The following is a 123,639-nucleotide window of genomic DNA, read 5'->3' on the forward strand; positions in this document are numbered from 1 at the left end:
AATTAGGATATTGGTGGATTTCCAGTTGATTGATTGATGTGTAATTTGTGAGTTTGACGCTACATTTTCAGTAGTTTGTCATATTTCTGTTATTAATTAAACAAACTTCAGACTGTTTGAAACGTTTGTTGTGATTCAAATTGCCTGTAAAATAGTCTTTTTTTAATGTAAAAATTACACATTAGCACGAAACTAAATTTGTGATCATGTGAAATAATACCAGGTAGTTACATCCAATGCACAACTGAGAGCACACATATTAAAAAATATTATGGAGGGTTAGTTTAAAAGGTGTGATTGTCTTGGGCAAGATTTCTGCATAAACAACAGATGAAAAAAACTGACAGTGAAAATTTGGATCAAGTCTGATTTTAATACAGCGTGTACAAATTCATGATTCATCGTTCTTATCAGGATACCGCCAACATTTTATTAGCACCTGTGAAAGATCGCAGGTGCTATAGCACACTTATGGTCCTTTAGCACCAGTGCTAACACACAAGAGGGTGTGTTGGAGATTTGTTCAGTGTATTTACTTGTGTAAAAACAGAGCGGAGCTTTTGTTCTCTTACATTTAAACTTTCTAAAATGATGCTTGGCCATCCTGACCCCTACACATTCACAATAGAGGGGTTCTACTTTGAAATCCTCATGTAGAAAATACATAATTCTAGGAATCTTGAAATAATGCATTTTTCCAATGGAGAGAAAGAGGTAATCAGGGAGTTTTTTTAATGTGTTCTGACCCTGATTTATTCAACAAGAAAGAGATAATGTGACTTTTAACCTGAGAGAGTCAACCACAGCAACTACAAACCTGGCCTGAGTTTAGATGATAAAACATGTCCTTTGCTTCTGACTTTTCCTCGAGCTTTAGTGACTTCAGTTGGATTTTAGTGAACTGGCCACTTTTATAAAGGTCAGTGTATATATATGTTGATCGATATATAGTCATATATCTGTTTAAATACAATGACTTTCCTGTAAACAGGATCACAGTTAAATACAATGAAATAATAAATTATATGAATGCAGCTGTGTTTCATGTCAAGAAAAAGTTGCCAAGGACACAATAAGATCACATTTTATGGTCGCTGACAATTGACAATTGAGTGTCTAAATATTCAGTAAATGTAACCCAAGGTGAACACATCGCTGTTCAAATACCCACAAGAGAAATTTCAATCAAGTGTATGAATCTCTACATGTGCATTAGAACATTGACCTGTGTTGTAGTGTACAGATGTTTGTCTGAAAGTCCGTCAGTTTGTGTGTGTGTGTGTATACAGTACTTCCACCATGTATCAGCTGAATGTATAAAGTATAAGGGACATTTTCCTGATTGAGTTCCTGCTCCTAGTGCGTAATCCCCATTTAAATTGTGTCAAACCTTAAAGGTTAGTTCCCCCAGATCACCCCAAAAACACATTTTCCCGATGTACAACTACTGCTATGTAGCCATGCACTATTTTCTGTGGTTTTGATAAATCTGTCTCTAAGACTCTCAACCGCCCAAATACACTGGAGCTGAATGGGATTTTGCTTGTGTTGCTTAAAACAGTGAGAACATTTGACAGCATTTGAAAATTCAGCATACAGAAGTATTTCTCTTATTGCTACAAGAAAATTGTCCAAATAAAAACAGTGGACCTGCGGCAGTGTTCTGGAAAGACGTAATGTAGCTGTTAAGTTTTTGAAATGTCATATTTTAATGTTTTGAGCACCATAAATGAAATTCACTTCACCTCCATTATATTTGGGTGCAGAAGGCTCAGCAGTAGATATCTCAAAGGCAAATATAACACACACAACTCTGACATTTAAAAAAAGATGCTTTATATCTCTTGTAACTTGTATCTTCATCTCCTAATATAAAATGTATGACAGAAAATCTAAAACTAATGCTTTTACCAGGATTCACAGCATCCATTTGCCTTATGAAAATGTCCCTATTACTTTGTACATTTATACAGCTGTGTTTACAGTATCTGTGTGTGTGTTACAGAGTAGTCTGATAGGAGGCTGAACCTTCCTCTGAGCTGCTGTTAAGTAGCGGCTGACTCTCGCCATAACTCGACACCTTCTTCCTCCTCTGGTTACGCTTCCATTTCCTTCTTGCAACTACAACCAGTGCAGCAAAGACTGCGGCAATGAGTGCCCCGAGGATCCCAGCTCCCAGGAGCCACTGCCAGATCTGCTGGGCCTGCTCAAGGTAGGGTGTCAGGAACTCCTGCATAAACCTCTGGCCTATGGTGGAGACAGACAGGATAAGACGGTTTGTCCTCAAAAAATTGTAAAAACAAAACATATTTACTGGACATGTTTGTTTTTCTGTACTGACCAGGGTCCAAAAGATAGGCGTATTCATATCCCAGAACCTTGTTGGACAGGAAATATTCTCCATTTCTATAAAGAGGCAGGAAGGGCACCATAAAGTAGCCATCATTGTGGCCAATGGCAGCATTGGCACGTGGATAGTTGGATCGGAGAGGCTGGTGGGTCCTGAGCCAGCGCTCAAAGATGCTGTAGAGGAGAAAAGGAGAAACAGAGAAAAGTAGAGAAAAAAGAAAGAAGGGTGGTAGAAAGAGGGGAGAAATCATATGAGGAAAAATTGGAAGGAGCAAGGAGAAAGACAAACATACAGGAAGAAGAAGAAAAAGAAATATTACAGTAAATATGTAGCTATATCCATGTTCTCCACCAGAGAAGCTATCAGAGAAGCTTTCATGTGTAAGTCTGAAAATGCAGTTGAAATACAAAGTGTTTAAATATGTTTCACTCTCTTAAACAGTGGTATGATTTTAATATGAGCTGTAAAGAATGTCTTATTTATTTATCTTCCTGTTAAAATATTAGGAGGCCCTGATCAGTAACTATGTTACATTTAGGGGCTGATTTCAGAAATATCTTGAAACTCACTGGTAATCATTCTCTAAACCTTTTCTGTAACTGTCCTCTTCAACCCTTATGTCTTTTATCTTTTTTGTCTTTCTTGTTTAATTCCTGTGTTCTCTCCCTCTTTCTTGTTTCCCACACATGTAGTTTTTACATTAAGTGGTTATTAATGTGGTTATTTACTGCAGCAAATAGAAATGATCAACCACATGAACAATGTCAGCATTTTGTAACCATGATGTGTGGAGTTTTTTTGTGTGCCATTAGTGGACAGTTATGTGTGTGTTACTGTACCTGTCTATGAACGCGTGATGCAGCAGAAATATGGGGTCATTGGCTGAGCCCTGCACTGAGGACATGGAGCCGTTCATGAAGACGTGCAAGGCGTTGTGCATGGTGCTCTGACCCGGCACTGCCATACCTGTCTCAGGACTGGCAAAACCTGCAGGAGAGAAAGAGAGTGAGAATAGGTATGTGAGAGAAGTGTAACAGAAAGAAACAATGAGAGTTACTGAGGTGTAGAGAGAGGGGTGGGAATAACAGATGGGAGAGGAAAAATAGAAAATAGGCAGAGAGGTTTACATGAAGGAGGGGGTGAGTAAAGAAACCATGAGTAAGATAAGAACTGAGAGATATTTGTGAACAAGTTCATTAGGAAAAAAGATGATATGTATAGAAATTTGTCTTACAGCCCAACAAAATGTCAAAATTGTTTTTAAAACTACTTACAGACACTGGGAAATCCTGTTACTATAACTACAGTTGAAGTTTTAATGAAATTGAATAGATTTGATAAAGTCACTTGTAAGATTTCAAGTGTTGTTTCACACACAATTGAGAGGCTTTTGATAGTAAGATGGATGTTCTCTGCCACAATGGCAAGCAAGTAACCTGACTAAAGACTAGCTCGGATGGAAATTGCTTCAAGGAAAAAAACATTTAGATTTCTGTGAATATGTGGACCTTTAGGTTCAAACTAATGTTAAATATTGCAAAAATAAATCTGCTGAAATCATTTCTGGTGCACCATTGCTTTAAAAAGATGCCAACATTATACCTTTACATAAGAAAACAGGCTTGATATTTTTATAAACCAAGAAAATTGAATTATACAAGGCTGGCAAGGTTTTAGTTTGAGGCATATTTTGAGCATCTGTTACGTGGGCGCATATATTTCTATGCTTTTGTTTGAGTTTGTGTTTCAGTGTTTATTGGTTTATTTTAGTGCACATGTAATTGTGTTTCTACACCTTGTGTTAACCAAATGGGCCAACACTCATTCACTGGATTACAAGATTAGAACAAAGATTATGTTCCGATTCAATGGTTAAGCTTGGAAGTACAGAAATAGAAATATGAGTGTGTGTGTGTGTGTGTGTGTGTGTGTGTGTGTACCCTCTAGGACGTTTCTGAAACTCATGTTGGAGAATCGGTCCATGGGTCCCGTCTCGTATGCAGGGAGGCCCACAGTGAAATCCACATCAGCTGTTGTGGGGAGTCGCTGCACGCGGTTCGTATCATGGTTGCCAGGGTTACGCAACAGTGGACCCTCCCCAGTAGCATTACACAGTGCCTCTCGGCTGTTGTATTCCTCTGGCTGGGTGCAGATTACCTACACAAAACGTACAAACACACACACACACACACACACACACCAGACAGACAGACACACACACACACACACACACACAGTGAGCTACTTAGAGTGTATAGACCTTTATAAAGCTTTCACCATCAACATGGGTTTCTGTGCTCCATTAGCTGTAGATAAGTGACTGAAATGAACAGAGAAGGAAAGTGGACTGAATATAAAGGAGTGCAACAACATAATATCCTGCTGTTTGCATGATATAAACAAGCTGTCCATTTTCTTGGAGCGTAAGCCTGCATAAATACTTGAGAAGACAAATTCTTAACTCTTAAGACACTGATCTTGAAGTATAAGACACAGAGTGCTACAAACTACAGCAAGATGTCTGACAGATTCCTCTAACTAACTCAGAACAAAGGTGACAAAACCTCCAAAATAGGATTTTCACTCTGATCTTTTACATTGGCTGGATCAATTTAGAATGAATCATTACAATTTTTGTGCTTCCAACCAAATCTCTCATTCATTTGGATTAAGAGGATTGCAAACAAAACAAGCCTTTGTTTATTTGTGGAGGATTGGGATTTTTCAGTGTCTTAATAACGGTTAAGGCAGATTTGCATATACATCTACGCATACTCAAACATGCATGTTCTCAGTCTCTCACACACACAAACACACACACACACACAGCCACAAAGAGAGAGACAAACAAATGTTCTTACCTTCCATGAAGAGAAGACAGAAGCAGGGCTGATGAGGTTGGGATTGAACGAGCTGCGTCCACCCATCAGACTATCGGTGCAAACCTCACAGGTCCGGGCATCCCTCCAGTCCCAGTATGGGATGGTGAAGTTAAAATCTCCTGTTAACTTCCTTATCTCATTCTCCCAGTGGAGCAGATAGACTCGATGCCAGGGCAGAAATGCTGCAGATTCATGAGCAAAGTCGATGTCCCTCCATACATTCCCCGGCCCTCCCAAGAAGGCGTCCCGGGACACATAGTAGTGCATCCAGACAAACAGGTCATAGGTGTTGATGTCAGAGAACATGGGGTTCTCACCATTTTCACCCATCTCTGCTCTGGTTGCTGTGGAGATGACGTAGTCACGGCTGACGGTGTTCTTAGCCAGGTTCAGGTAGGAAATGAACTTCTGTTGCTCGGAAGCTGACAGGGTCAGGATGTTTCGGCGCACTGATTCCCGGTACTCTGCACAGTTTGCACCCCAGTAACCAAATCTGCATTCTCCGCAGTTAAAACCTCCATAGTTCCCAGCACAACGACATGTCCGGTTGAAGAAAGCTAAAGGCCAGCGCTCTCTGTCATCAATCCCACTGTGTGGGTACTGGGGCCCGTGGGGCTCATCTGAGACCTCCACCTCTGTGCAGAAACCACGGCCTGACAGAGCACCGCAGGCTGAGCCATCACCATCCCACACTGGGCAACACTCTTTGGTCCGTAGTCCCTCTGAGTTGGCACATGGGCGAGGGAATTGGCATAAACAAGTCCCGAGAAGCTGCAACAGAACTATAGATACACAGAGGCTCCTCATGATGAACAGTCAGAATTGCTCCAGTCTTAACCACAGTAGGGATATAAAACAACACAATGGAGAAGCTTCACTGCAGAAAAGTTACATCAAGTGAGAAGGGTACAAGCAGAGAAATACAGGAGTTCACATTCAACCAAATTTAATGGTTGCTGCAGTAGAATTAAATAAATGAAAACAAAAAAGCTCCACACAGTATAGGTACCTGAATTTATCGGGAAGCAACCAATTACTACCTAATTTAAAAATTGCAGTGTGCCGGTTTTTGACAACTTCTACCCCGCTATTCTACCATCTAACCCTCCAACCTTCTTCCACCCTCTCTCTCTCTCTTACACCCAGCCAACAGTCTCCTGTTTTCTCCCTACTCGTTGAGCCGTTTTGGGGGCCGTCCTCTGACAAAGTGTGTGATCTCATTGTGATCTCACACACTCAATAAGGCTCACACACACCATCACATGCTGAGGATAATATTCCTGATTCCTCTTTCATTTTGTCTTGAGACCAGCTGAACTCTGCTCCAATATACCTCAGGCAAAAATGTGTGTGTGTGTGTGTGTATGTGTGTGTGTGTGTGTGTGCGCGCGCACCACTACCTCCCCTTAGCCAAGCCTGGCCAGGAATGAATACGTGATCAAGTAAGTGTAAGTGTTAGAGAGACAGCGAGAGAAAAGAAAAAGTAGATAAATGAGTGTAAAATTGATATTATATAGTATATGAATCAGAATCAGGTCATGTGCCACTGTGACCTTAAAGTCTGCAGGTTTTCAGTGTGGCCAAACTCTAGGTTTGTCTTCCTCTGTTTGAAAGTGTGGCGATCAGTGTATTTGGTGGGTGTACTCTATTCGGAGTTGTCAGTATGCTGCAGGAAAGACTAAAGGGGGAAAACGGCTGAATTAGGTGCTACCTGCAAGCGTAATGTTGACTGCTTTTCAGCTGATGATGAAACACTGGTTCTGTAATTGAGAGTGCCTTAGACACTGTGTTACATAATTCAGCAACAGAAAGTTAAACGTTAAATTACTGTCTGTCTTTCTGCTATGTTAAGTCATAATTCAGTACAAACTTAAATAAAATGTCAGACCAATACAGCCTTTCCAATTGGATTCATGTATGAGCAGTCTCCATTCTTTGCCGTGCTGTTGGTAAGTTGAAGTAGTTATTCTGTTTTGTGTGCACAAACTTTTGACTCATTTAACACCATGTAGAGTCAGTACCTTCTATACACAATCACTTTAAGAAACTACTTGTTTAAAATGACAGCACATGACACAGCGTAGATGGACACAGTTGTTTGATTATTGCTGATTGATTATAATACTTGTCTGAGGGGTAGACATGAGATGTTTGTGGTGGCTAAATAGTTAACAAATTTGAACAGTGACTGTGAAAGACAGTATTATTATTTCAATATTTCACAATGTTTAAAAACGCCATTTTATGGCACCAGCACTGTCTGTAAACACCAAAGCTCAAGAAAAACATCTGCCAGGGAATCATATCAGTCAGTGCAGAGCCATGAAATAAACAAAATGTGTAACATGAGGAACACTTGATGGGATTTAACATTTAAAAGCCTGACTGTAGCTTGTGTTTACAGGTGTTTACCTGTAAACACAAGCTACAGCCAGGAGCAGTTTTTGAATAAACTGTCAAAATAGCTCTTATTCCCTTACTGGATTTCTCTGATAAGCTTTCATTGCTTCCATCCCTCACAGCTCATTGCTGTTGTTAAGAGCATGTCCACATTATAGACTTCATTTATGACTTTATATGTTGTGCATGAAAATGTGAGTTTAAATCTAGTTTTGTGCCACATAAATGAAAACAGGCTGTTGGAGTTTTTCTCTTATTCCATTACAGATGAGAACATATATTTTGTTTCTGTCTTGCTTTTCTTCCACTTTTCCCCTCCAATAGTTTGTTTAAGTGAGAAGTGATTTTCATGTGCCACTGTCATTGCATACAGTTTACAGGCCATAATTTCATTGTGGTGCATGTGTTTGTGCATCTGTGTCTGTAAACACATGCAAACACAGAGTTCACAGGTATTATGTAAAAATGGCTATCTTGATATTATTATTAAACTGTTTATTGCACAAATGGTAAAAATATTATTGTGACCATCAGTGAAGGAAGTAGTACTCACATCTTGTATTTAAGTAACAACACCACAATGTAAAAATACTCCATTACAAGTAAAAGCTCAGCAATTAAAATCTTACTTAAGTAACAGTACAGAGGAATTATCAGCAAAATTAACATAAAGCATTGAAAGTAAGTACATTCTCATAATGCAATGGAATGCTTTGTCAATGTCACATTATATTATTGGATTATTATTGATAATGTGCTCTGTAAGCAACATTTTCATATCCTAATAGATGGAGATTAAGCTACTAACTACTTAACATACAGTTCGGTACTTTAATCTATAAGAAGACATCATATTTTATGAATTAATCACATGTTTAGAGAATCTGAATCTGCAAAGTAAATAGTAACTATAGCTATCAAATAAATGCAGTGGATTAAAAAGTGCAATAATTCTACAATTACTTCATTTTTTTGCTTTATTAGGTCACAGTAAAGTAAATGTTATATTCCACCACTGGTGATTATGGAGGCAATAAAGTTGTTTGTGTGATAAATACTTTGTATATTATATTACAGTTTTTCTCCATCGCTTACACGCTATAACTGGGCCTATTAACTAAACATCCCAAACCATGACGCCATCTATCAAAAGACAGACCCATTTCCCAAAACTATAAACACTATTCCCCTGTTTTCACTTCACATTAACTCAAGTCATCACAGCTGGAACTCAATTAACACATAACTCCCCAGGTGGAAACACTGAGAGTCAAAATTGTTCACACACCAATCAGAACCTCAGGATAGATAGATAAAAGGGCCATGGGTCAGTTCACTTTGAACAACGGATCCAGAAAGACCTGAGGCAGAATAAATGTGATTTCTTTCTTCATGTACAAACTGTTTTTTTCGTTGTTTTTTATGGGTAAATACATGGAGATTATTTTATATACTGTACTGTACATTTACTTTTTCCACTCACTTTCAGTTTATTTTGTTACAATACATTGAGGAATTTAAAAAATTGACAATTTATACATGTGTTGTGTCTTTATATTTTGTTCATCATGTAAAGAGGTTGTTCTGGGGGGGGAAACCAGAAGCACCATTATTCATTGCATTAACAGGTTTTCACAGTAGTGTTTTGAATTGAATCTTACCAGTGTGTGCTTGTCTGTGACGTCTGAAGGCAAAGTTTGGTTGAGGTGTAACATTACATGGTTTTGACTTTGAAGTTTGTGAAGATAAGTGTGCATTTATGCACTTGGAGTTTTGGGGAAATGGAGCATAATTTTATGAAATGTGTCTTGGCAGTCGAGAAAAACTGTGTCAGTATAATATGTAAAAATAAAATGTTACATACTTTAAATAAAAGTTTAACAAAACTGAGTAACATTTTATTCTAATTACATAATCACATAATCACAGACTACAATAAGTCTTTGACATCGCCCTCATCATCTGTAGCCTACCACATGGTACAACGTGACGATCATAAGCACAATGCAAGAATGTACAATACGTGGAAAAAGACAGAGGAAGAAAGTGAGAGAGTTTATTTCATATGCATTGCCTCCTCAGGTTCTGTAGACTAGTACAGTCGGGCTCAGGGGCAGAAAGTCATCTGCGCAAACCTCGGGATCACAAGCCGGTCACATGCTGCCGCAGCCAGGCACGGGATGCAGCTTATCCCGCTGCAGGAACGCAGTGGAGCGCACAGGAATGACCATCACAGGATAAACCTGTCCGCAGGGCTCCCCAGAGAGAGAGAGAGAGAGAGAGAGAGAGAGAGAGAGAGAGAGAGAGAGAGAGAGAGAGAGAGAGAGAGAGAGAGAGAGAGAGAGGAGGACAGACTGTGTGTGTGTGTGAGAGAGAGAGAGCGAGAGAGAGAGAGAGAGAAGCGGAGGGGGGGGGGGGGGTAATAGTGTGTGAGAGAGAGACTGTGTGAGGGGGGTGGGGGGACAGAGTGAGAGAGGGAAAGACAGATTGTGTATTGTGTGTTTGTGAGAGGGAGAATTTCTCCTGTGAACTTTCTAAGAATTTCACCTTCAGTAAAGCTCTCAAGTTACAGCAGTTCACCCAAGCACGTCCTGGGTATTTCAACATCCACATGACATCAAGTAAAGATGCTTTTGAGACCTTCTTGTAAATCTTTTTTTGCCTCAGAATAGACACAAGAGGGCAGTGTGATCCGTTTCTTGCCTGAAACACAAGAACTCAGGAATAGTATCTGTCACAGCGTGATTATTGCACACAGGTAAGAGTTTCCTCCTCATCAGTAGTTATGAGACAGGATGGGGGGAAAAGTATTGATGATCTGACCAACTGGCGTTTCTTACAATTATTTGACTGTGCTTCCTTGTTTTTTTTTCATTCCAGCAAGCTTATTCATATGCACAGATGAAAGATGAATCTGCCTGATCTCTACTACATTAGCTGAACATAATTTGCACCTTGTTGCCAAAGGAGATAATCTGTGTCTATATAATATGTGCTCGAAAATCAGAACATTACGTTCAAGCCAGGAGTGATAGAAAGAGAAAATTGTTGGAATAAGTTTCTGTAAGAGTTGATTATGTGTATGTGTGTGTGTGTGTGTGTGTGTGTGTGTGTGTGTGTGTGTGTGTGTGTATGTGTGGTCCAGGTATTCCTCACATTGTGGGGACGTAAATCTGTTTACACGGTCATGTTGTGGGGACTCACCTTCCTTATGGGGACAAAAAGCAAGTCCCCTTAATGTAAAATCAATATTTTTAGGGTGAAGACCTGGTTTAAAGTTAATGTTAGTTTAGGGTTATGTTAAGGTTAGGGTAAGTCTCCAGGAAATTAATGTAAGTCAATGTAATGTCCTCTGAAGTGATGGAAACACGACTATGTGTATGTGTGTGTGTGTGTGTGTGTATACTGGAAGAAATGAAAAGTGCTGAAGTAGTACAGTCAGAGAGTTTGACCCCATGACCTGCATAACCTTATGCTCTGCATCTGCATCTAGAAAGTGGGCAGATAGATAGATAGATAGATAGATAGATAGATAGATGGATAGATAGATGTTTTCTACTCTTAGTGTGGCGCCATTTTCTCTGGATTGTGCACATGTTCTTATTTCATGTCTGGGGATAAAATTAATATACTGCTGCAGCATCCTCAGTCTGTGTGCTATCCTTTTTATCAGGGCGTCTTGGTAGTCAGAGACACAATGACAGCTTTTCAACGTGTGCTGACAGTTTACATCGACACTGAGACTGCTTTTAATTCGCATGCACCAAGGAACAGACAGCCGGTGGATCTGAGGACATACTCCATTTTAAAGTGTGTTGATTTTGCATTTCTCTGCATGTCGTGTGTAAAATAAACACAGTGGGTTATGCTATATTACATACTAAACCTCCATTCTCTGCATTGGGCTTATCATGGAGATTTATGTCATTTTTTCTCACAATAATGTTATGATACGCAAAAAAAAAAACAAACAAACAAACTGTCAAAGAGGTGAAATCTTTTCACTTGATGACAGTTTGAACCTTTTCAACATTTCTGTAGAGATGGGTAGGTGGACAGATCTGCTTTTTGTCAAAATGTCAAATGAAAAATGTTGTTTTTATGGTAACTAATAACATTATTTTAACTGACTGGGGAAGATTTGAAGATGTAGAAGAGGATATAGATGTACTGAGGCATTTTAGGATGTACATAAAGCACTTGTAAATGTAAATCATAGACATGTTTAGTAAGTGTAAAATATGGGCTTATCAGGAATAGATTTTGAATGTCAGAAGCTTGTTGTTTTGTAATTGACTTAAAACAAATATTTGACATTAAAAACGTGAGAGTGATGTTTCATAACTGACGTCCTTGTTACTCTGTTGGCATTATGTAGGTTTTTTTTCTCCCTATTTGTCCTACTTAGAGAGGGACTATCACAGACAAGTGACAACCCTGTAAATCAGCTATGTGTCTATGGCAACCATGGGTATCCACTGTTATTTTGAAATGCCACTGAATAATTGATTTGCAGACTGTGACACTGACTCTGTTGTGCTTGTGATTTGTGTAGGAGTGTGCTGAAAAGAGAATTTTACCCTATAGATGTTTACATGCTTGTTGCACACTTATACATAGTTATACAACAAGTGTACACGAACACACATACACACACGCACACAGAGTCCAGGTATGTTTCATAGGGTGTCCTTGTAGCGATTGTTGTATCACTGTAATCTTATTTTACTCTAACTAGAGGACCTGTCGCTATGTGATGCACTCCACCGTAGCCCACACACTCTGCTAAACGGTGTCAGTGTCAGATTACGCACATACAGTGTGGTAACTGGATGATTTTCATCTATCATACATTTCAATCCAATTCCCCCCCTGCTACAGGACACTCTGCTCCAGCACATGTCATTGATTTGCCTCAGTTTCATCAATATTAATTCACTTATTGATCCAACTTTGCATCAATCAAGTTTCAAGTGTCTCTTGTAGTGATTAATGAGTGGTATCTGTGTGTGTGTGTGTTTGTGAGAGAGAGAGAGAGAGCGACAGAGATTGACTGGCATCAGATGAGACAAACTGAGCTGATCCATTGGCTGTTTGTTTGATTTTCTGTTTTACTACAACAGCAAGGGGTTGCCATGGAAATGTGACCCAAGGTCATTCTGGCCTAAAGAAAAACAAGGACAAGATGGGATGTGACAGCGCACAGAAACTTCCTGTGTCTTGGGGTCCTCGTTGCATTGTGGATGGTTATGTGAGTAAACAAGACTACCAGAATGTAGCCTTCTTTAATCAATTGTTTGACGGTGCATCATTGATCCTCCTCAACTCCAAAGGCTTGGAAGTATCACATGTTGTATGTATTGTAGTTGTGTTCATGTGGTCTTTGGTAAGTGCATCAAATAATTCGGATCAATGAGAAGTCCCTGCAACGTGTAAATTAAAACAAAGTTCCAGTGTTCTTGTTAGCAGCCTGATTGTTAATCAAAAGCCTTTATAGAGAAGTGGAAGTTATAAAGTGGGGCAGGTTCAGACTGGACATCAAGACCTCTGAAGGACACTGTCCTGCTCCTGATTTGGGAAACCAAACCAACTTGATTTTCATTATAACAAAATGTCAATCAATCAACAATCCTCTAATTAATGTCAGATCTGTTTATACTGTATGACCAATATTGTCCAAGATAAGTTGTTAAATAGGGCCATATGTTAAATATAGAATATAACTGGAACCTACTGTAAATAGTAGGGTAGACACACTGAATCTACCTCTTCACACCGTCTTCCAGCAAAGACACACTTCACACAAAGACACAAATTTGTGAAATTGTGCGAAAAAGAGCAGATAGAGAGAGAGAGAGTCTGTTTATGTGTGCCTGTGCACTCATATGTTTGCCTGTTAGCCCATGTGCCCATGTCAAAACAAGATCAGAAAAGTGAAACGGAGAGAATGAGAGAGATAAAGGTCAAGGGTTAGTACAGCTATCACTTCATCAGCTAAAGCTACATCCAGCCTGCATGTGTGTGAGAAAGATGGTGTTGTGAATTTGTGCAGTTGTGTGTGTGTGTGTGTGTGTGTGTGTGTGTGTGTGTGTGTGTGTGTGTGTGTCTATGCTCTTTTAATGGTCCACTAATCCTAAATGCATTTGGCTGGCAAATTAATCCAAGCCTTGTCATAGCCGAGCTCTAAACCCCCCCATCTATCCCATGCTCCCCTCTCCCTGTCTCTCCCCTCGATCTCTCGTTCTTCCTCTCGGCTATTCTCGATCAGTATCCGTCTCCAGATGGTATCTTGGAGGTAGGTGTGATATCGAGAGCGAAAGAGAGAGAGAGATAGAGACAGGGACACAGTGACAGGGACAGAGAGGGTGACTGACCTGTGACGCGAACGGAGCCTCCTCATTGGAGCGGAGAGAGAAATAGAGAGAGAGCGAGAGAGAGAGAGAGAGGTGTTCATTTGTTGCCATAGTGAAAAAGTAGATTAACCACCGCGAGCATGATGCCCTGATGGACGCGTGAGGGATGCTGTGTTTCTTCAGAGACATTCACCTGTCCTGCAAGTGCAAGTAAAGGTATGTGACTCTATTTCAAACCGCAAAGAAATTTTTGTCCATGCACTTTTTTTTTCTTACACCGGTCAAGTTCATGTACTGGAATTTATATCAAAGTGAGAACAACAAGGGGAGTCTTCCTCAGATAACCCCATTTATGGACCTATTCAGGAGAATATATAATGTTGCCCATATGAAACAGTGTTTATGGAGGGCTACTCACTGAGAGCTGATAGCGACCTATATTAGCACATATGGTATTTTTTAATCTCTTATAATCCTTTCTAGTTTCACTGCAAGATTTATGTAACGTTAGTATCATGGTTCTGTGTAACACTGAAGTTGTTTTAGCCCCTTTGTTGGCATACAATAAGTCACATTAACAAACAAATTCCCCAGAGACAAGAAAAGCACAAAAAAGGGAAAAAAGGGTCATCATATTGCCATCATGTTGCCTATTCATTATGGCATTTGTGTATACTGTGTATCTTGCGAGGCGTCTGTAATAACGAATAAAATAAGACAAAATCTTTATTACTGAATGAACTGAGACTAAAAGTTTCCATCCCATTAAAAATGCACAAGCAAGTCTGTTTTCATGCAAAAACCCCAAATAGCCCATGGTTGCTGGCAGTATAGCAGCCAGTGTCAGTGTTATATGGCTGGAGACGTTTTCAGGGGAGCGGGATGTTTCCATTAGATTTGTATTGATTTTTTATCTTTAATGATTTGGTCCCCGAGGGTCTAGGTGGAGGCCAGCCGAAGCTGTATAGGTTAATGGCTCTTTACTCCTGTGACCGCTATGAAACTTCAAATGATATCGATCACCTCCACTGCATCGTTATCCCAGCCCACAGTGTCACCTCTGATGTCTATTTGATCAGAAAGGAGGGAGAGATGCAGAGAGTCCGCCTTCATCCTACACTTCAGACTGTCATGGACACGCAGTAGCTCTATTTGCAACATGGCTTTGTGTGCCTTTCCTGATCAATCAGTCTATTTGAAATGATCAAAGCCATACGTAATGTATAGAGGCAAAAGACAGGGGGATCAATAAAGAGGAAAAAAGACAGAGAGAGATGGACGCGAAGGAAATGGAGAAAATCGTGTTTGTGTGAAAGAGACAGACACAGAGATGAAGACAGAGAAAGTAATACACTCGTTACACAAATCGATAGCAAATGTTCAGCTTGACACAATTACACCCCCGGTGTTCTTTCGCTGTTTCTTTTTGTTGTTCCCTCTGCTAGTGTGAGCTTACATGGCATTATAAATCTTGTCCAAAAATTTTGGGCGATGTAGTAAGTCATAAAAGCACAGCCTACTTGAATTTTAGAATTTTAAATCAAGAAAACGGAAGGGTAAATGACAAGGGGAGGGGGGAAGGACGCGGTTCTCTGCTCTGATTGGCTGAATCACATTCGAACCCTGTTCAGGTGTTATGGTCTTTACGGTACCCCCTCGAAATGTCGCCCTTACCTTCGAATAGCTAGCTTAGTATCGGCTTCCCACTTCAGTAGGTTATGGTTAGGCGTCGTAGAGATAATTGGTCAAGGTAAATGTAAAATTGTGTTTAGGTTAAATATGAGGTTAAAGAAGACGACTTGTTGGGGTCAAGGCGGAGGAAGGCTGCGCTTGGGACACAAATCGATGGGGAAACAAACTTCGGCAAAACACCTGTTCCGCACGTTAACTGTGTGCGTAGCTTAGCAACGTAGTTGAGCCACTGCTTAGCTAGTTAGGTTAAGGTTATACTTTGCGGACGAATTTAAGGTTAGTTACCAAATGTGAATTATCAGGAAGTCTAAATGGATACCAGTAATAAGTTTATTGATAAACTTCGTCACTCCATGGTTTATGAGAGGCCTATTAAGCTAAAAAAAAAATAGGCTAGGCTAACGGCAAGCTTAGCGAGATACGCATCAACCTGTTCTCCTTTAGGCTAGGTAGTCAATTTTTTTCTTAAGCAAGGCTTCTCTAATTTGTCTTCACTTCTCACCACATCAGGTAAGAAAAGGTAGGAGGAGAAGATAGACGAGGTGAAAGAAATGTTAAAAACCCAATTCAAAAGACCCATAGGCACAGTCTCACAGTGCCAATTAACGTCATGGGGGGAGATGAGAGGAGGTTAAACTGAAAAGTAGGGGGTTTGGGCATAATTGGAGAGAGATAAATGAGAAAATATGGGTAGAGGACTGTAGGAAAATGTTTATAAAGATGAAGAGTTGGACGGGGGTGGATGAGAGGTAAAAGAAGAGAAGGTAAAAGTAGCCGAAAGGAGAGGTGAAATGGGTAAGTTATGTGTGGAGGAAGAGGAGAGGAAAAGGGGTGGGATGAAGGAGAGAGGTGTTTTGAGAGGGGCTCAGGTGTGCGTGACTGGAAAACGGAGGAAGCTCGGAAGCTGCACAGCAATCAGAGGCAGCTCCGTGTGTATGTGTGTGTTTGACATTGGACTACAGTATCGTCAGGATCTTTTTTTCCTGTGATAGTAACTTGCAACCTAATTATCTAGCGGGGTTGTGCCGTTGACGTCAAACAGGCATTCCTATAAGGTAAGACATGCTGTTTAGATTTTGCACAAATAGCCTATATACCCTTGAAGAAAATGACTTGTGATTCACTGGATATTTATATGGAGACTTATCCTGTCTCTTCTTCGCTGTGTGTCTGCTCAGAGTGATTTTGCACTTATCACCCCCCCGTAATAACCCTAAAATGACTTATTTCCAGTGATATGTGGACGAGTTATCCTTGCATTTATGTTAAAGGTTATGTATCCCGTAACCGTGTATAGCGTCGCAAAGGAAAGCAGCCAGTTGCATTTGATGTATAGGGGATCCAGCCATGCCATTGAGACAGAGAAGGATCATAAACCCGGTTTTCATCGGTGCATGCTGTAGCCATGTTCATTTCAGACAGTGTCTCTGTCATGTTTTGCAATATTCGCTCGCCATAAAATCTTGTCTGTGTGTGTTTGATTCGGTGCAAATGATGGACTCTGATCTCTCGTTGCGGCTGACGGATGCAGCGCTGCGCCAGGCATTGTTGATGTCTCTGGGTCCTTTTTTTTTTATCCTTGGAGATAAACACTTAGACCAGACGTTTATGTGTGTATGTCAGTGATTCATTAAATATCACAGCAATCAATGAATTCCTTTATCGGGGCGTTAAATGAGTATATAAATGCAACCACAGAATTAGTAAAAAAATATAAAGTACAACGAGGTCGCTGCAAACCGAGGATTGAGTATAGACTGCTAGTATAGACCGCGAGTCCCTGTTGAAACATTGTAGGATGAAGTGATTTCAGGTCAGAGCTTGTTGGAGTTGTGCAGGCGCTGCTCTGTCACACCTTGTCTGATGTCGCTGCTGCAGCAGGTGAAGTCGAAACTGTGTTGGGACTCCCTGACGACAATGACTATACATGTGTTATTGAGACTGATGTGATGCACTGTAGGTACTGACTTTGTCACTGGTGTGGACAGAGATTCTGATGCTGTTTGACAACTCCATGTCCTTTATTGTCTGATGAGGTCATTCATTAACATATTTTATTTATTTATTTATTTATTAATCCTTATTTAGCCAGATAAATTGACAAAGAAAAAAAAAGGGCTATAGCAGACAGAGATGATGTACCGAGAGATGTAGTTTCACATGGAAGGACAAATCTGTGATATTTCACCTGGCTAAATGAGTGTTGGCGTCTCCCAGCTGTAGTGATGTCCTTTGTCTGAGCACCAGGAACAGCTACTAGTGGCACTTAGATAATCCTAGAAACAAGGCAGCAATTAGTGATGATGGAAATAAGCCTTTAAACCTATTAAAACTTACCGAAACGTGTTGTGTCCTGGAGCTCAGGTGCAAAAAATAGTACCTCTGTCCACTCAGGACACGGAGGCACATGGAGACACATTGTCAGCAAAAGCCTTCCCTAAATAACTGAAGGTTCCTGAAATATTACTGCTTCCTGAAACTGTGTACACAACAGGAAAAAAAAAACAGTGTGACCCATTTTTGTTTCCAGCAAATAATTTAAGAACCACTATGATATGATATCTGTTGATGGTATTTTCTCTACGTTTCTATGGACATTCACGTCCCTGTGTTTTTTATTGTGAAAGGGAAGGTGGTATGTCTTCTATCCATAGAGAGAAATAGGCATACCCTATTATGTAAAGATGTGCATAACCCATACATGTCACACCTTTTATGTCAGCTGGTATTTCAGTTATCTATTGCTAGCATGTCACTGAGAGATGCACACATTTCAAGAGGCTGATTGGTGATTACAACAGAAATAGAAGAAGGATCCTCTTCACTCTGAGGATTGTGTGGACGCGTGGACATCCGTTTGTGTGTGTCATAATGTGCCTGCATTTTCCATTAGCATGTTTATGTCTCTGTGTGAATATGTCTACAGAGAATATTTGTGGTCAGCATTCTGATATGCAGCCTCTTCTTCCCTCATTTAAGCATTAAAAAAATTAAGTCAGTTATGTTTTTATAGTCAACATCAAGCTGCTCAGATGATGGAGAGAGAAACCGCAATCTATTTCCAAAACTCCAGAGGCTGCCCCCTGCCCCATCATTAATTAGAAACACAAATGTCTGTGCGTCATACAGATGAAGATAGAGGGAATAAATGTGTTTGCATATGAGAGATGCTTTTAAATAAATTGTAATAGTTATTGTCCCTGTTTAATGCAGAATAAATTAAATGCTTTCCCAACAAATAAAACAGTGTCAGCCCTAATGAAACTGATTGAATTAAAACTAAGACATAGAGGGAGGGAGAATGTTTGTCTCTGCCTAAGTTGTGTGTTTATGTCTCTGTAAAAGTTGATTTGGAGGGTTTGGAAGGTTGTTTTTATAATGCCCTTGTGCATAGTTTGGATAGAATTAGAGATATGAATGCCTAATGGCGTGTGCAAGATGTTTGTTTAGGGAATGAGGATTTGATTTTCTTTTCCTTTCAGCTTCAGTTAGGCCCACGCAACAAGAGAGGGACACAGAGGGAGGGAGCGTGACAGAGAGACATGACACATCATGTGTGTGAGAGAGACATACAGGAGGATTGCAAATGAAACAGTGGTTTGTCATTGTGGTAAAATGATATTTGGTGAGTGGGAATGCGTATATGGATATGGTTTGGAGTGAAATTTTTATGTGCCACTAAATAGAGAGAATGGGAGACAGAGGCAGCATTGTGTCATTAGAGACAGAGTGTGTGTGTGTGTGTGAGAAAGAGAGCAGAGAGAGAGAGAGTTTTGTTTGACTTGTTCATTATTGGAGCAGCAGTTAGTCGTGTTGCCATCCTGACACTGTCATGTTAATTAGGTTCAGTGAGACTCTCTGTCCCTTGTCGCTGCTTTTTATCGCGCTCTTCTTCTTCTTCTCTTTCTTTTCTTATCTCTCTCCCTGTCTCTATCTCCCTTATTTATCTCTTTTTCCATACCCTCCCCCTTTTCTCTTTCCTTCACCCACCTTTCTGTCTTGTGCCCTCTCCCTTTATCTTTTCTCTTCATCTTCCCTCTGTCTTTCTCTCTAATACGCTCTGTTTTTCTCCATATCCCTGTGTCCCTCTCATCTCCCTTTATTTCTGTGGTTCACTACACCTTCACCTCCATCTCTCTTTCTCCTCCATTCTCTCTCCCACCCCTTCCCTCCCTCAGCTAACCACCAACATCCCTGTCACCACCTTGGTCCTATTTTGCATAAGCAGTGGATGCCATCCTTTGCTGTCTCAACTGTCCCCGCTCCCCTGTTGTTTACAGTCAATTAAATTGCTCCATTGCAGTGAAGTAAAGTGTTCTTGTAGCTCTGAGGTAAAGCAAATTATAAGATTTGCCCAATAATGCAGAGGGATGGTTACTTAAAAGTTTACTCAGGGGAGGAACCTGGTGTTCCCCTTATTTGGCTGACTATTAAACAGATATACTTGGTGTATGTCTTGTAGCTAGATGTGTCCTGTATGTCTGTTTGAATCATCCACTCAGTAGTTGACTTGCCCACAATTTGCAAAGGAGGATTCTTCACTGTTACCTAACCTCTGTTTGCACTTCATTAAATTAATGCATTCTATAATTTATAATAACAAGGACCATTCAATAGTCTACCTTCTTTCCTAGAACAAAAGGAATGCAGAATACCCCTGAATGCACAGTTTTTTGCCTAAGGATGTATGGCATCCTTTGTTTCAGTCTCGAAAACAATTTAAACTGTAATGATAACGATGCAAGGGGGCCCACTTTGGAGAGAACCTCCTAAAAGACAGAATTAAAGTAATACCATTAAAGCAGCGCTAGACAGGGGTATAACACACAGAGTTGGATTTGGTTAGAGTCGTGGGGCAGACATATCGAGGAATGACATATACAGATGGAATTTTTTTGTACTCATTGTGGCTTGTCAACAGCCGAGTTAATCTTCAAAGACCAAAACAAAAAGAAATTAAAGAGAAAAATGGTACTGCCACTGGTTTTATGCGACCTTGTTGGTGTCATAGCTTTACGAGTGAGTGCTTAATAAAACTTGTCAGGCAGCCACGGCAGCTGTGAGGTTTGATATAATGTTGTGTTTGTGTTATTGATATTATGTTGACACAGTGGTGACTGTGGTGATTCTGCTCAGTCACAGTGATTTAGAGCTGTTCCCCAGGAAGAACAGGGCAAGGCCAGAAGGCTGGGCCTGTGTTTGTAAAGCCTCCATACATAAATCAACCAGTACTTCAGTCATTACATTAAGCTTGATTAAAAACAATGTAACTACTCATTATATTGGTCACTATAACGGTCAATATAAAAGCTGTTGTGTTGATTTGCATCCACAATTATGCATCAAGTATGCTGAGATTGACATTTGCTGTGAAATGGGTGCACACAAACATGACGTCAAGTGAGCTCAGGTCTTAATTTACAGTTTTTCCTACTTTCTAATAATAGCTGAAAAGACAAACTCTATTTTCCTGCAGATGCAAAGCCAGCGGTGGGGCAAACACTTTTTTTTTTTTGGCATGGCATTTTGCGTGTACATTTTAAGAGTTGCAAGCACACAGACTTGAAGCACAAAATTACAAAATACCTTTCATATATGTTAAGTTTTGCCCCTTTCAGTTTGCTACATGTTATGCACGGTCCTTCCAAAACAAAGTAGACATCAGCCACACTCTCCAAGTACATAACACCACATCATCCTATATGCTGGTCTTTTTGCCTGCTCAGACTAACTTGTATTCCTCCTACTAATTATGTATTTAGCCTCTCCTCCACGTTGCGCCGAGCTGTGCCTGGTTGCACCTGGTTTAAGCCAATGCCTGTGGTTACCAAAATTGCTCATTGTGTGCATGTATGTTTGCATCCTGAGATCTGCTTGTGTTTGCGCTCTATTTTGGGAAAAGTAGAGCCCAAGGTGTGAATTAAGATGACTTATAATAGGAAATTAAGTAATTGGATATCATTAATACAGTATAAAGGTTTGCCATGCAGTGTACAATATAATAAACTACATGTATCTTAATACATGTGCATTAATGCTACTTGCACATCTGTCGAGCCATGTGGAGTGGCCATATAAAACTAGGAGCTGACGTAAAGGTGGAAACTCATTTTATCATTTTGTAAATGCACATAAAGTATGTGTTATTCAAATAAAAATAGGAGGTGGGGTCCACAGACAATGTTTATGTATAAGTAAATGGATGAAATTGTCAGACAAGCTTGTGTGGGTGTCATGGTGTTTGTGAGCGGAGCAGTAACTGCAAAGATCTTTGAATTCTAACAAAATCTTCTCTGCTCGCAGGTTTATGTGAACATGTCTGTGTCTGTCAACTGTTACTGTGGAGACCAACTCTGCCTTATAATTGGCGGAGCGTGTAGTCATATCAGCAAGTGAGACTTAGCCCAGATTTTCTTTTGAATTTCCCAGGTTGGACTGCTGCACCTGCCTCAGCTGTTGCAGTGATGGTCCCACCTTGAAATCCGGAGAAAAGTCAGAAGAAAGGAATAAATTAAAATCATCCATTAGAAAAGAACTCTTCTGCAACGCAAGCTCTTGCCATGGCCAGGAAAACGGTTTCTAGGACAAGTAGTTTCCTGTGACAATAACCTTCAGATCTGCTTCTGCTCTGTTACCTAAACGGACCAAGACGATGCTTTGGCTGCTGCTACTTCTGTCCATGTGGGTGCGGCCTGAACAAACCGACTCTGCCCAGTCTAATGAACGGCGAGTTGTAGCACACATTCCTGGTGACATCATCATTGGAGCGTTGTTCTCCGTCCATCATCAGCCTCCTGCTGACAAGGTCTGTTTTTGTGTCTGTGTGTGTGTTATGTCTGTTATTGAGTGATTCAGTTTTTGTGACCCTCAAGTGGGTGATATAGCTGAAAAATTTATCGTGATAAAATGTTTCATTTCAGTCGATATCGATAATTATTGATTATTTTTAATAATGGCCAGGAGAAAAAAGGTTGAATTTAACCACTTTCTTTTGAATTTAACCCAAAAAACTGCCTTACTGGCGTGCTGATTTATCCTTTTTTTTAATCAACAATTTCTTCACCATCTGCACTCATTTTCTCACTCTACGCTGAGTCTGTTGTTGTGTCACATGATGATGGTGCAACCGAACAACGCACCTGTTAAATGATTGGCTGTTTGCGTGTCACTCATAGCATGCTCCATTATCAAGGGATGTGATAGGCTGTTTATGAGCCAGGGAGGGAGCTTGCTTGGGTTTTGTTCATGCAACTGAATTTTGCATATTTGTTATGTGCTTTCATTGCAGTTTGCATTTAATGCATTTAAGTAAAACTATTGAACATTTTATTGAACAATTTTCTTATTGCTGTTGATGAAGTGTCTTTCACTGGTGCATATCACTATCATTTTATTGCTCAGGCCTACCTCCAAGTATAGTCTTCGCTGAATCTGAAGGAAGCATTCTGAAAATGTTACAAACGTTAAAACAGAAAATGCATGAATTGATAGTCAGGAAAATTACTGGAAATAATATGTGGCAAAATTGCCCATCTATTGTGCAGAGAGTCATAATGTTGCTCTGCTTATAAAGACCCGAAGAACACAGTCAATTTGTAGAATGGGTACCTCTGTGTGAGTCCATGAACATTCAACCTCCATTAGCTGCCCCAGGAACCTGCAATCACCCACTGACATTTAAGCTTTTTTTCCGTCTCATTATGGATAATTGCAAACAGGAAAAAATAACTCTTAGGACGTGGCGGCCAAATGCATATAAAGCAAAATGTTGGTCCAACCGTGATGCACCTATGTGTTAAAAGCGTGATTTTAAAATTAATTAAATGCAACTGTTCATCTAGTCTGATAAAATTAAAATATGCCGAAATAATTAAAGCCATCATCAGTAAACAGTTTGTTTTATCTATTGATGTCTTCTTCTGCCCTGTCTGCACAGGTCCATGAGCGCAAGTGTGGCTCGGTGCGAGAGCAGTATGGCATCCAGCGGGTGGAGGCCATGATGCACACACTGGACCGCATCAATGCTGACCAGCACATCCTTCCCAATATTAGTCTGGGTTGTGAGATTCGGGACTCCTGTTGGCACTCAGCTGTAGCTCTGGAGCAAAGCATCGAGTTTATACGTGATTCGCTAGTCTCCTCTGATGAGGCCGAGGAATGGGGTGGAGGAGGCACCTGGGGAGGAGGAGGAGGAGGTGGAGGGGCGACGATGAAATGTGCAGACCCTTCTGCTACTCCCATGCGGGGGAAGAAACCCATTGTGGGTTTAATTGGGCCGGGGTCAAGCTCAGTGGCCATCCAGGTCCAGAACCTTCTCCAGCTGTTCAACATACCACAGATTGCCTACTCTGCCACCAGTATGGACCTCAGTGATAAGGTGGGACCATTTAACTTTAATTTAATTATGTAGAATTACTCAATGTTGTAGATTTTCCTGGTTAAGTCTGTTTGTTGTTGTTTTTATTTCCATTCTATCAGAGCCTTTACAAGTACTTCATGCGGGTGGTACCTTCAGATGCCCAACAGGCAAGAGCTATGGTGGACATTGTAAAAAGATACAACTGGAGCTACGTGTCTGCCATACACACTGAAGGTACAACCACCCACACACCCTGTCTTTGACTTTTAAACTCCTCTTTCAAGCTCAGACATGCACACACAGCCTCTGTCTTTTTCACTGTCTTCTTTATCTCTCCCTCTTTCCCTCTGTCTTCTCCCTCCTCATGATATTGCCTCCTTTGCTCCTAATTACATTTATTTACCTGAATATCTTATCCCAAGTGACTTACAATAAATGCGACCAAATGTAAAGTCTCTTGAAAAAGAACTTATTGAGAAACCAGAGCCAAGGACAAAAAGCAGAAAAGTTTTCCTTCAAACAAGAGAGGAGTATGTTCAGTACAAAGACAAGTAGAAAGAGGAAGATAAGAGAGGGAGCAATGTAACTGACAAGATCAGTCGTAGCAACAGTAAAGCAGAAAGGGAGGAGGAAATGGTTTTTTAAGAGATGAGTATTCAGCTTATAAAGGGAAATCTGATGAAAATGAAATTACTGCAGCTTGTTTGAAGCTACCTGAGAGCCAAACAGTTGATGAAGCAGTAGTATCCTAAAAGAGTAGATCTGCAGTTAATGGCTGAATGAAAAAGGGGTCACATTAACAAGTGTTGCCACACTGCTAAACACCTGGGGAGAGAGGGGAGACAGTGTCAGGTGTCATCAGCCTCAAAGTATTCAGTATCTTGTCAAAATTTGTAACTAAATCATCAATAAAAAACACCCAGGGAATGAATGATATATATCTGATATAAGTATTTACTTTGAAAGGGAGGTTTACTTTGAAACAGTTGGTAGTGAGTTGGGTCACTTGGTTTGTTGGTGGGAGATGTTGCAGATAGTCTGACAGTTACAGGAACTGGAGGACAATGGTGTAACTATGTGCATGTGTCCACCTTCTCTCAGTGGACAAGTTGAAAGCGTTTGTGTGTGATAAAGAGAGATAAACAGGCACGTGCGTGAGCGTGCGCACACACACACAAACACGGACACACATTAAATGCTCTAGATCCCAGCTTCTGGCATTGCCTGAGGGTGTTACATCAGCATTTGAATTTATTAATTTGAAAGTATGAAGAATGAAAGGTAAGCAAATGTATTACTGGTGTGCTTGTATGTGAGTGTGTACAACATCTGCATGTAGAGTATCCATGCATGTTACGGTGTATCTGTATGTTAACATGTGTTGAGGTAAAAAATGTTACATGATGCAGCAGGTGATGTCAAACAACATGTATAAAACATTATATATATGCACAAATGTAGACCGATTTGTGCAGTAAATATCAATTAATAAAAGTAAACTAATTTGTAAAAAAAAAAAAAAAAACAACCAAAAACTATATATAACGTATAACTATATAACGTGGAGTCTAATAAGAACAACCTCGTTTTAAGCAAGGAGCATGAGCTTTGAACAACAACCTTCATTGATACAGAAATCATCTCAAACACTTGTCTTTATTTCCAACCAAAAGTAAACATCAAAAGTAGTACTTTAGAGATCCCTGTGGCTGTTGTGGCTGACATCACTGGATGATATTGCCTATCATATATAGTATACTAACATGTATATTGGCAGATATGAATTAATACATATTAAGTATATTTTCATATTTAACCCTTTAATAGCCTGCCTCAGTACACAAATCTTAAATAACCAGATTGAAGGGATTCATTATGTAATATTTTTATGTACAAAAAAAAGAATGAGAGAGAGAGACAGGGAATATGAAACACTAAACCTGAGTAAAAACAATGATTTATGTAAACTTAGTGCAATTATATCATCATTTCCACTAATTCTCCCAATCTAAAATTCAAAGGAGTTTCTTCACAGATGCTAAGACAAATTTGCAAATCTGTCTACATTTGTTTACATAAATGTTGGGTTACAGACAAATCACTCTGCATATTTGTAACAATATGGTGTCAGAAATAACATTTGTTTTTTGTGTGACATTTATTTTTGCTTTCTCATGAGCCTGATCTTCATATGAGCATGTGTGTGAGAGCTGGTGTGCTGCTATTAATCTTAGCAATAAGACAGGAAGCATGTATGTTTGTAGGCATGTATGTGAGTGCTCGTGGTTGTGTGTGAAAATGCGTGTGTTTGTCAGGAAAGTATTGGTCTTTGTATTTCCTCAGACAGGCTGGTTTGACCTTGTAACCAGTGTTCAAGGTCGGGTGCTGCCTTCTCAAACACAATCACTCTCAGACACCAAGTGCCAGAGAGGAGGGTGGCAGAGAGAAGACAGAAACAATTAGGAAGGAATAGGAAAGGAGCGGGAGAGAGAGCAAGAAGGGTAAGGGAAAGGGAAGAAATAAGGAAAGTATTGTAGGAATGAAGGAAGAGCATGAGAAGGGAGGGGGATGCAGGGAGGAAATTAAGGGTTTGTTGAGGAAAAACGGAAGAAGAAAAATGGGGGATGAGGGACAAAAGGGAGGAAGAGAGAATGGGGGAGAGCAAGGACAGTGCAAGGTGTGTGTGTGTGTGTGTGTGTGTGGAGTGCTTGAGATAGATAAGAGAGTGTACCAGCGCTGCAGATTCAGAGAAAGATGGGGGGTGGGGGGGGTGAAGTTTATACAGACTCATTAATTCTCTTCATTAACATTTTGTATCTGGAGGCAAGAGACGATGGAAACTAATATGCAAGAAACTGAATAATACATGTAATAGCAGTACAGTGATTACACTGAAGTAATGAAATAATATTATTGGGGGGGGGGGGGGGGGGGGGGTTGCTGGAAGTATTTCTCTCTCATTTGGGGATAGTATATTTCAAATTTGCCTGAATAGATTCATGTAATGTGTGGATTTTACAATAATTTATTTTACAATGGACGTGCAAAGAAGACTTCTAATTCCAATTGTCGACACAACTGCTAAAATTGACTCACATCCCAGTGCTGTGCCTCAAGGCTTTGAGATGGATATTTAGGAACATCCTAGCAACATTCAGCTACTAACAACTCATAATGCAAAGTAACAGGCTCTCTAAGTTTAAAAGAATCTTCTTTGTAACTACGTAAATGGTACATTAGGCAACCCCCACTTTTTCAAAGCTAACTTCCAGGAAGCCACATTGTCTCATATACAGGCTAATACAGCAGCATCTTACTGTGACTTTCACCAGTGCTGATTTAAGACTTTAAATACGCCATAATAAAATAAATGCAGAAATAACATAATTATATAAATATCATCAGTTCCTTTGTTCATTGTAGTGTCAAATATAATTCTGTTTCCAAGCTACAGGATTGGTTTTAACCACATAAATCAGATTTGAAACTGAAACACAAATGAGGCACAAAAGATATATAGTCATTAGCAGATGAACTGTGTTACATAAAAATGGTATCAAGGGAAATACAAGGTCAAGTGCATAAAAAATATGTGTTAATTTTCATTTGAATACATCATATCTTGTATAACAAGGAAAGGTGCTTGAAGTGCACAGCAGCAGATAGTCCATGACGGCGGAACTGATGACTATGAGAGTCATTATCAGTCACATAAGGAACAGAACAGAAACACCGTCATTCCAGCACACTGAGGTGTATTCTTTACCAAATAGAGGAAAAGTTGTCAAGTCTAGCAGCTCCTGGAATAAAGACTTCGTGGAGCACCTTGGGGAGCTGGTAGCTAAAGGTGCTCTTCTGTCTCACTAGGTGCTCTGAAGGGAAAGGGAGGTATTGTCCATTGTCTCTTGTCAGCATTCTTCTTTCATCCACCACTTACCATAATTGCTCTTATACTCTGTACTGCATAGATCAAGTGTGTGCATATTCTGCACGATATCTCACATTTCTATCACACTCTGTTGTCAGTCTGCTCATTTCACTAAGTGGAATCATTATCATTCTTCACTACACCGAGTTTAGTATTCTTTTGTCTCACTCTTTCTCTCTCTCATTCCTCTCTGTGCTGTTGTGTGTGGTTCAATTCAATTCAGCTCAATGGGTTTTATTGACATGAAATTTGACATGTGTCACCCAAGCACGCTCCAACAGAAACTGATCAATCTCTCAATAAATGTCTCTCAAGTGATGTCAACCCTCTCTCCACCTCTTCCTCTTTTCTTTCTCCCTTTTTGTCTTTCTTAATGTCTCTCTTTTCTTTCTTTTATTTGTTCTTATAGGCTCTTTTGATCCCGACACACTGACACTCTTTCCCCTTCCGCCTTCTTTGTACATTTTTACTGTCGTCTCTGGCAGCATTGCTTAAGGGTGAAGATTCAAAGTGGGTCATGGGCCAGTTTCTGGTGGGTTCCCAAATAACAAGCGCTCTTCCATGTTTTAATGAGCCTGGGTCACAGGATTTCATCTACTCAGAAAGGCTCTGGCTCAGGTTTCAGAACTCATGTTCTGGGAATCCAATGGCCTCTGCTCAGATAAATAGTTTTTCCAGCCATTTTGCTGTCCAGGCTCTAATCCATGATATCTGGCAGGGTTTATTGAATCGAGATTTTCTATTGGTACAGATGATAGCAAGGTCATTAAAGGATAAGGATGGCGATTTTTTTTTTGTGTTTTTCTTATTGTCAACAAATCTCATGTGCAGGGCCAAGCCAACAATGAATTGATCCTATAAGTATTGTGTGTCTATTGGGGATGTCAGTTTTGGTTAATTTTGCTTTCGAGAGACCGACATCCATTAACTGGTAACTAAACGGTTAATTTTGTTTTGTTTGCAATAAGAAAAATATAGAAAATTGCCAGTTAGATACTCTGGGGGGAATGTCTGATCTGTTGCCATGGTAAAACAGGTTAAAGACATATATTGGAAGACAAACAATACTGTTTATGTTGTATGAACACATGCATACATACGCTCTTTGTGCTGATGCATATTTGTGTTTGTCTGTTCATGTGATAGAATTTGATGATAAACTTACTGATTTTGTCGTAACGCCTCCAAATCACAAACCTGTTTGCGCTGTTGAAAAATTTGATTTTTTTCACCTGTGACTGTGATGTAAATGTTGACTGAAAAATACTGGTTGTTGAAAGTGATGTAGAATTTCTGCTTTTCTGTTTCGAAGCCAGAAAGTGAGATTTCTGGGCACAGACATGGTATATTTTTAGATCCAGAGTTTGTTCAGTCGAATAAAAGCATGGCACAAGTGGAGTTCGAATGAAAACTACACCTGCGGAGAAAACCATAGTTATGGTTCTAAAACTGCTTATGTGCATCCTGTCGGTAGCCTGGAGCTATTTTCATAGCAAAGAATCGGATTACTGAGACATGCACATATCATTTGAAAGTCATAAAAAATATAGTGTAACAGCTGATTTTTAATAAGACTAATGGTTTGTGACCCCTGAAGGTCATCTAAACACTCAATTAGTGGTTTGAACTGAGCTACTAACTGACATTAGAGCCCTGTGGTATGACTAGTAGGGCTGGGAAAAAAAACTATGGTACAGGGATATATATGTTAGAATAAACTAAATTAATGAATGTGACTACAACCTCTTCTAGCTGATATAAGCTCCAGTGAGACTGTTCAAGTCTTACCAGATTAGGGAAATGCAGGGTAAATGCTGGCTTCCATGTCAGTAAGCCTGAGCTACAGTTTATATTTACATTCCAAATTAATTTTAAGTAACTTTATAAGGAGGTGAATGTAACATGTCTATCAACAACTTTACCCTTACCTGAATAATGTAGACGGATACAAATGCTATACAGAGTTTGTGAGTATGAGCATGTCTCTGTGCATTCATGCATGTAATGTATTTGTGTTTGTATTTGTTCTATTTGCCATGTGATTCTGTAATTTTGTTTAACTTTGTGGGTGACACGGTATGAGTGTCAGTGAGACAGTTTGCTCCAGGGTATTATTACTGTGTTTTATGTTTATCTGCACATTGTTATAGTACTCCACATGTGATATTGGGTGGTGTGACAGTGATGAGGAGGACTGAAACAAACTGGGAGTGGACAAGAAAAGGAGAGGGACCATGTGCAATAGGTGGAGAGGGCAGGAAGATGCCCTTTACTTAATGAAGCTTTTAGTTTTTACTGCATGCTGTTTCCCCGTGGTGACAGGAGGGGATGAGGGTTAAAAAGAGAGGGGAAAGGGAGGCAACATGTAATTGCATGTAATAGACCTCTGATAAGAGTGACAAGAGGATGAGGATGGTAATTGAGAAGGATGGAGGAAGGGTAGGAAACAGAGGCGAGGGAAGGAAATGAGGGGGAAAAAACACAGAATCACCTTTCTCTGCATCTTCAAATGTACTGCCTGTTTTACCATTGTAGGGGAAGATGCTAGAGGAGGTAGAGAGGGAGCTCCACAGAGGGCGAGCAGAAGACCCTTCAGCTTTGCATGAATTGCATGTTGTAATGTGTTGTAATATACCAGATGAATAACAAGAGAAGATCAAAGAGCAACAGGGTTGAGGAGAACAGGGATTTTTGTCTTTTTTGGTCAATTTTTTACTTTGAACTGTTAGTATAATATAGGATACAAATGTAGGAACAAAAGAGAGATACAGCTTTGTAGAGGAGAGCAGCAAGAGGTAAAGCGGACAAAAAGACAGTGGGGAAAGAGGTATAATGAAACAAAGTGAAGTTGTGAATATGTGAACTCTGTGCTAGAGGTCCCAGTTGGTTTTTTCAGTGGGAGATGATGAAACAAAGGAAGTCATCATATGGTAGAAGGGAGTTTGAATTGTTCAAAATGCACTGGATACGAAGTACTTTGCTCCAATGTGATGGTCATCATGCAGCTACGGAGGAGATAATGGCTACCAGATGCTGTTCTGTATAAGTGAAATTATGTGTATTTGCCCTGTGTGTGTTTTATAGCGAGGATACAAGTTACTAACATACATGTAATCAGGGTGGCAGCACTGTGAGACAAAATCGAGAAGGTAAAGCAAGTGAATGAAAGGCATGATTGAGGCCGTAGAGAGAAGGTGGAAATCTAGTGCAGAACCAAACTTATAATAACAACTGAAATTGAATGGGATTTTAATTTCAGTGTGATAGCAGTGAAAACTAGCTAACAATCCTGAACATAAGACTGTTTGCTCCTTCTTGCTTTTTTTTTTGAAATTCTTTATTTTGGAGCAGCAGAATGTATCACACGGTTTACATCCAGATAAAAGCAGTTACATTTTTCTCTGCCATCCAGGTTTTTCTTTTTTACACTTAGAAAAGGTAAAATAAAACAAGTAATAGAAAATATAAACATAAGCAGACTTAAAGAACTTTATACAATTTGGGAGAGGTGAAGTGTGTACATAAGAGTCTATGCGGGAGAGAGGTGATGTAGGCGTTCTCAGTCTCTTAGTTGGTGGTGGAGGGAGAGGGTATGAATCCCAATGTGTGGCAGGGAAAAGTGTATGGTGCTAGAGAGAGAAATTAAAGTAAAAAGTGACAATAAAATAAAATAAAACAACAGCACAGTGTCATTCCTTCAGGGTCATTCCGAAAATAAAACAACATTAAAGTGTCACTCATTCACTACCTCCACAAAATCTGGCCATAAAGGTTTTACATTTTTGACCCACTTGGCCCAAAATTTAATGAATACATTTTTCTGAAGGCGAAGAGAGAAAGTGATCCTTTTTTTTTATAACATAAATGTCATTAACTATATCTATCCACTCCTGTATTGTGGGAGGTTCAGGAAGCAACCAACGCCTTGTGAGTGCTTTTTTTACAAGCGGATATTAAAATACCAAATAAATATTCATCAGGTCGTCTTACCTGGAAATCAGCATTTCCTAAGAATAAGGTAGAAAATTGCAAGGGCAGATCAGTGTTAAATATGCTTTTCAGTGCTTTGTGAAGCTCTACCCAGAAAGGTCTTATCGCGGAGCATTCCCAAAAAATGTGCCAGTGGTTAGCCTCCTGAAGTCCACACTGTCTCCAACATCTGATATTCCCCCCATCAATATATGCTTTCTGTTTTGGTGTAATAAAAAAATCGAATAAGACACTTCCACCCGAACTCCCGCCATATGTAGGAATTGGTGCACGTTCACTGGAATTTACATACATCAAGCCAATCTTCATTTCATATTGAAAAAGTACCTTCTTTTCCCATTTTTCTTTAATATATTCTGTAGAGTGGAGTTTTTTCGTCATAAGGCCTTTATAAAGTCTGGAAATAACACCCTTATTTGAATCTGATTGATAGGCACCAATGAATATCCTCAATATGGGGTCATTAAAGTCTGTTTTATTCTTAATGTTATGATCAAAATGATAACGTATTTGGAGATATCTATAAAAATCAAAATTTTCAAGACAATATTCTTTCCTCAAAGTTTCAAAGTCTTTTAAATGTCCCTTTTCTGTGAGGGAGTAGAATGTTGTTATTCCTTTTAAGATCCAGGACTTAAATCTCTGATCCATTTTATCAGGCTTAAAATCAGGATCATAGGCACACCATTGGAGTATTTGTAGTTTATGGTCCAGTTTATATTCTTCTCTTATCATATTCCAGATTTTTAATTGGGTTTTGATCCATGGGTTTTGTACCTTGTCTGTAAATTTTCCCAAATTTTTATGAGCCAATATTGCATGAATTGGGGGATCCTTCATAATAGAGAGTTCGATATCTTTCCACCTGGCATGAAATGTTGGGTTGCAGATGTTAATTAAAGGTTTAATCTGGGCTGCATAAAAATAATCCTTAAAATGGGGTAATGCCATTCCTCCTTCATCCCATGACAGCTGTAAAGTTTTGAGTTTAACCCTGGGTTTTTTCCCCTGCCAGATAAATCTGGAAATAATCTTATTCAATTTGGAGAGTTGTTTTAAGGAAATTACTACAGGGAGTGCCTGAAATAGGTAATGATATCGTGGAAGAATGTTGATCTTTACAGAATCAATTCTATGGCTGAGACCAAGGAAAGAGATGGAACTCCATCTGTGTATGTCATCTTTAATTTTTGTTAAGAGGGTCCATGATTTATCTCTGCCAGTGTTGGGATGTTTTTCGGTAAGTATATACTTAGGTATTTCAGTGAGTTCTGATCCCAATTAAGATGATACTTCTCTCTGAGGTGTTTTGAGGGAGTATAATTAAAAGTAAAAATTTGCGTTTTTTTGTATATTTAATTTGTATCCTGCGTATCTACCAAATGTTTCTAGAAGATTCATTGGTTCAAAAAAAGAGTTGGGGGGTTTACTTAAATAGATCAATATGTCATCGGCGTACAATGCCAGTTTGTAATCTTCGCCATTAATCCAGATGCCTTTGATGCTTTCGGTTTGCCTTATCCACTGTGCGAGAGGCTCTATAAAGAGCGCGAAGAGTAGTGGTGAAATTGGACACCCCTGTCTCGATCCACGCTCTAATATAATAGTATCTGAAAGGTACCCGTTTATTTTTATCTGGGCTGATGGTTTATTATATAGCGTGCGGATGCTCTTAACAAATTTTGTGTGCATGCCAAATTTTTCAAGTACTATGTATATGAAGGGCCAAGTCACTGAATCAAAGGCCTTCTTGGCATCCAGACTAACCAAGAAGGCTTCAAGTTTGTTCTGCTGGATATGGTTTAACATGTGCAATCAAATTTGATTTCTGTTCCCTTTTATGTTGTGTCTCAAGATCTTTTAATTCTTTATTAAGGTTTATTAGTCTTAATTGTTTTTCTTTCTTTTCATAGGCACAAAAGGATATGATCCTCCCCCTAACGACTGCTTTTAAGGCATCCCACACTATAGCTGAGTCAACTTCCCCTTTATCATTTTCTTCTAGAAACATTTTTATTTCCTCTCCCATTTGCGTCTTAAATTGTGGGTTGTTTAGGATACTTGCATTTAGCCTCCACAGTGTTCTTCCCGGGTTATCATTAATATGTATAGTGCAAGAGAGAGGTACTCCTTCCTGCTTTACATTCATACTGTGTTTGATCACAGTCTATGTCAAAGTTGAAGAAGCTATTTAAAAATTTGTGTTTTAAAAAACTATTTTACCTTCTCTAACATAAGGGCAATATTTTAAGATGATGTTATGACATACTTAAGATATTTTCAATTTTCCTGGAATGAAGGGACAAATAAGTATGTCTCAGCCTCTAAGCCTCAACATGTGTGTGTGCATTTGCCTAGAGGATGCTTGCTGGAAAGTATCCTGTAAAATCAAGTTAATTTTGGGTGCTGTAATGAGGGAGAGAGGACAGACCAACTCCTACTGACTTCTGTTTAGTTGTAGCCTGCAGTGTATCTAAAACTGAAAGAGTATGTGAGTGGGTGGGTTTTTGTTTGGGAAGGATAGGAGCCTACATGTATTTGTGTGAGCGTGTGCTTGCAACAAAGCAGCAGGGAGAGAGTGCATATGTGTTGGAGAGACAGAAACGAACACAGTGATAAAGAGACACATGACACTCATTCAGAGAGAGAGAGAGAGAGAAAGAGAGAGAGATGTCTCACACATAAATCCCCGTTGAGACCAGATTGAAGTAGGTTACAAGCTTTATCGATTTTGACAGTACGAGTGTGTGTGTGGGTCTGTCATAGGCTACTTTCGGGGACAAATTTCAGACTAAAGACCAGTTAATTGGGGACGGGTTGTCCAACTGTGGACAAAAGCCAGGTCCCCAATTGGGAAAAAGCTGATTTTTGGGTCAGTGGTTGAGGTTAGGGTTAGGCAAATAGTGGTTATGGTTAGGGTGAGGGTAAGTCTCCAGGAAATGAATGTAAGTCTATGTAATGTCCCCAAAAGTGACCTAGGACAACATGAGTGTCTGTGTCTGTGGGTGTGTGTGTGTGTGTGTGTGTGTGTGTGTGTGTGTGTGTGTACCATCTGTCTCCCACTCCTCTCACTGAGACACTAATTACAGGACTTTACACTTCGCTCCACCACACTCATCATTGGCCCGGCTACACACTCACACACACACACGTACTGAGATGCAGCAGCGGTCAGGGATTGTGGGACTTCTTCTACTTTCTGTGTACATTTTCTCTCTCATCTTCCTCTCTCTTTTCTCTCTCTATGCTCTCCTTTCCTGCTATGATTTGCCATCTCATCTCCTCCTCTTTTTCTTCACTCTGTCTCTTATTCGTCTTTATCAATTTAGGTAGAGCATGGATCAATGATACCTAATTAGGCTGCATTCTGTTATTGATAACACGCACAGTAAGAGGATGAAACATTAGAAGAGACAACAGTCTCATTGAGTGAGAAAAAAGGAACACTGGTAAAAAAAAAAAAAAAAAAAAAGAGAGAAAAAGATTTTTGATCTTGTTTTCAATCAGCGCAGAGAGGGGAAAGAGATAAAAGGGAAATGAAGAGAAATTAAAGAGGGGAATCCTATCTTATTCTTTGCCAGTGTGTACAACTCGTCATTAGCATAAATTCCAGGTCACCCACTTTCTCTGGCAAAGAAACGGGTGCCACAGTGGGGAGACGCTTTCTCTGACATAAATTTGAGCTTTTATGAATAGTGCAGTAGCAGGTGAGTTAATGAAGTGGGCATGTTTTTGAAATTCAGAGGGGATCAAGTCCTTTTAACTGTGATCTTTTCCACCAAACAATATTGTCTATTGGGGAGAAGCATTAAATAATTCCTGATGACAGCTTTTTATTTCAGTTTAATTATAGTTCATATTCCTGAGTTTGGATGTATGTAGTGTGTTTATCTTGCTAGTGTAACCCTTGTTACAATGTAATAACAGAGCACAGGTAAGTAATAGTCAATAGTAATAACTGGACCAGTCACAGAAGACACTAAGCTTTTAAGAGCCAGTATTTTGAACATCAATAATGACGCAGACAACAATGGTTTGAATGTTTGTGGCCACTTGTTATTTCAAGCTAAACATATAACAAACTAAAATAATAAAGCCGGCTAAATAAAAATAAAAGATACCCTTTGTTCCCAAAGGTAGTCCTTACTGCGTTGGGGCCCTTTTCCGACCAAATGTCGGTGTATCACTGTTTATTTTAGTCCTACCGCACAGTCCATGAGAAAGGAGAAACCAAGGAACCCTGCACGCATCTCAGATTCAATACCAGTGGTTCCGTTCAGCTCACCACCCAGTTCACACTGGGAATCTCTGTGTCTAGGGATCTGAAGCCTTGCAGGAGTCTGGCAGGAAGTACTGGCTGCATCCCCTTTTTCTTTATGGTACTTTATGGTACCACCAAAAACCTGAACTAGAGACAGGCCAGATGAGATCCAAATATCTCATTACATTCATACTGTCTGCATAAATCATGTTCATTTTCTAATCTCCCATGAATTATTACCAATTAATAATAATATTTTGTATTAATTAGTTCAAATCATGTTCTCAAAAAGGTTTAGTTGTACAACAAAAATATATCTTTAGTTTCAAGTGTTCATTTGTAGTTGTGTAACTATATATACATTCAAAGTGCTTCTTATAATCATGTTCAAATACACATTAATAACCATTTCCAAATACTCAAAATTATGTGGTTACATAAGTAACTGACAAAAGTACATTTTACAAAAATAAAATAAAATACCATGGAGTACCCCTTTAATTTGGTCAAAATTGCATCAAATGCAGTAAACATTTATAGTAACGTGAGGCATTAAGGCTTAACGTGCTTAATTGTCTCTCCTTGCACCGGTAACACTGAGAGATTGAACTAAATATTAACCTCTTTAATTACCATAAACATAAAATAAACATAAATTGCACGTAACACCAAATAATCATGCCAGCTATGTGGCTAGGCTCAAGTTAATACGCTATTAGCATCACAAAACAGTCTCAGATAGAGCACTATTAGCACCTTTTAATGGCTATCAGCGCTAATTAACATAAATATCAGCTGCCTTACAGTCATCTTAACAGGTTTTATAGTGTTTTCACTCACGGCTGAGTCAAAGTTTGAATGAGCTTTACAATCTTAAATGTAACAGTATGGCGGTCAGCAACTTTTTAACATCATCGAGAATTAATATTACTTCGTTCAGAAGATAATTTTTAGTTTTTATCCAACGGATGACAAAAATTTTATTTTCTCTATGTCCCAACAGCACTCATGGTAGCCAGCGTGGGTTGTTTCATAAAACAGGAAGTTATAACAGGAAGCGGAACTAAGGCCGATCACCTGGGGCTTGTGGGGTCCATTGATTTGTTATTTGGGGATCTTGTCATACTGAGCTCTTCACTGCTGCTTGGAAAACACAATGTTGGCGGTGTTTCTCCCTTCATGCGCATAGTTTCATGATTTTAAACAACTTTTAACAGATATAGTCATTTATATGAGTTAATTGAATGATATTTACTCCAAATGTTATTTTTATATCAACACTTTTTAATAGTTCTTTGTACTATTATTGTCTTAGTGTATATATTCAACCTAAATTAATTATTTATTTTTTTCAAAATAAAATGAATTGTTTTTAAGGATTTTAATGACTTTCCAATGAATTATTTACTTCTCAATTAAGATGAATTATTTTAAAGGGATAATTCTAATATTAAAGAGTGATGTTTTAGAGCTTGGGCTACACTAGCTATCTTTGCATTCTGTATTCTTTTCAAACAGCTGTCTGAGTATTTTTAAAACAAAACTGAATTAATTAAAGAACCACCACCCCTCTTACCTTTTTTCTGTGGTTTTCTAGGCAACTATGGTGAAAGTGGGATGGAGGCGTTCAAGGACATGGCAGCCAAGGAGGGCATCTGTATCGCCCACTCTGGTAAGAGACTTGTGTCAAGACAACCACAGTAAACTAACAACATTATTCCCAAACATTACAGAAATATGTTTTCAAGTAATAAACTAGATTTAGTTTTCATTCAGACATCACAGCAGTAGAGTGCAAGTATAACTGGTATTTTAAGGTCTGCCAGCGTTTTTGCCCATTTACTACCTCTTACAGCTAATTTTGTTAAACACAGAGACGCTGATGTCAGACATTTGATGGCTATCGCTGATTCCAAACATACACTAAATATAAAGACACTGATAATAAAGGTGGGATTGTACATAGATTTAAGGTTTTATATTCCTTGAGAGGACTTCCATTTATTTCACACTGTGGGTGTCAAGTGGTCAATTCTTGAGAACAATGAAATAATGAAACTAAGAAACTGACACAAAAATCAAATGAATGAACATGAAACAACTGAGATATCACAAGAGTCACAGTGTTTGCATTTGTCTGACATGTTTGCTTCAGGCAAAATCTGGAGCAATGCTGGAGAGCAGAGCTTTGACCGGCTGCTGGAGAGACTGAGGGCCCACCTGCCCAAAGCCAGAGTGGTGGCATGTTTCTGTGAAGGCATGACTGTCCGCAATATCCTCATGGCCATGAGACGTCAGGGACTGGTGGGCGAGTTCCTTCTCATCGGCAGGTCAGTGGAGTGGATCATATAAAAACAGTAAAAATCCTTTGGAACAAATCTGTTTTTCAATGAGTAGGTTCTGTGTTTATATAGCCAGCAACTATATTCAACTGTGTGATCCACTGGGGATTGTAACCATGGATGCTTTGGAGGGCAGATGGAGAGGCTTTGTGCTCCTCTCTAAAATAACCCTCTTATGAGAGCCATTGATGATTATAAACATGTAGCTATTAACCTTAAAATAAGACTCCATCTGGTATATATGTATAAACATATTTCAACCCAGTTTGTTGCATAAAATGTGCATCCAGCCGGTGATTATCAAAAGTAACTTAAACCTGGTCTTTGACCAGCGGTGCTGCTTGTGTGCTCCCATGTTTTTTGAGTTATTCCTCTCACATCCTCTGGTGATTGTGACTGATTGCGCCATTTGCTTCGAACATTGCCTGACTGAAAAAAAAAAGATGAGGTTTAGTTATTTCCTGATTTTGTGACCTAATGTTTTTATTAATCACTATGAAGTAAACTGATGATAAGGCTAATAGACCAATCACTGCAATTAGCTGAGCTGAGTTTGACAGATCCAGACACTTCTCCATTTGTGATTGAGTTACTAGATTGCTGTTTATGTCATTATTATGCAGTAATTTCTTTTGATGTTAGTGGAGGCGGTCATTATTTCAGTGGAGGTTGCCTGGCTCTGCTATAAACAGGAAAATGATATATACAGTAGTAGCCAGGGCTCCACATGACCAGGTAGTTTATAATTTGTGTGTGATAAGCCTGCTTTGTTTTTTTTCAATGACATTATTTTTTAAGAAGTAAACTTTGAGTCTTGTTAGTGGAAAAACTATAGATTTCTGCCCTTCCTCCCCAGGTCACAAACACAGAGAGGCATGGTGAAATGTGCTAAAATTCTATAAAAAAAAAAGACTATGCACCCATCCTGTACAGCAGGCAACATTGTTACTCTTTATATTGTACGTTCACAAAAACTCACTCAGACACACATGCTGCTTTGGATTTTTGAGGTGGTTTTCACATTAAGCTTGCTCTCACTTAGAAGATTTCCACCTACAATTCACTTGCAAAAATAACCCTCCAAATGGACTGTTTTTATCTACATCTGTGCATGTGTAGATTTGTGTATGTGTGTGTGCGTTTGCGCGCGCATGTATGTATGTGTGCATATGGAAGATGCTTCTAAGCCTCTTGAGTTTTGGTTGCCATGCCAACTGTGTAATTAACATAAGATGAATAATGATTTTAGCACCTATGCCAGCCAATATGCACAGAACAAAATAGACTGGAAACATTATCGTGTGATTTCCATTAAAATGCCACAAATATAATTCTATTCAATTCTATTCTGCTCTTCCCCCCCAGTGATCTGCGCTGTGTAACTAAATCATGGTAGCCAGCATCATTTTTGTTGTTGTGGCCACCATGATGCTCATTATCATCATCATGCTCATCTTACTCATCATCATCTTCATCTACACCATCATCATCATCATCACTCTGCTGAGACTGAGGTAAAGTCTTAAACCATTACTTCATAAAGTGTGTTGTACATTATGTTAATTGAGTTGGACTTGCCATTAGTGATGAAAGTGTGAGGAGAGAAAGGCCATAAAAACAAAAAGGTCCTGTCCTCATAGAATTAAAGGGCTGGATCCACTTAAGTCATAACTTTGATATTCTGTCATTGTTTAAGTTGTTTTTAAGTTATGACTATTTATAATACAGAGGGTTCAATGGATAGTGTCAATTAAAATAATTCTATGCAGCAACACATCTGTTTTGAGTGCTGGCCCAAAGCTACAAAACCGAGGAGAAGCCCACAACAGTACTCTCCCCTCCTCTAACAATTATGTACATACAGTTACTTACATTTTCTGCTTCCACATCCACATTGACAGTGGCAAAAAAAAATTGACCGAAGCTCTTAGCTGATTTTAATTAGTGGTTTTAAAATGGTTTTATTAATTTTTTAGTTTGTTCTTATGCATTCCCTGCCTTGTGTGTTTACCAGCTTTTTTGAATTTTATGGTTTTATTTTTTTTAACTCTCGGCGTTCCTATGCCTACTCACCTGTAGCCTGGGTGCCCCAGCTGCATCAGTCTAACCTAGAAAATCGAGAAGCTGCAGAGCCAAATCTCTTATACCCTCATTCAATTAAAGGATGGACAAATGCTCAAAAAGACTCTTCTGTGGTCTGGTAACACTGTTGGGGATGAAGCTCCCCTGCCCAAGTTACACTCCATGTCGATACTTGACGAGGATCCATGGATTAAACTGGGCGCCAAGCCAAAATCACTGCCGGCTTGCTCGACACTACTTCCCACTGAGCAATGGTCTACTGTCCATGGTGGAGGGAGACCCTGCCCACCACACACCAGCCAGGAAAGGCTCCTGCTATCAAACAGATTCTCTGTTCAATCTTCAGGAATCAGCCCCACCTTCCCCGGCTCCTACCACGGCATCAGCAGGGAGCAGCAGTGGCATGACAGCTCAAACCAGCCCATCTTGGATAAGTTACCAGCCCACAGGCACCAGCAGCCTTTCAAATGCTTGTGCCTGTCCTGTGATGGTGAGTTCCCATATGGGAAGGTGTGGCCGATGTCAGCGGGGGAGCCGTCGTGCTGGGGCCCGACTTCAGTCCACTGTGACTCCACATCCTCCAGTGGACAATCCCAAAACATTCATTATGGGATCATCAATGGTCTGGCACATTGCGCTTCCTGGGGCTGTGACTTGTTGCTACGCAGGAGCTTTAGTTTTGGATATTGATGCTAAGATACCACATCTGCTCCACGAGCATCCGTCTGCTGAAGCAGTCATCATTCATGTTGGAGTGAACAACTTCAGGCAGAAGACCTCTGACATCTGCTCAAGGCGGACGTTAATGCACTCATTAACAATCTATGTGACTCATGCAAGCACTGTATCATACCTGGACCACTGCCTTCACCACATTTTGGTGATGTGAATTGGAACTTGTGCTTAAGTCCTGCAAGAATTACTGATACTGGGTGACTCTGGATCCTTCTGGGTGACACATCTGGAACCTTACAACTTCTTTCATGTAGTTGTAAGGTTCATGTAATTCCACATAGGTCTGTCAAACGAAACAGGTAGATCCTACACAGCAATATTAATAATTTCCGGACCAAAACCCCAGCTCCAGTTTTAACTCTAATGTTAACCCAGCACAGACTGTTTAAGATGGCTCTTCTCAATGCAAGATCCCTCTCTAATAAGGCATTTATTTAAAATGATTTTATCTGTTCTGCCGATTTAGTTTTTATGTTTTTAACAGAATTCTGGTTACAGTCTAGTAATCACAGCCAGTTTGCTGAATTGTGTCCTCCAGACTGTTTTAGCTGACCTAGAGATTGCAGTGGTAGTGGTGGCCTTGATACTGTCTATAGGAAGCTTTTCAAATGTAAACTAATAGCTTGTAATGATTTTTCTTCCTTTGAAGAAGTGCTCATGTTTAAACTTGGTGGCCCACAGTGGGTCATTATCTCCCCCCCCCCCCCCCCCCAACCCAGCTGGCTCATTTTTGAAATAGCTCCCTGAATTTTTATCCAGGCTCGTTCAAAATATGATGTTGTGGTGATTTTAATATTCACATTGACGAGTCTTCTAACGTCCTTGCTACAGATTTTTTTAAACCTCACTAAATATTTTAACTTTCAACATCTGTCTGGCCAAACTCATAACCGTGGCCACACTCTAGGCCTTGTCTTTGGTCTGGGTGTGAGAATATCATCTGTGGAAATTATGGACATGTTTGTATTTGATCACCAATTCATTGCTTTTAACTGTGAATTACAGGCTGCTAGTACTGTCTTATCCTGTTCTTAGTACCTTCATATCTTTAACGAGCAGAGTGCCTCTAAATTCTGTACACTGTTAAATCCCCATGGCAATGTGTTTTCTGATTTCTCCTACGCCAGTGATTTGTTTAATTCTTTTAATTCTCTGTCTTCCTCAACCTTAGATCTCATAGCTCCTTTGAAGACTAGATCTAATTCAAAGACTAGAAAACAGCCCTGGTTAAATGACAGTATTTGAAGCTGTAAAAGTAATTTGCAAAATTGCAGAACGTAAATGGAATAAATCAGGTCTCCAGGTCCACTCTGTGGCTATGAAAGAGTTACTACTCCTTTATAATAAGATATTGAAAGATGCAAGAACATGCTATTTTTCTGAACTTATTTCTGCTCATCAGCACAACCCCAGATTTATGTTAAAGACTGTCGATCAGTTAGAAAACCCAAGTTCTCCTTGTGGCTTTGCTGATTGTGATGCTGACTGTGAAAGGTTTTTATCACATTTTTTTTGAAAGGTAGAGTCAATAAAGACTTATTATTGCCCCCAATCCTACCATTTTAGATGTTGACAACCCGCACCAGGATACTTTGAGCTATTTTTCCCCTATCACTCTGCCTGAACTTCTAGAAATCATGTCTCATATGATCCTCCAGCCCTCTTGACATAATTCCAGCTAAGTTTTTATTGGAATGTATTAGGCCCCATTTGCTTTCTATTTTGAACACTTGTCTGTCTACTGGTTGTGGTCCTAAAAAATCCTGGGCTTCATCCTACCCTACTAGATAATTATCATCTGGTTTCTAAACTGCCTTTTATTTCTCGAAAAAAAAAGTTTCACAGTAGCTTCTTGCTGCTGTGGAAAACAGTAGTATCTTTGAGAAGTTTCAATTAGGTTTCCGTCAGTATCACAGTACTGAGACAGCTGTTCTCAAAGTCACTAATGACCTTTTAATGAATGCTCACACAGGCATGTATTCAATTCTCTTCAATTCAGCATGACTTTAAGTGCAGCCTTCGACACAATTAATCATGGCATTCTTTTAGAGAGAGACACTCGGTAGGCTTATCTGGTAGTGAGTTAGACTGGTTGTCATCATATTTGTCAAATAGGAAGTTTTGTGACTCAACTTCCTGTCGTAGTTTTCCCATATCAATAATTGCGTGCCTCAAGGGTCAATTCTAGGACCAATTTTGTTCTCCCTATATATGCTCCCCTTGGGTGATGTGATCAGTAGACATGGTATTTCATTTCATTGCTATGTGGATGACACACAGTTGTACATCTCTGTTAAACCCACTGACCTTAGTATGATGAGTTCTCTGCAGGATTGTCAGATTGATGTAAAAATAATAAATGATAAATGATAAATTTTCTTCAACTCATTCTAATAAAACAGAAGTCCTTATTATTGGGTCCCAGCATATCACAAAACAAATACTTTCATCTACTGGTTACCTGTCACAACATATCAAGCCTGTTGCAAGAAATCTTGGTGTCCTGTTTTATAGCCATTTATGTTTTTGTCATTAGCAACATATCACAAGGTTTGTCCAATCATGTTTTTATAATCTGAGAAATATTGCAAAAATAAGATCTTTTTTAAATTTTAGAGATGCAGAAACTGTTGTATGTGCTTTAATCTCCTAACGCCTTGATTATTGCAACAGCATTTTCTCTTGTCTTAATCAAAAAACTTTGAAATGACTACAGACTGTACAGAACTCAGCTTCCAGGCTTTCAACCAGAACTAAGAGGCACCATCACATCACACCTGTTTTCACCTCTTTACATTGGCTCCCTGTTTGTTTTAGGATTGATTTTAAGATCTTATTGATTGCCTTTAAGGCTCTTCATGACCTGGCTCCAGATTATATTTTAGACCTTTTAATCCCTTATGAACCTTTGCATAGTTAAAGATCCTCGGGCAGTGGTCTTCTGTCTCTTCCAAAGTCCAGGCGGAAAAATAAAGGGGACAGAGTCTTTGCCATCAGGGCCCCGAGGCTCAGGAATGACATGCCCAAGGAAATAACGCTGTCTGAGTCAGTGTCTTCTTTCAAGTCTCTCTTTGAAACGTTCTTTTATCAGAAAGCATTTCCTGATTTTTACCTAACTGCCTGCTTATTTTACTTGACTTTATTTGTTTTTAATTTCATGTTTATTTGAATTTTTAAGTTCAGTTTTACTCCCTTTGTGTTTTGTAATGTGTGTATAATGTGTTTTATGGATCTTAGTTTGTTTTAATCGCAGTGTTTTGTTTTTATTGTAAAGCACTTAACACTAAAGCACACTAACTGTGTTTTGAAAAGTGCTATATAAATAAAGTTTATTCAGTGGTTTGCAGTAAAAGACCAGGGAAGCTCCCAAATGAGAATATGTGGAAGTTGATAAAAGTAAGGCTGGAGAGAAAAGAGTCATCAGAGGGCCACAAAATACTGATTCATTGTTGCAGAAACCTAACAGAGGTAGCTGTAATTCTTAGAGAGATTTGTGGTTTTGGCAGGTTGGTAGCTGGTGAGGGTTCTCATCACCCAGTTGCAGGGCTAATTGGTTTGTCCTTGTTGCTCTTACTGGTTATTCAGGACACCTGCATGGAGAAGAATGAGATCTTCTGGTGTAGCACATGGCCGTGTTAACTCCTCTCCAAGATAACAGTAAAAATAGCAATGACAACAACTGCAGTGCATGCTGATTTGGAAATTCCCAATTTGGACAAAAATCCTTGGATAAGTATATGTGTGAAAAGTAATAAAGGCGTTTTAAAAAAATAAAGTAAACTTGAAATTTGTTTCACCTGAAAGCATATCCACTTTGACAACTTCAACTAGATACAATGCTATTTGGTATTCAATCTGGGAAACTATCCCAGAGTGCTGAGCTGACATCACTTGTTACCAAATTAAATCCTTTTTCAAAATTTTCTTAAATTATGCAACACCATCTAGTAGAGCAGTCTCCCCTCACTTCTAGTCACATTACAATTTCTTGAATTAAATGAAACTGCATTTAAATCAAGTAAATCTCTCACATGATTTGCCTTTCCACTTGTGTGTTTTCTAAGGTTCAATATAGAACTTAATATCTTATTAAAATTGCAATTTTTTGCAGTGCATCTCATGGTCCTGTATCTCTGGCCAGTCTGTTTTGATTAGGTCGGTTAATTGAATATCAGCCTTCGTTAGTGTCAGTATCATAAACAGGCTGTAGTTGTAAATTGGAGTTGGTCACGGGTGGGTGCTCAGCTCGCTGGAGGTCTGTGGATGGAACTTCTGATTAGCCCAGTTGGGCAGACACTCGTTTAACACCAGGATAATTACATTACCACAAGAGTACACAGATGATGATAAAGCGGATTATTCAGTTACCTAGGGTGGATAACTATAGTCATTAAAAGAATAGAATAGAACACCACAAGATCTCCGGATCTCAATATTGCATTTTCACTGTTTGAGATTTACTGTGTGCGACATATAATAATTTAAGATGAACACACAGTTTCTCTGTGAATAATTTCTGTCTGTAGTATTATCACCTTTAACGTTGTGTAGATGTGACACATCTGTCTTAAAACTTGTGACTGTTTAATTCTTAGGTTGTGAGTAAATTTGAAGGAATGTTGAAAAATACGCTCATAACCCTTTCAAACTGATGCGGTAACACAGTGCAAAGCTACTTGTGCCATCAATCTCAATGAGTTGTCTCTTACACAGCATTACTAGCCTGGTTAGATACATTTTATCAATTTAAAAAGCCTCAGCAGTCAGTTTCAATGTGTGTCTGGTTTTAGATGTTTTATGCCCTTCATTTAGAAATAATCCTGAAAACCCACATCAGGTCCTGGGGCTACCACATCACAAGGAAACTATGTCACACGCACACACTTAAACACACTCACACACACACACACACACACACACACACACACACAGTCTGGATTAGGAGCCTGAATGTATTGATTGCCTCTGTCTCACAATTCCTCATGGTGCCAGCAGGCTACAGACCCATTAATGAATAGCTGGGCTGAGATAAATATCTGTAGCCACATGGGACACACAGACACTCGCCTCACTTACACATCTACACACTTGCACACACCAGCACAAATGTACATTTCTCTCCATGTCATTAGTTTTTCTCTAAATCAACATAATAACCTCTTCTATCTGTCATGTGATTTGCCTGATACGCAGTTAAGATACATCCTTCAGGATACAGATGATGTCTTTCATTATTGACATACCAAAATAAATCTCTTTCAGCTCTCCCTCCTTCCATGTTTTGCGGCCATACATAAGAACACAACATAATACATATTGTATTAGCCAGATCACACAGTTTTTAAGGATTGCGTTTTTCTGTTATTTTGGCAGTACCAAATTCTGATGATGCCCTGTAATAAACAAAGACAAATGCAGTCTGACTCATTAGTCTGAGAATGCATCACAAATCCTAAATCCCCTAAATGACCTTCTAAGATTGCAGAGGACTTTCTCACTTTGAATGTGTTCCTGCTTTTTTGTGAATGTGTGTCTATGTGTGTGTGTTTGTCCACTGTACCAGACAAATGTATTAGTGTGTGGAGTGTGTGGGTTACACAGCAGGAGATTTAGATTGTGTCTACCTTCCTGTATATACACACACACACATGCACGCACAAAATGCACTGTCCCTCCTTGCTATAAATTTCTTGACCGTGCAAGGCAGCGTAATAATAGCTGTGACTTATCATATGGTTGAGTTCACAGCAAAGACATCTCTCTGTGTTTTATGGTCAGTCATTACCGTGTAAAATACGATTCCCTCCCAAGCAGTGTCTGCCTTCTACCTGCTATTTATACATGACGGCAACAGATTTTAGGGAAACATTCTGTTTATTCTAAATAAGGAGACCAAAGTTTGCTAAAACATTGGTTAAGAGACGCAAATACATATTTGTAGTAGGTATTTGTAGAATTTGTACACAAATATTGGAACTTTGCAGTTTCAATAGTGTTTTAGCTGCATCCCCACAGTCAATCCATAACCAAGGCTTTATTCTCTGTGTTTTCATGAGAGGGAGATATTCTGACTGCAGAAGGAATGTTTATACTGTTGAATGAATTGACAGGGAATAGTTTGAATCAAAAGTCAAAAAGCAGATTCTCTCTGGAGATCATCCCGCACAAGTCTGCACCCCTTCTGCCTGCTGTTGCCATGGAAATATCCCCTACCATATTTGGATGAATCCGGCATAGCAGCTGGGGTGATATGTGGCGCATGCGCATGTGTTTATGTGAATGGGTATGTGCATGCATGCGTGGGTGCATCTCTATATGTGTGTGACTGGCAGTAAATGTGCACTGCATGCTGTGTTTTTCGGTGAAGCTAAACAGTCAAAACAGTTGAGAGTGCCACTGACTACATTCAGTACTGTTAGAAGAAGGGTTTATTGATAATGTTAGTGGCCATTTCAGTGAAGTTCATATCAGAGCCTTAACATTTATCAGAGCCACAACCTGCTGATATTATATGACCCCATTGCCCTCTAATCTCTCCCATATCCTTCTTTACACTCTTTGTCCCTCCTTTTCATCTGTTTTTACCCTTATTTTTCCTCTCATTTTTGACTTTATCTCATTGTGTACTCACACCGTCTTTGTGTCCCTCTCTGAATCCAGCTGTTGGTGTTTTGTTGAAGTGTAAGTGTGTGGTGTCTGAGAACAGGGACCCTGAAATGATCGTTTACCAGAGGTCAGACCCCCGCTGTGTCCCACTTCACACCACAGCTGTCTTGTTAGAGCCACACTCTTGTGGTTAGAAATTGAGAGAAATTGGAAAGAGAGAAGTTAAACGGCATCTTGTGGCAAAACATCTGAGTGGATCAAATGTCTCAAAGCAGCCTGTCTTTAAAATTGATTTTTAGTAGATTGCACACCTGCACGGTAGTGAGTGGAGATCAAAGACATGCTGAGGGCAGAGCAGGAAAACGGAACGAAGAGGGGAGAGAAAGATGCAGAAAGGAGAGGAATGAGAAAGGGAGTGGATGATTGAAGAGAAGAGAGAGGGTAGATTAGCAGTTCAGGGCAGAGCAGAGTGCAGAAGAGACAGGTTTAGCGTATCTGTGTGTGTGGCATTCATATATCATGGTAATAAAAGATTTTTTGTCAGACATGAAAAGCAAATCACTCACAGTAGGAGTGTAATTTAAGCATCACCGCTGGGTGGGATTTATCTGCACTTGCAAACACACATTTACACAGGCACACATTGACACGCAAAGGTGTTGATACACACACACATACTGTACATGCACACACAAACAGTGTCTACTCCAGCCCCGTGAGTAGATGTGGAACTGTGTAATGTTTGCTAGTATCATGTTAATTTATCCTTGATTAAAACAAGAGCTGTTTCATGTCATTTAATTGGTGAAACGATGGAAATTAATTCTGCTCTTTCTTTTCATGGCTTTGCAATAAAAGACTGCTGGTAATTAAACACAGGGGAATATGTAGGAAGGGATGATGGATAGTAGAAAGGGAGGAAGAGAAGGAGGAGATTAAGATAAATTTGTTTTTAATGTGTCGTGCATGTGGATGTGTGTCATTGTACATGGTCAGTGTTTATTTGCCTACATGTTAGTTTGTGCATCTTAGTTATGCAAACATGAGACACCGTGCTTGTATGCAGATGTGTTTGTGTGCGTATGTGTGTTTGACTGAGTGAGTGAGTGATCTCTATGGTGCGGTCTCATATGTAAAGGTTGTGACATCAGTAGATGGTTTGTTTATACCTCGTCTCTGGAGGCCCACTGAAAGAGACACGTCAAACTAATGCACACACACACACACACACACACACACATTATATGTTCTTTAGACTGTAGCTGAAATGTAATGTGAAGAGTGGCTTTAAAAATTTTACTATGAAAAGCTGTGCTAATGATTCCAATCCAATTCCCAACAGTCTGAACTGGGCTTTTATGACTAAATTAATAATATGTCTTAAAAGGAATGTTTGTATTTTGGAAGCCTAATCACAAATCTATCCCACATTTTCCAAAATTCTCTTGGCTTTATGTTACGACTTGAAAGGTTATGTCAATTTTGGTATGTGTGATCTCTGCGGTGTGGACTGTTTGTGCAGCAGAAGCTCCTCAAACGGTCTGTGCTCCTTTCAAAACATTTAGCTCAAAGACCTCTGGAAATGTCACAGTTGGTTTAGAGTTTATGGCTTGTTAATGGCCACCATCAAGTCAGGCTGTCAGTAGCAACACTGTTTGTATTACAGGGACAGCATAATTAAAGGTCAACATTTTTAGTACGTTTGAAGTTGTGATGCATCCTGTCACAGTTTTGTCCAAAACATTTTTCATGGTTGGCATGTTTTATCAATCTTTTATAGAATCTCTGACTTCAAACCCTGCTTTGCTACTTCTTCCTCTTCATCACTGCTCTTATTTTATCCTTACTTTTTGTCTTCTTCTTTTTCTGCCTCTTGGGTCTGATATCAACTGAAACTTGTACTTGTTTGTACAAAAAAGTCTGTTTTTCACTCCATGTGTACACAAAATTGCTGACCAAGTGGACTCACGCAAGCGTCTTTTTAAGATTAAATTAATGCCAACCATGACCAAAACCTGACTTCAACAAAATGAACTTTGACTCAAAACTCTGTAGTTATTTGACAAATATCTAAAATGAATGTGTCTAAAAAAAAAAAAAAAAAGGCTATCACCTTTTATTAGATTTGATATTTGATTTTTTTTAGAAAATGCAATGCTTTTATGATGTTATTGACAGTCGTTTGTTGTACAATGTCAAGACCTTTTTCTGTGAATTTGACAAAGGAAGGAATTCATGAAGCAAAGTGCCTTAGATCTCCGTCCTCCTTGGTGTCACAAGTGTCAACCACATATCAAAGAACGCTGTCAGCAGGTTTATGTCTTCACATTTTAAACCCCAATATAACTCTACCTTGACTTTCATTTTCTGTTGTCAGTTTGGGTGAAATCCTCTTAAGACAGCCGATCAAAAGGGTGCTGAACTGAAACTACTCAATATCAAAGAATTCTTTATTCAGCTCACACATCTTTCCCTCTATTTCTCCATCTATCTGTCACTGCCTGACTCTTGTCTCTGTCTGTCTCCTTCTTTCTCCTCCTGCTCCTGTCTTTTTGACACTTAACTAGTCTTTCTTCCTGCCAATACTTTTCATTGTTTTTTTTCTGATTTCTATGTTCAGAGGATGGTCGACTTGTGCATCAAGTAGAGTAGAAATACTTTTTAAGTATATTTGAAGTCTCTGTCGAAGTTTGCAGGCTGTGCTCCTGAAAAATCCTGGACATTGCTTTGAGTTCAGGTGTCTATACAGCAGACAGCTTCTGTATTACCATGTACAATACAGATGTATTCACTAAATACATGAATAGAATAAGTAAGAACAGTAGTAAAACAACAACAACTTAATTAAGGACTGTTCCTCATCCATTCAGTGTTTTACTGTTAGCCATATTTTCTCCTCAATAAACAGAAACAGACTCCAATAGACAACAAAATATCTTAACCAGTGGAAATATTCGAAAGACTGCAAGAGGCATATACTAGGGAAAGTGTGCCCTCCTCTCAGAGGAAAAATAGTAAAAGTGAAAGATGAATAAAAAGAGTCTATTACACCATGTGTCTGATGGTGTTGCATCATTCAAGTATTTTATACTGATGTTGAGATGTGTTCATATGGGTGTGCATACAGGTGAACATAATAATCAAAGCACCTGTTATTTTATACAGTATTATCCAATCTTATGCAATAGCCATGCAATAAATGCTGCCCCTGTGAAGCTATTTAATGACACAGAGAGAAAAGAAGATTCATATCGAGTCATTTTGAAGCTGTACTCTATGGTGTTATTGTACTGTAATGGATTGCAGAGAAAGTGTTGCTGTGTCCATTCCCTGTAGGCCAGTGTCTGCAGTAGTATTTTATCTCTGAATTTCTCTTAAATGGGATGTTGGGGTGAAATGACATTACATGATGGAGCACCAAAACCTTGTGGTGAGCCTAATGCAGCATTGACCTTGTACATTTGCCATGTACCACTAGTACAAAAGTGTGGGTTATTTTTAGCAGCAACATCGAGGTACAACAGATAAAATAAAAAATGATTTACCAATAAAAGTTGATTTCTCTCAACTTCTGCCCTCAGATACATTGTTAATTTGCTTTTCTCACCTCTAACTATACACTCAGGACAAATAGTCAATGAGCAGTAGCTTTTTTCTTTTGATCATTGTGAAACTCGGGAGGAAACTACTAATTTTAGGTTAGCCTCAGCTTAACTGATTACCTGCCTGTCTTCCCACTCATTTACTGAGTAAATGAAAATATAATTATATATTTGACAAATCTTTGTTCTATTTAATTAGTGAATATTGAGTGGTCACAACTCCTGTTTATAACAATCACTTTAAAGTTACAAGGAAGTTACATTTCAATGTTGTTGCTTCCATAGTTCAGTGTACAATATTTCTGGCTGAAACGTCTTATTTAAGGAATAAGGATGTTTTTAAAGAAATCGAGGACTCTGAATTTAAATGACCATTAATCATACGACTTTCAAAGGACTGATGATAGCATTTCCTTCTGGTTCCATCCAAGCCAACCTTTTGAGTACATCAACATGTGAGTGTCTGCTTTTAAAATTGTCCAGAAAAATGAAATCATTAGGCAGTTCTGCTGCTGCATATCCCTTTGATCTTTTTCCTCTCTGTTCCCACTGTAAGAGACAGGCTGATTAATGATTGCCAGTGATCGCTCTGCAGTTAAAAAGGAGGAGAATATTGAGAGATTCAACAACAAAAGAAGGATACACAGGGATTCTCTAATGGTATTCCAACTCTCAGAGTCCCGTCTTGACAGGGAATTAAGAGGTTTTCCGTATGTAGGGAAAACACTCACATGCTCAACCAACATATATAGACACATGGATGCACTCTTAGACAGACACACTCAGACATACATACAACTTTATATATAAACACGCCTGTACTTATTTGGACGTTGGCTGACCAACATGTGCATGTACAAAAAATGCATGTGTACACACATATACACACAGACACACACAAACACACACAAACACACCCACACACACATATTCATCCTCTTATTGCTCTCCTAGGGAATGGCCTTATCCTCTTACAGCACTCCAATAGCAAAAGTGCTGGGAATTAAAGAGGATAGGAGGGGGAGACAGACAGACAGACAGACAGAAGAGACAGAGGGAAAGGGACAAAAAGAAGGTTATCAAGAGTAAATATATATCTGTCCATCTGGGAATTTATGTGTGTTTTATGAATCTGCGTGTTGGTACAACAAACTTTGCTGTTTACTGTTTGTAGTCTGTTGTGAACTCTCAGTTCGGCATTTTGCTGCTCATTTTCTGAGATTTACACTGTGGGATTAAACTGACTGTTACGTCAGCCCAGTGGCTCAGCATGCTCAAATACACACACACACACACAGACACACACACAGACACACCGATAATCCTTTTTATAGTCGTTGTTATAGTAATCCACACAGGAATTTAAAGGGTTTCCCCTTCGTATTTCTGTTTGATTTTTAGGACATGCTAATGATAACATTCTGAACATTCATTTAAAAGTACTTTCTCTTATGCTGATATTGAGTTAATATAAATTAACAACAACAAAGATATCATTGGGACGCAAATAACCTGTGATGCTTTGCTCTCAGCACACTTCCTTCCCTCCAACGGTTTCCATTTCTGCACTTGACTTTCTGTTTTCTCTCTATTATCATAATCTGCAGCACCTTTTCAGCCTCTTTCTTTCTTTCTTCTTCTGAATACACTTGCTTTTCATCCATCACGCATTTGAAAGGCTATCTGTAAAGAATTGCCCTGCTCTCTCCTGAAGTGCCTGGACAGGAAATGAATTGGCCCTTAATTTAGCTCTGACTCTGAACCAGGAAAAGGTAATTATGAGAAATGTGAACTATGATGCCTCTGAGAAATGGCAGACCCCTTGTGAAACAAAAGATGTGAATATGGAGAAATTGAAGCTGCTGAGTGTTTTGTCATTTACCATATTTTGAAGTTGTTTTTCTGCTTTTGTATGAACAGTAGAGAAAAATGGGAGCAATTGAAGAAATGGGATTACACGACACAAGTTGAGAGACAGAACGCAACTAATCCTCAGTATTTCATTAACTCTTCCCCTTTATATTATTATTCAGTTTTCAAGAACGCTTCCTGACATATTAAGTAAAACAGATGCTTGCTATTGATTCATCATATCAGACAATTTGCTCAGTTACCTAATGTGTTAATAGGTTACATCAAAAAATGGGTCATCAAATTAAATTAAATTTTAACTGAAAATGAACAACTCTCTCATGAGTCACAAGTCATTCATTCAGAGAAATCTGAAAAAGGTGCATGTTTTTGACAAAACGCTGTACAGTAAGCTCGGTCAACCTCTGCATATACAATGCGTACAGTATACAAAATATATATATTTTATATATATATATATGTGTGGTACTAAAGTAGCTTTTGCCCTCTTTTTAGTTGTACTTTGAGCATGATGATGGGCATGAGAGTTAAATGCTTGATGGCCTTTTGGGTCATATTTTTTAGAAATAAGCAAGCAATAATTACATGTATTTTTTCAGTTATATTCTTTAGTCTGTCATGGTAGAGTGGCTTTACCTTGAGTTACCACTTGAGATGAAGAAGAATGGAAATTTCATTGGCCTGCCAACTCAATACTAGAGCAAGAACGATTAATCAATTAGTTGATCAACAGATTATTAATCACTAACTATTTTGATAACTGATCGTTTTGAGTCATTTGGTAAGAAAAACTAGCCAACATACTCTGGCTGCACCTTCTTAAAAGTGAGTATTTTCTGGTTTCTTTAGTCTTCTATGATAGTAAACTGAACATCTTTGGGCTGTGAATTGTTGGTCGGGACAAAACAAGACATTTGAGGATGATGACCTTGGGCTTTGGGAAACAGTGATCTGCATATTTCACTACTTTCTGACATTTTATTGACCAAAAGAAAATAATCGACAGATTAATCTGTAATGATAATAATTGTCAGTTGCAGCCCTACTCAAATCCTTTAGGGAACATTGTTGGGCAACGTTTGGTCACTAAATGGATGAGCTGTCAGTGACTATCTGAATTTGGATGAGGAGTTTGATTTTCCGTTCAGAAACTGTCTGAGTGATGTTCTAGTGATGCATAAGTTAAACTGAGCTTCACTACACTGTAGTGTCTGTGTTTCTAGAGTCTGATGGGGATGTTGTTCAAAGTGTGAAGAAGATTAGGGCCATTTTGCTGAATGGTTTGCATTCACTGACTGTGACTGTGCTTCAGTTGTTATTTAATGTTCACAAACGTTCCTCTGAATGTTTTTTGTGTATTTTATATCAAGTGCAATTCACCGCTATAAACGAAAGCCACATGGCTTTCGTTTATAGCCCGACTATCATTATTCATTTATATGCAGTTCTACAGTATCTGTTTATAAATTAGAATGTCACCAACTTACAGTCATTGTCTTTTGGTAAAGACTGTGATTAAGACAAGGTTAAAAGACAGTATTTGAATATAAAATATAGAACTCTGACTCAAGAGCTATTACTCTGTAATCATAAAGTAAGCCTGTGTTGGGTGACTTTATGAAACTTTCAGACTATGTGGCTGGGTTCAATATGTGATTATTTGAAACACCAGCAAGCTTTTGATTGACGGAGATCTGCAGGTGGTGGCCAGGTTTAGCATCAACCTCCAACAAGCCCCATATTACAACACACAGAAAATTCACATTTTATTTGCTTTGCAGCAGGTAATAGAGAGATACAGAGAGATGGTTACAACTTTAAGCTGATATCATCACAATTCTCATTCAGCACACCTGTTTAGTTCAGGCCATCAAATCTATCTATTCAACAGATATTGAAAGTCAAATGCTTGTTTCAGGTGGTAAAAATGTCTTCAGTTGGATCTCAAATGACACCTAAAGTTAGAAGTTGATAGAGGAGGAGAGGATATCCTCCCCCGATTCCAGCAAACACACACATATACCGAACCCTGTCACCCATTTGTCTCTGTCTCCTTTGCTTTCTCTCTCTTCCGGTGAGCTCAGTGAGACGGGTGTGATGTGTGCCGCATCACAGCCCCTGCACAGCTTGTTACCATAGCAACACAGGAGACAGAGCGAGAAAATTATAGAAAGACTGAGATGGAGTGAGAGTGTGTGACAGAGAGAAAGTTAGGGAAAGATAGAGATCAGGATGTTTACTATTTACATGCCTCCATCTGCATCCCCCTACTATCAGTTTCCAAATTCTTCACTCAGATCTTTTACTTTGAGTCATTGGGGTCAATTTTACTGATAGGAAATTTAAGCTATTGAAGAGGGAGAGAAGCAGCTTATTTCACTTCAGATGGAGACATTTACATACAGGACAAGACATCTACGGTATCAGTATCTACAATATCAAGGAATTCAGAGCCAAAAGAAAAGGGGTAGGCTAAGAAACCTTAAATGAAAAATAATAACTGAGACTACTGTTACTGTAAACCAAAAGCACAGAAAGTGATCCAGACTCTTAACAATACAGCATAAAGCTTTACTATGGAAACTACAGAAGCTAGAGAATTACCCAACTGCTGGCTCACAAACACCATCAACAAAACTCACATAAACTGACACCTATAACATAAAAGCGACCAATTCTGAAAAAAAGATCAGCTAAACGTCTCACCGATATTGATTGAGGTTTAAGTAAAATGAAATGAAGCATGCATAAACTCCATGAACACAGTCTGGCCAGTGTGGATATTGGCTGCCACAGGCAAAACATTGCTGCCCAGAGAACAGGGTATGCTAACCTAGTTAATTAAGATACACAGATGAAGAGCAGCACTTTTTACTTTGTTATATCATAATATTTGGCCCATGTCTGGCTGAAAAAATACCAAAATTATGTAAATCAAGGGGTGAGGAGCATGTCAGTGTTCTGGGTGAAAGTGCAGACAAAACCACGGATATCTGCAGATTACATCATCACCCGCCATCAGCTCAGAGAGACAGAAAGACATCTGTCTAATGATACCTCTGTAAATCCAGTGTACACCATGTACACTGAGTATATGGATGTATTCAGAGCACACAGTGAATGAGTTTAGATGAGAATTATTATTTACACATGCATCCTTACAATTTCCATTTAACTTATTAATGTTATTCATTATTTATTATTAGGTTAATGAGCATAGAGTTTATGTATGTTTTTGTCTGTTATTGTCACGTTGTATATGTTGTGTCATATTTGCAATGGCGGCTATGCAAATAAAGCACATTTGAATTTGAGAAACAGGCAGACAGAGAAAAAGAGGCAAGCTCTGGCTCAGACATGTGGTACCAGTGAGATGTGGGAAAGTCATTAAAGTCCAGAATAACATGCAGCTAATTTACTGTAGATCCGTCTGGTACTCTTTCTGTCTTTCTCTGACACACACTCGCACACACACACACACAGACACACACGATTCTGTGGGCGATAAGCTGGATGTCTCGTTACTGGGCATTAGTTGCACCTCTCCTCGCTAATCCCTGCTGTCAAACAGACAGGCTGGTGGTATGTGTGTGTGTGTGTGAGTGTGTGTGCGCACTCGTGTGTGCAGCTTCAACCGGTATAATTATTGCCATCGTGTAAAGCAGGGAATAGCTCTGACTGCTGCTTCTAAGCCACTGGCCCATCATTAGGTTACACAAGATTGTCCATTAATGGCTGTGTGTTTGCATGTGTGTAGAAAAGAGTGTGTAGCGTTTGTGTAGTTTTTATGCTTCTTTGTGTGTGTGGACTAGACTTAAACTGAACTACATGTTAAAAGCCAGAGTGTTTTTCACCTGCCTCAGTAAAAATATTCAGTTAGTTTAATATTGCAGTATTATTGTTGTTTTAATGTCTTACTGTCAAGTTTTATTTAAAGTTTATCTTAATAGTCACATACCATATTCAGAGTTATTGGTCACTATTATTATCCCTTCCTAGTGCTAGATGTGGGGCATATTATGTGCAAAATGTACAATCAAGTAGACTTTTAGTGCGAAATTCTCTCTTTGTGTTGCCATGTCCAGTGTTTCCTTGCTCAGGTGGGGAAGAGGGATACATCCAGGTTGTAACAGGTTTGTTGCAGGGACAAAACACTTGCAATACATCTACACATCATCGCCAGGACAAAGATACATGGGGACTATGGAGACTATTTTGTTAGCCCTTTCTAACATTAGAGTTGTTCTAGGAGAGAATCCCTTCACAGCCAGTAGGCAGACAGTAGACAGGTGGAATGATTACAGTGATCAGTATATATTCAACATACACATAGCATGTGAGTATTGTATTACTATAGACTTGAAAAAAGCCAAACCTATTGATTAGCTGTCGATTTATTAGGCAGGTTTGCTCTTTACTCTACATGTGTCTTGGAAAAAAAAGAAATGGAAATGACTGTGCTAAATAATTGCACTACTTAACTTCAAACTCACCTTACAGTCTGGTCCCAGACAAGAACATTCCCTTTGAAAGTCAGTTAAATGACTTGGCTTTAGTGCAGAGGTAGTTTAGTGACAGAGAAAGATAGAGAGAGGGCTGGAAAAGCAGAGACGGAGAGAGGATCAGGGAGCAAGAGACCAAAATGCCACCATGGCGATAAAGATAAAGAAGAAATAAGAGGGAGAGCAAGCAATGTTACCCTGGTGGTGTATTACCTCAGCAGGTGATATTACAATGTCTGCTGTGCTAAATATGAGAGATGACACTTTTACAGTATGTGTGAAGCAATAAAAAAGTCATGAGGCCAGACCAGGAGGAATAGGCAGAATATACTGTATATACAGTCTCCGTCTCAGTTATTGTATCTCTCCCCACCAAGATCATATCTGTGTCACTTTATCCTCTCGCTCTCTCTCTGTCTCTCTCAATCCTGCCGTATCTCAGTGGATTTAGTTGTCTTTAACCTCTCCACTCCTTCTGATGTTTCTCTTACCAATCTCATTGTTTGTAGCTTACTGTTTTGTACATTTTGCCATTTCTTTAATCATCTCGCCTGCTCAGTTTTTCTTTATTTGTTGACCTGTATTCATTGCTCCACTGTATGATTTGTCCTCTTCTATGGCCATTGAAGGTTTGCTTGGCAATGCTTAAAATCAGTATAATAATAAGTAGATGTTTAGTATGTATCAGTGACACTTTGGCAGCAAGCAGGACTAAGTATCTGGAATAGCAGGGATCACAAAAAGTCCATTTTTATCACTTAAAAAGTAATATTAAAAAGTAAAAAGTCACAGTAGACACTGTAGAGCTTGCTCTCACACACATACTCACACATTTTGGGGAACAGATGTATGTGTATGTATTTGTGTGTCTTCTAAATATCTATGTGTGTGTATGTCTTGCTCTCACAGCTGACTGCGTCCAGACAAAGACCCCAGCTGGAGGGGGAATAATGTCTGTTATCTACACTCATCCATCTTTCTTCCCTTGTAGACTTCTTCTAATTCATTCTGCACCTATGCCATCTCTCCATCTCTCTTTATTTTCACTATCTACCTGTTTACTCCTCCTAACTTCAGGGTATCTTCTTTCTTTCTTTCTTTCTTTCTTTCGTATTTCAGTAGGTAGAGTGAGCAGCGGTAATCCAGCCGAAACTCACATGAAAATGCAAATGCACTATTGTATTTTGTTTTCATTCAACATGGATGAGTCATAGCATAATTCAAACTCAGATGCAAAAGGCCAACTGAATTTCAAGTTAACAGTAAGTAGGAAGACTGTCTGCCAATGTTAATGTTAATATTAAAATGGAAATGCAAGGTCTACCTCACATTATGTTTTCCTATCCTCTTCAACACAACCCTGTCAAACTGTAACTTACAGTGAATTAAGTTGCTAAACAAATTTGGAAATTAAATGGAAACTTGAAATTGGAAATTAATGATTATGTCTATATAAATATATATATATATATATATCTTCTGTTTTTAGTGGCACGGGGGTGACAACATTTTCAGGTGATCATACATCTGCCCTGCCAAAACTTAAATGCAAATGTGGCCAAATGGATTTGCATTTTCAGTGTCAACAAAACCATTCATTCTCAAACTCAAAGACAGTCAACAATAAAATGCAAACTAAGATGTTTTATTTCAGTGTTTTGTGTGCAATGAGAGAAATAAGATGCTTCCAAGTATGCTTCAGTATTTAGAACACAAGGGATTTTATGTTTCACTTTCCACTGGAAACACACTGATGAAAATATATACACTCTTAGTACGAGACACTTAAAGACATTGCATTCCTCCTCCTCTGCCTTTGTGTATGCTATGGCTAATTACTACATACCTCCTAACCTCCCTCTTTCTATCTTAATCTAATCAACACTTCCATTGACTGAAAGTGAATTTGTTTAGTAATGAAAACAAATAGATTGGGATGTTTGAAAGATTTTTCTCTTGTGTTGCACCCACCATTGTTTGTGATTATATACGGTATGTCCTGATGGACTTAATATAAAAAGTGGTGGCTCCTTGTGATGTTTTTTGAACTAACTCCATAAATGAATGTATTTTCTGCTACTAAACAACTGTTTGACATATTGACATTCCAAGCAGGACATTGTGTTAATGATGAATAGTGATGGAGGGAGGTTGAATAGGCCCTGAAGGTCAACACACATTGCTGAAGTTAGCATGCTAAAAAAATGAAACATAAAAAACAGATTTTTCAATTTTTCTGCAGTCGCCTAGGACAGAGCTTTCTGTCTTCTTCACTTCTTTCTTTGCCTCCCTCCCTCTCATGGTGACCTTCTCTGAGCTATGCTTTGCTTCAGAGTGAATGAGAATGAATCGAATGACATGTCTGAACATCACTTTTTGCTAGGTGTGTGTAATAAAAGAAGAGCAACAGTAATCCTCTTCTCTTCTCTTCTCTTCTCTTCTCTTCTCTTCTCTTCTCTTCTCTTCTCTTCTCTTCTCTTCGTTCCTCTCCTCTCCTCTCCTCTCCTCTTCTCTTCTCTCCTCTCCTCATGCCTGTTTGTCTCTCTCTGTCAGTCTCTTGAATATTTTTGTCCTTGTATATTTAAATTTTTTGTGTCTATTTGTGTGCGTCGCTCTCTCTTCTTCCTTGACAGTTTGGTTTCTGTCCCCCTGTCAAACATCAAATCAGCATCTGTTGTCTGAGGCCCAGGGGAAATCAGCAAAGTTGCCAAAAACTGAAATACGCTCTGTATGCCTAAACTAGCCTGAGCAAAGTGTGTGTGGGTGAGTGTGAGAGAGAGGTGGAGTGTGTATTTCAGATCTGTGGGACTTATCTTTCCAGACAGTTGAGTATGTGAGGACATTTTAAAGGTTAGTGCATATTGTTGATCCTCAATTTAAAAAAGGGGATGGCAAGTGTAGTGTAGAATTGTGGTTTGGCCAGGAATTATATCGTACCACTGAAAGAAAATGAAATACTTGAATTGTGACTATAAGGTGGAAAGTGCTCAATTCTAAGTCTTTGTATTTTTTGATTTCAGCTTTCAGCTTTTGTTGAAATACTCCACATTCCTTGTAATTATGAATATGAGTATTGTGTATGTGTGTGTCTGTCTGTGTCACACGTTACTTGATTAAAAAAAAATATTGTCTGGAAAATAAACAGCAAATGAGAGCAACAGAGATAAAAATGGAAAAAAATAAAATGAGAGAGATGGTCATCCAGTAATTAGCCAATTACATGTGGGAAAAATACACAGGTGGAACAGAGATCAAGTGGAAGATAGATAGATATAGATGTGTGGAGAAAAGAGAGACAGGAAAAAGATGAGAGGTGAGAGAGTGTTCAGAAAAAAATAGAGGGTAATGAAGTGTGACATCGATAGATGAGTAAAAGCGAACCTGCTGCAAAGGTAAACAGGCGTGGGCTGTTCTGGTGCTTGTGTGTGTGTGTTATTGAATGACGGGCGTGTAAAGTGGTCCGATCACTCACATAATTACACAGTTGGGTACACACATGGACACGGGCCTTGCATCCGTCTCTCTCGCTCTGTCACACACACACACACACACACACACACACACACACATACATGCTCCAAGTTTAGCGCCACTGTGTCTGTGTGTGAGACAGTTCTGACATTTGGCTTAGTGAGTTTTGCTGTTGTCATGGTGAACTTTGACCTCTTGCTGAGGCTGTTGATAGATGAGGTGTTGCGGTTCAGGACTGGTTTATACTTTCCATTCAGGTTGTAATTTGCAAAAAAAATGAGAGAGCTAATCATAGTCCTCCTAAAGCCTCACTCAAAAACCCTCCATGAATAGATGAATTATTACATTTTATGCTTCTTTATGTTGCTAATATGATTTGTCTGAGCACTAAGTAGAAAATATGTAAAGTATGACTGTAACAAGGGGTGACTGGAGTAGTTCAAAATCACAGTATCCAATACAAATATGATCTAACCCAGATTCAAAAGGCCTGGGGTTCATCACACTGTGAAAGGAACCTCCCCTTCCTAATTATTGGTATATTGATAGGCATACAGTAATACAGTATTTCATGACTGCATTGTATGGAACTCATTTAAGTTATGATTGTATTCATCAGTAGAGGATTTATTAGTTTAAAGACATTCATCACCTGTATGGGCAGAATGGCAGAATCACTGTAACTCATCAGTGCTTTGTGATCATCAGTGAATCACTTTCTACTATACCTCACTTTGTACTTTTTCTCTAATAAATCATAATAAAAATGCTGCATTTGTCATTCAAAACCATAAGTCTGCCACCTCTGTCAAACCTGAAATACAACTCTCTGGCAGCTGCTACCAAGTTCCACACATTGAAACCTATAAAACATCAGACATAGTTGCTGTGCTTAAAAACCCATTGATCATAGAGTTCTGGTATAAATTATTGTTAAACGCTAACATGAAATATTGCATTACTACACACAATATTCTGTACTGTTTTACCTTAAACCAAGTGTTTTCTCTTGGGGAACTATCCACTATATCGTCAAAATCCAGAGCATTGAACTCTGATCTATCTCTGTCATCAGTGAAGAGGGGCTGATGTGTCATTTCAGTTGTTGTTCATTCTAACAGTAAAACTTCCCAACTTGTAAAATGAACTCTCTCCCTTACCCAGTCCATGCCAATAACAGTGTTTTTCATAAAATATCTCATTCGGTTGAAATAGACACCACAGCACAGCAACAAGTATCAGTTTGTTGCTGTGTTGTGGTGTGTTTGTGTGCTACAACTGCTACGACGTGAGCAGCATTTAAAATAGTAGAAACAGCAAAATCCACAGTATCCTTTCAACAACATCTGTGTTTGTGCATTGTTTGTTTTCTGGGTTAAAATTTATCACACCACATCTTATAAGTGTACAGCTGTTGGCTGTGACCCCTTCTTCCATTTTGGATGTTCTCATGCCATCACATGAATGCACCGCACACACAAACACACACAGAGCAGTTTAGGTTCTTTTTCTTTCTTTTTTATTTCTTTTTTAATTTCCTGTCCTGAGTCTGACTGCAACTGTCTGTGTGTGCTCTGTGTTCAGTCTCCCTTCTTGTGTTGTCTTTCCATCTGATTAATACTGTCAGGTTTTGTTCGTGGACCGCTGGTGTGTGTGTGTGTGTGTGTGTGTGCACTCAGTATGTATGGTTGTAAGCAGCAGATGCTCATCTAGAATCTCTGCCAGGTTGCCATGGCAGCTAGAGAGAGTGGGTGGGTTGGGGTCGGGTGGCATGTTATTATTGAACTCAGACATTAATTACTAAAGTGACCTATTGGCAGCACAGCCTCAGATCAGATTCAAATATTTTGCCAATACAAAAATCTGTGACCTTATTATCCCGATCTAAACCAGTCTTACTGCAAAAACTGAATACAGAACATTTCGGATTCCACTTTTCACTCTCAGCAAACATTGGCAATCATTGTGCCAAATAATCTGCAACTGTATTGTGACCAAGCACAGCATGAATGAGGTCAAAGGGAGACAATAACACAAATGAACATTTACTATAAGCTGTAAGCCGATCCCAAAACACTCATTCACTGATCAGATAGCCAGAGATAGCCTTGTTTTGCTTTAGAAGTGTAATGATACAGTCGGCTCTTGATTTGGTTTGATATATGATACAGGGCTCACAGTTTGATATGGTCACGGTTCTCCTAATTGTGGCCTTTACCATGATCATCTTCTTGACTTCACAGTCAAAATGGAAAATGTGTTAATGAGTATTTTCAGTTTCACCACTCTTTGTTTTAATACATATGCTAATTTTAAACACTCTATTAAATGAATAACCAAATCCCCTTATCATACAAGCAGTTCCTTATCTCCATAAAACTAAACTGAATAAAAAAAAGATAAGATTCTCCTCACAGAGATAAAGAACAGATGTATAAACTTGGTTAGACTAATATCCTCCAAACATCTTAGTCATCCCTAATTTCCCAAAGCAGATGTGGTCAAAGTTGCCGGTCAGTCGCATATGACATTTAGAGGCAGCATAAAGGCAAATAAAGTCAGAGGAGTGGAAGAAGACAAATAGAAGCAGGTTCACTTTAGGTGCAAGAATCTGAAGCGAAGACATGAAAGCTCTAGTTGAAAATATTACCAGCTGGAATGAAAATGTGTAGGTGTAGTTGTATCTCTACATGAATGTACAGAGACAAAAGATGGAAAGGAGTTTGGAGGAAAATAAGAGAAAATGAAATTCTTCATAAACTGTGGAAATCATGGAGAGAAGCAAGTTTCTCCATGACACCATCCACATACTGTAGGCTATTGATTAGTGTGATTCATTCATCTCTGTGAGGTTACATCCTTATTTAGTTGTGACATTAATTGGTTGCATGTGATAAACACTGAGAGAAGGAGAAGACATCAGAAAATATGTTATCCACTTGCAAGTTGAATCAAAGTTGAATCAATTCAGTATTTTCATTATCAGTTAAACCAAATCTTCCTGACTGACTTGGAATTGACTGACTGGAATTGATTTCATAACCACGAAAGAACCAAATGAAAATAAAAAATAATTGCAAATGAGTTGCAGTTTCTATTTATATTCTGAATGAACAGAATGGAAAGGCAATTGCCCCAGGCCTCAGCATGTAGAATTGGTTTGTAAAAGTTCTGCTTAAGGTAGTGCACTGGCCTACAACACAGGCATACTGTACTGTACTATTATGCAAATAGCATTTCCAATAATGGCAGAGACAGGCCGTCTTATGTTAATTTAATAGTGAATAGAAAAGTGTGTGTGTGTGTGTGTGTGTGTGTGCGCACGCATACACTTAAAATCCAGTGTGCTCTAATGAGACACAAAGTACAGACAGCAGGTTGAGCGTAGGTTGGAAACCATGGCAACGGCCTTGGGCTCCTAGACATGTGGAGAGAGCGAGTGATAGAGAGAGAGAGAGAGAGAGAGAGAGGAGAACCAGGATGTCATTAAGATCAGTCATTCTGATCAAGAATAGAGTGAGTGATTGATCAGCCTAATCTATGATGACTATTCACACACACACACACACACAACTATCACAACCCCCTTCACACACACACACACACACACACACTCTCGCAGTCTTGCATGTAAACATATACCCTGAAGACATTGTCTAAAGCCCTCCTCTTATGGCAACATCGCCCACACAGTTACATACTGCAAGTGTTGATTGGTAAACATCTATGTGTATTTTTATGTGTTTGCCATCTAAAGTCAAACTGCACACGAGACACTATAGACCCCAGTTGTGTGAATCAAGAGCAAAAATGCAAAGCTTCATCAAAAGCACAGTACAGAGTTTTTCCAGTGCACCCTCGGTATTTTTATGGTTGGTGGTCATAGCACACCTGCAGCACACTTCAAAATGGGGTGAGACCAGTAGGAATTAATTATCATACTCTTATCAGTAGGTTAGAGTTTAGTCTTCTAAGAGGATGCTAATATATGGTAATCCTTTTAAAGTTAAATTCACATCTTTGGAGATACTGAAACACTAGTGATCATGGTTTCCAGGTATTATGGCCGGTTTGATTTTGATTCCTGGCTACATGTAAGGCCTTTTTACTGTATCTTTTGCTGGCTAGTATAGGTGAAAATTATTCTGCGTCAGTGATCCTTGCTTTCCAGCTTTTTGAGAAAAGTTTCTGTGATTAGGACAAAAAAATCCTCCAAGAACAGACAAAACTACATTATATATTGTTTATGTCATTTTATGATATGTTGTCTACCTGAGACCATAGGACCAGTCATTGATTTACTGTGCATGTAAACAAACCTCATCATTAATAGAATAAATATATGCAAATAAAATTGTATTGTTATTATTTATGGAGACAACTGTATGTTCCAACATGTGTGGGAGTCATTGTGCTTACTGGCAAATTATTAAAATCACATTTTTTATACTACTTGTGAGAGAGACAGAGAGCACAGAGCAGATATAGTTTTCCGTGATTGTACCAGAGAGCTAACTATATCACTTCCTGTTTCTGTAGTGATATGTGTCTTTAATTTAACGGTCAACATCTGATCACATACAGAAAAACTGAGTGAGGCAGACAGTGACAAGCTGAACACAGCTGGATTCAAAACCTTAGCAGCACAAACACATTTGCTCACAGGAATTTAGGAGAACTTTCAAGAAAGATTTCTACCTTCATTTGTTGATTTATGCAAATGTGGTTGTGAGAGTGTTTGTGTATGTTGCCAGTGTAGCGTGTCATTTTGGCCTCTGAGGAGCTGCAGGTGTGACCTGCTGGGAATGTTGCCAAACAGATGGCAAGCGAAAGGAAGAAAGAAAGAAAAGAAGAAAGGGATGAGTGAGAGAAACAAAAAGAAGAGAAATGAAACGGTGAGAGTGAAAGAAAGGCCCCAACAGGATGTGAAAGAAACAGATGCAGCAGGAGAGATTGGGAGAAGACAAAATATAGAGTACATGTGTAAGTAACACAGATAGGGGGCCGAAGGGAAAGCTGAAGGTGTTAATGAGAGAGGGCGAAGGAGACAAATGGAAAGAGAAAACCGTGTGAGAGAGAGAAAAAAAGAAGGACGCTATTGACAGGGTGAGAGAGACGTGATTAATGATCATTGATTCTTTACTTCTGAATCTGTTTTCTCTGCCTCTGCCTGTCAATCTCTTTGACTTTGTCTTTGGTTTTTTCTCTTTTTTTTTTCTTTACTGCTCTTCCATCCACTGTGTCTCATATAACAGTATATTAAACACATAACAGGAGCAAATACCTGCCTAAATATCCAAAACCCTATTCGTTCTTCTATCAGGGGAGCTGCTGATTGATCCATTGTGAGGACATGCAGCGTGAAGTCACTTTGTTGCTCTGCATGGAACAAAGTCCTCTGCACAACACAGGAGACAAAATGATTAATGGTCTGAGCAGGAATATGGATTTCTACAAGTTACAACAGTCAGTGCTCAAAACTATTTCAGTCTTCATTGGTTTACTTTTTATTTACAAGACTGGTTTTATAGAGAGATTGCTGTATAGCAGTATGTGCTAAGAATCATTCAGCTAGTTGAATGACACGTACTGTACCAAAGTCAACACTGTGGTTTTAATGTAATGAAGAAAGCATCCACAGCTAACTTGATAGTTTATTTCTAGGCAGCAGTACATGATATGAATATGTAAACCATTTCTTTCCTGCAACTTCTAGCTTTTCTGAAACATGGTAATGTCTTCCCAACTAAAAGAAATTAGAAAAAGAAATTATAAATTAGGATAATTTCTTTTAGTGTAAAATACGCTTTTAAATCAGCCTCTATCCACTAAAGTAATGATTACTGACTCATCTTTGACAACAGTCCAATTAATCATTAGTACCAGAACTGCTGTTGATTTCTCCATTACCCCCCAATCCTATTTCATAATATCCACATTAACACAGATTACATATGTACACACATGTATTTGGGTGGTTCCAAGCATGGTCTATCATGTAATGGATAGCCATCTAGAAATGTTTCCACCATGATTAATGACCACAGCTCAGAGGCAGAGGGTGACAAGAAGACAGGAAGAAAGAGAAAATGAGGGACAGTTAGAGGGGCAGAAATGGTGGCAGACAGAGGAGGCAGTTTACACGCACACGCACACACGGGCACACACACACACACACACACATACATGCACATGCACTCACAAACACTTTGGGTCTCCAATCAGACTGAGGCTGGAAGGACTGCTGTAGGAGAAAATGAGTTTTGTTCTCTGGAGGCCCTAAGAGAGAAAGAGATAGACAAAGAGGGAGAGAGAAAGAGAGAGAGAGAGAGAAAGAAAGAATGAAAGAAAGAAAAAGAAATGAAAATTTCTACTGGAAGAGCTGAGGATCATTGTCTTGCTTGAGGCCATGTTGGCAGTAGTTGTGAAGAAGGGAGGAGAGAAGATTTGTTGTTCGCATCCACTTCTCTCTCTCTCTCTCTCTCTCTCTCTCTCTCTCTCTCTCTCTCCCCCTCTCTCCCTTCCTCTCTTTATCTCTCTCTCACACACACAAACAAACTCTCCATGCCATCTGTGCTTCCTTGAGGAGCAGTAAACCCGAATCTTAGCAAAATGCAAACTGCAGCAATATATCTCACCAGTTTATGTGTGTGTGTGTTGTGAGGTAGTTATATTCGTCTTCCTGGTGTCTATCGGGGCACGGCTGCTGAGCTGCAGCCAAAATACTCCATTTGACCTAGATCATGTCAGCACCCGGCTGGTGTGCGTCTATGTGTGTGTGTCTGTGCATAGTGTGTGTGTGTGTGTGTGTGTGTGTGTGTGTGTGCAGTGCCTATTTGTCAGCGATACAATGACTTTTGGACATTGCCCATAACGATGTAAGAGCTTCCTCCCACATGTCCTCTGACTCCACTAATCATTCTGTTTGTGCCTCTTTTCACTGTGTTTCTCCCTGATTTGCTATTTCTCACTCTCACCCCCCATCTTTCTGTTTCTTATTCTCTTTGTTTGTCCCTTCCTCCGAGGAAACTGGAGCACTCACAGAGTAAATGTCTTCATCAGAGTGTGTGTGTGTGTGTGTGTGTGTGATACAGGTATATGTTCACGAAATAGGATTTATTTATTATTGTGACATATTGGTGCCTCTGTGCTTCACCTCTCAACCCAAACATTTAATTTCACAAAAAAACAGGCATGTCAGCTGTTGACTGCACACACAAACACAGCACCATGCTCGTGGGTTACTGTAATTTCTAGCTCTATGAAGAAAGCACAGTTTTCTAATGGGATCTAAAGGCTCACCTGCTCATCTTTGCCTACATTGTAATTGACATGTACTGTACATGCTCAGCTTATCAAGTTGGTTATTTCAGTCACTAGCTATTAAATCCTATAGGAGCTGGCCCCATGAAAAGTCCACAGCCCCACATGGTTAATTAAATTTGTGTAACCAGTAAAGCACACCAGCAAGAAGGCTCCTTTATATATTAGAAGTTTTCTCATAGAGACAGGGACTCTGAATACAATAACGGAGACGAGATGAGGTGGAAGTGTCGGCCACTCGGAGGCATATTCCTGCAGTGCAGACTATTATTGAGTCAACCCCATTATTTGAACCTCCATTTATTATAGTAACACCAAACAACACAAAGAAAATGTTCCTTCCAACCCTAATAGCTTATGTAGCACAATCAGCATACATAATTTGGAATGATATAATGATTTCACCATGTATTCAGAAGACTGTAAAATAGTGGACCAGGTTATTTTATTCTCAGATAAATTGATGACCTGGAGTCCACGAAACGTTCTACTTTTCTTTCCTTGTGTTTCTTTGCAGTGATGGATGGGCGGACCGGTATGATGTGACAGACGGCTATGTGAGGGAAGCGGCCGGTGGTATAACCATCAAGCTCCAGTCTGCTGACGTCAAATGGTTCGATGATTACTACCTTAAACTTCGTCCGGACAACAATCACAGGAACCCCTGGTTCACAGAATTTTGGCAGCATCGTTTCCACTGTCGACTGAAGGGCCACCCACAGGAGAGCAACAAGTACAACCGCACCTGTAGCAGTGAGTATAAACAGAAGTCCTGTGAGGCATGTTAGGATAAGATCTGAAATGTGGTTCTTGAACGACTGTAGCAATGAGTGTGGACTAGGACTGTAGCTCCCATTTATTCTTAATATGATCCTCCGTTGTCATCTGAATCTCCTCCTCCTCCTCCTCTCACTCATCTTCTCTCACAAGCTGACACTAAAGGTCTTTGGCAGAGAATAAAACAAACGACAAAGCCAAATACCAGCTAAATATATCACAGTGAAATATGCATGTAATGTAATGTATGTAATGTAATAAACATGTTCAGCATATATTCAATTGGATTAAGAAGGCTTAGCCCACCTCAAAAATAATTTTACAATATCAGTAAAAGCAGGGTAGCAGTATGATTTGATTATTTAATGTGTGATGTGACATTGTGTTTTGGGGTTGAAGGCCCTTTAAAATGCTTGAGATTTCAGATTAGTTTCTCATTTTTTATTTTTGTTGTATTAATTTTTTAATTAACTAACAGGCAACTAACAGCCAAATGCCACAATGCCACAATTACTGCATCAAAGGCAACTGCATAAAAACCACAGGAAAAGACAACCCAAGTCTCAATAAATCAACCGACCAATCCGACAAACTAATACAGTCTAATCTTTGGAAAAGTGCTAACTATGTCATTAGCAAGAGGCTAACCCTGGTGTGCTGGTTGCTATGGAAACCAAGTGTTCATTTACTCACTTCATATCTTTCCCTGTTGTCGGCTAAATGAAAAGTTTTCAGATTGACTTTTGACAGTGAATGCTGTTTTTATCTGTGAAATAACATTAGCTAACAGTCTACACTGCTGCAAATACCAGTCGGTTTTGTTTCCACACACATTTTGTATGTTGATACGTTTAATTGCAGTTGGTGACTGTGACATGCTAATTAATGTGAGCTGAAGTAACCTCTGGGGAAAATGCTGTCATGTTACATATTTATGTTCACCAATAAACATTGCATTTATCATGTTTAGGAAATAAACTCATATTGATATCATTTCTTCCAACCTTCTTCTTTAGAGGGAGATATTATGATACTTTAGCGTAATGTTGTTTGCCTGTTTCATTACAGCTGTCCCATGACTTGATATCCACAGGGGCAAAAAAATTATGTCACTTAGTCTACAAAAATCATTTTCATTCATAAAACAAACAAAAAAGAGTAGCTTGCAGTAAAAGTTACCAAGGTCCACACCTCAGGGACCTCAATGGTAGCTACGGTGGTATATGGACACATGACCTCTGAGTTAAAGCTGTACTGTATGTCTGTTTTGACCATGACTATCTGGGGTGCACAGAGTGAGAGAGGATTTATTGTTTTAGGTCTACATAACAGGCTACAGTACCAATCTGCATTTTTATTGACAGGCTTTGATAATAGCCAGTATTAATGCAATACGCATTAATACGCTAATGGCTTAACACGCACATACACTCCTACACACATGCCATATGGATACACACAGTTTTCCAGTTCATCTGGAGATATCCCTTGTGGCTGTAAGTGCACCCTCCCTTTATCTCTCTGTATTCATCTCCTACCATCTTCCTCTCTCTTTCGTTCCCTCCATTCATAGGCAAAACGGTGTGTGAGAGCTGCATCAAAGGGAGTCATGTCTCATGTATTCTAATGAAATGGGACATGAAATACAAATGAACAGAACACAGAAAGAGCTAGAAAGAAATGAGATATGGAGATGGGAAGTGCCCAATGACAAGAAATGAGAAGAAAGAGAGTGGTCTTTGATGTTTGGGGAAAAAAGCATGTTGCATTTCTTATAAGAAAAGAAACGTTAAATTAAGAGTTGCTCTGATATACCTGCATTTCTCTTTCTATCTTCCCTCACCAACCCCCCAACTCATCCACCCATTTGTGCAGAGCGAGAGTCGCTTCGGCAACAGTATGCACAGGACACTAAGATGGGGTTTGTCATTAATGCCATCTACTCGATGGCATATGGCCTGCATAACATGCAACGGGCACTCTGCCCAGACTATCAGGTAGGTACTGTTGTGATGCATGAATGGAGGGACACTAGGAAAAACCAAGTAGATAAAGGAGGGAGAGAGGGGTGGATGGAAAGAGTGGAGAGTGGAATAGCAATATTGCAAAAGATCTTGTTTCCGTGATGGCAAGTTAAGACATATTAACATTACTTTATTAACATATAACAATAAGTTAGTTAGGTAGGAACTGTGTTATCCACAATGTGAAAAATTGACTTTGGTTTCACCACACAGCACAAATTAAAAACAAGACAGTTAATTGAAGTCAAACATCAACAAGCATGACATTAGAAAAGTATAGATGCAGTTAAAAAAAAAAAATTAAAAACGACAAAGTCCATTGATTAAGTGATAGAGGCATAAGCAATTGAAGTATTCAAATAAAATCAATTAAAATTTAAGCAAGGAATAAAAGTAGAGAGGAAAATACATCAGTTAAATACGTCAGGCACTGTGTGCAAACATCTTACAGTGGTTGGCCGGAATAGAACAGTCCTCTGAAAAACAATACCTGCTACACTGCACATTTAATCCTAGAGCACAGCAATTGTGTTTTTAGTATATGTTACTGTATTAATCTTAGGTTTAACTAAAGGATATTTTGCTGTTTATATGCCAGCATGGATGACCACCATTTTCAAAGTTACTTTGAAACAATGCTTCTCAAGCTGTTGGTCAGGCAATTTTTGTCGTATATAACATGACTTTTCATGTATTTTAAGGGCCTGTGTGATGCCATGCGGCCTATAGATGGTGCTACACTGTTGGACTTCCTGATGAAAACCAACTTCACAGGCGTGTCTGGGGAGGGAATCCTCTTTGATGAAAATGGAGACTCACCTGGCAGGTAAGCACTGTAATTGAAAGATACGCTATGGACTTTTTTAGTGTTGTCTTTTGGATTGCAAATGTAATACAGACAGACAAGATGTACCTGCAGCAAGTATCTGTCACATGACCGTGTGCTGCATAATGTATTTATGTGTTTGATGTATAATGCATGTTTGCCTTTTATCTACAGGTATGAAATAATGAACTTCAAGAAGATGGGGAAGGACTACTATGACTACATTAATGTGGGCAGTTGGGACAACAGAGGCTTGAAGATAGATGATGATGAAATCTGGCCTAACAAAGACGCCATCATCAAGTCAGTCTGCAGTGAACCTTGTGCCAAAGGCCAGATTAAGGTAAGATGACTGTGGTTACATGAGGCAAACCTTCTCTACCAGAGTGAAATCAAACCAATGAATGGTTTTCATGAAAGTATTTACATGCAACAGAAAACATTAAGTGTGGTGTTTAGACGCTTTGCTGAAGTAACCTTTAAAAAAGCTCATGGCATCCTATATTGTGAATCCAGCAGCCTACCATGGACAAAATAGAAAATAATCATAAGGAGTGTCTACTGTACATGACACATATTCATTTGTGGATTATATATGATTTAAACTACCTCTTTTAAATTAATTAAATCTTCTTCTAGACCAGTTCAATTCTGAGCAAAATGGCTACATGGGACATTTTTTAATTTGACTGTAAGTCGAATAAAATTAAGGCTCCCTGTAGATGCAGTGGCGAATTCACTTTAGCTGGCATGTACAGCACATCAATGCATAAACATGAAGGTGAAGCCACACAGTGACAATGTGCATTCTGCCTCTTCCAGGTGATCCGTAAAGGTGAGGTGAGCTGCTGCTGGACGTGTACTCCCTGTAAAGAAAATGAGATTGTTTTTGATGAGTATACCTGCCGAGCCTGTGACCTGGGCTCCTGGCCTACTGATGACCTGACAGGTCAGTCTGTGTGATTGTTTGTGTGCGTATGTCTGCATGTGTATATTTAATTTTTTAACAGCATTTTCAGAGACGTTTCCACTTTGTCAAGTAAATAGCTGAATCGAAACACTGCAGTTATGACTGTAATGCTGTAGTAGCGGTGTTACTTGACAGAAACAGTAAACATAACACTGATATGTGTGAGTGCATGTACAGTATATGTGTAGAGTCATAGGATAAATTATGTTTTGTAGAATTAGATAGTAGTGTTTTCCCAGATACAGTGCTCCATTACAGCATATGATTATAAGAGAGAAAGTGAGAGACGATCCTTGCTTTTCACCCTCTCCTCCTCTCTCATCCCTTTAATGTTGCCAACACGGTCACCAGTGTTTTAATTATTCCGCATCAAGAGCAGCTTTCAATGCAAATACATTTCAGTTGCAATGAAAATTTATTTCCCCTTCATTGCGTTCGAAGCGGTTGGATATTGCCTTGTTATGCTTTCAGCTGCTCATTATACTGCTTGCTAGCTCCTCACCAAGTGCAATGATTAAAACATGAATTTTGCCCTGTTGAAAATTCAGACTGCGCTTCACTGCCAGAGACAAAAGCATCCTTAAACTAAAACAGGGAGCAAACCAGTGAGAAAAATAACAAAAGTTACCAGTGGAAAAAGAGAAACATAGGCTACGTTGAGACTGCAGGCAAAAGTGGCCCAAATACAATGTTTTTGCTCATATGTGATGCAGATCTGTTTTGTGAACAGCACAAATCACATGGAATCTAATCTTTTCAATGCTGATTTGGGCCACTTTCATATGTGGTCCTAAATCAGATACAGGTCTGATTTTTTGCAATGCGACCTAAGTCATATCGAAATTCAGGCAACTTAACATCACTCCAGCCAATACAATCCAATTCCTACATGCTTTCTCAGGGAGATTGGTCACCTGAACTGAGTTTCTTGCTGCAAGAGTCTGTGGAGAGACGCTGACAGATGTAGTTAAAGTAGCCCTTGACATCCTGAAAGTTTAGATGAAGTCTGTTTCTGTGAAGCCATTCACGTCACAATCCCACAACTCCTGGCTCCGACTCCGCATCCACACACACCTCCATACAGAAGTAGCAGCCGCTGCTCCACAAAAAGCCATAATTACAAATTTGGCTTTCTTTATCCTCATCCTCGTTATCATCTGCTCACAAATTCGCTGACTTCCACTGCATCTCAACTCATAAACGAAAATATAAACACTGACTTCAGTGGCCTCCATCTTTACTTCCATACGACAGCGTGCTGCATGTCACGTCTTTATTATTGTTCTTTTGCGCATGCAGGTCAGTTAAGGACTATGACCGGTTCACACTGGAACCTGATATTAGCCACATTTAAAAAATAAGGTGAACAGCCAATCAGATCTGAGCAATAAATCCGAATTGAGAACATAGCCGTAAAGGACTGAAGGCGTGATCGTATTACTTGTATTACTTTTTGTGTGTTTGTGTGTGTGTGCATGTTCATGTGTATGAGTACGTGTATGTGACTCATTTAATCAACAATAAGTGCTGTGTGTCCCCCAGCGAGGCTATATGGAACAGTAATAATGAGGTGTAAACAAACTACTTGCCCTGTTCCTCCACCGGACATTTTGATCTCTCTCCCTTAGGCCAAAAGAAAGAAGAGAAAGAAGTGAGACAGATAAAGAGAGGGAGCGATAAATAGGCAAAGGGAATAGAAGAGATAGTGTGAGGTCTCAGCTGGCAGGGACAGAGGTAAAGTGGGTGTGAAAACCATGGAAAGAAATAGGAGAGTTTAGGAGACAGCGCAAAGCAATAGAGGAAAAAAACAAGAAAAAGAGTGAGAGAAAAGTGACTTAGAAACATAAAAAGATGGAAAGAAATGAGTCTGAAAGAAAGATGGAGAGTGAGAGAGATTGAGTTGAATAGAGGCTTTGACAGAAGCGGCAGCCAGGGAAAGTGAAAGGAGCAGAAAAAAGGGAGGATTAGCTTTGGGATTTGAGCCTCTCCACTGGTCAGTAAAGTTCCACAGTTTGAGTCTGAAAGTGTTTGAAGGAGTTTGCCTCAAAACTTGATATTGGCTGAAACCTCCGAATGGTCCCCTTCCCTTAATGCACCAGTTTGGCTTAGGGTCAAACTCTACATGATTTCCTGCAGGTTCCCGTGATCTAATTAAGTATGAATTGCTGATGTAGCCGATGCTTTTAGACTGCTCAAAGAAAACCCTGGAGAAAAACACTGATCTCGGATTTTCAGCCCCAGCATCTAGATTTATGTGGATTAATTGGAGCTAAATTTTCAGCGAGTTCCTTAGTTTCCCTCCCACCTCACATTTTCACGGGTGGGTGGTCCTCATCCTTGATGGCTCTGCAGGACAGTATCTGTAGCTCTTGTCTCTTAAAGGGGCTATGCTAAAATAGTACTACTTCCATGATGTTTAACAGTGTACATACAGGTAACTCCATTTCTAAAAGGAGAGAAAAATAAATCCAGATCTATCATTTGTCGTGAAGCTGCTCCATTTTGACTTTTTGTATGATTTATTTTCTGTCTCAAAGTAAAAATATTGGACTGATTATTCTGTTTTACACACACTGCACTATGTGACAAAAAGCTCAATACATCGTGTTGTTTTAGATCATGATTTACATAGATTTTATCCAATTTTAATTGAACAGGGGCACCTTTAGCTTTACGGTGTCTTAAACCTGCAAGTGAGCCACATCTTCTGGAGGCTGCCTCTGCCTGACTTATTTTCTGTCTGTTTGTTACCGGCCCCTTGGCTCACATTCAGGAATTAGTCTGTTGTTTATGCCCCTAGACCTAACAACAACATGGATTCAATAAACTTGATTGACTGTGTTAAAGACAAAGTCATTAAATTACTTAAGTCTTTTATAATGACTGTTGTGTCATTTCCTCTCTCTACAATATGCTGTATTGTAAGCATGTTTGTGTTTGTGTGTTTGAGAGAGACGGTAAGAGTGAGAGAAGGAGAAAGAAAGAGGGAGAGAGAGATGGAAAAAGCAAGAGAGCAGAGATGTACATAGCCAGACATTTTCACACAGAGTCTACGTGTGTCCCTGCTGCTACCATAGACCAACCAGCTGGATAATTTCAGCATGCGTTAAGACGGATCATAATTAGAACTGTCCCTTTAATTAATGACACTTTATCTCATTGCTTAGGATGAAGACAGAGATAGAGGAAGGGGGGGAATTAGGGAAAAAATGGGAGGGATGAGGAGAGATGAGGGAGATAAAAGGGGGATAGAGTGATGGATGAGTTATTACAAAGGAGAAGAGAGCAATATGGAATAGAGATTAAGTGACAGGGAAGGCAGAAATAGAGACGCATATGGTGAGGGAGAAAGACAGAGAACAACAGAGAAGCCATAAAACGCATGCAGTCTACAGACAGTCTCATTCGCAGGGCAGTGTCTGCCCCCTGACTTTTGGCGGATGAAGTTGACAGATTTATTTATTTTACTGCAGCAAGTTACACCATGGATAAATGAAAGTATATATAAATAAATTAATTAAATTATAAATAGATAAATATGTGAATAAATTAATAATTAAATAAATAAATACACAAATACATTTAACATTTATATATTGAATATCTCATTTAATTTGTGATTTATTTATGGTGACAATTAAGCACTAACTTATATAATTATTTATTTATTAATTTAAGCATTTAATTATATAATTAATTATGTATTTATATATTTCATTTCAGCCCTTAAAACCCTCCATACTGTTCAACCTGTGTTTTATAATCACGTGTGACTCTTTTACACCACACATACAGTCCACTGTCCTTGTGAATTCTGTGCCAAGAAATGTATTTCCACATAATAACATTCCTCCTTTCCCCAGGCTGTGACCCAATCCCAGTGGAGTACCTGCGGTGGGGAGACCCTGAACCCATTGCTGCAGTGGTTTTTGCCTGCCTTGGGCTCATGGCCACATTCTTCGTCACTGCAGTCTTCATCAGGTAAGAAATGTCTCCAAAATTATACAAACTGAGGAGAACAATGCAAATAGTACAAAAGAACACAGTGTTTCCCATACACATTGTGCACATTTCTACAGTATCATAATCATTGCTTTCCTATATGTATGTTTGAATTCTTGAATGAATATGCCTGCACTTACGTGTTTGTGTTTCTGCTTTCCTGTGTGTTCAGGTTCCGGGACACCCCAGTAGTGAAATCTTCCAGTAGGGAGCTGTGCTACATAATACTGGCAGGGATCTGCCTGGGGTACCTGTGTACATTCAGCCTGATAGCCAAACCCCATGTCATCCACTGCTACCTCCAACGACTGGGAATCGGCCTGTCACCTGCCATGAGTTACTCTGCGCTTGTCACCAAGGTAAGGATAGGGTTAAGGATTTGTGGAATAAATATGAGGTGTGGGGAGCAGCAGTTATGGGAGGTATAGATGCAAAAGGAGTTGCCTCCAAAGACTTGGAAAGCCTCTGACATTACACCAATGCTAACCTGCTATGGTCACCACTGATCTGTGGGGAATAGCCACAGAAAAGCTTCAGATGCTGGAGAGACAGCGGCAGGGATATGTGTGGGCAGAGGCAGAACTGAACTGTGGACTTAATCAGAATTATCAGTCCCTTGATAGATTATTATTACTTACATTACTTAATGGTTATAGCGAGGGGATATAGCTACCATAACATCAGTAGCAGGGCATACGTCTATCCTGCCCCTGTTCCCCAGGGTTGTAGGATTGAGGGCTGAGGGAACAGGGAGGTAGGAATCAAAATGGCTGGGAACTGTTATAGCCTTCCAAGCAGAAATGACCTTGAGCTTATGGCACATTTTTTTTCACTGTCATGCATGAGGAGAACAGCAGCAGTGTAGGAGTACAGAAAGTAGATAGCCATTATGTACAAAACAGTATGCACAGTGTATAGTTTATTAAAAACTCCTGATAGCATTTGCGATCTGACCCTAGACAAACCGCATCGCACGGATCCTGGCAGGCAGCAAGAAGAAGATCTGTACAAAGAAGCCTCGCTTTATGTCTGCCTGCGCTCAGCTCATCATTGCCTTCCTTCTCATACTGCTACAGCTTGGTATAATCGTGGCTCTCTTCCTCATGGAGCCTCCAGAGGTAAGCTGTGTGTGTGTGTGTGAGCAGCTGTGTGTCTCTGTGTGTGTTTTTCATAGTAAGTGGGAGGATGGCTCACTGAAAGACAGATGAACACACACATACATAGAGACAAAGAAGAATGGGTTGAATCTGAAAAATCTAAGTTACAGTATTATGTGGTATTTAATCTCCAAGAGGCTATTTCTATTATGTCACTGATGTTTTGAGACCATTTGACACACACAGATCAACCAGTAGATCAACAGGTATCATGTTCTTAGAAGATCTTTCTCCAAAATAATACGGTTTTCAGTAGTCCTGCTCTAAGGCTTAGAGCAGACTTAAAATATTGTGAAATTGGCAGTGTAATGAATAGCGTTGTAGGTTTGTTAATTTGTACTTCCCACTCTCTTTTTAATGTCTTTGTTGTTACATATTTGACACAATCATTCCTAGTTGTCTGACACAAGAAATGATGCTTGTGAAATGCTTGCAAAAGCCTTGTCAAGCTTTGTATCTCTGGCATGCCTTGTTTCTTCCTCTGTCTCCACAGGTGATCCATGACTACCCCAGCATCCGCCAGGTCAACCTCATTTGCCACACCACTAACCTGGGCGTAGTTGCCCCACTGGGGTACAATGGCCTGCTCATCCTCAGCTGCACTTTCTATGCCTTCAAGGTATTGTAACTATTGAATGTTACTACATGAAATCAAAAGTTTTTTTTACAAATCTACATTTTAAAAAAAAATTAAGTCATAAAAATCTTTACAACATGAAAAATGTCAATTTTGAACTGACAGTTAATGGATGCTTAAAATAGAGAGAGCCATACTGTAGGTTCTTACTATATATGTGTCCTTCTGAATATGGTGTCCCATGTGTATTCTGGTGGTGTAGAGTTATGACCTCAGGTTTCACCCCCGCATAATGGTCAGGTTTGCACCCAAACTGTAACTGTAATACAAAGGGGGTGGGTTAGCAGTGTTAGCAGTTTCTAGTAAAGGGCTGTAATCAAAAGCTGACAGTGTCTTCTTTTGTTTTATATTCATCATTTAAGGCAAAATTCACCGAATGCTTCAACAGTACAAACAAAAATGTTTCTTTATGCTTGTCTCTCTTTCACTTTGTCTCTCTCTTCAAGACCCGCAACGTCCCGGCTAATTTCAATGAGGCTAAGTACATTGCCTTTACCATGTACACCACCTGCATTATCTGGCTGGCATTTGTACCCATCTACTTTGGCTCCAACTACAAAATTATCACCATGTGCTTCAGTGTCAGCCTCAGTGCCACTGTGGCCCTTTGCTGTATGTTCGTACCCAAGGTAAGGCTGAAGTTAAAATCTATAGTTTATCTATAGTTTATGATCTACTTTTCACACATTCACTGCTTATTAGTTCCCTTAAAAAGTAGGCTTTAAACAACTAAATATACTTATTTGTCACTGCTTGTCATTCATAATGACCATTAATAGTGTATATCAAACATACTAATTGTTCTGAATCAGCACACAAGCTCTAATAAACTGCAGGTAACCACAGCAACAGTACCAATACTCCATGTTTCATTACGAGTTAACGCTCACCGGTGAAACTGTTTTAACCATGAGTTAAACCCACTGTAATCTTTGTATGTGATACTGTAGGTGTCCAAGTTCTAATTGCAATGATACACTCGGGGGTGTTCTGATTAAGAGAAAATCTTAAGACTTGGCATACGAGAGCCAATGATGCATTTATTTTCATATGTCAGGGCACCTTATTTAGGTGCCAAGAAGGAAGCAGAGTTTTCAGTGGATAAGGTTATTCCTACATACTCATTCTGCCACAGTATCATCTGTTCTCAGTCATCTTCTGCACACAATACAGCATAGTTTGTTTTACTGAGCGAATACCCAAAAATATGTGTTGCTTATGTTGACAGTCTGACATTGATGCTGGTAATACACGTATCATGTTTATTTTCCACTGATAATAGCCAGATATTCCTGTGGAGATTCAAGGAGAAAGTTTGTACTTGAACAAAAGCAAAAAGGCAATCAATAAAAGTAATCAGCTGCTCCCTCTATTGAGAATTTTCTTTTTATTAGAGCTCTACCTTAAAAAGTCATGAAGGCCTTCATCACTCCTTTAAAAAGAACATTTATTAAAAGACAGTTTTGTGTAGACACAGCTGTGTAAAATTGTGTGCAGAAACCCAGACACAGTGCTGTAGATCTTTGTTCTTTCAATACATTATCACAGTAAATTGAGCCGTCTTATTTTTACGAACTGTTTAGCTATGTTTAAATAAAACATATTGTGTTTGATTTCATATCAGGTGTACATCATTCTGGCCAAACCAGAGCGTAACGTGCGCAGTGCCTTTACCACTAGCACAGTGGTGCGCATGCACGTGGGTGACGGCAAATCGTCCTCAGCTGCCAGCCGTTCTTCTAGTCTGGTGAACCTGTGGAAACGCAGAGGCTCTACTGGAGAGACACTCAGGTATATCTGTGTGTGTGTGTGTGTGTGTACACTAGAGGCTTGTTGGCCAGGTGAATGCCAGGTTACTCTTCAGTTACAGTCCTAAGCACCATTTCTGTAATGGGCGCACTCTGAGACTACTTATAGTGTGTGTGTGTGTGTGTTCGAGCTCTCTGAGAGATTGATTCTCTTAACTCCGCCTGACTGTTCTTCTGACCCTAACATGAACTGCAGACAATTGCCTAATGGAAACATGGCAAAGAAGGAGAGAGGAATGAACTGAGGACAGGGAGCAAAAACAGAAATCTAAATACAGAAAGAGTGAAGGATGGAGGGAACAAATAGAGAGCTGAAGAGCAGAAATGATGGTAAGATAGCAATGAAAAGGCTAAAGCAATAGTATGAGAAGGAGAGACATAATAGCTTTCACACCCAGCTTAAGGCCATCCACAAGTCATCTACAGTGACAAGGAACCGATCAAAGGACACAAAGAGAGTGACGTACAGCCACTTGCCCAGAATGAAAAGGGAGAAAAAAGACAAGAACACATTTTCGTTGGTCAGCAGGTTACACCAGCTCACCCCGCTCTGCAAGCAAGATTTCAATCACACTCTTATTGGAAATGTCAGGAGAGTTTCCATCTTTGTTTCTTTTATTCCTCTCTTCCCCTCTCCATCTCTTTTGGTCCTGTCTGCCTCTGTGGGTGGTGGTAATTGGCAAGACTGTCTATCTCCTCAGTGCAGGGCTGGAAGCTGTTGCCTTTGAGATGCTGTCATTGTGTAGACACAGACAGATATGAAACCAGCAGACCAGGGGAAAAAAGAGAAAAATATTTAAAAGAAAGAAATATTTGACTGATTTTTGAGCTACATGTTTGAAGAGTGTTTGGTTTACCCTCACGAGACATTAAAATCAGCCTTAGAGCTTGATATGATATATGTAAGATAAGAGCAATTGAGCTGTCCTTTAGTATGAGCAACATGTACTATATCTCTGCTAGTCACAGGTCTGGCTTGGTTATACCTGCCTTCACAGTCTTCTCTAAGAGAGTCTTCCTGTGGTATCAAGGGAGTACTGCACTTAGTATGCTCAGGTGCAGGTCGGCATGTGAAGCATATGGATGTGTGTGTGGACATGCAATCTGTGTGTGTGTGGGTGTGAGTATCACATACTCTAGGTACGTGTGGGTGTGTGTGTGTGTCTCCAGGGTGATTTGAGTTCTTTTCATCCCCAGCCACAGTGGTGTGAGGTTTAATCAGAAGTTCCACTATAGATTAATCACACTAATTAACCTGACAAAAGGATGAGAGGAAGAAAGCTGGGGACAGAGTGCTGTGCTGTGACTGATGTGAAGTGGAGAAAGGTGGAAAAAATTGCAAGGGAGAGGAAAAGAGAATCCTGTTGAAGAAAAATGAAGAACATACAGTCGCGTAAAAATAGAACAGAAAATTAATTGTAATGAACTTACTCAACATATGAAGTCCAACTGATTTTCTCTGGTTGAGTCGAGGCTTCATTTGAATACATTTGTATCCATTAAATGACTTACTCATCAAGGATAATGAATTGGAATTAATACAGAGCAGCCATCGTTTATGTAGTGTTTTTGTTGTAAATTTTGTCCTTATCAAAATGTACTACCAATAGTGTTTTGGCTCATAATGGTAATTTAATAACTAGAGCTTTTAGATTTGCTCCATAAAGTAAATTTAAATTTCTTGTCTTTGCTTTACAACATCAGTTTTTCATTATGTAAAAAAAATTGAATTAGTTAAAAAGATGTTGCTAATAAGATAGACTTAAAATGACAATAAACAGCACGACAAAATGACATTTATTGGAGAAACCAGTATGAAAGTATAGTTTTATAAGCTGCAAGCTCCTAATTACAATAAAATCAATTATAATAAATTATAATAAAAATCTACATTTGAAATGTCATGATGTGATATAAAATGAGGACTGCAAACAAACTCACAGAGTAGATTATTAACAAATTACTTGAAAGTGCAGTGTTCACTATATTTATAATGCCCACATTCAGCTGCCAGCTAGAAAGTAGAGTCTACATTTGAAGCAGTGTATTCACAATATAAGTTTCAGTGCTCCTTTTTTATTCAGTCAAGCCACATCTGGCCCTAAACACAACCTTAACCACAACCAAGCAAGACAAAAATTCACATTTTCTTCCGTCTAAACTGAAGATAAAGAAATGGGTTTCTAGCATCTCATTTATACAATATTTAATTAAAGAACCAAATCAAACTGACAAAAACGAAAGTTTACTTCAAAAACGAAAGTTTACTTCAAACTTTCGTTTGAAGTAAAACTTCTCCAAATACTTAAAACAACCCCTTCTTTCTTTCTTTCTTTCTTTCTTTCTTTCTTTCTTTCTTTCTTTCTTTCTTTCTTTCTTTCTTTCTTTCTTTCTTTCTTTCTTTCTTTCTTTCTTTCTTTCTCTTCTTCAGCTCCAACGGGAAGTCAGTGTCTTGGGCGCAGACAGAGCGCAGCGGTTCACGTGGCAACCACCTGTGGCAGCGGCTGTCCTTCCACATCAAAAAGAAGGAGAACAACCAGACCGCTGTCATCAAGCCCTTCTCCAAAACCTCTGAGGAACGTTACTGCGGAGGGGGGGACCTGCCCCCACACGTCCCTCTGCCCTCCCTCCCCTCCATGTCCTCCCTGCCCTCTCATCATGACACCGGCACTGACAAGACCCTGTATGAGCTCTCTGAAGCAGAGGAACGGTACTCCATCACATACCGGCCGCAGACACCCTCCCCAATCAGCACGGTGAGCCAGAGACTAGGGGCAGGTTTAGGGGTGGAGCCACAGATGACCGGTATGCCGATGTACCCAAGCAGCATCTGCAGCGGCGGCAGCGGAAGCAGTTGTGGTCCCGCCAGCAGTGGCTCTGTTGTTACTGGGAGCGACGGTCGCTTGATTGTTGTGGATGATCACCCGGGAGAGTGCCAAAGCTCACTGATGGACCAGATCAGTTGTGTGGTAAACCGTTTCACCGCCAATATCACTGAGCTCAACAGCATGATGCTATCGTCCTCTCCGACGCACTCGCTCACGCACAAACACACACCTCCTTCGCCGCACCCCACCGACCCGTATCTGTTACCCCGTGAAATCCAAATGCCTTCAACCCTCACCACCTACGCTGACGTGCAGCCCCTCCCCCTGGTCGAGTCAAGCTTGGCAAACCGAGGTGGCTGTCTCGCTCACCCTATCCCTCCTCATTCACCTTACCCTCTGCCGCCTCCTCACCCCCAGACCTCCCCCTCTATCTCCCCCATGCGAGGAGGCCTGGTCAGCTGCCTCACCGACTCCCCACTGAGGAGGGCGGATTTGGAAGATGAGCTTATTGCTTTGACTCCCCCATCGCCCTTCCGCGACTCTCTGGCGTCCAGCAGTGGCTCACCTGTCTCAGAGACAGGTCTGTGTCTACCCCCAGTTCCTTCCCATCCTCCCCCATCCCCTCCTTCGCCCAGGTACAGCAGACTGACACTCAGAAACTACAGTCAGAGTTCCTCCTCGCTGTGAGGCAGAGAAGTGAAGAGAAATACACAGGTCAGTATGAGAAGAGAGGATGGATAGACTGAAATCCATTCGTTCCTATATGGAGTAAAAAAACTGTCAAAAACGGAGGACTGGTTCGTGAAGACACCAAACGGCAACAGTGTGCTGTGTTTGTGTTTACATGTTTGCAGTGAGATGCAAGTGTAAGGAGCTTGCCCACATCATATTTTCTTAGTGCTGTCCTTCACAAGTGAGGAGAAAAGCAAAAACGGCCACTACAGCTTTCCAGTGTTTTGGTGTCTGTAAAGCCACAAATCGTTCTCGAAGGTCTAGAGCTATGTTTTAGGTTTGGGTAGTGGCCTTAAGGTAACACGGCTATCAACTAATTAGAGATTGTGAATGTGTGTGTGTGTGTGTGTGTGTGTGTGTGTGTGTGCGTGCGTGTGCGTGTTTTTGCTGTATCTTAGTTGAGGAGAGGTAAAGCAAGAGATGGGACTGAGGACTAAGTAAAGGCTATCAAGGGCACATACATATTTTCTCATACACACACAGACAGCCACACACACACATACACACACAAACACATACAGTATGTGTGAGCACACACATAAAAGGGATAAACTGTAAATATATGAGAGGTTATGGATTTTTTCTTTGGTGATAAAATCCAACATGCTTCTGACAAAAGTGCATTGTGTTAACATACCAGCCAGTATGTTACTCTGAAGAAATTCTCTCACAAAAGCATCTTTTTATTCATTTAGCTCTCCAACATGTTCCCTCAATATAGCATTTCTTTTCCTCGGTCCCTCTTTCTCTAGCTGTTTTCTTTGATCCTGTCAGTATTTCAGTATTTTCTACTCTTCCAGTTTGTTTTCTTCAGAAGTTTGAATGTATATTTTCTACATGATTCCTGAAACATTTGGGACCAAACCTTTTGTACCTCTCTGTCCATGACTGGAGAAAGAGGGAGAGGAGGGATTAACAAGACCAGGCCTTGTTTGACCATAAACATCTTAGTCATTAAATCTTTTTCAGGTCGATTATTGGCAGAAATCTGGCCTCAAAGCTTATTGTTGGTGTGTGACATTTAACAGAGCATCATGTAAGACTTAGCTGGATCCCAGTCATGACTTTTTCACCATACAATGTGTCAGCAGGACATAAGTGTCATTCTGTCTCATCAAAGACAGCACTTTGAATGGGATTCATTAGAATCACAACCATCTCCTATGTATGTGGGCGCAGATTGATAGATTCAAGCTGGGAGAGAACCTCCCCCTCATCAGCCTCTACCAGCGTCTGTTGCACAGGTACTACGACCTTTTTGAACATATTTGTTCGTTTCAGACAAAGGGGGGCAGAACCATAAAAAAGTTAAACAAATCAAAATCAAATATTATGTGGGCTTTTTACAGTAGTACAGTACAGACTCCTGACAAGATGGGCCTGGTAGAGGATGATGCCTTACATCCCATTCAGTCAATCAAAATGTAAAATAAACAGGAAAAGGTAGACATGAAATTTACCCAGGCCTCAAGTCGTATTGACTTTAACCAATAGTTCAACATTTTGGGAAATATGCTTATTTGTTTTCTTGCTGAGAGTTAGATGAGGTGATCGATACCACTTCCAGTTCTATATGGTAAATATATAAAGTCTCCATCTGCCTGTTGCCTGGCAACTTCACAGTGATGACAAAACTTCAGGAAGTCATGGCTAAGAAACCGTCTGGCTCATAACCTCCTGTAAAATCTTAACGTGTCATTCTTACAATTACACTTTAGTTTTTGTACGGATTAAATAAGGAAGATGTAACGTGTTAATTAGTGAATTTTACAGCTGCTGGTACACAGATTTTGTTACCACTTGAAAGCACCAGACTAGCTGTTTCCCCATTTCCAGTCTTTATGCTAAGCTAAGCTGACCAGTTGCTAGCTGTAACTTGGACAGATATGACAGTGGAATTGAACTTTTTATCTTTGTGCACATGGGTAGACAGAACTGAACTTGCAAAGACTACGAAACCTAAAATATCAAATTTGGATTTTTAATGTGTGGGTTAAAAATATATGCCTTTAAATGGAATATTGTACTTACTGTACATGTGCCAACACTTAAACAGAATTTATAGAGTTGTACCCGGGTATAAAATGTGCCGATGAACGCATTCACTAAGATGCTTTTGAGAAATGGGGCCTTGGCTCTTTGTCAGCTCCCTCAACAGAGGAAAACATTAAAAAAAACAAGAAATTCTCAGTCAGAAGGTTGTGATACACAACACAAACATTTTTTAGACATTTTACAGTATATGGGGAATGTTATCTGCAACAAAGACAGGGATTTGTATAGATGACTAAAAGATAATTGGACTGTTGGTATCAAAACAAAAATCAGTGCTTCAAAATGTTGCCTGTATATTATTGTCCATCATCATCTCATATTTTCCGCAGCATATGTATTTGTCTGCTGTGACAGCTGACTGATGCAGATGCAGTCCACAGTCTGATTTCTCCTCACAAGTGTTTTTTCTGTTCTATAGTAGCCAGCAAGAACAAACTCAAAGTGATTCTGTAAATAATAAGGGCATGCAAAGACAGTTCTGTTTTGTTTCAGATGAAAGTAAAATTATTTACATATCAACAATGGTGAAAAAAAGAAAAAAAAAGTACTTCAAGAGATGTTTTTGAACTATGTTATAACATCATACAGTACCAATATGTGTTACGACTACAGAAACTGTGTTACTACTCTGAATGTGTGAGTGACCATTCCTATTCAAATGTCTTGTAATTCAACAATATAATAATTAATATTAATATGATTATTGTGCCAAAGGGGTTAGGGAGGGTCTAGCTTACTAGCTTGTGGGTAAATAAGTGGTTTCATAAAAAAAAGAAAAAAATGTAAATGTAAAACTGTTTCTATTGTTTTGGATATTTTCTATATAAATATTCCACATTTTCCAGTGTAAAAGCAATATTCTCCATACGTATACAAGGTGCACATCTGAGGGGTTTCTTAAATCATAAACAATGTTTTAGATTGTTTTTCATCATTCTGTATTCTCTGGTGGACAATTCAACAAGGAGGATGGCGGGGAGATAAGTTGACATTTTCTTTTGTATTTTCTCTTAATCTATATTTAAGGAGAGGAACACATTTAGTCATTTCAAGTAACAAAGACTGTGATTCCCTATTTCTGCAATGTTATCTTCTCACTTTGGGCCTGTAATTCCACTTTTTTTCCACTTCTCCCACTGTGTATTACCCTGGTTCAGTCTCTGATCTAAACTTTTAGTCAGAGTTCAATCTGCTGGCATAGCTGTAATATGAGATAGATAGGGAGATGGCTGTCTGTGCCGCTAATTGTCTGTACTTGTACTTTTTTGTTATTTTTTTCAAGAAGTGCACTGGTTAATTAAGATGCAAACCTGGTCTGGTTTCTTTAAATGGGACATGTCTGAGGTGAACGTATTTAAAAATCCTCTCTGAAAGTCAAAAGCCAGGGCTTCAGCCTGCTCTGAACGCTTCATTGACAATGTTACCTCTACTTCTTCCTTGTAATGACATCAGATTGTTTGTGCATGCCCACAGAAACAGTCGTCTATTTTGTAGCCTTTGTTGCTAAGGTTGTTGCTAAGGTTTTTCAGGGGGTTGTTCACTCACATATTTTGGATCAGATTCGGCCTTGAACATGTACAAATGTATTTAGGTTTTCATTTCGAGTAAAGAACAAGACAAAGAGGTGAAATCCTACTATCGTTTGTTCATGTAGCCTCCAGAGCCAACAGAAGTCTGCCAAGATGCAGCTGAAGCTGACCAATCAGACAGAGTGGGCTCATCAGGAGCCTTAAAGAGATAGGATCTAAGGAGCCTGTTACAGACAGAGGCTGAACTGAGGGGCTGCAAAACTGCAAAAATGCAAATCATGCAAGGATATTCCAGTAGAGCTCCAGAATGTAAATATAGACCTGGAAATGTGTATGATGCATCCCCTTTAAAGAACAGTGAGTCTGTGCATCTCAGAGCAAAGAGAAAAACGGTAATAGATACACAATCAACATCTGAGATAATTTGACGTACATTTTTGCTTATGATGGGGATAAAAATTATGATGCAGACAATGAGAAACAGAACAACAAATGATAAGTAGTGTTGTTCATAATCGTTCATTTAATTGTTCCATGTCTGAAATTGCTGTCAGCCCATCATTACCTCAACATCTACTCATTTACTGCTAAACTGGACCCTGACCTGCTTGTCAAACAATTAACCAGTGCTATTGTGGAGATGTTACTGGGGAGGAGCTGGTTTATGTGCTGCTGTCACTGACAGTGTTTATAATGTGCTGAGAGAGTAACAGGCGAGCTTGCTTCAGCACTTCAGCTGTGTGTTATCAGCCCCCTGGGTCGGACTCGACAGTTGTGTGCTGCCTCTGCAGAAAAAGACAGGATCAGTGCTCACATCTTCAGCTATCTTATTCTCTGTAAGGGCTCAGTTCTGTGACATCACCCTATATTAAAACCACACATGACCAATAATACCAAGTAGTCATTAGAGGGATATTGGTTGTAAGAGTATAACAACCTCACTTTGTAATTGCAGGAAAGGTTCAAATATCAATCAGAGAATCACAGCATTACTTAAATTTTGTGTTAAAAAACAATGCAGGCATTGTCTTGTAAGCTGACTGATCCACAGGGAGATGAAAACAAATCTGTCATCACAAAATAAGAATTCAGGCCCTCGTGCTTTTGAATCCAATCTCTTTAGTTGTCAGGGGATTTTTCTCGTATTTTTCACAACAAATGCAAAGTCATCAACCCTGTATGGAAATGAAAGAAGTGAAACTACTGTGGGATTTGCAGACAGGATGTTTTGTTAACAAACTGTGAGAAATCATTTTAGCCCTTCGTCAGGGATCACAGAAACCTACCACTCACATTAATCCGGGGTGATTTCAGCTAAATTGATACCTCCCTTCGTTCTGTAGCCAAAACATGATGACGGTGATGATGAGTAAAATCTTCTGCTCGCCAGGAAGATGATCTCCTGATGAGGTTTAACCAAAATGCTGTTGCATGACTTATTTTTGTAAATGCACTCTAAAGAATTGGATTGATAATCCATGTGCTCAAAAATACTTTTAATCCAGACATGCTCATCTGCTGATCGGAGGAAAACAGACCCAAGGTCATTTATTTTATACCATTTGACTCAAAATATAAATAGGGCTTTAACTAGTCCACTGACTATCAACAGGTCCCTCAATCCAGCATTTTAAGACTTCCTGGTTTCAGGTTGTAATAGCATTTCCTCAGTTTGGGATGGCGGAATTTGGGAATTTGGGCCGTTTGGCGACATAGTAATGAGAGGGACTATTCTTTGTCTGGAGGACCTCGTTTATCATTCGTGTCAGCCACCCTGCTGAATTGCTCTTGTGGAACTCACCACCATCTCCAAGAGTGGTGCACTTCAGCTGACCTTTGAACTGTCTGTAGAGGGAAGCAAGTGAAAAACACGAAATGTCTCTTAGGGATCAATAGAGACTCTCAAAACTGGTAATTTACGGTTTTATCAATGTACCTGGCTATCCCAAGAGGTCTCTGCTGTGAGATCGATCAGCCCCCTCCAGCTGCCCTGCCTGATTATTTGTTTAATTTGATAGATAAAACAGAACTATGCTTACTGTGTAAACATCTTATAGACATTATGGTTATGTAATCTGTCAGTGCAGGCAAGGACAAATTCACACTATCAACTCACTGCCACAGACTCTCACATAGTCACCAGGAACCACTTGTCATGAACACCTTTGTGAGTGTGATTTAGCAGACGCTAAAGACACCACTAATTGTTTACCTTTCAACAGTGTTATTGGAATTAGTAATTAACAAACAGTTGCGTGAGCTTAAACTGCACTTAGAGAGGTACTGAGAATGTCACATCTAGACTGATCCAAGTGTTTCCAAATCATCCGATAAACTTCATAATGCAGACTGAGACTGAAAAGCTCATTTCGTAAAAATGCACTCTATAGGCAGAACCTGACAGTTTGCATTTTCAGGATAAACTGAAGACATTAAGGCTCTAAACTGCACAGTACCAAGCATTATTAGATCTTTGCGTATCAGTGACCTGAATATCAAATACCTGGGGTGGTTGGATGAATTCACTTTTGCTGCAGCTGTGGCCCTTGGAGGTGACAACTAGATGTCTTAAAAATCGTCAACAACAGTATTTTTGTAAGTTTGTCTGAAGCTGCTGATTTGAATGTTGCTTTTTATAATTGAGTCAAGAGCATGTGTGTTTTTATTACGCGGTTGTTTACTCAGCCAGTAAAGTGATTGATTTTAGGCGTAGGTTATATAGTATAGAGCAGAGGACATGAAGTTGTGTAATAACAAATTCTGTATTTTATTGATTAGAAGTAAGAGAGGAGTTTCTGTATTTATTTATTCGGGATTTATAAGAAAGTGGATTAACTTATTAAGCAGGTCCGTGTGTGTCTGTAGAGCATTGCTGTTTTACATACAGAGCAGGCAGAATTTTCAGTATTGTGTATTGATGGTTTGTGAAATATCTTTACTTATACAAACTCGTCCCATCATGTTTCTATCTGAAAGAGAATGAAACCAAACTGAACTGTGAAATTACGCCATATGACACAGAGGTATCTTTGCAGGGCATGATGGGTGTCAAAGAAACACCGAGGTGGATGTAGAGAACATGGTTTAATGCTGTGTGCTTTTTATATTCCTCATATATGGTGTTGTTCAAATTACTGCTTTGGACACAAACGAAATCCCCGTTACTATCCCCGCTTTAAACTCTGATGAGATTCTATTTTCTGTAGAGTGTTTGACAGGAGAGCGTTAGAGATATCAATAAGGAGATGAATGTTGCCTATAGAAGTGATGTTTACATTCTTACTGCTCGCTTAAGCTAATCAAGATTAAGATGACCACATTTAACTTCAGTCGTAGTGACATTTTACAAGCTTGTAAGCAAATGTTTCGTGTTTTTTCCGCAACACTGACGTGGATGATCCGAGTAGAAAAACAAATTTCACATATTCTGAACAAAGGCAGCTCATCTGCGTACAAACGAAGGCACTGTGTTACGTTCCAGTCTCTTTACAACCCAGATTTATCAGAACCTTAATTCAGCCAAGCTCATTGGACTTCATTGTTATAAAAAAAAGACAAAGATGATGAGTTACCATAAACTTAAAGGGAAGAGAAATGAGCTGAATTCACTACATGAGCCTGTAGAATGTAATTTATTTTCTGTATTCATTTGGAAGTATTTTTTCACTCCGGGCAGAAAATGATTATTACTGAAATGAATATTTATGATAAACTGGTTATTTGTTTAAAAAAACAACAACAAATTTAGGCTTAAAATGCAGCATATCCCCAGACCCCAGCGGTGTTTTATCATGGCGTTGTTAACATAAGCTTCTCCACTCTGTGCCAACTTTCTCTCATCTGTTTTTTTTTTATTTCAAGTGCTGCAGCATTTCTTATCAGGGGTGGATAAACACTACAGAAATGTGATTAGATTGGAGTGAGATTGACATGAGTTTCCTGGTGGAAAAATTCAAGTTATATATTTATTTTTTTAATAAGCTGTTTATTAGCGCCCACTTCTTGTAAATGTAATAAAAATGGCTTAAATCCATCATTTTCTAAAGGAAATCTTGTAGTGTCTATCTACCCTTATGGACATTTGATAGTTAGTGAATTAATTTCAATGAACATGACTTTTTTTTTTTTAAATTTTGTTGTTTTGCTTTTTTTTTCTGATGTTCAGAACTGTAGAATGTAATTTGATCCTATATATTGGTGTGATAATGGAAGATGGTTTTATATTTGGATATTTGATTATCTATTTAATATTTTCACTCGGCTTTGTAAAGTGTGAAATGTGAGAATATATGGTTCTAGCTGTTTGGAAAATACAGTATGTTTCTAAGTGGCTTTGTGGTGGGGGTTTGATGACGGGGTGAGTTGGGGGGTTGTGGATGTCTACTTCAAGCAGATTTTCAGTTCTGTAGTCTTTTTTTAGTGCCCACTAACAGTCTTAGACTGTCCTCAAACATTACAAACTCAGATAAGATAGTAGACTCCCAGACAAGTTTGATATCTAAACAAGTCGTCTTTAGATCGTGCTGGGATCCAAACAAATTGTGTCACTGACTCTGGGGTCTTGTTCCACAGGCTTTTTGAAAGCAACAACAAAACTTGAGAGCATTTTTTGGCCATACAGAGTTCTTCTCAACTCCCAGTTAATAAATCTTTATCTCCTAAATCCAAATTGGCTCATGGGGATGCCCATGAAGGCACTTAGCTGTGGTCACCGGCAACAGTGACGTGAAAGGAGAGTGGACGGTGGTAACATGAGGCTCTCTCTACTTCAAATATAACTTTTCAGTGTTTTTGTTTATCAGGGGACACAAGAAATCAGGAGATAGGAGCTATTTAGAAGTGCCTGGAGCACATGCATGTTACATGGATGTATTTTATCTGACTTTTTGTGGGGGAAATAAATGACAGTATTAAAGTAAATCCAGTACTTTTCATCCACTATGAATAACCTGGAAACTATCTAATCTGGCACTATTGTGGGTACACCCATCTTTAATATGTTCATACTGTAAACAGTTGGATCATGCATGTTTCACAATTCAATTAAAACGCATCAGCTGGTAAACAGAACAAGCTGAATATTTCATATCTTGTTGTACTGCGCTTCCCATTTGGCAAATACATGTTGCTCTGATTTTTATGTTGTTGCATCTCATCCAGACGTTTCTCTTGTGTGTCATAAGTGGTAAGAGCTAAGGAGCAAAGATGAGGTGCCAGGAGGGAAGTACAGATGCATTAATGGGATCTGAGAAGAACCAAGAGCCTCAAGAGTCAGTGTAAAAACTCAACACAGTTAGACGAGTCAGCTCGAGCTTGGTGAGCTACATATCCACATACCAGGGGGTAACTGTGTTTGGTTAGGAAACACATTTAGCTTTTGTTGAGCTCTTCCCCCCTCTCTGCAGAAACACTGTGCTACTACAGCACTTTGGTATTAACAGGTGGATTTTTATAAAAGTCACCACAGTTTGACGCCCTCCAACTGAGCACCAAGCAGGAGCTACAGTCGCCAAAATGGGAAAAAAAAAGAAAAAAGTCACAGGGCATTCATTAAGTCTAACTTACACCTCTTCATGATGACGTGGCTCTCTTCATATTTTTCTTAGTGGGATGTAACTGGACAACTCTGGGAACCTCCAGTCAGTGTGACCACCGTGCAGCAGTGCTGTGGAGGCAGACAGGAGATGGGATAAGGTGTGTGGAAAAAACAGGCAAAAAAGGGTTTTGCTTTTGATTTGTTTGCCATTGATAAATCATTGTGTAAGTGTACTACAAAGTACCTTTGAATCATTATTTGAATCATTATTAAAAAAAACTATGATTGACCTACTTGTTGTCTTCCTTTTTTTGATAAATAGGGGCCCACATCTGAAGAAAAACATGTTTCCAGTCATTATCCTTCAGTCCTTTTTATCGCATCCAATAGTTGGAAGAGCTCCAGTTTTAGCACCTACGATAAATCAGCTCCACATTCTGTGAGTCTCTGGCCAACATGTTGAACCCATTCAGGGGAAACTGCTAGACAGCACCTTGACAGCTCTTGTGATATTTGCTTCCTCCTCCTCCTCCTCCACCATCTCCTTCACTCACAGTGACACGGCCGTCGGTATATGACAGAGTGACACGACTCTGCTATGAGTCAGCCCCAAAAAACATTTGATTCATTTAACTGAAGATGTACAGGTCAGTGAAATTACTCTGCCATCTTTCATTCATCTCCTCCTGGTCACCCCATTTCACCCTTTCTGTATTTGGCCTCTGTCACTCTTTTCCAAAATCCTTTTCTGTCTCCTCACCTCTCAGTTCAGCAGTGCTCTCTCCAAAATGGAATCTGCAGATTGTTGCAAATGGCCCAATGTTCAAATAAATGGAAAGGATAAAAAAAAGGCTATAAGCAAATGGCAGGAATATGAAAAAAAGGAGAAAAAATAAATAAAAGACAATCTAGTAGAAATTGCTTTGTTATTTCAGTGGATACACATACATGCAATATGTTCACAAACACAAACACACACACCAGCTCTGCTCAGTCACTGAGGGGTTTATTCTGGTATCATGACTGCATCAATATAATTCGTTTGTCTCCTGTGGGATGCCCATGTGTGTGTGTTTGTCTCTAGAGGCACTGTATATTGATTTAATGCTCAGTGATAGTTGCCTCATTTCAGGTTTTAAAAAACCATTTGAATGGAGGCAACATATCCGAATATCATAATAATTAAACTGAACTCTTCTCAGTAAAGATGCAGCATTTTTACACGTCACATGTTGATGTGTCACTGATGGAAAAAAACAGACTCAGGTAAAATAATGAGGTTGTGTATTGTTAAACTTGTTTTTCAGTGACTAATCAATACTTATTGATACTGAAGTGGAAACCGGAGAAGAAATCAATGAAGGACAATAAATCAAACTGGAAGATCAAGTGATCTGTTGAAAGCATTTTCCTTGTTAAAGGAAAGATGTTGAAACATTACAAAAACAAACCACTGATTTAGCAGACACCAAATTGTCTCTTTAAACCTCAAAGAAACTGGTTCACCTGAAAGACAGCAATGAGTTCAAGTGGTGTTACTTAACTAAATGGAGGGTATGGAGACAAGTTGCTCAGCTTCGGTATGTATGGTCAATTCATTTAAAAAGGTTCAGCCTGGTTTTCTTACTCCCCTGTATATCAGCCAAACAATAATCTCACTTGAAATCACAATAATCCATTAACTTTGCAAAGATCAACACAATCAAACTTTTGCCACGTAGTCAAACACATAAACCTTCTATAAATCATAAACTACACATATAAAAAAAAAACTGTCCATAAATGCTTCCACTTATTGCAGCTTTTTTCAAGTGAATGAAAACCCAATTTTTTATAAACTCAACTGAAGGAACCTAAAGATCCAGACACACCAGGTTTGATCATTGATGTCTTAAAATGTGTTTGAGGATATTCAGTGAGTCTATGACATCATAGACCCCTATAGGTGCCCCTAAATCCCAAAATTTGCTGTGAACTGAGCTGTGTGTTGGGTACTACTGGTAAATCAGTGAGTTTCCCTTTGACTTCCCACATTTGCAGATGCATAAATACTGTAATGCTTGTAATGACAAGCTGAATAAAACCAGTCAATACAATGAGTAATCCTCATACAGTCTCTAAATAATGCCCACACCATACATTTAATCAGTGGTGAGTGTTTATTCCCATGTAAATGGCATGTTGTGGGTTCATTGCAGTCAGATGGGCACTATATATAACGTCTGTGTGGGCAAGGGGTGCCATGGCAGCATGTGGTTAAACAGTGAGTGTCATCCTGTGCATGAGTGTGCGTGGACATATATACATTGTGAGTATATAGGCTACATAGGCCCAGTATGTGTGGGCACAGACATATGTGTGAGGAATGTGAACACATTTCACTCCACAGCTCTCGGCTCTGTTGTGTGTAGGTGTATGCGTATGGCTGAGGTAACTGACCGCGAAGCTGCTTCAGAGGACTTCATTTAAATGTGAAGGATGTAACATTAACACCACAAGGCTGGAGAGGCGAACTCCACTCTGTGATGGAGTGGCTCCACCCACACCTCCAACTTGATGACATGCTGTTCTTGCATCCTTTTTGATCAATGTGGGTAACAGAGCACGCACGAGCAGAAAAAGACGATGATGTTAGCTCTGCTAAGAGATATGGAAAGACACGACGCAAAGAACATGAGCACCCTCTCAGCTGCTAAAATCACCTCATCAAGTGGAACTAAAAAATGATTAACACACCAATAAGTGTCTTTATGAACTTGGTCATAATAATTAAGTTGTTCCAGACAAATCTGCCCTTGAACAGCTAAAGTGTGTGGCACAAAGGCAACAGGAGGATTCAACTGGCTTATAGTATGTTAATATATAAATTAAATGCAATTTAATCACAGATGTTCATTGGGTATTTAACAGCTTCCAACATGACTCAACCAGTCTGAACTATAGAGCGAATGGTTTCATAAATTGCATTTATTGTTACAGTTATATTAATTACACTAATTCATTCAGAGTTTAATTTGCATAAATGTGGCGCTAACCTCTACAAAATACAAGGATGAACAGATTGAAATGGCCACTGCAGTCTCAAGAAGGAGAGTTTTCTTTTTATGTGGAAGAGACAAGGAGTGAAGAGCTGTGCAGGGAATACAAAGCAGGGAAACATAGATGGAGGCATGCTTATGCTTACACACACACACACACACACACACACACACACACACACACACACACACACACACACGTGCAGTCTCACGCAAGCACCCGCATGCATAAAGCATTACACGTCTGCTAGAGTGTAGGCTATATGAAGCAGATTCCAATTGTGTGTTTGCATTTTGGGCAGATAGGAACAAGAAATTAACCAGCAAAATTTGGAAATATGGAGCGACGGGAAGACAGACTAAGAGCAGAGGAGAGAAATCTAAAACTGACGGGAAGAAGAAGAGAAAGTGTGATGTGATGAAACCAATCAAGCCAGGAACACATCTGTGGATGCCAATATAGCTGAACTGAAAGTCGCTTGAGTTTTAATTTCCTGCCAGTGGAAGTGAGAACAATATCAAGATTGAAACACGAGTTTCAATGAGTCACTCTTAGAGGGAGCTCTGTGGGTCCAGGCTGTTAACATTCATAACATCATCCCTCTGTCTCTGTCTCTCTGCTCCTCTTGCTTCTATTTTTCTTTATTGCATACACACACACACACACACACACACATACACACGCTTATATGCATGCACACATTAACAGCCACAAAAACACAGTAACATACATGTGCCCACACACACACACACACACACACACACACACATTTTCACACAAACATAGTGTAATGGCACTAATGAGACTGCATGACTAATACCTCTTCAGTCCCTTCTTCAGATGAGTGCTTATTATGGTCTGTCAAGGAGATGAGTCAGTCTATGTCATGGTTACTATGGTGATCAAAGCCTCCAGCACTTCCCTTAAGTGCCTGCCGGCTAAAATAAGCTCTTTAACCCCTTTAACTAGAGACCGATCAGGGTACAATGACACACACACACACAAGCAGGCAGGTTGACTCTGAGGAGAAAAGAGAAGTCCCCCACAGGGATTATCAGTATATCACAACAATATAAACAAGATTACAAAGTCACAAACAAGATACACACAACAGACTCAACATAAGAAAATAAAGATGAACAAAACTGCAGTGTCATATTAACACAAAGTAATGAAAACTGTTACTTTTGGGGCTCAATGTGTTGAGGAGGCACCTCCAGGATCAACCTCCAGATGATCTGTAAGTTTCACTGTGTGAAGGGCAATTTGCTGCTTCTCCGCTTACCATAAGCTCCTGATGTGGTGTCGTTTTATTCTTTCTGGCTCATCACACAAATCATCACCGACCCCCACTCATTTTCTGTGATTGTAAAGCGTAGCATTTATGAACTATGCAGTGTTTTCTCTGGCTAAAGATACTGTAGTACCACTTTTGTCAACAAAAACAATAAATGTCTTGGGTTCGGCATCAAATGTGGCCCCTTAATGCCATTAAAATACATTCTCAAGAGCATAAGAAGCTGATTTTCCCTCTATGCACTGGACTGACACTGAACACCTGAAGATTCAATGTCAGAATTGAATGAGTTGTTCAGATGATATAGTTGAAAGGTGGATTTGTTTACAGTCTGTTTGATTGCATTGCTTGTTGTAATGGACGTAATAAATCAGTACCTAAAGTTGCTGCATCCATGGTATCTAGGAGTGACACTGTAAAATGTAATCAATCTGCCTTTTTCTTGTTAGACTTTTTGACTTACAAGAGCAGCAAAAGCACAAGTGTAGCCTATAATAACAGTAAGGATGGCTCTTTTTCATTTAACTGTCCTAACAAGCCATGTCAGTGAGCTAGCATGTGCAGTACCAAAGCCGAGCCCTGGAACTGACACCACTTAATGGATCACAGCAATTCATCTTATTGATTACCCCTCCTGCTATAATATCACAAAATGTCTGTTGCGAAATACTTGTACTGTATGTACATGCAAAACTTCTAAAAATACAGAATTTACGCTTGAGCATAGGCCTAGATATTTAAAAAAAAAGCACATCAGTATAACAATAAATAAATAAATAAAGTTACATAAATAAATAAACATCTGTATTTTACATGATTTCTCTCTTAATTTGTTCATTATTTGCATATATTTTAAAATATTTAGCTCATTGTGTCATTGCGGGTTTTTTTCACAAATGTATTTTATATTTATACATTTTTGGAATAATAATGTTAAATTACAGAATGTCATCTCGTGTCTCCTCTCGTGTCTTTTGCGCATGCGCTGAGCTGACTGGTCATATGACCAGAGGAAAACGAAACCAAAAAGCGGACAAAGGATCGTCGAGATTGAGATATTCGTTGACGTTTGTTTCCGTGTTCGTTTCAATCTCCGTCGACATACTCGATAATATACTCATATAACCGCTGACAGCTTGCATATATGTCATTAAACGATCAAAACATGAGCTTATGTTTTGGGAATACTCTCTCATTCGTACCAATATCTAAAAAACAATGTTGCGTATGTTTGGTTTGACTGGCGAAACTGTTAGCTAACTGCTAGTTTCGGGCTTCGGAGACTCATCTTGACCGTTGAAGTTGCACTCTTTGTAAAAAGTTTCAGTTTGTATAAATAGCGGGCAGAGGGGTAACGGAGAAGTTAAAGTGCACAAGCTGGGACAAACTTTTAGGCATCTTTGTGAAGACGCAGATATAAACACTGACTGCGTAGTTCTCAAGGTGTTTGTGTGTAGGCAGATAAGCTAGCTGTGAATCAAGATGAGGCTGAGCGGCGTGCTGGCGTGTGTGTTGCTGATATGGGTTGAGGGATCCTGGGCTGACACACCGGCCAACTGCACTTATGAGGACCTGCAGGGGACCTGGGTGTTTCAGGTGTCCAAAGGTGGACACGACAAGACCGTCAACTGCTCCGCCGAAGGTAAAGACCCCTGTTCACACCATTTAGCTCTCAAGTTACTTAAATAAGTGTTGCAATGGAAAGTCATGTGACATGTAGGGCCTGTGTGTGAAGGTTTTCAGTCCAGACAACAACTACAGCAGGTTGTTCACTGATCAGTTTGTGTAGTCTGTATAATATATATGTTATATTAATCACAATCAATGAAAATGATAGGAACTCTATCTTAAACGACAGGTTCACAGTTTTTCAAGTCTGTCTTTAAAAAACAGTCAGGTGCCCACAATGAAATAGGTTTTTCTTGCTGTAATCCTTCCTCCTGTTCATACTGGCCATTAGAAGAATCTGAAAGTTGTCCATATTCGAGTCCTTGCGTGCAGTAATACTGTACATTTTATGTTGCATATGGTGTTGGTCCTCCTCAGCCACAGGCGAGAGCACGGTGACCGTGACCCTGGAGAAACTGTCTGTAGCCACAGACGAGCTGGGGAACATCGGCTTCTTCACCCTCATCTACAACCAGGGCTTTGAAGTGGTCATCAATGGGTACAAATGGTTCGCCTTCTTCAAGGTAAAAGATGCCTGGAAACATTCATATTGTATTTTTTTACAACTGAAAATGCCTGCTGCAAGCTAGTTAATATCCCATTTGTATAATACAACCTATTAATTGTGTTTTGCACTGTTCATTGTGCTTCAGCTTGTACAGTTTAACACGTAACTGATCTAGTTAAAGTTCAACTTGTCCATGAGTCATTTGGTGTTAGTTGGAAATAACATGTAAAGGAAGTTGCACTGTGGGTTAGCGGTTGTCCAGGTTAAATTTTTAAACACTGTCTGCCGATAAAATTTAAGTTTCATAATCAATTTCCTGTATATTCATCTGATAAGATTGTATCTGGAAAACATGCATTTGCTCTTTACACTTTGCTTAAACCCTGCACTTTGTAAAAGCAGCGTGATGCAAGGTTACTCAGCATTTTTTTTTTCCAATCATGTGTTTATTTCTCACAACTCACATGACACTTAGTAAGAGGAAGTGTCATAATCATATCTGTCTTCTAACCAATGTCATGATTCCTGCAACTTCCCCAATGTCTGGAATTGATTCAGCTTGTGGTGATATGAGGAAAATGTGACTTTTCTTGTTAACTCCTCTCAAACTCAAAAACTATAATTGTTCAAATGGTGTGCTGAAAACTTTTTTTACTTACTTACTTACTTTTTTTTGAAAGGTAAAAAAAAAGAAAAATCTGAGGTTAATTCAGTTGCTTCTTAAATCTTTGTATTTGCATAATATGACATGACATGAGTTGTATGCATAGACTGTAAAAAGGTGGAGCTGAGGCAGGCTGAATGAAGCCTGTTGCTGAAACAAGCTACCTATTGGCTAAGAGACCTGTCACTCAAAGGGACCGTGTCCTTAATTATGCATAACTTTACAGCTTAACAAAATTTGAACGGGTGAGTAATAAAAATTTTTTTTTAAAAAACCACCTCCTGTACAGTTGTCATGAAAGGGGAAATTAGCTATAGAGACCAAAACTGTTTTTTGTACCAGGCTGTAAACATGTTTATTTCTGCAGTAAAGTTGAGCTTTTTAACATGGGGGTCTATGGGGATTGACTTGCAGAGGTTGCTGCATGGTTGTATGTCATCTGTCTGTCTCCCTGCACTTTCAGTACACTGACGATGGCCAGAAGGTAACCAGCTATTGTGACCAGACCATGCCAGGGTGGGTCCATGATGTCCTGGGACACAACTGGGCCTGTTTTGTTGGGAAGAGAGTGAAGCCAGTGCCCCCCCGAACTGACTACAAACCAGTCCTCAGCAGCGGGTAAATAGCTAGAGTACACGATATAAATGGTATTTGTATGTTAAGGTAACCTTTTTTTATTTCTTAAAAGGCCAAAAACAATACTGTATGGTTGTTTGTGTCATTATGGTAGTTTGGTACACACCCCTAAAGTGCAAAGTGGTGAAACGTGAACTAACAAGCACGACATCCATGAACTGAGGGAGTCTATTTGTACACAGAGTCTCATGCAGGCGGTGTTGTTGTTTGAGCTTTCTGTGAACTGTGCAGTTTTTACATCTCTACTTTAATCTACACTTTTTTTCTCCCCTCCTCCTCTCTTCCTTTGATGTGAACTGAGTTACTCACTCTCACCCTTGGAAAATGGGCCTGGAAACTGAATTCACATCAGAGAAATCTGACATAAAAGCACAATCCGTCCACAGGCGATAGAAAAATGCTTGATTGAGAAATTTAGTCAACTTCTTGAACTCGGTTTCTAGCAATAAAAATCTATTTCCTGGAGTCTGTGGTCTCATTTTTAAATAAGTGTTAGATGCTACAGGTTTTTAGTAGATGTATAACGAGAAGCATCCACATTATCTACTCTTTGAGAGTATGCAAGAATGTCCTAATGTAATGCTGTTTTTTTTTTTTTTTTTGTTTTGTGTTATCTAATATTGATAAAGATGATCAGAGGGCTGACAGATTGTCAGTCCATTTTTAGGCTCATTATCCTACTGGAAAGTGAGACCTCTTCCACACAACTTCTGCATGATTTAATATGTTATTTCTCTTGGTTAGTGTGAAGTTATTAGTGTGAAAGTCACTAACTCAGGAATATGCAAAACATCTCAACCCAGTCACACTTCAAACTGTGCTGTGCTGTAGTTTCCTCACATACAAGAAAATTAGAGAAATGTTACTCTTCAGACGCATTGTCCTCATTTACACTTTTGTTGGAGTGGGATATTTTCTCCACATGCTTCTGCAGTGTATTATGTGGTCACTGTAGGGGTGCTTTGTCTAACTTTGGCTGAAAATTACATGTATTGTGAAGTTCTCTGCTGGCAGTTGTACTACCATACCGAGAGACTGTATAGTCTTCATTAAAGGACTAAAACAACTAACACTATATATTAGGAGCATATTATACATATTTAGGAGAATGTATATCAATATTTAAATGAACTGATAGTATAATGCAGTCCAGTGAAATGGCACAAAATAGAGCCTCAATTTTTGAAAGTTGAATTGAGAGTTGGCAAAAAATGTACTGTACAAGCTTCACAAAGATATTTGTTATTGGATTGCTTTATATTGTTAGGTGCGTCCATTTAGTCACAGCTGAACATGATAACCAGCGAACATAAGCATTATATCATGATTCAGCCCAACAGATAATTTCTTGCAGTTTCTTTTTGTCTTTGTTGGGGGAGTCGGTCCCTTTTTTTATTAAAATCGCCTGACATTTATTATGCATTATCTCCCCAGGCTGCTCCAGAGGCCATACAAACACAACCTGGACATGATTGAATCCATCAACTCAGTCCAGAGCTCCTGGAAGGCTGTGCCCTACCCAGAGCATGAGATGTACACTCTGCAAGAGCTGCACTACAGAGCAGGAGGGCCTGCCTCTCGTATTCCCATGTGAGTATTTGCTTGTATTTCCCAAACTGTCCTTTGGGGCTTGGCAGCTGTCATGGAGATAACAAAAACAATTTGTGTACACAAATTAATCATTTGTGCTCTTGGATGAAGGTTTTTTTTTTTCTTCCCTGACAGCTGCCATTCTGCCTAAAATTCAGTAGGTTGGGAGGTGTATGAGAGTTTTATAAATAGTGGTACCAGGACTTCATCAAATCCTCTTTACTAGATGGGTTTCCAATCGTTTTTCAACATAAAGTGTCATTTGCTCCCTTGTATTGTGTGTGACAGGCTCCAAATTCAGGTGGCTATCTTTTGCATCAGTTTATTATGCACATATTAAAGGGATAGTTCAGATTTTTTGAAGTGGGGTTGTATGATGTACAGTCCCCTCCAAAAGTATTGGAACAGCAAGGCAAATTCCCTTTTTTGTTGTTGTTCACTGAAGACATTTGGGTTTAAAATCAAAAGATGAGTATGAGACAAGAGTTCAGAATGTCAGCTTTTGCTGTCACCTTGCTGTCAGACAGCCCTTTCTTTTTGTACTACATTTTCTCAAATGTAGAACTTTGTATTCCTATGCATGCCGCACACTGTATTATGCCACAACACCACTTTCTGACCCAAGATCTGCAGCATAATACAATGCTCAGCATGCATAGGAATACAGAAGTTCTACGGTTGAGTGCCAAAGGAAAGGGCTGTCTGACGGCCAGGTATAGCGGTGAAAATATTCTAAATGTATCGTATACTTAAAGCTTTTTTTTAGTTGGCTAAAATCCGTTTTGCTGCTGGCCCCGTCCACAGCAGTACAGTGCTTAGCTTCTGTGCAGGTACTCCTGCCTGCTTCTCCAAACTTGGAACGTGCTGACCCAAATCTACTGCAGGTAATACACTGACTATGAATGAATACCTCATACAACCCCACTTCAAAAAATCCAAACTATCTCTTTAACATCTGCTTGAACTGATCTCATTTTTTCAAACCTTTTTTAAAATACTACTGTTCAGATGAATTTTACTTAACTGTAATCTACACACATATAATTCCCATAATGGTTTTGTTGCTTGTGGTCTTATAATGTCTGATGATGATATCTGAAATTAAATGCACTTTTGATTCAAATGTGATCCTTATTTCAGGCGCGTTCGCCCGATGCCTGTGAAAGCTGATGTAGCCAAGATGGCAGCAGCTCTACCGGAGCGCTGGGATTGGAGAAACATTGATGGTGTTAACTTCGTCAGCCCAGTGCGAAACCAAGGTGACATTCAATTAATGTCCTGCAGACACCAGAAAACAGTTTATTTCTGTTGTTGATGATCAAAATGTGGTAATTTAGTTCAAAATATCTTACCACATCAACCACATATGTTCACACATGATATTTTAAATGGAAACACAAAGATGCAAACGTTAAAAATGAAGTCTTGTAGGATCAGAGGCAGACAAAGCGACACCTCACTGCTTTACTTGCACATCTGTCAGAAAGGGCAGACACTGAACAGCAGCTCGCCAGCTTCTTTGCTTTCCTCTTGGCAGGCCTGGGTCTGCTTTGTGCTCTCCTCCTGTGTTTCTGCACAGCATAGTGTGTGAGAGGAGAGATTATGCGTGCTGAGTAGTTTAAGTGTCTGAGAGGGCCTCTGCAGGGCTAGGTTTAAGGATCTGGAGAGGGCTGGAGTGTTTCAATTCAAGCCCTCTAAGCCACTGTGTAGTACTGTGGAGCTTATTATGTTTCAACCCTGCAAGTCCAGGTGGATTTTTTTTTTTTTTTTTTTTTTTTTTTAACATGTCAGTTCAAAAAAATTAAGAATAAATTGGTCTGGCTGTTGCTGTTGTGTCCTCTGGGTCTAAGATGACAAACTTGTGTCATCACAAACTGATATCCATATGATAAAACCGAACATTAGGACGGCAAGTTTCACGCTAACATAAATATTCAATTTAATTGACTGGTTGTTGCACCTTATTTATCTTAAGGGACTTAAGATCTTCAGTTCAAATGAAAACTGGTCTCAGTGTCACCCAGACTTGAATCATTACTACAATTTAACCAGCCTGCAAATCCCTGCAGCGTCTGTTCTCTGACCTAATTTGTTTCTGCAGAGCATTTTATTAAGAACTCCCATAGTGTCTCACACTATGGATGGTAACAAGTAAATTTAATCAGTGTCTGTCCCTCCACCTTGCTCCATTATCATGCATTACAACTAACGCAGATAAGCATACTGGAGCAGAGGAACATTACAGAAACCTCAGTACTCACTTCTATAATGTGCCCTTGAACAGCTGTACCACTAAAGTACACTGAGGTACCAATTTATTAGGATTTATTTCAGGGCTGTTGTATTGGATTGCATCAGGTTGTGCAGGCACAGTTTCATTAAAGCTTATAATGAATTTTTTTTTGCCATTGCATCAGGTGTTTAAAACTGGTATTTTTTGTGCTTATTAGTGATTTTTCTGCATTGCAGTATATTGAGAGGTATTTATAATGTTTTGTCTACTCCTATTCACATACTTGAGGACAAAATGTAAGAAGCACCTTCTTAATATAATGCCATGCAGTGGAAATTCATTCAGTAGTAGTTGAGAGAATTCACGAAAAGCCAAAAATGTTGACCTCATGGTGGCGCTAGATGAAAAGCCGGGATATCATTAACATTCATTCCCTGAGGACCATGAGTGTCTGTACAAAAGTTCACAGCAGTTTATCTAATAGCTGTTGAGTGGTGGATCAACCAACAGACGCTGTCAAAATGTCGAGAGTTGAATCAACGCCTTTTTGACAAACTCAGCAAAAACAGAACATTTTGAACTTCACAAAACATGAATATGATTTATTTGTAGGCTATAGTGATGCATTAGATTGTACAGCTGTACCTAAAAGCTAGTGACTCAGTGTATAAATTAATGTGAACATGATTGGCACAACTGTTTATTTAATTTTTTAAAAAAAATCTGCATTCTCTTTCAGCATCATGTGGTAGCTGCTACTCCTTTGCCTCCATGGGAATGCTAGAGGCTCGCATCCGAATCCAAACCAACAACAGTGAGACTCCTATTCTCAGCCCGCAACAGGTGGTCTCCTGTTCTGAATATTCTCAAGGTAACACACTTCTTTTTTTTTTTTTCATTTGTTTGTTTTTTGCCTGCAGTAAACTCTTCCTGGAGGTTGACATGGAAACTCAACGCTAAATAACCTTTTATGGTATAGTGGTTAATACAGAATGAGAAACGGGCAGCAGTTCAAAAGAATATTGCCAGACATAATAATCATAGAAATGCACTTTACTGCTGCACGTAGAAAACTCTTGGCCACCCCCCTGAATCAGAACAAGTAGCACTTAAGTGTTTTTTGGAAAGTGTCTCCTAACTGCATGTAGTAAGTCAAGCATTTCATAACTGACCTGATCACTTCATTTGACTAATTCTGCAAAATGCCTCCTACATTTTCTATCTTGGACCAGAAATTAAATTTCACCCTTTTTAAGAAAAATCAAAACAACCTCCAAATATTCTATTATTGATCTATTGAACTATTGATCAAACCAGATTTAATGCCCAGCTTCTCTCCTCTTCTTAAAGGTTGCGATGGTGGGTTCCCGTACCTGATTGGGAAGTACATCCAGGATTTCGGTGTTGTGGATGAGCCATGCTTTCCGTATATTGCAAAGAACTCTCCATGTGGCGTTCCTCGAAACTGCGGCCGCATTTACACTGCAGAATACAACTACGTAGGTGGATTTTATGGTGGCTGCAGTGAGACTGCCATGATGTTGGAGCTGGTCAAGAATGGACCCATGGCAGTGGCCTTTGAGGTAACAGCTGTTCAGTGTTTCCTAACTGCAATTGCTATTCCTGTACATACAGTATGTGTTAACTAAACAACTGGGGCTGCTGCTCTGTCGAAGCCATGTGATCTTTTTAAACCTGGTTGCTGTTTGCTCAGAAACACCATTTTAATTGTAGCCCAAATCCTGCTGCTGTGTTTTGCAAAACTTCCGCCAGAGGTAGATTTATCTGAGGTTTAAGTTAAATCTCCTGCACACAGTAGTTAATTGAGATTTGAGGAGAGATCTCTACTGCTACTAGTAAGGATTTATATAATATATAAATATATTTAGGTTATGAAAGACCTACTTGGAAAATTTTCACTACATTATCTTTTCTTTCACCAAAGAAAAGATAACATTGAAATATTCTTGTGTGCTACTATTTTATACAGAACACAAACTGAAGAATCCAAAGTAAGTTGTTCCGATCTTTCCGCAGGTGTATCCTGACTTCATGCACTATAAGGAGGGTATCTACCACCACACAGGCCTGGGTGACACCTTCAATCCCTTTGAGCTGACCAACCATGCTGTGCTGCTGGTGGGGTATGGCCGCTGCCACATGACCGGACAGAAGTACTGGATCGTCAAGAACAGCTGGGGTACCAGCTGGGGCGAGGATGGCTACTTCCGAATCCGCCGGGGAAGTGACGAGTGTGCCATTGAGAGCATCGCAGTCGCAGCCAAACCCATCCCCAAACTGTAGAAGCTGTAAACTCAGAATGGGAGGGAGGGAGAGATGTGCTGGACGAGTCTGCATGAGTGCAATGCAGATTAGCTGTTTTCAATGTGTGCTTGAGAGCTTTGAAATGAAATTTAAAGCTGAAATCTATAAGTTTTTTTGATCCCATATGTCACAGAAGTAGCACATGGGTGTCTACTTCTTCCGTAGACTCACAGGTCAGTTTCTAAATGCTTTGCTCGTAGAGATTGAAGACGATCTCCCAGGTTTAATTGTTGGAATTGGGTGGAAAAAATTAGAGTGTTTAAAAAAAAACAAAAAAACAAACCTGTGTTGCAGAACTAATCCAAAGTCTTTAGGGCGGCTCCTCATATAGGGGCAGTGACATGCAGTGCATTACGGAGGAAGGGGGGACAGCATCATTTCTGGTAAGATGTGTCCTTGAAAAAATGTAAGGGCTGTAGGTTTGTTAGCGGCTGTTCTCACCACTGTTCAAGCAACTAGCATGCATTTAGAAATCCCCCGACTTAAGTAGGTGGAGATCTCCAATCGTCGTGTATCGTGAGACTTCTTCCTCCCCAATCCAACAAGTGAAGTTAGTAGTGACATCTCCTTCCAAAAGTTATGGATTTCAGATTTCCATATGACTATGAAATGTACTTAAAAGGGAAATGCACCAAAACCATAAGTGAGCAAGTTATTCCTTTAGTCAAAAGCTGTGCACATTTCTTTAAGGCCAAAACTAGGAAATTCAAATCTAATGAAGTGAGCTTTCAAATGCTAAAATATTTACAGTAGTGTAGCCAAATGATTTCAATGGATGGCCTTAACTGATAAATTGATTGAGACCTGACGTGTAGGAGTTGCTTTTTGTCAGCTCAAGCCTCACCCACACTGCAGCTCTGCTTGCTTGGTAAAGGGAATCAGGAATAATGTTAACAAGGGGCAGGACACAGCTAAACATTTTACAGTAGCAGTGAAATTTTTTTATAAACATCCAGTTGTACATGTAGGCAAATATAGTCCTACATTTTTTTAAGTTCAAAAAGGGACATGAAACCTCCAATTTTACAGTCAATTTCTAAAAGTATTGACATTTTACAGCTCCTAAAACTTGATTTTAGAGGGAAGCAGTCATTGTGCACTTTTAATGCCATGTTTTTTCTTGTATCACATCTGTGTAGCTGAATTTCACAATGTCAGCTCACCCTGTTGCTTTAATTTTCTTTCATCGGTCCTGATTTTTACATGCACTGATTAGTTGACTATGAACAATTAAATTCAAGCTGTAACTGCCAACATAAACTTTGAATCAAACGGTTTGGTATGTACTGTGCTGTGACAAATTGTAACAGGTAGTAAAATCTCATTTAAAGGGAATTGGAGACTGAGGAGTTTTTGTGTTTGCTTGTCAGGTGCAGGATCTTGATTCTTTGTCTCAGGGAAGTACAGTGAAGAATTGTAATATCTTCTGTCCTTGCAACAAGTTAACACCATGACTGCCATGCTTCTCTTTGGGGAAATTTGTATGTCTCCATGGAGCATTTTAATCAAGTAAGAAAGGGATGTTACTGATTGTGTTGTGAGATTTGCATTTTTTTTTTTGAGTGTTGTGTTTTTGTTTTGTTTTTTAAATGAGGGAAATAAAAGCATTTCAAATTCATTACTGTGTATCTGGTCGTGTGTGTAGGAAAAGGGAACACCATTCAAATCTCAACTTCAGATCTCGGATTTTATTTCCAGTCACTGTGCATCTGTGGTGATCAGCTGTTTTCTCTCAATGCCATAAAGAAAGTTGCAAAAGAGGTTAAAACTAAACCACAAGGGGGTGAAACAATACAACCTATAACGGGCTGAATGAACCATGACTAGAAAAGTAATTCGTGGTAAATTTTACAGTTTTACTTTAATTTTTACTTTGATCAGAGCTGTGAAGAAACTACCGACTGTGTATAAATAGTCTAAATTTGCCTCACCCAGAATAATTACATTAAAATGCTGCTTACATGTTAATGCATCAATAAAACATCATTCACTAGTTTAGTTAATAATATATCAGGCGGGGACCTTTCTTTTGCATGTGGACTTTTTATATATTTTGCTGATAACACATACTAAATCATTTTACTTCAGTCTGAGTAACATTTCAATTTTACAATACTTGTGGTGTATTTTTCTGCTGTAGTAAATAAAGACCACTGCTGACTTACCTAACATTAATTAAGTGTTAATTTATTCCAGTTTGCGGGCCTTTAAATACACCCAGGCACTCCCAGTCAGCTCCTCTGCGTCAGTCACAAGGTCCAGACGTCTCTGATCCACTTCCCTCTATGGGCCAGGGCGTACTTTACCTCCCCTTTCTTGTGCTCCGCCACCCAACTCATTCCCAACTCTCTTTACTTCTCCCTCGGCTGTCCTGTGCTTCTCCCCTTTCGTCCCGCGGTCCTCTCCATTACGGTGGATTCATGCTCAGCTCTCGCCCTCCTCGGTCGCCATGCAGAACAACCACAATAAGGAGCATCTCTATAAGATCCTTGTGATAGGGGACCTCGGGGTCGGTAAGACCAGCATCATCAAACGGTATGTCCATCACAACTTCAGCCCCAACTACCGAGCCACCATCGGGGTGGACTTCGCCCTCAAAGTGCTCAACTGGGACCAGGAGACTGTGCGCCTTCAGCTGTGGGACATTGCAGGTACAGTCCATCACCTTTACGCACAGCTCATGTGAAAAGGCAGGATGGAAAACAAACAAAGAGGAAAATGTGGAAAACGTAATTAGATATTTAAAATGACTTACGCAGGGTGGTTTGTGTCACCTGCTTTACTTTGAATCAAACTTTACGCATGGTTTCTGAAGTGAGCCACAGCCTTGTAGAACAACCGATTGAGCTTTTTTTAAGGAAGAAATGTCAATTTGTGGTGAGTTTCAAAGTAGTAGCATATATGATTTGACACCCCAGTATGAAACAGATAATTTGAAATTAATTAGCAAAAGAAAATTGATAGACAATAGTGTTTTTTTTTTTTTCTGATTAAGCTCAAAATAGAAAATACTTTTCTTAGCTAATAACGAAATTCACCCACGTTATTGATAATGAGTTAAGAGCTGAAGGCTGCATTTGAAAACTCATTAATGTCAGTGGCCAGTTTAATGGTGGATGAAATTATGTATGCAATCACTTTGTTTTTCTTTTTCAAACATTACATGACATGAAATTAATCCACTTCACAAATATACTATGAGGTGTCTGTTCTTAGATTAGAGACAAAGATTTACAAATGATAATCAAAAATTTGGTTTGGATAGATGGAAACTGTCATTTAGAGTTTTCCCTTCAGTTAGTGCAACAAGTTATATTTGTGACTTTCATTAATACAATTTTTTTTTAAACTTTAAAAATTGATAGATGACTTTCAAAGTATGCTGTGTTTTATCTGTAAACACACTGTTTGAGGGTAGGGATGAAAATGAGCGCGTGACCATGTCGTCACACTTGTTATTTAACTTTTTTTTTGTAAAGGTTGATCTTGGGAGTTATCTAGGGTTAATTTTCCTCATGTGTACCAGCTGACCTGCTGGCATAACTCACTTAAAATCACTTGGCTATGCGTTTCTGCAATTACATGTTTCTTTATTTACACACGAATCCAGAGGAGTCATGAAATAGAAAGGCCGTAAGTGCTACAGTCGAATCACTGTTTGTACAAAAGTATCATATATATATTAAGATATATTATTTTGTTAATTCTTTTTTTTTTATCAAAACCATACCTCTGACCTTTGACCCTTCAAAAACAAAATGTAGTTAAAGGCGCTTGCTTCTGTAGGGCAGTACAGTTGTGGTTTCTAAGCTTTCTTTATTATTTTCAAAGAGCCAAGATTCAATTAAGCGTTTAGACAGAAAATGAGCCTTACTTTCCATGTTGAGTGGCATCACGTGACTATATGCAAGAGCATCATGACACCATGTGATGTAGCAGAAAGCAGCCATGGCAGCAGTCAGCTAGTATGATTGTTCCTGGTCAGTTAGGCCCCAAAATGAAAGATTTTATCTTATTGCCTCAAACTTTTATGTTTTAATAATATGCTGACATCTCTGTTATCTGAGTCTAAGTCGTCTTGTTGCTCTCAAACTACCTAGAAGACAGACTCACAAATTCTCTCTTTACCTAAGTAAAGTAAGTCAAATTCATACATTACACAGACATTTATTATGTTATATATATGAAGTAAAAGCAATCCTGTCCTGCCCCCACTCATCCAATACCGATGAACTGTGGGGCACTCTTCACATGATACTCTATATTATTTGTAAATTTTGAATTTGTATTTTATAGGCTACTTTTATATGTATTTTGAACGCATTAAATGGGATCCAGATGTTACTCAGTCACTCAGATTTGGTCTGTTTGGTAAGAAAATAGAGAATGTCTTAGCCTGTCTGCTATAAAAATGAGAAATTCTAATGTCTCAGTCGGTATTTAATGCTTTGAAAGCTTTTGTTCAACACAGCAATCAAAAATAATAAAGGCTTTTGACTGGGATGCTGTTGGGTAAGATAACAAACCTAAAGGCTACAGCAGTCTCATCTCACATGAGTGTCGGCTGAGGTTCAGAAGAATCCTCTGACCTGCTGCTCTCGCCCCTCCTGTGCGCCCTCTCCAGTGAGCGCAAGCAGTCATGTGTCTCAAACTCATGTGAGTGAGATTTGAGGCCCGAGCTCTTGTATACAGAAAGCTTTTATTGTGAACTAAGGATGAGTGTCTCCCTCCGAGAAAACTTTATGTGCTCTCCACAGGGTGCGGAAGTTATGGAAGCCTTGAAGTTGGAAAACCTAAATTGTTAATACTTATGATGAGCTCTGTCCATTACAGTGTAAAAGTTCTCCTTTTGGTTTGAGTCATAGACTTTTAGTATTCATTTCAGTATGTTTTAACATGGCTAGTAGTCTGACTAACTGGTAATTAATCATCCCTTTTCAAATAATATCCATCTGGCATTTATAAGGCACATGAAGAATATCTTGTGGGTTTTGTATTGTACCTCACCCAGCAGCCCATGGATTTGTTTGGGGATTTGGTGATGGACTGAAGTTTTCTCATGCCACAGATGTAATAAATCACATGCTGTTTCTGTGCAATTCCCAAGACAAACAACAACTTAGGCCAGTCTATTTTTGTCTGCCATTTTTCTGTGGCCTCTGCCAATGGGGTGACAGGGCTCGTTGGATAAGCTTATAGTAAAAATATGAGTCAGGCTTGGAGCTTTTTGGAGGAGCTTTGTATATTATTCAACATTAATATATCACATAGTATATGTATGTTGAGCTATGGAAGTCTGTGGCTGCAGACCAGGTTTGGATTGAATTGTGATGACTGAACAGGTTTTATGTTGTCACTTGATGCACACATGGTTCATGTATTTTTTCCTGAACCTTAGTCTTTGACAACTTTCCAATTTCTCCTCTAGGACAATAAAGTTAAAGTTGAGGTTGAAGAAAAATAATAATACCATTCATAGAAGAATTCCAGACTTTTCAGGCCTCTTTTCTACTTCAGCTCCAATAAATTATTGCTGCCTTACATGAGGTAACCTTAAATATTATCTATAATGTAATAAACACTAGTAGGTTTACGTCAGCTTACATAGAAAGCTAGTAATACTGTTTTCCACATACTATACTGTAGTACAATACTGTAATACTATAATAAATGTATCAAGACCTATTTAAACAAACATCTGCCCTTCTGAGCTTCATTTGAACAAAACAAACCTCCTTCCAGCTGTTTTGCGGCTGACCCTGTGCTCTGGTCCACCTGAGCTCAAGAGCAGGTGAATGAAAATGTTCCTAATTTGTGTTCAGATCTCCTCTTCACAGAAATGCAAACTGCTTTTGAAATGTTTAGGAGGATCCCTTTAGGTTTATGGTTAGACAGCAGAGTTAAAATGTCTGGTATGGTATGGCTAGTATTCTGCAGCTGTATGGAGCTCTAGCTGAAGTTATGGATGGGAAAATCAGCGTAGATACGACATTCCAACAGAGCTTATCGAATTAATTTTAACCTCAGGAATTTTTACAGACAGACAGGCACACACACACACACACACACCGAAGACACCTTTCTCCTCCACATCCTGCATCTATCCGTGTCTGCATCTTATCTCTGTGTGAGCAATTTTAACAGCAAAATCATGCATGTGATTATGTGTGTGTGTGTGTGTGAGAGAGAGAGAGAGAGAGGGAGAGAGAGAGAGAGAGGAGGTGGGGTATGTAGGGAATGTGTGCATTCAAGCACGTACAAGACAGGAGTGTGATAACATGAGTAACTTGGATGACTCGTATTCAAGCATCTATGTCAGAAAGCGTTTTTGCTGCTCAAGTGACACATCATCTGTTATCAAATAATAATCCTTAACTTTATGTGTGTGCGTTTTTGTCCATGTGTCTGCTGTCTGTCTTCCAGGTCAGGAGAGGTTTGGCAACATGACCCGTGTGTACTACCGTGAGGCCATGGGTGCCTTCATTGTGTTCGATGTCACAAGGCCCGCCTCCTTTGAGGCCATCACCAAATGGAAGGAGGACTTGGATTCCAAACTGACACTTGCTAATGGGAAACATGTAGCCACTGTGCTATTGGCTAACAAATGCGACCAGGGTCGGGACGTACTGACCAATAACGGAATAAAGATGGAGCAGTTCTGCCAGGAGAACGGCTTTGTGGGATGGTTTGAGACATCTGCTAAGGTGAGAGAGATGGGACAATCACACACACACACACACATACGTGCACACACATACACAGTAGTAAAACAAGCAGCAGGATGATGCCGTGAATACAAAACCAGCCTTAAACAGGAGCTCTGAGGTTCAAGCAGGCGTGTCCTTCCTGTTCAGGTGTCCTTGAGAACCGGCTGACTCTCCACCAGCTCGGCTGTATCCGACCCAGCACATGATCAGCCTGTGGAGAAGCCACCACAGCGGTGCATTTAGGATGTGAAAAAATCCTTAAAAAGTGCTGAGTTTAACAGACTCCCAGTCTATTCGTAATTTGCATATGAATAAAGCCTCAATCATTGAGTTCTGCTGCTTCTTTGTAGAGCAGACATTCCTCTGCACTGGCATCAGGTGCTCTACCATGCAGACAGGATGTCCAGGAATGTTGGTTTCAGTCCACTGTCCTACTTACTGGCACATATCTTACTGTAATAGTAATAGCAGATATGCCAAAAATGGAAAGCCTTCCAAACATCACTGGGCACACACACACGACTAAAAGTTATATTTGCGCGTGTTTTCCTGCCCTTTGCCCAGATAGCTCCTGGGATATGCGACTATCACCCATGATAATAAAATGATTAAAAGTGAAAGAAAAAAAATGAAAGCACATGAATGAATATTTAACCAGTATGTGTGCAAATTCAGCCATAACAAGTGTCTCAACACAATGAGCAAGACAAGAGGGGAACAAAAGCACATTACACTAAAAACATGTCTTTGATGATGTAAAAGGAGTGCTAAATTATTTCAGATTTTTTGAAGTATTATGCTACTATGTATTTACTCAAGTAATATTACACCAGCATGTTTATGTGCATTTCACTCTAATTTTTTTTTAACATTAAAGAACTTTCATAAACCACAGTAAATGAACAGTATAATTCAGGACGCGTTCATGCAGACAGGGATGAGAGAATGTGCCGAGGGACTTCTGACTGTGACATCAGCTGCGGATTCACCCACCTACACACTAACACACTGACACACCGGCACAAGCCCTGAATATAGCAGCTAATGTGGAGCAGGAATCTTACAGCTGGATGGTAAGGCAAGAAAATAGACTAAGACGGGCACATAGACACACAGTGCTGTATACAGAACAGTTTTTACTTACTCTTTTTTTGTTTGTTTTGCACTAGATCTATGGAAGCTGCACAGCAACAGACAATAGAAAGTTCTTAGAGAATGATCCTTGCCAATTAAGTTATTTTATTAATAGAAAATGTTTTGAAATCTTAACCTGTATCTGATCTGTATCAAAATACAAAAAGTGACAGACATTCATGAGAATAGAGTACATCTGAAAGATTTTTTCTTTCAAGTAAATGCAGTGCAAAAAAATTCTGGATCTACACCAAAACCCTGATTACTTATACCTTGGCTCATAACCTAACTTTGCATTCAAATGTCATTTAACCAGTTTTTGAGATATCCTTCTAAATAACAAAGAAAGAGACCAACAAACAGGTGATGGAGGCAATAACAGACAATAACGACTGCTATGAAAGAATGCTAATGAAGGCTACGATACATTGAGGATTTAAGCTGCTTGAAAAACTAGACTAAGGAAGTAAACCACAGAAGAGATTGAGAGGCTTTACCTCAAAGCAACACAACCAGTCATGTGATATTTTCCACAAACAGTAGAAGCTGGTGTGTGAAAAATCCTACGAGTTGGGCCAACGAGTCGGTGTATGCCGAAGAGCCCAAAGCCATACAGCTCTTTGTTCTATTTGTTTCTCAGTAGCAAATGTGCTGCTATTTTGCAGCTGGAGTCATCATATGTTTAACAGCAAATATAAAAAGAAATAGACTATGAATAATAAGCGATGTACATACTGATGTCTCAAGTGTCATTGGCACAAGAAAGTATAGCGTCTGTAATACATCAGGGTGATGGTGGACACACTCTGAGCCTACTGCCTGAATCACCCGCCAGAGGAATTATTCCAAACTTTTATCTCAGACATCGCTGGACATGCTCTGCATACACAGGAGGGTACAGGGAAAGAAGTGAAGCTTTTTCTTTTTGAAGACTATTTTTTTTGGCATTTATGCTTTTAGTAGATAGTGGGTAGTGAAGAGGCAGACAGGAACATAGGGAGAGAGAGATGGGTATGACATGCAACAAAGGTCCCTGGCTTGAATCGAACCAGGGATGTTGCGGTTATGTGGCATGCACAGTAATCATTTGGCATCAGGATGCTCCAAGAAGTGAAGCTTGCATAGAGTGGTGAAGATGTGTTTTATTTAGATTTTAACATATGATTTTCTTCCACTTCTAACAATAAGTGTGATAAATCACTACAGAGAGGGGTCTGCCGCTGCAGACGACATCTTATCACATCCTACATTGCATGCTGTTAGATCTGATAAATATTCAGTGTTTCTACTGCTCCTGCATCACTATTCACATATTAAGAAATTGTGTGTTTGCTTCTATTTCATCAATAATCGTTGCTGCTCCTCTCCTCATGTGAACTTCACTTGAACACTCAGAACCATTACTTTAGTTTATTCAGCACTGAGTTCTTTTCCAAGTCGCCCTAAATCCTTTTTATGGGTGCTGTCTAATCTCTGGCAGCTGTTGAGAGTGGCCTTGTGTTTCATTTTGATGGATAGAGAAGGTTTGTGAATTAGGCACAACCATTTTTTGAGGATTATCTCTTAGCTCTCAATGTTTGTTGTAATAATGGCACAAATGTGTGTCCTGGTGGCCAAGTCCTGTAAGATGCTCATATGACTGCAACGCTTTTGATTCAGGCCAGAGATTTTAGTTGCAAATCACTTCCCTCTCTGGCTCTTGTTTCCTGTCTGTATCTGTTCTGTGGATATTCAATAGAGGCATGATTTCCACAAGGTAATCTTTAATAATGGCCTATTGAAAACACAAGAAATGTGGAACAAATGACAGTCTGAGTGGTGGGAAAATATCTCACGTAATTCAGATTTGGAGCTTGAAGACACAGAGTGTGCAGCACTTCAGGAATTTAGAAACATACTGCCAGAAACAGACCATTACTGATGCCGTTTCTTTAAAACATTACATTTTTTATATTTTGTTGACACAGCTTTCATTCTCTGCTGTTAATGTCACATCCCAGCTGCTCTGCTGTCAAAGACAATTGACACTTTCCCATTAATCAGTATGTTAAGAATTAATTTTGATAAATTCTTTGTAAGATGCAGGTGTAGATTATGGAAGAAAAAACCCCACTAAGATTTAATCTGTGCCACTGTCCATGTAGACATGCTATAGATGAATATTTTATGGTCATTTTGTTGTATTTACTCCAGTTTTTTGGTTTAAATGGGAGATGTTTCAGTACATTTGTTTGATTGCCTCAACTACAAAAGCCACTGGCGGCAGGATTTTTATGCACAACTGTCTATTCAGTTTGTGTCCACATGATGGCTGCTGGCTGGTTCTTCATCCATCTATTTAATTTAGTAATGGTCCATTTTGTGCACTCACCTGCTCTCTCTAGCTTTTCTTGCTGCACTCATTTATTGCCTTCATAAAAATGTTTGCATTAATTGATTTAACTTTTTTGCGTCCTCTCTTCTCCTCTACATCTTTTCATACTATCTCTCTTTCTGTTTCCTTGCCTCCCTCTGTTTTTTTCCTCTTTCTGCTCTTTTTTCAGGAAAACATCAACATCGATGAAGCAGCGAACTGCTTGGTGAAACACATCATTGCCAGTGAGAATGACATGCTCCAGTCTGAAGTCTCTGACACCATCACCCCCCAGTTAGAGAAGGACAAAGGCGGGACATGCTCCTCCTGTTTCAGATCCCAGTAACATCTCCTGACAGTTGGATGTCCTTTTGTATCTCATTACACTCAAAGTTTGTCTGTGAGCTAGAGAGAGGGAGAACTACTTTTTCTTTTTTAGGAAGAATGCATGGGTGCCAACTCTTTTCCGGTTTAGTGGTGTGCAGGGAAGGTTAGTGAAGGAAGGAGAGAGAGCCAGCTCAAGAAATGGTTGGATTGAAGCAGAAATGGATGCAGCTGTGTGCTTGTCAAAGGCAAGGTCACCCTCTGGGCGACTTCAGCCTTAACTCTGCCACTTCGGTAACCATGGAGACACAGTTAATGAACACATGCAGACAGTATATCTTGCACTAAAGGTCCATGGAGGTAAACTCTATTTACAAACCAGGGTACTTGTCTCTCTTTCTCCCCTTTTTTCTCTTCTCCATCTCAGTCTCGAGCCCAGTCTTTTCTCTCTCTTTGAGTTTGTCTGTGCTCTCTTCTTTCTCCTCGTTTTCTGTATTCTGGACTAATAAGCAGACAAAAGCTCTTTATTTTACAGGTCCCTTGATTTTATACTCCCTGCCTGGAAATTTGAGTAAATTGCAGGTATATTACGGTTAATTGTTAGAACATTTTACAGAGACTGTGGTGCAATTTGGTACAAATTATATGAAAAAACAGAAAAAGGTGTTAAGTTGGTTTAGTTGGTAAGTGCCCAGTTATTATTTTTGGATTCATATTGCAGAAATTCTGTTCAGTGTGTAATTTTGTGAAATCATCACTAATCATTTGATTATACACTAATCAAATGAAAATAAGAATTGTTGTGTTTTTGTTACATTATAATGAGCCCTATATATTTACTGCCTGCCATGTTGAGGGCTTTTCGCATTTTTCGCAAGTTTTGCGGCCACTGTAGGTTCTCCTACATGCTTGAAAGGGGAGGGGTATTCAGTTTGTTGCAATCTGCAACCTCACCGCTAGATGCCACTAAATCCTACACACTGCACCTTTAAGAAACAAATATCCTACTAGTTTGACACACACACTGAAAACTATCCAAAGTGTTTTCTGTTAGTAAAAGAAACTTAAGAGTCTAACTTATTCTATTGAGTCTAATTTATTTTTGCAAATTATCAATTCCGCATGAACATAGGAATTCAGATACAATAAATTTGTACCAAATTGCACCACTCTCCTCTTAAAACATTAACTATTAAATACCTGCAAATTACTCAAAATTTTCAGGAAATTTGTATAAAATTAAAAGACCTGTAAAATAAAGTGTTACCCAAAAAGCAAATGTATATCTTACTTCCAAAGCAGTTCTCCCTCAGCTCCAATAACACTACAGTTACATACCTAGCTATGGTTTCTCCAGATCTGGCTTTATTTTATTTTGCATACATTTTGATAAATGGGGCCAGTCCTTTCTTGTCTCTCCTCATGTACAACTGCTGGCTCCATTAATGTAATGTATATCAGAGTATATTGATGTAATTAAAGTGCCTTTTCTAATACAACCATTTTATTTAATTTCTTCAATAGATATGTTCACTATATTTTATTTATAAGTGCACTTAAAAAAATATATAATGACCTTACTTTACTTTTCACCACTGTTTTATACACTGAGGTAGAGTTTAACTCGTTTCCATGGCAACATATTCAAAATTCTATGACAAACATCGTGCATGTATCAAATAAGGATAATGTCTATTGTTTCCATTTTGATTTTAATTCAATGGTTTTATATTAAATTTCTATTCCACTGTTCATAATTTGTAATATTTGTAATTATGGGATAAATGCAGATATATATACAAACATGTACATATTATATACAGTATACTAAGACAGATTATAGGACCAAAGATGTATCCAGTTTTCAACATGTTCATATGAATAAACCATAGCTCTCCTGACTGACTGACTGACTAACTATAGTTCCTCTGTCTTTATTTTAGCATCAGTTTCACAAATCATTTCTTATCATCACATTGTACCTCAAGAAGTATCACTTCTCTTAATGATGGCTCATGCAGGAATCCTAATGCTAGAGGATAATTTGATTTAATCATTTCACTTGTTGACAGGTTTCACAATCACTGAAAAAAACAGATGTGGGCAATAATTCTGTAATCAGGCTTTTTACTCTCCACCATGTCTGTGTCCTCTTACAAACAGTATTTACAGACTTTTTTTGTTTCAAATCTAACAGAAATTTAGATGGGTCTCCAGAGGAGAAAACACAAAATCTTTTTAAATCCCTGGTGCAATGAAAATCTATTTCAAGGTTGTTTGTACAGTCATATCACGGTTCAGTTAATGTGTTTTGTGATCGTGACACTAGCTCACACTTGACTGACATCACTCAAACCATCTTGTTGCCGCAGAATCAAAATTTGCAGCCTTGTTATGAATCACGTCTTCAAAAAAATAAAGGGAAAAGTTTTATAATGAGAATTTCACAACCGCTAAGGTCAAATGTCTATTGAAGATGTTGTTAATTAATGCACCATCATCCATATCAGTTAAGCAGCCAGTTAACATACAAGACACCTGATTTGTGCTCAAAGCTTCATCTTAATTGCTGGATTGATATGATGAACATGATGAATCATCTTTAGATAAAGATTTCTTCAATCAGACAGCGTCAGATTGTTTTCAATTTAGAGATTTATTTATGTACTTTAAATATCTTCTGGTACAGAACTGTGGGATCTCTGTGGACAAACATCCATTCATTACTCGTGAAGGAGCATTACATTTTTTTCCACATTTTTCTCACTGTATGTGTTACCGGTCACTCCTGCTAATATGCTGAAAATCCAGTTTCACTGAGGAAAAGTTAAGATTCTAGCACAACAGTTCTTGTTGTTTTTTTCCTCTGTGACCTGCCTCTGACCTGCCATGTGACTGCAGCCAGCAAACACAGAGGACTTTGCCACCTTTACATTCATACCTACATAAGCTTCCAATATATCTGAAAATACATTTTTAACACCTCCAAAGACATTAAAGGTCACAACATACTGTATTAAGAATTTATTGATATCGATGCTCAAATCTTCATTTCTTTAAGACCAAAACTAGTTTCCTGTGACAGAATGGAAGCAATCGCATTAAGAAAGCCTCACATTAGAAATGTACAGGCCCCTGAAATTTAGTCACATAAAAATGATTTAAGTAAGATGTGAATTTTAAAAAAAATGTACGCGTACTGCACCAAAACATCTTTTTCAGTCTTTTGCCTCCACCAGTCCTCTCTTTTCTCCTGTCTCAGAAACACTCTGTCTCATTATTGCCTCACAAAGATAACATTTTGTGCCTCGTTTAATACTTCTTTTCATCTTCCGAGAGCCAAAGACACATCTATTGTTTTGCACAGTGTCTGTCGGATATTGGTTTAGAGGTTAGGTCATGCAACGGAAAAAGATGGTGTCACTCTCTAATTTGCAATAATGGGATCTGATTTTCAGCACTGATGTAACAATTTGTGAGAGAAAACACAGGGCAGGGGGGTGAGGGAGCGAGGCTCTGCGCAGACCGAAGAGTTATGTGGGAATTTTCCTCTGCTGTGTGTCAGATGCCGACCCCCTTCTCTGTACACCCACACAGGCACCCTCCTCACACACAAACACACACACACACACACACACACACACAGATGATCAGAAGATTTCACAGATTCATCTCTCGCTTTTTGCTGGTCTCTACGGCAACAAGCTGCAGAGTGAGTGATAGTTTCATTTCTCTTTACTTACAAGCCCTGTCCTTCTAGTCCTTCTTGATTTCTTAAACAGGGAGAGAAGGGAAAAAAGGAGAGAGAGAGAGAGAGAGAGAGAGAGAGAGAGAGAGAGAGAAGGGAACCATAACAAGGGACTATAATCACAAGACTTCTCAGTCATACAGGATAAGAAGAAAATAAGCTGCACGTGATTTCAGGATGACTTAAAGTCTTTCTCTCTCTCTTTTTCACACGCACACTGACTGAAACACACACACACAGACATTTACACACCAATATACAGTACTGTGCAAAAGTTTTATGCACGAAAAGTAAAGGTGAAATTGAGGACGCTTTCAAAAATAATTCCAAGTTTTTTTTTAATCAATTAACTTCATACAAAGTTCAGTACAAACAGAAGAAACCTAAATGAAATCGATAATTGTTGTGAGCACGCTTTGCATTTCATACAGCACCAATTCTCCTCAGTACACCTGTACATGTTTTAAGGTTGTTCCAAGCATCTTGGAGAAGTTGCCACAGTTCTTCTGTGGATTTAGGCGTCTCAGTTGCTTCTGTCTCTTCATGTAATCCCAGACTGACTCCATGATGTTGAGATCAGGGCTCTGTGGGAGCCAAACCATCTGCTGCAGGATTCCTCTTTCTTCTCGTTGCTGAAGATAGTTCTTTAAGACTCTGGCTATATGTTTGGGGTCGTTGTCATGCTGCAGAATAAATTTGGGACAGATCAGAAGCCTCCTTGATGGTTTGCATATTGAATCTAAGCAAATCTAAAGTGCCTGAAACTTTTGCACAGTACTGTATATACACACAGCTTTATGTGTCTGTTAAATTGCATTGCATGATTGCAATGGCCTTCAGATGGAACCTGCTCAATGCCTCAGTGATGTTTACAAAGATTTCTTCTTACAAACTTTGGTTACACAAAGAGACATATTCATATATCCCACTGTAATTCCAGTTACTTGTCCTCATGTGAAAAATGACCCATTGCAGATAAAGGATCTTGCAGCACTGATACATTAGTTTAAGTGCAAATAATAAAATGTTATGAGCGCTGATGTAGTGCCACTATATGGTTGATAAACACTGAGAGAAGTGTTAGGAGTAGAGGCTGTGGCAGGCATACTCTGGCTGTGAATTAAACACACAGTAAAAAAGAATCAATAGCAGCAGCTGAGGGAGACTCAGGATGATTGAAAATAGCGGCTGCACCTCCAACTTTGATCGATAAGTGCGAGTGCTTGTCTGTGTGTGTGTGTGTGACCGACCTCACAGCAGCAGAAGTCGCAGTGAGTTTTAAATGGAGTGCTATGTGGAATATCAAAGGCCTGCTTTCAATGAGTCATCACTCACAACCAGTGAGGCCATAGATAGAATCCATCGCAATACCAGACCCAGGTCACACACACACACAAATGCACTATTGATTACACTTGAGGGTGTGTTTACACTTGCAGTAGAAACTATTTGACACATCTGTGTGGGACCTAATATTGTTTTGTCATCAATACCAGCCTGAAAGGCTTGGTACTTTCAGATTCGAGGGGAATTACAAGCTTGCTGTGTAAGCGGAAGTATTTTGTTTGTTTTTCATGAGGCCATTCGCATGTCAATGCAAATTAGTAATATTCCCTCTGAAAAATGGTAATTTGCGTTGCAATTAGGCCGAGTATTTGATTCATTTAGTGTGGAAATTAGACTGAAACTAACAAATGATTCAAGCATTTGAGGAGGATGTTTGTGGAAGCATACAGGATATAATAGAGGTTAATTTCATCTCTTTGAATACATCTGTAGCCC

The 123,639-nt window shown here is 39.3% G+C and overlaps 5 protein-coding genes across 6 annotated transcripts in view; 4 read left to right on the forward strand and 1 right to left on the reverse strand.

Annotated features, from left to right (window-relative positions):
* LOC137185973 (NADPH oxidase 4) overlaps positions 1-287 on the forward strand; it is a 24,083-nt gene extending 23,796 nt beyond the window's left edge. Inside the window, exon 18 of the mRNA XM_067594545.1 lies at positions 1-287. This exon is cut by the window's left edge and continues 1,139 nt beyond it. The gene's annotated coding sequence lies outside the window, so the exon portion shown is untranslated.
* A 738-nt stretch (positions 288-1,025) lies between these two features.
* tyr (tyrosinase) lies at positions 1,026-6,360 on the reverse strand. Its single transcript, XM_067594546.1, has 5 exons — positions 5,212-6,360; positions 4,291-4,507; positions 3,190-3,337; positions 2,342-2,523; positions 1,026-2,247 (listed from the first exon to the last, which is right to left on the reverse strand). The coding sequence occupies exons 1-5, from the start codon at positions 6,037-6,039 to the stop codon at positions 2,000-2,002; spliced, it is 1,623 nt and encodes a 540-aa protein (XP_067450647.1). The 5' UTR covers positions 6,040-6,360; the 3' UTR covers positions 1,026-1,999.
* A 32,093-nt stretch (positions 6,361-38,453) lies between these two features.
* LOC137185975 (metabotropic glutamate receptor 5-like) lies at positions 38,454-93,915 on the forward strand. 2 transcript variants are annotated; one of them, XM_067594548.1, is made up of 15 exons: positions 38,454-38,545; positions 39,923-40,071; positions 69,268-69,503; positions 71,403-71,524; positions 72,253-72,377; positions 72,552-72,720; positions 73,200-73,326; positions 77,211-77,328; positions 77,522-77,708; positions 78,309-78,467; positions 79,000-79,125; positions 79,590-79,772; positions 80,768-80,934; positions 83,383-84,493; positions 93,702-93,915. In XM_067594548.1, the coding sequence occupies exons 2-14, from the start codon at positions 39,947-39,949 to the stop codon at positions 84,464-84,466; spliced, it is 2,928 nt and encodes a 975-aa protein (XP_067450649.1). In that variant the 5' UTR covers positions 38,454-38,545; positions 39,923-39,946; the 3' UTR covers positions 84,467-84,493; positions 93,702-93,915. The 2 variants fall into 2 exon arrangements, with proteins under 2 accessions (XP_067450649.1, XP_067450648.1); XM_067594547.1 differs by lacking the exon at positions 93,702-93,915 and having other exon boundaries at positions 83,383-85,498.
* Positions 93,916-99,082: 5,167 nt separating this feature from the next.
* ctsc (cathepsin C) lies at positions 99,083-109,209 on the forward strand. Its single transcript, XM_067594549.1, has 8 exons — positions 99,083-99,609; positions 100,014-100,159; positions 101,271-101,425; positions 102,878-103,033; positions 104,174-104,292; positions 106,006-106,137; positions 106,617-106,849; positions 107,304-109,209. The coding sequence occupies exons 1-8, from the start codon at positions 99,450-99,452 to the stop codon at positions 107,568-107,570; spliced, it is 1,368 nt and encodes a 455-aa protein (XP_067450650.1). The 5' UTR covers positions 99,083-99,449; the 3' UTR covers positions 107,571-109,209.
* A 507-nt stretch (positions 109,210-109,716) lies between these two features.
* On the forward strand, positions 109,717-120,026 carry rab38a (RAB38a, member RAS oncogene family). Its single transcript, XM_067594551.1, has 3 exons — positions 109,717-110,242; positions 114,015-114,295; positions 117,976-120,026. Exons 1-3 carry the CDS (start codon positions 110,041-110,043, stop codon positions 118,129-118,131), a joined length of 639 nt encoding a protein of 212 aa, XP_067450652.1. The 5' UTR covers positions 109,717-110,040; the 3' UTR covers positions 118,132-120,026.
* The last annotated feature ends 3,613 nt before the right edge of the window (positions 120,027-123,639 follow it).

This window comes from Thunnus thynnus, chromosome 7 (assembly GCF_963924715.1).
Source record: "Thunnus thynnus chromosome 7, fThuThy2.1, whole genome shotgun sequence".
Taxonomy (NCBI): domain Eukaryota; kingdom Metazoa; phylum Chordata; class Actinopteri; order Scombriformes; family Scombridae; genus Thunnus; species Thunnus thynnus.

Bases quoted from the DNA above. Each gene is read 5' to 3' on its own strand.
- tyr (XM_067594546.1), bottom strand. From the start codon at position 6,039: ATGAGGAGCCTCTGTGTATCTATAGTTCTGTTGCAGCTTCTCGGGACT. The intron at 2,524-3,189 runs GTACAGTAACAC...TCTCCTCTACAG, and splicing joins CATCACGCGTTCATAGACAG to CATCTTTGAGCGCTGGCTCA. The intron at 2,248-2,341 runs GTCAGTACAGAA...TCTCCACCATAG, and splicing joins CGCCTATCTTTTGGACCCTG to GCCAGAGGTTTATGCAGGAG.
- LOC137185975 (XM_067594548.1), top strand. From the start codon at position 39,947: ATGGTAGCCAGCATCATTTTTGTTGTTGTGGCCACCATGATGCTCATT. The intron at 40,072-69,267 runs GTAAAGTCTTAA...GTTTCTTTGCAG, and splicing joins ATCACTCTGCTGAGACTGAG to TGATGGATGGGCGGACCGGT. The intron at 79,773-80,767 runs GTAAGGCTGAAG...ATTTCATATCAG, and splicing joins GCTGTATGTTCGTACCCAAG to GTGTACATCATTCTGGCCAA.
- ctsc (XM_067594549.1), top strand. From the start codon at position 99,450: ATGAGGCTGAGCGGCGTGCTGGCGTGTGTGTTGCTGATATGGGTTGAG. The intron at 100,160-101,270 runs GTAAAAGATGCC...CTGCACTTTCAG, and splicing joins AATGGTTCGCCTTCTTCAAG to TACACTGACGATGGCCAGAA. The intron at 106,850-107,303 runs GTAACAGCTGTT...ATCTTTCCGCAG, and splicing joins CCATGGCAGTGGCCTTTGAG to GTGTATCCTGACTTCATGCA.
- rab38a (XM_067594551.1), top strand. From the start codon at position 110,041: ATGCAGAACAACCACAATAAGGAGCATCTCTATAAGATCCTTGTGATA. The intron at 110,243-114,014 runs GTACAGTCCATC...TCTGTCTTCCAG, and splicing joins TCAGCTGTGGGACATTGCAG to GTCAGGAGAGGTTTGGCAAC. The intron at 114,296-117,975 runs GTGAGAGAGATG...CTCTTTTTTCAG, and splicing joins GGTTTGAGACATCTGCTAAG to GAAAACATCAACATCGATGA.